At 41.1% G+C, this 144,179-nt stretch overlaps 1 protein-coding gene across 1 annotated transcript; it reads left to right on the top strand.

Moving 5' to 3' along the window:
* Positions 1-55,611: 55,611 nt before the first annotated feature.
* LOC124545855 lies at positions 55,612-133,568 on the top strand. The gene is made up of 11 exons (XM_047124813.1): positions 55,612-55,768; positions 56,073-56,889; positions 56,974-57,117; positions 74,969-75,100; positions 76,842-77,006; positions 92,371-92,454; positions 104,250-104,373; positions 104,405-104,604; positions 107,256-107,282; positions 114,587-114,711; positions 133,412-133,568. The coding sequence occupies exons 1-11, from the start codon at positions 55,719-55,721 to the stop codon at positions 133,566-133,568; spliced, it is 2,025 nt and encodes a 674-aa protein (XP_046980769.1). The 5' UTR covers positions 55,612-55,718.
* The last annotated feature ends 10,611 nt before the right edge of the window (positions 133,569-144,179 follow it).

The raw sequence follows: 144,179 nt of genomic DNA, 5'->3' as shown, positions 1-144,179 counted from the left end.
AATATAAATATAAAGATACATCATTAAGACACACACACACACAAAATAATTTGTCTCAGGAAACTGAACTATTATTAGCTGCAATAGGCAACCTACTTAGTTAGGCAATTATTCTTGTGTATAAAAGCCACGCAGTTGACATTAAAAATAAGTAGCTTTATTACAATTAAAATGCATTGTCAGTTACTAAAAAATGTTGACAGTTCTGGGTGTGCAATACTTGTAATAACGCACTTTAGCGCACTTGAGACAGATATGAGCATCGCTTCCAACGTTTTGATGGGCCAGGTTCATTAGTGTCACCAGAAATACCTTGAGTTACGGATTCAGGGTCTGTACATAGAGTTGATCCCAGATTGACCTCTAAACAGCGAGTCAGCCTCAGCAAGTTCGTTGATTTCGTCAGCAGTTTCCTCAACATCCTCCATAACATCTTCTTCACTGTCTTCATATAAAAATTTTGGCACGTTTTCACAGTTGACGCCAATACATTTCTTACAAATTGAAGAACGTTTCAAACCCGCTTTTCTGCAGGAGCACGCTCCGCCACAGTTCAGCTTGCATGAGCATGAAACAATGTGAAGAATGCTTCAGGTGCTGGATCTTGGCTCATTATAACGGGTATTGGACCGTGGTCACTGTGAGTCCAGCCCCATTTCTCAGGAGGTTTCCAGTTTCCCATCCAACTTTAGACTTGTTGGTAAGTCCGCAACGAATGATGTTGTGCAGCATCTTGTGTAGGTGGCAACCGTGCAAGATTCAGTTTGCTTTTTGTGGCAGACTTGGCGAATAGCTGGTACCGCAAATGGTCTAGTGTGTGGGAACTGCTGACACCTCCACTATACAATGCGATAGTAACCTGTTCTGCTGTTATTATTTCTACACGGGTAGCATGTGGTTTATTGAACGTGCAAAGGGCTGAGGTTAGGTGTTCATTTTTCGCAACAATATTGCAGCACTTAATTTTCCCTTGACCAAAAAAAGCGGATGTTGTATCACATCCGCTAAAGGCGTAAGTGAACAGAATATATTCACTGTCATACTTGTAAGCTGCAGTGGAAAACTACTTGTCTTCTGCATTTCTTCTTCCTGGCTTTAAGAAAAATAAGTTTTCAGTGCCTTGCCCCAAACCGATCATGAGCACAAGCAGGTCAACATCTTCTCCTACAATGACAACACTTCTAAAATCTTTGGTTCTTGAAATGGCAGATGTTAGAATCATAACTTCAGCATCTTCTTGTGCCTGGAGCAATTCAATGCTACACTCCAGAAATTCCTTTTTAAGAAGTGTGATCAAACGCATCTTTTTTCGTTCGTTGTACAAGAACTTGTCCTGAGGGACTTGGTTCACCATCTCTGATTCAACCACAACGTCAACCGAAGAATGTTTTTTGGACCTACGAATCCTCTCAGCACTCTTTGTGCTATATTTGTCTCCCTCACATGGATACCCATCAAATACAATAGCAAATTGAGATCCAAAATGACGTTGCAGGTAAGCAACATAGCTTTGGGCTATTGACTTGAAGCAAGCATTTCGAGTCCAAGTCACTTTGTGGATAAGGTACCCTCCATCAATGACAAAAAATTTACTCGGTCCACCTGATTTCACATCTTCCACTGGAACGAAGGCCAAAGAATAAATACGCTTTTGTCCGCTAAAGAACAATTCCTACATACCTTTTCTTATAACTGATCATTAACGGCAATCAACTGTAGAAAATGTACGGCACCTGCATGCAATCGTATTACATATTGTAACACAAATAAACTTCACGCAATCCGACGTGAATGTGTTCGGAGTTACTGAATATGATGCTGTTTGTCCTGGCCCTGCAGCAGAGTGAGCTGGTAAATTCCAATGAATAACGTGATGAGTAATATATTTATGCTACACAAATAGAAACTGAAATAGCTGTGTTCAAAAATTAGGTAATTTGCCACTTTGCTCGAAATTTGAAAAAAATGGTATTTTTTGACATGCTGTAGCGCCTTATATACTGGGAGTAGAAAAAAATAGTGAGAATCAAATTTGTAGAGAATTTTTTTGCTCTTTGAAAAAGAAAATAGACGTAAAAGTGATAGGAGCAAATGAAACTGAGATATTTTGAAAAAACTGAAAAAAGTCCGAAATTTTCGAAGTTTTTAGACTGCAGAAAGTTTTCCCAAGAGAAATTTGTTGGCAAAACTTCGTTTTCTAACCTTTCCAACAATATGAACGAGTTAAAAAATAAAATCTTCTACCCCACCTTTTGCAAGGTACAGGCTTTTTTTCTGACAGTTTCACTGGACTAATTGGCAAAAGGACGATATGAAAGTGCCAGTGTGTGCGTTCTTGCGGCAAACGAGTACCTACGAAGATAATTTCTTGCATTGTTTGTGAAACTTGAACAGATTGCCTGTTATTTGGCCTATATGCTTGTATCAGCCGTCTGAATCTTTGTATCTTTCCCACGTAACCATTGTCACATCTATGTAATATTTTGTCGAGAGCGTTGTAATGCTGTGTAGACAGCGTCTTCTGCCGAAACCCTACGTAAATAAATGTTCCTCTGTGTGATCGTGGTATCGGTAAACCTTTCTTCGCCATATACAACCGATGCAACAGCTAACGACTGATTTTTGTTGTAGTATTGTTTGTCTTTGATTGAAAACGTGTTCTTACAGACGTTTTGCAATAATATGCACTTATCTGCATTTACATCCATGCTCTGTAAACCACGGTGAAGTGAATAGCACATATTACGGTTTCTTCCTATTACATCAGGGAGCGCAGGAAGAATGATTGCTTCAGTACCTCTGTACACACTGTATTGGGATAACTTGTTATTGGCGATTTTTTTCAAACGGGATAAGCCATAGATCAGTCTGTTTTTTTAGTGTCACGTTCGTCGGCTTCGCCACTTCCAAATTACCCTATATCTCGGGCGTAGTGACAGATCAAATGTGTCACAATAACGAGATTTTTCATTTTTTCTTTTCTCTTAAAACTGTGGATATGTGCACCAACATGTGATATGACAGCAGTCATTAACCTCACTGGCCAGAGCCGACGACTCTTGTTAAACATACTCCTCATTGGTTCGTTCCCTCGCACACGGATTGCTGTACCGTTGTGTCCAAATTGGAGGAGAACTCTCAGGAATGTGGAGAAACAGGTCAAAAAATAAATGCCTACAACAATGCCCCTGTCGCTGTATTTGTTGAATCCCTATATTGATAAATAACTACCATTAACTGTTGGTGACATTAGTTATTTGGCAAATAAGCTATCCATACTCGCATTTTCTTCCACAAGCGGCTATATACCATATTTCAGTTTTATCATTTGCTGGTATCTTGGGAAGGTTAACGTGGCTTAAAGCAGAGAATAATTTATCACGCCCTAATGGCCTCGACTGGCAAATTCAGTTGTTCAGTTAAAAGTATGTACTGCTGAGGAAGAGGGTACTATATGCTGATGGCGGTAAGATACATCAAAAGACTTGTTGAGGAAGTCATCGACTTTATTTTGTTACGCACACGGTCATCTATACAAACTGGGCTTCCATATTTTTGTTTATATTCTTTCGTCCTAGAGTCAAGATATAAATATATCCAATATCTGGTTCTGGTCAATTTTTCTGGGAGGTTTCCCATGACTGTAAGGTAAATGCCAGAACTATTAATCCTCCGCCAAATATTCCCATTTGAGAACATTGGTGCCCCACCAACAGCTCGCTGTGACTTGACTGAAAAGAACTCAGTTTTACATGAGCTGGATGTCATACTGCACCCTCTTCCCTTCGGGATAAAGATCGAATGTTGACGAAAAGGAACCTTACATATTCAGTATATTTATTACAGACTTTACAAAGAAAGATCGATGGGTGTGACCACAGATGTTTGCTTGAGAGGAATACCCGTAAGCTACACTAAAACTTCAAAACATAGAATGATGAACGAAATTCGTACTTACGTTGTCTATTTAGTTTTTAGGTTTTCTGTCTGTATAACTTGTAGTACTTGAAATTCGTTCTGTTTGGTAAAGCAAAGATGTTCTGGATTGCCTGTATCTATAGGCAGAATAAGCAGCAACTGTTACTCATCACAGAATATGGAAACAACGTTCTTCCCTCTCGTTCTACTAGCTCTACTTTCGGCCAACCAGATTTAGGTCTTCATTAGTGTCCAAAATCACTTTACGTTAATGTCGGCATGGTTCCATTTAAAACGCTACGGACGGCATCCCGTCTCATTCTTGTCAATTAGATCGTGTTCTCCGTCTCTAAAAGCACGTAAATCATCAATTTCGCTAGCCTGATGAGTATAATTGTACATGTTTAGTGTGTTTACTCTAAATTGTCCAATCCTATTCCTAGAGCTGAATTGGTAGAAGTTAGGCTTCGGCTACCAATCATTTGTTTTTGGTTGCAGCCAACGTTAACTGGCTTACTGTACCATGTGAGGTAGCCATAGTTGTCTTCAGCGTTGTTATTGTTGTTGTTGTTGTTGTTGTTATGGTCTTCAATCCGAAGACAGGTTTGATGCAGATCTCCATAGTACTCTATTATGTGCGAGCATCTTCCTCTCCGAATAACTTCTGCAATCTACATCATTCTTACTGTATTCATCTCCTGGTCTACCTCTACGGTTTTTACCCCCCGTTCTCACACACACTTCCCACCAGTATCCCTTGACGTCTCAGAATGTGTCTTTCAACTGAGCCGTTCCTTTTGGTCAAGTTGTGGCACAAATGTCGTGTCTCTCCGCATCCATACAGTAGGCCTACCTAGTCATTATATAAGTGATCTGCCCATCTACTCTTCAACATTCTTCCGTAGCACCATATTACGAAAGCTCTTATTCGCTTTTTGTCTGAACTGTTTATCGTCCGCCGGCCGCTGTGGCCAAGCGGTTCTAGGCGCTTCAGTCCGGAACCGCGCGACTGCTACGGTCGCAGGTTCGAATCCTGCCTCGGGCATGGATGTGTGTGATGTCCTTAGGTTAGTTAGGTTTCAGTAGTTCTAAGTTCTAGGGGACTGATGACCTCAGATGTTAAGTCCCATAGTGCTCAGAGCCATTTGAACCATTTGTTTATCGTCCATGTTTTACTTCCATACCTGGTTACACTCCGTACAAATACTTCCAGAGAAGACGTCCTAACCCTCACATCTACATTCGAAGTTAAATTTCTCTTCTTCAGAAATGCTTTTCTTGCCATTGCCAGTCTACGTTTTATATCCTCTCCACTTGGCCATCATCAGTTATTTTGCTGCCCAGATAGGAAAACCTCATTTATTACTTTAAGTATCTCGTTTCCTAATCTAATTCCCCTGGCGTCACCTGATTTAATTCTACTGCATTCCATTACCCTTGTCGCTTTTATTGATGTTAATGTTATAGCTTCCTTTCAAGACAATGTCCATTCCGTTCAACTGCTCTTCCATGTCCTTTGCTGTCTCTGACAGAATTATAATGCCACCGGGAAACATCGTAGGTTTTATTTCGTTGCCCTGAACTTTAATACCTCCTCCAAATTTTTCTTTGGTTTCCTTTACTGTTTGCTCAGTGTACAGATTGAATAACATAGCGACACGCTACAACTCTGTATCATTTCCTTCTCAACCCCTGTTTCCCTTTCATACACCTCGACTCTTGTAACTGCCATGTGTTTTGTGTACGAATTGTAAATAGCCCTTCACTCCCTGTATTTTACCCCTGCTACCTTCAGAATTTCAAAGAAAGTACTCCAGTCAAAACCTTTCTCTATAGGCGACTTCTGCTTTCGTGTAAGCACGAAGCATAAGTTGCGGTGCACCCAAATCGCTCGGCTTCGTACACCGCTGCTGTTCATGTGCTCGCTTCTGCTCTCCGCAGTCTCCTTCGCCCCCTCTGACTTGCTATCGCTCAGCTTACAGCTAACACACTGTGAAGTCTTTTTTTAGGGATGGATCGAATATGGTACTATCTCGTTCCATCTAAGTACGTGATTTAATTTATTACATTAAAAGCTATGCAATTTATAGTACAAAAAATATGCATGCATGTGTATATAAAATTTGCGTCGAGCCCTGTGGGATCACGCAAAGCATACTGCCTCATTTGAGCATTGTTTCTGATCTGACACGATTCTCTCTTTTTTTTATGCATGGAGTCTTTTTGTATCCTGAGCCCACTTTTTCACTTGTTTCTTTGAGACTTAATTCTCTGACCCAACTTTCCACTTGTATAGCTTCTTTCTTTCTATGTTTCTCTCTTGAAATTCTATTGGATTGATTTGTGAATTTTGTAGATCATATTTGGCTTTTGTGATCAGTGGTATTGTTGACTTGGCCCATTTTATGTATGTCGGAATTCTGTTGGTGACCCTTGTTGGTGATAGCCTGCTGATGTGCCCATGGTACTTTAAACATCTTTTCCTGATATCTCCTGCTAAGTTTGATGCCTTCTTTTGAGTCTGCTAGAATGTAATCTACATCACTTCAAAAATGGTTCAAATGGCTCTGAACACTGTGGGACTTAACTTCTAGGGTTATCAGTCCCCTAGAACTTAGAAAAACTTAAACCTCAGTCCCCTAGAACTTAGAAAAACTTAAACCTAACTAACCTAAGGACATCACACACATCCATTCCCGAGGCAGGATTCGAACCTGTGACCGTAGCGGTCGCGCGGTTCCAGACTGTAGCGTCCGGCCGGCCAATCTACATCCCTCTTCTGTCTGCTTTGGTCCAAGAATTTTCCCACGCTTTTGCGTTCTTCTTTCAGAATGCTTTCCATGTCACTTTTCGTAAGGAGTGTGAGTGTCTCACTTGCATACAGTATTTCAGGGTTGGTTACTGTGTTGTAGTGTCTAATCTTTCTTTGAATGGACATGCATTTCTCATTATGTATGTCTCGTGTTCAGCCGTAAGCTCGCTTCATTTTTTTTAATAGTGTTTTCTGTGAGATCTTTTCTCCTACTGTAGGTTCGAGGATTTCACCTAGATATTGAAATGTGTGACTGTTTATCTTGCCGTATTTTGTGTATAATTTTTATATGCCTCATTTTGAGCAAAGAATTCAGACTTTTGGAAAGAGATTTGCAGACCAACTTTTTCTGCACATTTTTTTAGTATTTCTATTTGTTTGGTTGCTGTTGCTTCGTTACCCGAGAATATGGCCAGGCGTCTGCCAAATGTAGGTTTGATATTTCTATCTTCTCCAGGAATCGTCCCAGTCGTATTGGCGTCCATTGTCCTTGGAATTTCAGTTCTTTTCCGAGTCCCTCATTACTTTGTCTGGAAACAGTTTGAACAATTGTGGGGATAATCCCTCGCCTTGGCGTACTCCAGTTTTGATCATGAAGGGGTCAGAGATTTCACCCATGAATTTAACTTTCGATGTTGTGCCAGCCAATTTCTGTTTGATTAAGTCGTAGTGCCTTGGGGTCGAGTCCCTGTTCTTCTAAGACGTTGAATATCTGTGTGTGTGTGTGTGTGTGTGTGTGTGTGCGGGCTCGCGTATGTAACAGAAATATAGTGAAAACGTCAAGGGGTTGTAGAGGGTATGGCATTTGGTGGTGAGCTAAATCGCACGATCCTTAAATACAAAAAATAGTTCTGGAGCGCACGTATATTAAATAATAGTCTCCAACTACTTAACTACTATTTTTTTGAGGTAACAGTATCCAGAAATTGAATGTAACTATGTCAACTATAATATTGTAGTTTTAATAGTCTGTTACAGTATTACTGAACTACCCATCAATAATCAGTAATTGTAACCAAATTATCAAATGGAATCAAAGTATTATCAAAAAATATCATGTTAACAGAATCTTCCGTCGGTTCTTCGTAGAACAACATTATAATAAATGAAAAGCACCAGTTTGCTTTTGTTCAACAATATTACTTTTTTTGTTAACCGGGTTTCGGTTTACAAGGCCATCATCAGACATTTACTGATGATGGCCTCGTAAGCCGAAAACCGGTTAACAATAAAAGAAATATTGTAGAACAAAAGCAAACTGGTGCTTTTCATTTATCAAAAAATATTACAAGCTAAATACATATTGAAACAGAAGATACTGGATACCAATCCAGATTCCCGTTTTCTAGGCACAGAAAATCGTTAAGATATTAATGAAATTCTGTTGATTTGCAAATATCATATGTTCCATAGTAGAACTTCCGTTTCAAAGTACAAGATGGTGCACGATCGGCGAGATACGGCTTAAACATCTACATGTTACGTAACTAGTTTTAATAATATATAGAATTTTACTTGCCATAACATTTAACAATAACTTCCAAGCCCTTGAATTAAACAACACTTTAAGTATACAACACCTGAAATGCTGCACAAAACACATCAAGTCTTACAACAAGGTTTGCCGGATTACATTGACAGAATTACCGAACATTGTTTGGCGAAGTATGTGCTGAGCTGATGGCTGAGGATGAACACAATTAAGCATAAAAATTATATTTATCATTGCTAGTTTCAGCTATTAACAAGTTTTTGTTGCCTTCAATTTTTTGTAAACGTCGTGCTTGTTCAAATTTTAATTTACAGTGAACGTTGCTTTTAACCTACATCGACACTCAGTTTGTTTCCAGCGTCAGACCATAAATGACCCATGTGACTGAATTTCTGATATGAATGGAATTCGAAAAATACCGAACGAGTCATACTTGTGTATCGAACAAGGGACTGAAACGCCTAACAGTTCGGTAGAACACCGAACACCCAGCTCACAACAACAAAAACAGTACTAAATGTCGGGAACCGCTTATGGCACCCTCTAGTGCACAGTCCTTCATGTCACTCCCAAATTGGTTACTATATTTTCTTCATCGTGAGAATAAACCTGATGTAAACAAATACAAACGTGATGATTGGTAAACAGCCGTAGCACACGTGTTTTGCGCTCTTCGAAGGATGTCGTATAAGTATTAGATGTCATATTGGTTATTTACAGTAAACGAAATTTAAAGATATTCTAATGTTTCAAAAATCGTATACAGTCCCAGTGGTTGTGCTCTGATTGTCGCGCCATTAATACGCAGTGTAAAAATGGCTGACGCTGTTTCCTGCTCCGCAGGGAAACAAGCGCTTAAAACACCGTTAAAAAGTGGCGAGAAAAACAGGTTGTTCCTAGTATTTTTCACACGTTTGCAGAAAAATAATCGGTCCTGAAGTTTTCCAGGGAAGTGAGAATGTTTACCATTAAGGGAGGCTTAGATGAATCGATACTTCAACAGAACGCTACTTACGTGTAGTCAATAGTTCCACGGTTCACATCATGCTTTCGTCTTTCTTTTTTTCGTTCAGTTTGGATTATCTACATTTTTGACAGTTAATACATATCTAATGATTATGTTTTTATGAAAAAATCACATCTTCTTGTTTCTAAATACTTCTTGCACGCAAAATCCCAGTTTTCATTGCAAATATAAATTCTTCATTATCGATATTTTATGAAAGATTGTTAATAAAAGTTGTTTAAATTAAGAAATCATAACAAATTAAAATTTTGGGACAAAAATGAAAAATCTTATATCCTTTTTGGCACTATATTCACTGTTATATACCACAGATGTGGTCTGTCACGAGCCATAGTGATACGTATGATAGAAACATGAAAACCAATAATTTTCACAACATCGAGCACACCGTACAGATGCGGCATTTTTATAGTTGCAACCATGCTATTATAATATGAGCCCAACAGAACCGATCTAGAGCCAAGTTAAGGGATTTCTCGCGAAAAATAACAAGACATTTAAGCTGCCAGACGTACTGGAACTAATGCGCGAACCTTTTTTACACGTCACTCCCGAACGGCACGTTGAAAGGAGAAGCGAAAATGTGGCTTTACATTGCTTTGTGGATCTGTTGTCGATCGACTCGTTATCGACGTAACAGATGACAGTTCCAATACTAAAATGTATTTCTCGGGTTCGGAAATGCAAGGCGTTCACAGATAAGCAAATGAGTGAATGTAAGTAAACCGGCCGCTGTGCCCGAGCGGTTATAGGCGCTTCAGTTTGGAACCGCGCAACCTCTACGGTTGCAGGTTCGAATCGTGCCTCGGGCATGGATGTGTGTGATGTCCTTAGGTTACATGGGTTTAAGTAGTTCTAAGTTCTAGGGGACTGATGACCTCAGATGTTAAGTCCCATAGTGCTCAGAGCCATTTAAACCATTTGAACTCCAAGTGATACTCTCAGTGCCTTCAATGTTTAACTATACGATAAAATCTCTGGAACACGCTTTTGCGTCACACACAGCTCGCTCAGAAAAATTACATCTTGTTTAAGTTGTGAATTTTCATCTCTCTTGTTTTTGATTACAATACCTTGAACGAGAGCATATTATGCATTCCGTGTGGTCCCTGAGAAGCGTGCGGTATTGCTGAAGTTTTATTATCACCCAGTCTATGCGCTCTAACGCGCAGCATAAAACGTTTCCTTATTATCGTACTTTGCTGTACTCTAGACAGCCTGGCTTCCATTCCACTTGAAATAATATCCTTTGCGAGTCCAGCAAACGCGGAAGAATACATGATGTATTTGTATGGTAAACGCAGTTATAGACAGAAAAACCTCGGCCGCACAAAATACCACGGCAGGTAGATGTGCAGTTGGCAGAGCACGCGTGGGTATAGCGGTAGTGGTGGGGGTTATGGGCAGGCCTTTAAAAGAAATGCCAAGCGCTGAAGCTTACTTCTTTTGTAAATATTAAGTGGTGGCCTTCCACACTCACACTTGCATGGTGACCATTCAAAAAATCTGTCACATCTGCTTTTATTAATATCTAAAAAGAATTCTGCTGAAAACTCAGCGATTTGTTTTCAATTAGCTTGTTCACCATTGTAGCTCTCAGAGAAGCGTCATGACTGGCGAATTTTGTGTAAAACCTACACATTTCTCGTGCTTCCATGTTAGAAGAAAGATTAAGGAAAGGCAAACCTACGTTTCTAGCATTTGTAGACGTAGAGAAAGCTTTTGACAATGTTGATTGGAATACTCTCTGTCAAATTCTGAAGGTGGCAGGAGTAAAATACAGGGAGCGAAAGGCTATTTACAATTTGTACAGAAAGCAGATGGCATTTATAAGAGTCGAGGGGTGTGAAAGGGAAGCAGTGGTTGGGAAGGGACTGAGACAGGGTGGTACCCTATCCCCGATGTTATTCAATATGTATATTGAGCAAGCAATAAAGGAAACAAAAGAAAAGTTCGGAGTAGGTATTAAAATCCATGGAGACGAAATAAAAACTTTGAGGTTCGCCGATGACATTATAATTCTGTCAGAGACAGCAAAGGACGTGGAAGAGCAGTTGAATGGAATGGACAGTGTCTTGAAAGGAGGATATAAGATGGACATCAACAAAAGCAAAACGAGGATAATGGAATGTAGTCGAATTAAGTCGGGTGATGCTGAGGGAATTAGATTAGGAAATGAGACACTTAAAGTAGTAAGGGAGTTTTGCTATTTGGGGAGCAAAATAACTGATGATGGTCGAAGTAGAGAGGATATAAAATGTAGACTGGCAATTGCAAGGAAAGCGTTTCTGAAGAAGAGAAATTTGTTAACATCGATTTTAGATTTAAATGTCAGGAAGTCGTTTCTGAAAGTATTTGTATGGAGTGTAGCCATGTATGGAAGTGAAACGTGGACGATAAGTAGTTTAGACAAGAAGAGAATAGAAGCTTTCAAAATGTGGTGCTACAGAAGAATGCTGAAGATTAGATGCGTAGATCACATAACTAATGAGGAGGTATTGAATATAATTGGAGAGAAGAGAAATTTGTGGCACAACTTGACTAGAAGAAGGGATCGGTTGGTAGGGCATACTCTGAGGCATCAAGGGATCACCAATTTAGTATTGGAGGGCAACGTGGAGGGTAAAAATCGTAGTGGGAGACCAAGGGATGAGTACACTAAACAGATTCAGAAGGATGTAGGTTGCAGTAGGTACTGTGAGATGAAGAAGCTTGCACAGGATAGAGTAGCATGGAGAGCTGCATCAAACCAGTCTCTGGACTGAAGACCACAACAACAGCAACACTTAATTAATGAAACAGTTGTTATATTTTTGCGTTCCACGCATTCATAAATCATCAAGTTGCGTGAAACGTCGTGAAATGAGTAAATAATCAGCCGAATTTCACTGATTCATTGACATAAGGTACAAATTATTCATCAAGAAATTCTTTCGAATTTGTGTATGATTGGAGTTCATTCTGATACAAAGCAAAGAATTTAAACACGTATTTCACGCGTGAGAAGCATATACTTCTGTTGTTGTCTGTTCTTATTATGATAGACACTTTCCTTGACAACTAAAAAAAAAAAAAAAAGAATGATATGGAGTGTACTGATTCTTATGTTCTTGGACTTCACTCGACTTTTTAATGCACCAATATTTTTGTAAATTTATTTACTTTTGCTTCAAAAGCGAATGTCTTGAAGATTATTGCCTTTGTGGTTCTGATGTAGCAATAATATTTTTAATTGATTTCTATAGCGTTGGGAAACAGTTTTGTTGCTTTTGACGTTTTATGATCACGTCTGTGTGGTCCTCCCATCAGCTACGTTTGTGGCTCCTTACTTGGTACGTTAACTACTGCAAGTAGTGCGTTCCATATAAGTTTCCTAAGTACCAAATTCACTGATTTCAGTGGAAGTCTCGTGAATAAAACTTCACATTGTTGAGTAAATATGCAGAATGCCAAGTTTTCTGCTGTTTGCAATCCATTTGCCGGCCGTGGTGGCCGTGCGGTTCTAGGCACTTCAGTCCGGAACCGTGTGACTGCTACGGTCGCAGGTTCGAATCCTGCCTCGGGCATGGATGTGTGTGATGTCCTTAGGTTAGTTAGGTTTAAGTAGTTCTGAGTTCTGAGTTCTAGGGGACTGATGACCTCAGATGTTGAGTCCCATAGTGCTCGGAGCCATTTGAACCAATCTATTTATTTGTTGTTAAAAGAAAACGACATTCTTCAGTAAATATCTGCAGGTTACAAGAAGATCGTAAATAAACTGGCCTGTAATGTACCGTTTCATAACTAATTCTTCAGTAAATATGTTTAGGTTACAAGATGATCGTAAATAAACTGCGCTGTAACATACATTTTCAGACCTCCCATGGTCCTTAGGATACTAAAGAAAGACAGTGGTGTCATTTTTAGCTTATCGCTGATTTTTGTAGCAAAACGTGCCCCCTACATTGTAAAAGCTATATCACAAATCAATGTAGACGACCGCATTCGCTCTCATCCGATATCGTAATCAGAAATGTAGCTGGCTGTCCGCTTGGAGAGTTGCCGTCAGAATGTGTAACAAAAATGAACAGGAGTGTCGTGACTGACATAAGCACTGATAATGCAATTGTTTGTACAGGGACGCGGACATAAAAAATCTGTCTTTGCTAACAGCAAGATATAATCGTGTTGCGAATCTGATTCCCGTGTCAACGCGTTGCATACGAAGCAGTAAAAACAACTGTGAACGTTGGTTAAAGACAGAGGTTTCCAAACTACGGCCCACGGGCCAAACACCGGCCAGCAAACACCATCAATCCGGCCCGTGGTTAACGGGTCAAATATCCGTGATGTCCGCCCGCCGTAATTTTTTTTTTATTGCAGTCGAACGTTGTTTGGTTGGTTGGTTGTTTTGGGGAAGACCAGACAGCGAGGTCATCGGTCTCATCGGATTGGGGAAGGACAGGGAAGGAAGTCGGCCGTGCCCTTTGAAAGGAACCATCCCGGCATTTACCTGGAGCGATTTAGGGAAATCACGGAAAACCTAAATCAGGTGGCCGGACGCGGGATTGAACCGTCGTCCTCCCGAATGCGAGTCCAGTGTCGAACCACTGCGCCACCTCGCTCGGTGAACGTTGTTTATCGAGTATCTTCCATAACGAGTGATTCGCACAGCGAGTGGAAGAAACTGTAAGAAATTAACTCACCCAGCGAACGATGATTCACGTAAAAAGTCTGTGGATAGTGTTTGTTTATTTTGAGTCTTTAATAACCATTTCAAAAACCACCTCCTGGCCTGGATCGCTCTCTTTGGCCACTGTAAATGAACGTTAAGTTAACGTGTTCTCCTATAAGTCACCGCTCTGTAGAGTAGGAGCTCAGACAATGTTGTATTCAGTCGGCTGTACTGATGGAAATGCGTCTCACGCCGCAATATGTGTCGCCCGTACTACTGCTTGGGTTTCCGCGACGATGTTGCAATTCTGTGCAACGATTTTGCAAGAACTTTTCTTCGCCGGTGCGTAGTAACCCTTTCCCTTGCAATATCTGTTTATGAATTCCAGTTCAGATTTGTCATCGTTAACGAACACCAGTTCATTAAAGATGCCCATAAGGCAGTAGCTGTACACTTTTCGAATATGCTGCCTGTTTATTGACAAATTTTGAAGCACAGGCACAAACAAATGCCCTTAGATATCTTTCTTCTAAAACAGGATGTACTGTACTATAAATTACTCATTGCAGTACTGTATTATAAATCTATTTCAGTACTTTTTTTCGGAGTGGAACTCACTGACGTGTTCTACATGGATTTCTACGGAAAAAAAGTGTTTCACGTACCGATTGTTAATTACGAGTAAGATGCAGGTACGAATCATGCTTATTAAGCGAAGTAACAGTGTAAAATCATTTGTTTTTATGACCAGTTAAGATACACGTTAACGGACAGGTATAATGTTATTCTAATTAATTATATGAGATTTCCCGACAGTGACTAAGCGACATAATTCAATTCATGTAATGAAACTAAGCATAGTAATTATGATAAAAGAGGTTAACGGAACTATTAATTTCCCACTTAAAATTGTTTGTGGTACAGGATCAAATTTATTAGTGGATCAGCAGCGACTTCAAATGCCCATCAGTTTGCTTAATCTGTAAATATTTTTTGTATTTCATTTTGGAGAATATTTTCTCACGGGTAACTAGTGCGAAAGCGGAACAAAACAAACGAGCAAGCTTATACAACTGGTCAAACTGTGTGAGTGAACGTCTTACAAAGTTACAGCAATAATGACTTTAAATATTTATCTTTATAAAAATCGCTACATTACAAATCAACACTTTTCCAAAACTCTGTAAAGAATTGGGTCCTGAGTAAAGAATTACAGGGGATTTATCTTTCAGGTAATTTTAATTAAATACTCCCTTTAAATACATTGTATCTTCACTAAGAAACTGTAGTCACAAACCACACTACTCCCATTATACACTACTGGCCATTAAAATTGCTAAACCAAGAAGAAATGCAGATGATAAACGGCTATTCATTGGACAAATATATTATACTAGAACTGAGATGTGATTACATTTTCACGCAATTTGGGTGCATAGATCCTGAGAAATCTGTACCCAGAACAACCACCTCTGGCCGTAATAAAGGCCTTGATACGCCTGGGCATTAAGTCAGACAGAGCTCGGATGGCGTGTACAGGTACAGCTGTCCATGCAGCTTCAACACGATACCACAGTTCATCAAGAGTAGTGACTGGCGTATTGTGACGAGACATTTGCTCGGCCACCATTGACCAGAGATTTTCAATTGGTGAGAGATCTGGAGAATGTGCTGGCCAGGGCAACAGTCGAACATTTTCTGAATCCAGAAAGGCCCGTACAGGACCTGCAACATGCGGTCGTGCATTCGTGCATTATCCTGGTGAAAGGTAGGGTTTCGCAAGGATCGAATGAAGGCTAGATCCACGGGTCGTAACACATCTGAAATGTAACGTCCACTGTTCAGAGTGCCTTCAATGCAAACAAGAGGTGACCGAGACGTGTAACCAGTGGCACCCCATACCATCACGCCGGGTGATACGCCAGTATGGCGATGAAGAATACACGCTTCCAATATGCGTTCACCGCTATGTCGCCAAACGCTGATGCGACCATCATGATGCTGTAAACAGAACCTGGATTCATCCGAAAAAATGACGTTTTGCCATTCGTGCACCCAGGTTCGTCGTTGAGTACACCATCGCAGGCGCTCCTGTCTGTGATGCAGCGTCAAGGGTAACCGCAGCCATGGTCTCCGAGCTGATAGTCCATGCTGCTGCAAACGTCGTCGAACTGTTCGTGCAGATGGTTGTTGTCTTGCAAACGTCCCCATCTGTTAACTCAGGGATCGAGACGTGGCTGCACGATCCGTTACAGCCGTGCGGATAAGATGCCTATCATCCTGACTGCTAGTGATACAAGGCCGTTGGGATCCAGCACGGCGTTCCGTATTACCCTCCTGAACCCACCGATTCCATATTCTGCTAACAGTCATTGGATCTCGACCAAGCGAGTAGCAATGTTGCGATACGATAAACCACAATCGCGATAGGCTACAATCCGACCTTTATGAAAGTCGGAAACGTGATGGTACGCACTTCCCCTCCTTACACGAGGTATCACAACAACGTTTCACCAGTTAACGCCGGTCAACTGGTGTTTGTGTATGAGAAATCGGTTGTAAACTTTCCTCATATCAGCACGTTGTAGGTGTCGCCACCGGCGACAGCCTTGTGTTTATGCTCTGAAAAGCTAATCATTTGCACATCACAGCATGTTGTTCCTGTCGGTTAAATTTCTCGTCTGTAGCACGTCATGTTCGTGGTGTAGCAAGTTAAAGGCCAGTAGTGTAGTTTTGCCTTTCAGAGATCGCACATGTTGCGCACAAGATGATGCTGTACTACTGCACTCAGTGTTTCTACTGTTCGGAAAACTTCACTACTATATATTTACCATTGTCGGAAGTAGTCGTAACAATACGTAAAGCGCAGCACGCACATCGTCTATCTCCGACCAATGAAGTAAAAAAAATGGTTCAAATGGCTCTGCGCGCTATGGGACTTAACATCTAAGCGCGGTTCCAGGCAGTAGCGCCTAGAACCGCTCGGCCACCCCGGCCGGCTGCAATGAAGTAACATGGACGCTTGCCCGTAAGGGCCAACTGAAATTGCGGAGTGAAGTCCATCCCCGCTCCCTGTGCCATTGATACCTCAACCACCGTCTAGTCCTGAAACGAAAATCTGCGCGTAATTCAACACTTCAGTATGTTGATATGATTAGCTATAATCTGTCCAACTTTTCTTGAACCACGCCAGCAGTGGCCGCAGTGAATGAAGAAGTAACTAACCACTATTGTCGCCACTTGACCAAGAATTTTACGGTCAGAAGATACATTTTATACCATATGCAGCTTACGCCGCAATCTGACCACCTGTGTGGAGTCAATGACACACGGAAGTAAGAAGGTTCCGTGAAAGCGCGTTACAACGACCTTTATGCGTGGTATTTATTTGTAGCAATGTATATAAAATTAAATTCAGGCCACAGCTCAAGGTGAAACAGTAAGCTGTTCACTTCGAAATAACTACTGCAGTGTCACTGAGTGTCAGCTCGTAAAGATTTTCAGCAATGGCAAGTGTCACGAAAATTTCTGAAATGTACAGATGGTTCAGATGGCTCTGAGCACTATGGGACTTAACTTCTAAGGTCATCAGTCCCCTAGAACTTAGAACTATTTAAACCTAACTAAACTAAGGACATCACACACATCCATGCCCGAGGCAGGATTCGAACCTGCGACCGTAGCGGTGGCGTGGTTCCAGACTGTAGCGCCTGGAACCGCTCGGCCACCTCGGCCGGCCTGAAATGTACAGAGGAGTCCGGAGCAGTGCTAAGGTATCAGGCCTCAAGACAGTTTAGACAGTCTATACTGCTTCCTGGCCCCTCCTCCAAGCTCTACAAATTTGTATACCGACAAGAGAACGGTCTGACTTGTCATGCCGAAATTTGTTTAGAATTTTTTCATTGCTAACCAACTTAGCAAAAATGCCGTACGAAAAATTTCAGCTGCCGACATGAACCGAAAGTTAGTCAAAATTAGTTATAAAGTATGACTTTTTTCGCTTGGTTCCCATGCTTGAAACTTCCTCGTGCACAGCTCTGAATTCTCGCGCTACGTGGCACGGCATTGTCTTGTCTCTGCTTCCATTGTTTCTGCGAAGCCAGCGCTGAATCGCGGATTGAAAGAGATTGAAACATAACTTAATATTCATAGAAGAATACGACTTATTTCCTACATAAGTGGGAAGTATACGGAAAAAAATACAAGATTACCAGAATGTCATCATTAAATTTATTTGTTATAAATATTGCAAAAGCATGAACTATTGATAAAATGTTGGTGCAACAAGAAACTAATTAAGGACGACGTTTCACAGTCATGAGACTCGCATACAGACTTTGATGCTTTTACGCAAAACTGACAAGAGCTAGAAAAGAGTCGGGCCTGTTACCGGTATATTTCGAAATGCACCATGCGCTGCTGATTAGAAGCTTGGAGAGACAGGAGGTAATGTGTATTAGTAATTACAATTGAAGAATATTATCACTGTGCTGGTCTGCAAAATGCACTGGTCTGTCGATGGTATTTCTTTGTCTTGATGATCTATCAAATGACTTCCACTGATGGAATAATTCTCATTCTAATGGTTGAAATAGATTCGTCGTACCACGTGGAATCCGACATAGCTGTATTTCTTTCCCTCGTTGGTAGACATGAAATTCCAACAGGGTGTTACAAAAAGGTACGGCCAAACTTTCAGGAAACATTCCTCAAATAAAGAAAAGATGTTATGTGGACATGCGTCCGGAAACGCTTAATTTCCATGTTAGAGCTCATTTTAGTTTTGTCAGTATGTACTGTACTTCCTCGATTCACCGCCATGATTTCATACGGGATACTCTACCTGTGCTGCTAGAACATGCGCCTTTACAAGTACGACACAACATGTGGTTCATGAACGATGGAGCTCCTGCACATTTCAGTCGAAGTGTTCGTACGCTGCTCAACAACAAATTCGTTGACCGATGGATTGGTAGAGGCGGACCAATTCCATGTCCTCCACACTCTCCTGACCTCAACCCTCTTGACTTTCATTTATGGGGCCATTTGAAAGCTCTTGTCTACGCAACCCCGGTACCAAATGTAGAGACTCTTCGTGCTCGTATTGTGGACGGCTGTGATACAATACGCCATTCTCCAGGGCTGCATCAGCGCATCAGGGATTCCATGCGACGGAGGGTGGATGCATGTATCCTCGCTAACGGAGGACATTTTGAACATTTCCTGTAACAAAGTGTTTGAAGTCATGCTGGTACGTTCTGTTGCTGTGTGTTTCCATTCCATGATTAATGTGATTTGAAGAGAAGTAATAAAATGAGCTCTGACATGGAAAGTAAGCGTTTCCGGACACATGTCCACATAACATATTTTCTTTCTTTGTGTGTGAGGAATGTTTGCTGAAAGTTTGGCCGTACCTTTTTGTAACACCCTGTATATCTCTTCATAAAAATTTTCTCTCTTAATGATCGATAAAATGCGTGCCAGTGATGGAAAAGTCTCAGTCAAACGACCGAAGTACATTCATCATGCCAGCTGAACTCAGACTCTGTATTTCTTTGTCAACGTGATTTCGAAAATCGGCAGATAATGATTGAGGAATCTTATAACCTGAATAAGAATCTAGAAGGAGGAAGACCAAAAACAGCGACGTTCCACGAAGCAATTATCCAAATGGAATGGAAATTGGTAGATATGATTTAAATGTGCAGACAATCAAATAATACGATTTCACAAAAATTGGATAATTTGTTCGGGAGAAGGAACTTAGATACCCTCCTGATGGTCACTGTGCCAGATTCTGTTCAATTGAGGCGTTACAGCGTCAAAATCACGAGATGGGTGGGGGGGGGGGGGCTGCCCGTAATGGTCTAAACGTGGTCAATTGGGAAGAGATCGACAATCTTGCTAGCGAAGGTAAGGTTTGGCAGGCACAAGGAGGAACAGTAGAAGCTCTTGCCGTGTACGGGACGGCATTATCTTGCTGAAATGTAAGCTCAGGATGGTTTGCCATGAAGGGCAACAGAATGGGAGGTAGAATGTCGTCGACGTAACGCAGTGCTACAAGGGTGTCGCACATGACAACCAAAGTGGCCCTGCTATAAGAATAATAATGAGCGTATGGCATTGGCGGCCGGGAGACCCCTCAAGGGGCGGTTCGGCCGCCGCTCCACAAGTTCTTTAACGCCACTACGGCGACTTGCGCGTGAATGAGGATGAAATGATGATGAAAGAGACTCAACCCCCAGTCATCTCGAGGGAGAGAAAATCCTCAACCCCACCGGGAATCGAACCCGGGAAGCCGTGCGCGGGAAGCGAGAACTCTACCGCAAGACCACGAGCCGCGGACGGCCCTGCTATGAAAAGAAATGACACGCCAGACCATCACTCCTTGTTTACGGGCCGTATGGTGGGCGACAGTCAGGTTGGTACCCCACAGTTGCCTGGGCTTTCTCCAGGCACGTCTTCGTTGGTCATCGGGGCACATTTCGAAGCGGGACTCATCACTGAAGGATATTTTGCTCCAGTGAAGGAGGTTCCAGGTCCCATACGGGCTGACAAACAGGAGTGCTGGGTGGCATTTCTTTTCAAAGAGCAGAACCTCTTTGGTTATCATCATCGGCCCTCTTACAGCATGGCGGTATGTCGACGATATCTAGGCCCCGTTTTGGTGTCCTTCACGGCAAGCCATCCCGGGCTCGCATTTCAGAACAGGGCGAGAGTTTCTAATGTTTATCTTCGTGCTTGCCAAATCCTACCTTGGCCAGCAAGGTCGCCAAGTTCAAAATGGTTCAAATGGCTCTGAGTAGTGTGGGACTTAACATCTGAGGTCATCAGCCCCCTAGAACTTAGAGCTGTTTAAACCTAACTAACCCAAGGACACCACACACATCCATGCCCCAGGCAGGATTCGAACCTGCGACCGTAGCGGTCGCGCAGTTCCAGACTGAAACGCCTAGAACCGCTCGGCCACAACGGCCGGCAAGGTCGCCAAGTCTCTCGACAATTATGGGGTAGGCTCTCCAACCCTCTCAAGATTTTAACGGTCTAAAGCACCAATTGGACAGAATTTGGTACGATATACCGCAAAAGGACATACAACAACTCTGTCAATCAGTGCCAAGCCGAATAACTGCTTGCATATGGGCCAGAGGTGAATCAACATGTTATTGACTTGCTCAGTTTGTGAAGCTCTTTCTCTTGAATAAATCATCCAGTTTTTCTGAACCACCTGGATAATTCCTTCGTGGTGTGCCTTATTTATGTGTTTTCACGAAACAGGGGAAAAGTGTGACACATGTAACGTTCTCCTTTCTCACTGTTCCAGATGTCAGTGAGGCTACCACAAGTTTCTCTGTGTATAATGTTATGGTCCGAAGTGTCGGTTCCATTCAAACAGATAACAATCATCCAGGTTAATAACAGGCTTCTTTATGTATAAATATGTAAGTGCAGAAATCGTATGTTCTTTCCCCCTTGAACGAAAGCTTCCTTTTAGTGTGCATTGCTTTTTCGAAATTAGACTAATTTGCATTGAACACAAAATGTTCACGCAAGCGGTTCTAGGCGCTTCAGTCCGGAACCGCGCTGCTGCTACAGTCGCAGGTTCGAATCCTGCCTCGGGTGTGGATGTGTGTGATGTCCTTAGGTTAATTTGGTTTAAGTGGTTCTAAGTCTAGGGGACTGATGACCTCAAATGTTAATTCCCATAGTGCTTAGAGCCATTTGAATTTGATTCACTAAAACTAGCGACGTTATCCCCTGAATTTGAGACAAATCATAATGAATCATATTTATATTCTCGAAGTTCCTAAATAAAATTTTGCTATCTTTCTATCTGCAGTTTTGTACTCTTTTTTAAGAGAGTGATCCAATTTGGCTAAGCTGTAAATTCGTTATAAACACGTAAAATTAAGATCTAAGATGGTACGTATCGAAAATAATTAAAAAAGAATCTTATTTAAATAAAATCGCCGTAATTTCCAATCGACTCTTATTTTCTACTGCAACTTCTTTTTCCCTCCTATATACGATGACTCTGCCACATGTTTCTATTTGCATAACATAAACACTCAGAACGGGAAAAAAGAAATTTCTTTTCAGTACTACTGCTTTTTCCACGTACGACAAAAACATTTTAGTCCTTGACTATCATTTAGAAACACTAATTAATCAATTGTGGTATTATTACTCGCAGATTCTTCTTGAGAATAACTATCTTCAGTTTCTTATCGTCATTGGATCCGCTGTATTTAATATCGAGTGTTTTCAATCGTTACGAACTATATGTTTGCACTGTTTAAATATTCTTCTAGAAACTTGACCATCACTGCCTGCATCATAAGATCTTCACGCCTGTTTCCTGTTTATAGAGTCACTCAAATGGTTCAAATGGCTCTGAGCACTATGGGACTTAACATCTTAGGTCATCAGTCCCCTAGAACTTAGAACTACTTAAACCTAACTAACCTAAGGACATCACACACATCCACGCCCGAGGCAGGATTCGAACCTGCGACCGTAGCAGTCCTGCGGTTCCGGACTGCAGCGCCTAGAACCGCACGGCCACCGCGGCCGGCTAGAGTCAGTCGGCGACTGTTGTAGGGCTATATCTCCATAGCGTACAAAGTATTCCATATGACCAAAAAATAATTTCTGGAGTGCTAATTACGGACAGAACCATTTTTATCCAGCCGTTTACTAGAAATTAAAAGAAACAGCAGCAAAAACGGTATATAATTCCAGAGCTACACTTACGTGATAAGTAACAAGAACCCAAGAGATAGTAAGTAGAACCAAACAGTAATTTGATCACACGAAACTTGCGCTTCAAAATAGTTGTTTCTTACTTAAAAATGAGGGAATAACGAAAAAACTCTAACGAAAATGAAAACTGCTCCCAACATAGCACAAAAAGGCGAAGATATTCTGGGCAGAGTTATGAATCTAAAAGAAAAGAACCAGTGTTTCGACTTACCTGTCAGCTTCAGAGACATTTAAATCAAAACATCTACACATATTCGCGCTTTCTCACTTGTTTGTATTAGTACCCATGTAATATAATGCACCATATCAAGTAAAGTAAAGCCGGCCGGAGTGGCCGAGCGGTTCCAGGCGCTACAGTCTGGAACCGCGCGACTGCTACGGTCGCAGGTTCGAATCCTGCCTCGGGCATGGATGTGTGTGATGTCCTTAGGTTAGTTAGGTTTAAGTAGTTCTAAGTTCTAGGGGACTGATGACCTCACAAGCTAGGTCCCATAGTGTTCAGAGCCAAGTAAAGTAACATGATGCGCCCCCCAGGTTCAAATTCACACCCAGAAATTTTATCCGCCCCCCCTTTCCCCAGAAAAACTTTTTGTAGCTATTGCATGTATATCCTTCAACCATATGACATTATTACATTGTTTGATGTGGCTGGCGAATTTTTGGCACAGAACCAATTATTTTAGCTTACAAATTGCAAGCTGCGGGTGTGCCAACAACTTGCACGGAATAGAGCTCACTGCGCTGGATAAGTTGGATAACCCGCAAAAACGCACGAATACGTCAAGATGTTTCGATTTTGTGGAGCTGCCAGGTAATTTGGAAAAGCTAGTTCCCTTCTTTTAAATCCCTAACTCTGCCCAGGACATATTCCCATTTTTTGTACTCTGATAGCATTTTTAATTCCGATTCCTACCATAATTTTGACATGAGAGCGCCATAGCTTGGCGACCGATGTAGATTTTTCTTGACTTGGCCGACAACTGATCCGGTAAAGCTTTTTATTGTCTTTCGAACCAAGTTGCCTATATCGTAGCAGCGGATAAGCTTTCGCAAAACAACAGAGCGCCAGTTAATTACACTGTATGTGTTTGTCTACCTTCATACAAATTTTGAACCGATTCACACAACTTTGAATCATATAATTTCATACATAAAAAACTCACAAAAGCGTGTTTTTTGCACGTACGAGGCGTGTTTTTTAAGTAAGTACCGTTTTGAAATTCAAAAAAGACGTGGTAAGATATCTCAATAATTTTATTTTTACGTGAAAGCATGTACCTTAATCTACGCACTGACGCCATTACAGTAAGATTCTTCCTTGTTTACGTTGTGTACTGAGTGTTTAAAATGCCTCCGATAATCGTGAGTCCCGCCGACTGTGAAGCACGGGCTGTTATAAGATTTCTTAGTGCTAAAGGCCTAAAAGCGATCGATATTCATCGTGAGATCTGTGCAGTTTACGGTGAAAACATGAGTGATGGAATGGTAAGAAAGTGGGTGAAAGCATTTAAAGATGGCCGCACAAATGTGCATGATGAACAACGGAGTGAGCGTCCTTCGGTCGTTAATGAAAGTTTGGTGCAGGAAGTGGACAATAAGGTGAGAGAAAACAGACGCTTTACGATTTCCTCCTTGCGGGATGACTTTCCTATTGTTTCTCGTAGTGTTTTGTTTGGCATTGTGACCGAATACTTGAATTACCGAAAACTGAGCGCACGTTGTGTACCGAAAATGTTGACGGATGTGCACAAAACCAAACGTTTAGACAGCGTATTGACTTTCCTTGAGAGGTACCACAACGGTGGTGATGATTTCTTAAGCCAAATTGTTACGGGCGATGAAACATGGGTGGCCTACGTCACACCATAATCAAAGCAACAGTCTATGGTAGTTGAGCAAGGGCATCGTTTTGCTGCAAGACAATGCCCGTTTGCATGTGGCGAATCAGACCAAAGATCTCATCTTTTCGATGGGAAACTCTAGATCATCTTCCGTACAGCCTCTATCTTGAGCCCAGTGTCTACCATCTGTTCCTGCACTTGAAGAAACACCTGGGCGGTCAGCATCTTCAAGACGCTGACGAAGTAAAAACAGTGGTGATGCAGTGGTTAACAAGTCAGGCGGCAGGCTTCTATGAAGAGGGTATACAAAAACTGGTACAACGTTATGACAAGTGCCTCAATATTGACGGAAATTATGAAGAAAAGTAGATTAAGGTACAGATTTTCATGTAAAAATAAAATTATTGAGATATCTCAGCACGTCTTTTTTAAATTTCAAAACGGACTTACTTAAAAAACACACCTCGTAAAATCCGAATGAAGGTGGATTTTTGAAAACAAATTTTCAATTTCTCTTTACTTGAATCACTTTAACCCGTTTCCGCGCTTTCAATTCGCGTAAGAATGATTTTTACGTGCAACATTTACGTCGACTTTAAACCATCGTATCTCGACAACGGATAAAAATTACTCGATAAAAAATTTCTTTTTCCTTTATCCATTTAACTACCTTTGTGCAAACCTGTTCGCATAAGTTTAAAGTGGAGAAGTGGTGCGCTTCAAAAACCACCCAGCTTCTGCGCTATAACGAAAATGTACGTGTAATTTATACAATACACTTGTTATAAGCAAACTCCAGAGTGTATTCTATGCCACTGATCATGCTTCGTAAATAAAAGGAAGCACAAAAATAAATAGTTCTTTATTTATTTGCAAAGACGGATCACAACTCCAAAAATATAATATTAACAATAACAATGATAATAATGTAAAAGCAACGAGGGAACGACAGAAAACACAAAAATAATGAAAAAAGAATATTAGCTTCCATTTTTACAAAGCTTCGAACCAAGATTCGTCTTCAATGAGGGGTGCGCCCTTTATCAGACAGCTTCACTTCCCTGATCATGCGCAGTACTTTCCCGAATCCAGTGATCTCTTAACAATTATCTGCAACCTCCAATCCTAGAAATACCTTTTTCTTTAATTTCCATTGCATATCGACAGATTAACGATGAGTGGTTAAAACATCACAGCAGTTTTCGACATGTCAAATGTGACAACTCCATTGTAAATTTCGAAGCTTTTATGAATCAGAATTGTGAGCATATTACGCTTATTTCCGTGAAGCATGTCTGGCCCAAGTAATTTTACTTTTGGTTTATATAGTCACTGTTATTTCACATTTCTTATGTGAAACTACAATTGTTGATTGGAGCATGTCACATGGTACTATTACGCCTCTTTTTATTTTGTATTTGTTTATTTATTTTTTGTGACTTAGCCTGAAGACCATACAGTCATCTTTCAGAGTTTTGGAGTTTTACAGGGTAAAAGAAATTCATAATTAGTTTTAAAGGTAAGATATTATTTTCATCAAGGAGAATTGCTACATAGTAGTTGGTAATGGTTGCTGACATCTGATTAGCTGTATGAAGTCCATTTGCTGGTTTGCAGACAGTTTGCATTAAAAAATGTGATTAATATTTCCTATTTTTATTCCATCACATTCACAGTAAAGATTATCTCGAAAGTGTATTCGGTGAAGATGGTAGGGAATGATCCATGATTAGTTCTCTTTGCTGATGATACAAGTATAGTAATCACACCTGACAAACAAGAATTAACTGATGAAATTGTCAATACTGTCTTTCAGAAAATTACTAAGTGGTTCCTTGTAAACGGACTCTCGCTGAATTTTGATAAGACACAGTACATACAGTTCCGTACAGGGAATGGTATGACGCCATTAATAAATATAGACCTTAATCAGAAGCATATAGCTAAGGTAGAATATTCCAAATTTTTAGGTGTGTCCATTGATGAGAGATTAAATTGGAAGAAACACATGGATGATCTGCTGAAACGTTTGAGTTCAGCTACTTATGCAATAAGGGTCATTGCAAATTTTGGTGATAAACATCTTAGTAAATTAGCTTACTACGCCTATTTTCACTCATTGCTTTCATATGGCATCATATTTTGGGGGAATTCATCACTGAGGAATAAAGTATTTATTGCACAAAAGCGTGTAATCAGAATAATAGCTGGAGTCCACCCAAGATCATCCTGCAGACATTTATTTAAGGATCTAGGGATATTCACAGTAGCTTCTCAGTATATATACTCTCTTATGAAATTTGTTATTAACAACCTAACCCAATTCAAAAGTAATAGCAGTGTGCATAACTACAATACTAGGAGAAAGGATGATCTTCATTATTTAAGATTAAATCTAACTTTGGCACAGAAAGGGGTGAATTATACTGGCACTAAAGTCTTTGGTCACTTACCAAATAGTATCAAAAGTCTGACAGATAACCAACAAGTATTTAAGAAGAAATTAAAAGAATTTCTGAATGACAACTCCTTCTACTCCATAGAGGAATTTTTAGATATAAATTAAGAAAAAAAAAATTTAAAAAAAAAATTAAAAAATAAAAATAAAAAATAAAGAAAAACAAAAAACACAAAAAATAAAGTTGTTATATTAACTTAAGTATGTTGTTAAATTAACCTAATTATGTCATGTATTGGAAAATTCGACTCGTTCCACATCATTACGAAATATCGTATTCATGATCCATGGAACTAGTATTAATCTAATCTAATCTAATCTAAATCTCAAGTGAGTTATGAAACTAACCCGCCTTAATTGTGTGGAACCTGGAGTTCGAGGGAATCTTTGGTTGAATTTCATCATAATATTTCCCGTTAGTGGGTAATTGATATTATTCTTTCCACTGGCGTCTTATTCTTCTGTGTGGCGTAGTCTTCAGGTCTGATGATCGTAATATGATTATTTTCAAATTGCCGTTTTGAGCGGCGGTTTTCGCTAAGTCATCGATCATTTCATTACATTTAATGTTAACATGCCCTTTGATCTGTTTACATCACTGCTGACGTCGACAGAACAGGAATAAATTTTTGTTCAGTCGTTCAGCGTTTCTTGTAGTTTCTTTGGCTGTGTTATTAACATTCCAGAGATTGTTAATTCGTGAGACAAACTTATCATGTTTTCGTGACACTCCGTAAATATGGGTGGTAAGCTAAATTGTGAGTGGATTGTTACTACATAAATAATGAAGACGACGATGATGCGAGTTTTATCATTTCGTATCTGTGAAAGAAGCTTCGAAACTGGCTAAGTGAGTGACGAGAATGACTTATGGTAAGATCGTATAAGAAACAGCTAACGAATGACTAAACCGCAGTCGAACTACTATGAAAATGTGTTTAGTGCTGTAGCTGTAAATAAAAAAATGTCTGAGCGTATAGTTTTGAGCAACAATATACCGTTAATATATTGTTATTATAACAGACAGAAGTCAAACCGCGGCCGTATTTTATGCCGTGTAGTTAAATTGCTAGAGTGTACCTGAACCCAAGAAAAATAGTGTTCCCGCATTGTGGCAGCTGACGAAACTTCGTATGTACATGTAGAAATTGCACGGTACTCCCGTCGTTCTGTTAACCAGTTACCTTTCGCATTTCCCAAAATGTTGGCTGCACTTCTCAGCGTCATGGCATCTCGACTTCACGCAGTACAGATAGGAACTTTGTTTTGGTGAAGCATCACAGACACAACACAGTGCATTTACGACTTTCCTTAGTTGATAGTTTGAAAAGACGATTCACATTTATAGTCACTGTAGATTTAGAAAAAAGTTTTTGATAATGTTGACTGAAGTAAACTCAGGAATACCGCAGTTGCGTTTCCAAGGACATGAAAGGGTGCCAGTGATAAAAGAGAGAGTGAGACAGTTTTGTAGCTGTAAATTTAGAAAGAAATTTAAAGTTCGCGAAGAGGAAGAAAAATCTTTAACTTTGCCGATGGCAAAAGACTTGGGTAGTTTCCAAAAATAATTGCCTTTCGAAGTTGCTGGGTCCAAACGATATATATCGAACGTGCGATCGTAAATCGATCATACGACTCCGGTGGCAGGCGTTGTGTTAAGTAATTTGTGATCGTCATTTTTATCTGTTTTCCAGACGATTTATGTCGTTAGTGAGTGGGATGTCTGGTGTTCTTGATGTTTCTTCGGCGGATTCTCTCACACGGAAAAATCTAATTCCGTTTTTATCCAGCGTAGAAATTTGTTTGACTTTTTGTCGCAAATATGGAGTACTACCAGACGAGGGAAGAAGAGACTGTGTAGAATGTGGTGGTGCGAAGTGTGTAAAACTTCGTAAGAACATTCGATGCTGAAGTATCATTACAACTTCATTGCGGGCAGTGCGGAAAAAGAACGAGTATCAGGAAGAATACATGGTTCGACTCTTCCAAATTATCCATCCAGACCACAGTAAGGGACCTTAACATGACGACAACACCGACTACGAGTAAGGTATGTTGGCTCCTTTGCAATTGCAAGTATTTTTGTAACGCTCTTCTTTTGTCATTCCTGTAGTGACCACTGTAAACATACTCATAACGCCCGCCATCAGTGTTGCATATTCGATTTACGTTCACATGTTCGATATGTATCGTTTGGACCCCGCGACTTCGATAGGCAATCATTCTTGGTAATTACCCGGACTGCAAAAGACTTAGAAGAGAATTTGAACAGAATAGATAGTATCGTGAAAAATTAGGAATATTTCTGCTAGTAATACTCTGCATTCAATCATAATGTTTTATGTTCCAATGCGTTTTGCAGCTCCAACTTAATTTTCAGGGACTTCATTGACTTTTTTGGCGTTACGTAGATCTGCCTCAGTTTGTGGCCTTTATTTGGCGGCTTCTGCTTTGGTGAAAATGCGCAGGTAAAAATTTGAGTCATATTTCCATTAAAATTCTTAAGATAATACTTTGACTGTTGTGGCCATGCATCGTAAAACAGAAAACAGTTTACAATATTTTCACTATGTGATTAAAAATATCTGGACACCTGTTAGTGGTCATTAATATGGGGCGTGTCCAACCTTCCCTTTTGTGACGGCTAGAACTCTACTGGGTACACTTACAGCGAGGTGTTTGAAACCTGTGGAGGAATGGCAGAACATTCTCCGTCGAGAGGCGAAACCAGAGGCGGACGCTGGGGTCTGGAGCGAAGTCGACCTTCTGACTCAACCCCAAAGGTCTTGTGTTGGGTTCGGGTGGGAACTCCGAGCAGGCCAGTCCATTGTTAGAATGTTATCGTCCGCAAATCGTTGCCTCACACAGATGCTGCTTTACGACAAGGTGCGTTATCATACTGATAGAAACGGTCATTTTATCGGAACTGTTCCTTATGGTGTGCAGTACACAATGCCATAAAACGTTTGCATGTATTTTCGCATTTAGGGTTTTGTTAAGCCTGGTAAGGGGACTACACCCTACCACTTCGTGCCTGGTGGTCTAGCAGTAAAGCGCCACCTGGAAACCCAGAGGTCGCGTAGATCGAGGCTCCTCAGGCCGCGCACTTTTTCTTTTTAATCTAGCCTCCACCTCTCAACGATGTGAGGAGTCGCCAGAAACGACATATGGTTACGATTCGCGTTAAACTGTAGGTCCAATTTCCCCAGTTGGATAATTGGGGTAGGCTAGGGAGACGCAAGTCAGCGAAGTGGCGTCCAATGGAAGGAGTTGTACCAGGCTCCTGAGCCGCACGGAATTATTATCGTTGGCCCAACTACGAAAAATTACCCCCTGCCGTCAACACGGTCTTCTCCAGACAACACTGTTGGCACTACACCTGATGGCAGGTCACCCAGGCAGGCGCCAAACCCAGACCTTCCATCAACTGTCACACCGTATAGCGTGATTAACGACTCCAAATCGCTCGTTTCCAGTCATCCACAGCCCATTAATATCGCTTTTACACCACCTAAAGCATCCCTTACGATTCACTGCAGAAATGTGTGGCTTATGAGAAACTGCTCGACCAAAGAACCCCATTCTTTTTTAATTGCCTCTGAGCTGTCATTATGCTTGCTAGACTACTGGAAGCACTTTCGAACTCACAGGTGGTTCCTTCCGCTGATTTCATGAGGTCATTTACAGCCATCACGCGCAATGCTGAATGGTCCCTGTCCGTCAGTGTACAGGGAGAGTCACTAACTATTGCCACGTAGAATAACTCCAAAAATATGATAGTAGCTGAAAAGTTTTTGGGACAAATATTGTGTGGGACAACGGGGGCCGTAATATGACGTTGGTTTTTTTGTTGCTTGGTGGGGTCGCGTCAGATATACGAAGATCAACTTTGTTTTTTTTTTTTTTAAAAAAAATAGGATGCTATAGTTTGGTACTTATTTTCTGATAGCGGCTATCGAGACGAATCCGATGATGTGTAATAGTGATATCTTTGAACCAACGAAGATCAAAAAGGTGGTATGAACGTCCATTCACAGAAGGTGTTCGAAGTGGTGACCATTGGTATCAATGCAGTGCTGCAATCTTCTTATCATGGATTAAGTGGTATTCCTTATCACATAGGCACTTATCGAAGCACATGCTCTGACAATTCTCTCCCGCATATCTTCAGGTGTAGACGGAACGTCTTTATAAACAATGTCTTTTACGAATCCCCACAAGAAAAAAATCCAGAGGTGTCAAGTCTGGCGAACGTTTTTGGAAAACGAAAAGCTTCTCGATAAAAATCAGGATGAATTCCATAAGCAGAGATCTTTTGAAACACAACTCGCTTTCTTCTTCCATGAAATCAGAGCGCCATAGGAGAAAGAAGCCCTAGCTGTGTTGCTTGACTTCCAGAAGGCTTTCCATGCAGTGAACAAAATACGAGCTCTCCAGCTGTGAAGAGATTTATTATTAGATTCAAGAGCTCCTAGCATATAAAACTCTATGGGACCAAATTGTCAGATATACGAGGGTTGCTCAAAAAGTAGTAAACCCATTTCTTTCTTCAGCAATTCTTTATTGAACATAATGTGAATTACAACACGAAAGAATGGTGTTTTATCTGCACACCCTATTTTTCCATGTAATCTCATCCTGTCTTTGGCCTTTCTCCAGCGTGAAACAAGGGCATGTATGCTGCGTCAGTACCAGTCCTTGTCCTGGTGGCGGAGCCAGTGCTTCACTGTGTGAACCACCTCCTCATTGCCCTCGAAATGTCTTCCACGAATACGTCTGTCCTTGCAAATGACAACATTTGCTCGCTGCAACCTGTCAGGTGTGACAGTCGTGGATGGTCTTCCGACCGCTGCAAATCGTGGAGCTCCGCCGAACCTCCTTCTGATGACCTCACCCTCCGTGCTCAGTGATTAACTGTGCTGCTGTCGACAGCAGAAGCTCCATAGACTTTGCACAAGCGTTTATGGATATTCTCCACAGTTTCTTTCTTTGCAGTGAGAAATTCAATGACAGCACGCTGCTTGTAACGTACCTCACCTACAGACGCCATTTTGAAACTGTCCTGCAGCTACGCTATCTGTCGGAAGTGGCGTAAACTTGACGCGCTCACTCAGGAGACTTCAAATAATACATACGTAACGTTTCGCGTTCGTAGCATTGTTTTCGGCTGAGAAAAAAGATGCAGTGCATTACTTTCTGGGCAACCCTCTGTAAACCACTGTGAAGTGCATGACAGAGAGTACTTCTCATAGTGCTAAATATTACGGCTTCAGTTTGTTCCATTCACACTGAGCGAGATAGTGCAGTGGTTAGCACACCTGACTCGCATTCGGGAGGACGACGGTTCAAGACCTCGTCTGGCCATCCAGGTATGGGTTTTCCATGGTTTTCCTGTAGCGCTCCAGGCAAATGCCAAGATGGTTCATTTGAAAGGGGTGGCCGATTGGTCTTCACGATCCCATTTGGGATTAGTACATACAGGAATTTACACTGTCGTGTCACATTAATGTGACATTTGCCAAAAGCCTAAATAACTACCTTTTGCAGTACAGATCAGTGCAAGATCTACAGGACGAGAATAAATGAGGTTCTTGAACGATATGAAGCCATGCCGATTCTAGTGCTATGGCCAGATGTGCTAGGCTTTCTTGGTTGAGGATCCATTGCACTTACAGCTCAATCAAGGTGGTCCCACAGATTCTTGACTGGGTTTGAATCCAGGGAGTTTGACGCTCTTCGGAACACATATGTTCACTCCAGTCTGTGTGGCACATTGCATTGTCCTGCTGGTAGATGCCATTGTGCCACAGAAAAACAAACTATGTGCAAGGGGTGGACATGGTTCCTCAGGATAGATGCATACTTGTGTTGATCCATTGTACCTTCCAGAATGACATCACCCAGGGAATGCCTCGAAAACATTCTCCAGAACTTAACGATCCTTGCTCTGTCCTGGACCCCTTCACCAATTATTGCAGTGTGCTTGCTTTGAGACATTTCGAGTCTTACACGCCAACGACCATCCGATGGAGCATAAAACGTGATTAATTTGAAAAGGCCACCTGTCACCACTCAGCAGATATCCAGTTGCAGTATTGGCGTGCAAACTCCAGCCGCCAGCACCAATGAACAGCAGTCAGAGTGGATGCCTGAAACAGACGCCTTCTGCAGAGGCCTTATGCTGCTACATTAGCTGAACGGTCGTTGAGGAGACACTGTTGATAGCTCCTTGGTTCATTTGGGCGTTCAGTTGCTCAACAGATGCACGTCTACTCACCTGTACATGTCTTCGCTGCCATCGTTTACCCCTGTCGTCCACGGTTCATGATGCACCACAGTTGCCTCGCTGCCGATTTTGGATAGCGCCATTTTGCAATGCACGATATACTTTAACCACGGTGGCACGCAGTTTACAAACTTAGCCGTTTCGGAAATGCTTCCACCCTTGGCCCGAAACCCAGTGATTGTGCCCTTTTGCACGTCGGTTTCGGTATTACGACAACGGCTGCACTGTTTTGCGCATCCCCCGCGACACGCTTTATGTACCTTCTGCAGCTAATGCTGGCTCCAGCCGTCTGTGGGTGGTTATTGCACGTTGATGTCGAACATGGGCCATTGTCACATTAATGTGACTGGACTGTGTATTATATTCCTACGTGCCTCTGTGATGCTGGTTCTTGAAACTTTGTGAGTAGGCTCTCATGGGATATGCATCTTTATAGTTAATCCTATCTTCAAGCTTTATGCCAATAGAGATTTTTCAGCATCTCTGCGATGCTCTCCCAAGGGTCCAACAAGCCTGTGACCATTTCTGCTGCCATTCTTTGCGTACATTCAATTTCCTAAGTTAATTCTATTTTGCATGGATCCTACACAGTCGAGCAGTATTTTAGGCTGCGTGATGTAAAGTTAATTTTGGGTGTGCTCTAAGGGAGCTGTTGCTTTTTACAACAAGGTTTAACAACTCGCTGATTCTGAGCGTAAGCACTTTCGCTTGCTCAGGCTCTTGCGAGCAGAGCAGAGCAATTGTGGCTTATTGGGGAGTGGGATAAATGCACGTACATCATGTGGTTGTCACAGTACATGAGAATCGCCAACTGTGAAGTAGGAGAGGAGCGGTTTTGACAGCAGCGTCATCTAATAGCAGCAGTGACGAGTCAGGATTGTGTAACAAAGACATTGAATACTTTCAGAAAGTTGAATTTATAAAGGCACTGAACATCTTACCACGTCAGACAATACGGAAACGGAAAATGTGAATGACCTGAAAGTGTACAGGAGGTTTTAAAATTTTAAAGGAATCCCTCTGAAGTGGAGGAGGAACAGCAACAAAAATCAGGTGAGTATGCCTTGCAGATGAGCTACAAAATTGCAATACTGTTGGTGAAGTTTTTGCACCCTTTCACAGATAGTGAAAGTACAGGGTCTGTCATTACTCGTCCGCCTCACTGCAAGTGGCGTGTCAGTGGTAGGTCCAGGCGTCCTGTACAGGGTGGACAGGGGTCCGGGAGGACTCAGAGTGTTGGACCAATCCCCCTAACCGACAAGTCTGAGATGCTGTCTTTCACTGAAACTGAAACTGGCGCAGTGGGACTCACTTCACCTGCTTTGGGGAAACGTGTTTTGCCAGGTGTCAAGAGGCTGCAAATGCAAAATGGTGCGGGTCTATTAATCTACATCTACATCTACATTTATACTCCGCGAGCCACCCAACGGTGTGTGGCTGAGGTCACTTTACGTGTCACTGCATTACCTCCCATTCCTGTTCCAGTCGCATATGGTTCGCGGGAAGAACGACTGCCGGAAAGCCTCCGTGCGCGCTCGAATCTCTCTAATTTTACATTCGTGATCTCCTCGGGAGGTATAAGTACGGGGAAGCAATATATTCGATACCTCATCCAGAAACGCAACCTCTCGAAACCTGGACTTCCAAGCTACAGTGCGATGCAGAGCGCCTCTCTTGCAGAGTCTGCCACTTGAGTTTGCTAAACATCTCTGTAACGCTATCACGCTTACCAAATAACCCTGTGACGAAACGCGCCGCTCTTCTTTGGATCTTCTCTATCTCCTCTGTCAACCCGACCTGGTACGGATCCCACATTGATGAGCAATACTCAAGTATAGGTCGAACGAGTGTTTTGTAAGCCACCTCCTTTGTTGATGGACTACATTTTCTAAGGACTCTCCCAATGAATCTCAACCTGGCACCCGCCTTACCAACAATTAATTTTATATGATCATTCCACTTTAAATCGTTCCGCACACATACTCCCAGATATTTTACAGAACTAACTGCTACCAGTGTTTGTTCCGCTATCATATAATCATACAATAAAGGATCCTTCTTTCTATGTATTCGCAATACGTTACATTTGTCTGTGTTAAGGGTCAGTTGCCACTCCCTGCACCAAGTGCCTATCCGCTGAGAATCTTCCTGCATTTCGCTGCAATTTTCTAATGCTGCGACTTCTCTGTATACTACAGCATCATCCGCGAAAAGCCGCATGGAACTTCCGTCACTATCTACTAGGTCATTTAGATATATTGTGAAAAGCAATGGTCCCATAACACTCCCCTGTGGCACACCACAGGTTACTTTAACGTCTGTAGACGTCTCTCCATTGAGAACAACATGCTGTGTTCTGTTTGCTAAAAACTCTTCAATCCAGCCACACAGTTGGTCTGATATTCCGTATGCTCTTACTTTGTTTATCAGGCGACAGTGCGGAACTGTATCTAACGCCTTCTGGAAGTCAAGGAAAATGGCATCTACCTGGGAGCCTGTATCTAATATTTTCTGGGTCGGCAGTTCAAACATACAGCGAATTATGGCACCTTTCAGGGAAATGGTAGCAAGGGACAAGAAATTACACCAGGTGTACTCAGTGTATATGCACGGGGGCCTCATTCAGCATGTTGAAGAGGCTATTGGGCAGCCATTGAGGGAACACGATGCAACCGACTGCAGAATGTGGCAATGTTGGAACAAATGATGCCTGTCGTCTAGGCTCCGAGGTCACTCTTCGGTCATTCCAGCGACTGACAGGAAGATTGAGAAGACCAGCATTGCGCATAGAGCTACAACAAAACTCACAATTTGCAACTTTGTGCCCAGAACTGATCGTGGGCCTTTGATCCTGAGATCGAGTGGAAGGACTAAACCAGAGGCTTCGAAAGTTCTGTGACAATCTAGGTTGCAACGTCCAGGACTTGCACCATAGGGTTGAGAACTGTAGGGTCCACCTAAATGGGGCAAATGTGCACCTCACATCAGGTAGTTGACTGTGTGTGGGGTGCACACAAGGGTTTTTTAGGTTAGGCAGCTCTCCATCCAATCCAGATAACGATAGCTGTAGGAAACCTAGAATTATCAGCGTAAAATCAAAAGAAATGCCTCCCACAGGTGAGAGTATGAAAATCCTAATGGTGAACTACTGAAGCACTCGCAACAAAGTGCCAAAGTTTGAGGCGCTCATGAAAAGCAGTGAAGCTCACATAATACTAGGGACAGAAAGCTGGTTGAAACCTGATATTGAATGCATTGAGATTTTTGGCGGAAATTTAAGTGAATATCGAAAGGACAGACAAATGGCAAATGGTGGTGGTGTATTTGTTGCAGTAGACCAGAAGCTCAGATCCACGGAGGTAGAAACTGAAGCTGCATGTGAGATTGTTTGGGGAAGGCCCAGTATCAAGGGTTACCATAAAATAATTGGATCCTTCTATCGCCCGCCGGACTCATCTCCCGATGTAACCGAAAACTTTAGAGAAAACCTCAATTCACTTGTACGTAAGTTCCTCAGTCTTACTGTAATCATTGGTGGATACTTAAATCATCCAACAATTAATTGGGAAAATTTTGTTAGGGGTGGGTATGATAAGACATCCTGTGAAACTTTACTCTCTGAAAACTATGTAGAGAGATAGTTAGGAACCCCACTCATGATGGAAATATACTGGATTTAATGGCAACAAATAGACATACATGGCCTCTTTGAGGACGCCCACATCGAAACTGGTATCAGTGACCATGATGCGGTTGTGGTAACAACCTAAGTACGAAGGACAACTAAAAGAAGCAGCAAGAGTATATTAGATTAAAAAATCAGTAAGGTCATATGCGAGTGAGGAACTCGAAACTTTCACCACAGAGCAGGGGCATGTAGAGGAACTCCAGCTCAAGTTTAAAAGAATAGTTGACCATGGAGTGGATAGATACGTACCCAGTGGAACAGTTCATAATGGGAGACCTCCATGGTAAACAGTCACTGTAAAGAAACTTCTAAACAGAGATTACTGCATAATAGGTATAAAATAAAACATTGGGCTGCACATAGAGAGATGCCGAATGATATGCACTTGGCTGTCAAAGGAGCAATGTGTGACGCCTTCAATGACAACCGTTGGTAGAATATTGTCAAGTGATCTTTCAGAGCACCCAAAGAAAGTCTGGTCGTATGTAAAGGCCGCAGTTAGTGTCCAGTTTCTAACGAATGAGACGGGAACTGAAATTGAGGGTAGAAAAGCAGAAGCTGAAATGCTTAATTCCGTTTCCAAATGTATCTTTGCAAAAGAAAACCCAGGGAAATTGCCCCAATTTAACCCTCTTGCCACCGAAAATATGAATGAAATAAGTAGTAGTGTTAGTGGTGTTCAGAAACAGCTGAAATCGTTAAAATTGAACAAAGCTCCAGGCCCCGATGGAATCCCTGTCACATTGTATATTGAATTTGTGACTGAGCCCCTCTTTTAACTATAATCTATGGTAGATCCCACTAACAAAATACTGTGCCCATTTCTTGGAAAAAGGCACAGGTCACAACCGTCTTTAAGAAGGGTCATAAATGTGATCCACAAAACTACCTTTCAGTCCTTGATATCGATTTGTTGTAGCATCTTAGAACATATTCTAAGCTCAAGTGTAATGAGGTATTTTGAACAGAATGACCTCCTCAATGGAAACCGACATAGATTTAGAAAACATCGATCATGTGAAACCCAACTCGCACTTTTCTCTCATGATATACTGAAAGCTTTGGATCAAGGCAGTCAGGTAGATGCTGTATTTCTTGTCTTCCAAAAAGCATTTGACTTAGTACCCCACCTACACTTATATCAAAAGTAGGATCACATGGAGTATCAAGTGAAATTTGTGATGGGATTGAGGACTTTTTGGTAGAGAGGACAGAATCTTTTATCTTGGATGGAGAGTCATCGTCAGATGTAGAAGTAACTTTGGGTGTGGCCCAGGGAAGTGCGTTGGGACCCTTGCTGTTCATGTTGTATATCAATGACCTTGCAGAAAATATTAACAGTAAAATCTGGGTTTTTGCAGATTATGCAGATATCTATAATGAGGTAATATCAGAAAGAAGCTGCATAAATATTCAGTCAGATCTTGATAAGATTTCACGGTGGCACAGAGCTTGGATACTTGCTGTAAACGTTCAGAAATGCAATCACCAAACGAAAAAACGTAGCACCTTGTCCAGAGTTTATACCAATTAGGTTCCTTTCAGATTATGGAAACCAACTTAACAAGCATATACAACCGTTCGCTTGACGAAAGGTCCGTATCCAAAGATTGGAAATGCACAGGTCACACCAATATTCAAGAAAGGTAGTAGGAGTAATCCACTAAATTAGAGGCTCATATCGTTAACGTCGATATGCAGCAGGATTTTGAAACATATATTGTGTTCAAACATTACGACTTACCTCGAAGAAAACTGTCTACTGACACACAGTCAACATGGGTTTAGAAAACATCGTTCCTGTGAAACACAACTAGCTTTTTATTCACATGAAGTGTTGAGTGCTATTGACAAGGGATTTCAGAGCGAGTCCGATTTCTGGATTTCCAGAATGCTTTTGACACTGTACCACACAAGCGGCTTGCAGTGAAATTGCTTGCTTATAGAATATCGTCTCAGTTATGTAACTGGATTCGTGATTCCCTGTCAGAGAGGTCTCAGTTCGTAGTAAATAACAGGAAGTCATTGAGTAAAACAGAAGTGAGCCAGCCAGAGTGACCGTGCGGTTCTAGACGCTACACTCTGGAGCCGAGCGACCGCTCCGGTCGCAGGTTCGAATCCTGCCTCGGGCATGGATGTAGGTGATGTCCTTAGGTTAGTTAGGTTTAATTAGTTCTAAGTTCAAGGCGACTCATGACCTCAGAAGTTAAGTCGCACAGTGCTCAGAGCCAAAACAGAAGTGATTTATGGTGTTCCCCAAGGTAGTGTTATAGGCCCTTTGCTGTTCGTTATCTATGTAAACGATTTGGGAGACAATCTGAGCAGCCGTCTTAGGTTGTTTGCAGATGACGCTGTCGTTTGTCGACTAATAGTCTTCAGAAGGTCAAAACAAATTGCAAAACGATTTATAAAAGATATCTGAATGATGCGAATATTGGCAGTAGACCCTAAATAACGAAAAGTGTGAGGTCATCCACATGAGTGCTAAAAGGAATTCCTTAAACTTCGGTTACACGATAAATCAGACTAATCTAAAAGACGTAAATTCAACTACATACCTAGGTATTACAATTACGAACAACTTAAATTAGAAGGAACACTTAGAAAATGTTGTGGGGAAGGGTAACCAAAGACTGCCATTTATTGGCAGAACACTTAGAAAATGTAACAGATCCACTAAGGAGACTGCCTGCACTACACTTGTCTGTTCTCTTTTAGAATACTGCTGCGCAGTGTGGGATACTTACCAGATAGGACTGACGGAGTACATCGAAAAAGTTCAAAGAAGGGTAGCACGTTTTGTACTATCGCGAAATATGGGAGAGAGTGTCACAGAAATGATAGAGGATTTGGGCTGGACATCATTAAAAGAAAGGCGCTTTTCGTTGCCACGGGATCTTCTCACGAAGTTCCAATCACCAACTTTCTCCTCAGAATGCGAAAATATTTTGCTGACGCCGACCTACATAGGGAGAAACGATCACCACGGTAAAATAAGGGAAATCAGAGCTCTTACGGAAAGGTATAGGTGTTCGTTCTCTCTGCGCGCTATACGAGATTGGAATAATAAAAGACTTGTAAAGGTGGTTCGATGAACCCTCTCCCAAGCACTTAAATGTGATTTGCAGAGTATCCATGTAGATGTAGATGTAGATTATGACTATAATATCAACGAATATCCGTTGGACTCGGTCAATTCATACACATGCCTGAGTGTAACACTTCATTCTGATATTAAATGTAATGATCACATACGTTCAGATTTGAGCAAAGCAGGTGATAGACTTCTGTTATTGGCAGAATACTGGTGAAGTCCAATCAATCTACAAAGGAGATTGCTTACAAATCACTCATGTGACCCATTCTAGAATACTGCTCAAGTATGTGGGACCTGTATCAGGTGGGGGATATTGAACGTTTACAGAGAAGGGCAGCATGAATGGTCACAGGTTTATTTAACCCATGGGAGGGTGCCACAGAGCTAATGAAGGAACTGAACTGGCAGACTCTTAAAGATAGACGTGAATTATCCCGAGAAAGCCCGTTAATAAAGTTTCAAGAACTGGCTTTAAATGATGACTCTAGTAGTATAGTACAACCCACATTGTATCGCTCACACAGGGATCGTCAGGATAAGATTAGAATAATTACTGCATGCACAGAGGCATTCAAACAATAATTCTTCCTGCGCTCCATACATGAATGGAACAGGAAGAAACCCTAATAACTGGCACAATGGGATGTACTCTCTGCTAAGCATCTCACGTTGGTTTGCGGAACATAGATGTAGATGGTAATTTAATAAAAGAATGCGTGGTAGTTGTAGCAACCACTCGAGGTTGACAGTTCATGTGGTGCTGTTATCAAATATGACAATCACACGTCATGCACAGGTAATGACAGATGAAGTTCATAGCCAGTTTGCAAAATCTTTGTAAAGATATTGTAGCATATTAGTTAGCGCTCTGTGAATGTGTATATATCATGGACACATACCTGAATGTGACATTCTTACCGGCGATGAAGAAAGTGTAGAAAATGTAAAAAAGTCAAGGAATTATTAGTTTATGTATCTACAGACGGAGCACCAATCATGTTGGAAAACAAATCAGGATTCGTAGCGCACCTGAATGTAAACTGAAGGATGTTCTAATATCCAATTCGCGCTGATAGAGTACTTATTCAGTACATCGACAGTACAATAAACTCCCACCACCGCTTCTAAAAAACGAAGTTGAGGCACCCTCTAGCTACAGTAGGGCTTCCAGAAAGTCAGACCAGACGAGAAAAGTAGTAAAATTATGATCACAGAGACGAGCGAGCATGGTAACTTGTTTTCGTTTTTGGTTGGAAGTGCTAGATAGAGGCGAACGCTAGCTGGACTGGTTCTCATAAATAGTACTTGAATCAGACCCTCTCTCTAAGTGTGCTCAGATGTTTTAAGACAGTATTCAGGTATTCACATAACGTCAAGCTATGCCACCAGCAGCAGCTTCCAACTTTGGGGCGAAGACTGTCCGCAGTATACTAGCATTCAGCTTGTCACATGCTCTGGGCTTAAGCTCCAGCAACTGCAAGCATTTGCCTGAGCGGAAGATTGTTTGTGGACTACATGGCAGCATCTTTAGACCAGCAAGTCACCTTCTGGCTGACTACCTCCTGAGTGTGTCCACCTCCTTGATGGGATATGTGTGTGAGTTAGGAGTGGTAGCCGTTGGCTGCTCTGTCACTGCATTCCCGTACTTTTGGGGCACCATGTTGCTGCCCACTACCCAGGGTGAGCACACACCTTTGAAGTAGCTCATCCCGGGGGCGATAGTTTGAGTACTTTCCTTCCCTGTGCTGTATTCTATGGCATGAGCCAGGCAACCAGCAAGTTTGTAGTTGTCACTCATCAGCCACAGTGCACGATCCCTGTCAGCTACTGTTGTCTTGCTGACATCAATGGGTGATGTTGCCTATGCACGCCACTGCCATGGCAGTCTTGAACACAGCGGCTTGCTGAGCTTCTGTTGCTCACAACATCACCCCAGGGCTAACGACTTACATCAGCGGCTACCAGACTCTATACCTAACATTAATAAAAGCCTAATTTGTCCAGGGATGTCTTACTAGCGGTCTGTCACTCGCTTACAGTCACCACAACCACTCCCAACACATGTCCAGACGAAGAAAGCATTGCTCCACCCTGACCTTCATGCAGCTGTTTTCTCAGTCACCTCTCAGCCCCAACCTCTTAACGGTACTGAGGAAACAGCTCAGTGTAGTGTATCTGTATTGCCCTTCTGTTGCGTTCACTGGCCCAGACACAAGATGCATACTGACCAACTAGTCATCCATCGATAAACCTATCTGAAGTGTTGTGTATCACTATTAATGTACAACTAACACTGCATCTACCTCTACATACTCCGCAAGCCACCACACTGGGTGGCGGAGTGTACCTTGTGCCACTACTGGTCATTCTCGTTCCTGTCCCACTTGGAGATGGAGCTAAGGAAAAACGACTGTCTGTATACTTCCGTTCGAGCCCTGATTTCTCTATCTTGTCATCGTGATCTTTATGTCAAAAATACATTGGAGGCAGTAGACTCTTTCCGCACAATGCCCTTTCTCTAAATTTTCTCAGTAGTATTTTGCGAAAAGAACATTATCTTCCCTCCAGGGATTCCCATTTGAATTCACAGAGTACTACCATAGTACTCACGGATTTATCAGACCGGCCAGTAACAAATATACCAACACACATCTGAATTGCTTCGCTGCCTCCCTTTGGTCCGACCTGATGTGGATCCCAAACACTCGGGTAGTACTCAAGAATGGGTTTCACTAGTGTTCCACAGTCGATATTCTTCATAGGTGGGCTACAGTTCCCTAGAATTCTCTCAACAAACCGATGTCGACCATTCACCTTTCCTCCTAACGACCTTACTTGCTCATTCCATTGCATATTGCTTTTTAATGTTGTGTCTAGATATTTAATCCACATGACTGTGTCAAGCAGCACACCACTATACTGTATTCGAACATTAGAGAATTTTTTTCCTTCTCATCTGCATTAACTTACATATTTCTGCATTTAGACAAAGCTACCATACGTCACACCAAAAACAAATTCTGTCTCATTCATCCTGCCAATACAGTCACTGACCGACGACACGTTCCAATACACCACAGCATCATCAGCAAACAGCCGCAAATTGCTAATGCTTCGACTGTTGACAGTTAAAATTTTTTTGTTCGAAGTATTTTCACTTTTTATCCGATCTGATTTCTTTACCCTGTTATCTGATTAGCTACTCCCGCTGAGTGGTGAACACCTGACCTATCGAGAGATCTCCAACAATTCCGCACATCGTAACGCAGGTTTAGAAATCTGCAGCCAAGACCGTCACAAAGACGATGGATCCTCTGGTTGAGACTTTCCATCTCTAAGGTCCCCGACTAGTTCTTGGTACAATACTGAAAATACGAGGGCAGTTCAATAAGTAATGCAACACATTTTTTTTCTCGGCCAATTTTGATTGAAAAAACCGGAAATTTCTTGTGGAATATTTTCAAACATTCCCGCTTCGTCTCGTATAGTTTCATTGACTTCCGACAGGTGGCAGCGCTGTACAGAGCTGTTAAAATGGCGTCTGTAACGGATGTGCGTTGCAAACAACGGGCAGTGATCGAGTATCTTTTGACGGAAAACCAGGGCATCTCAGATATTCATAGGCGCTTGCAGAATGTCTACGGTGATCTTGCAGCGGACAAAGGCACGGTGAGTCGTTGGGCAAAGCGTGCGTCATCATCGCCGCAAGGTCAAGCAAGACTGTCTGATCTCCCGCGTGCGGGCCGGCCGTGCACAGCTGTGACTCCTGCAATGGCGGAGCGTGCAAACACACTCGTTCGAGATGATCGACGGATCGCCATCACACAACTCAGTGCTCAACTTGACATCTCTGTTGGTAGTGCTGTCACAATTGTTCACCAGTTGGGATATTCAAAGGTTTGTTCCCGCTGGGTCCCTCGTTGTCTAACCGAACACCATAAAGAGCAAAGGAGAACCATCTGTGCGGAATTGCTTGCTCGTCATGTGGCTGAGGGTGACAATTTCTTGTCAAAGATTGTTACAGGCGATGAAACATGGGTTCATCACTTCGAACCTGAAACAAAACGGCAATCAATGGAGTGGCGCCACGCCCACTCCCCTACCAAGAAAAAGTTTAAAGCCATACCCTCAGCCGGTAAAGTCATGGTTACAGTCTTCTGGGATGCTGAAGGGGTTATTCTGTTCGATGTCCTTCCCCATGGTCAAACGATCAACTCTGAAGTGTATTGTGCTACTCTTCAGAAATTGAAGAAACGACTTCAGCGTGTTCGTAGGCACAAAAATCTGAACGAACTTCTCCTTCTTCATGACAACGCAAGACCTCACACAAGTCTTCGCACCCGAGAGGAGCTCACAAAACTTCAGTGGACTGTTCTTCCTCATGCACCCTACAGCCCTGATCTCGCACCGTCGGATTTCCATATGTTTGGCCCAATGAAGGACACAATCCGTGGGAGGCACTACGCGGATGATGAAGAAGTTATTGATGCAGTACGACGTTGGCTCCGACATCGACCAGTGGAATGGTACCGTGCAGGCATACAGGCCCTCATTTCAAGGTGGCGTAAGGCCGTAGCATTGAATGGAGATTACGTTGAAAAATAGTGTTGTGTAGCTAAAAGATTGAGGAATAACCTGGTGTATTTCAATGCTGAATAAAACAACCCCTGTTTCAGAAAAAAAATGTGTTGCATTACTTATTGAACTGCCCTCGTAGTAAACCCACACCGAAAGCGAGCCTTAATCTCATCCACCAGCCGCCTGTACAAACTGAGGATGGCCTCAGAGCCCAAGAAAAAGGCGCTCTGGTGCCGACATGAGACACACGTACTATTTGCAACAGTAGCTCTAATGCCTTAATGGCGACGTGAAGCTATACAAAAAAGTCAGCTCACACAAAAGCTAATGCGCGAAACAGCAACACAGGAATATAGAAAATGTAATCAAACACTAATCACGACAGACAAAAACACAAATATTATTCACTTTTGAGAATCTCGTGAGAAAACACTAAACACTCTGTACAAACAGAAACAACTACTGCTGCTAATTCCCCCTCCTGGGCAGCTGGGGCACTACTGATTACAAGCTTGAGAACGAAGTCATGAAGTGGGTGTTGTTGTCAGTAGCAGATACCCTAATTGAGTGGAACAAGTTTGCTTCCAAACAACACACACGGCGCTGACCGTCGACGTTCGCATTGTTGTATATATATTTTCATTACAATTCAGATAAATGGGGTCAAGAAATCATATTAAATGCTGTTAACTCTGTAACAAGCTACTGCAGACCACGGGTCCCTGTACCAAAATACTCAGAAAATATTCGGGAAATACTCAGCTTCACCCTGTCTATAGGAATGTCACGACATTAATAAAACCTGAAAATTCATTTGCAGACAAATGATTGGTATTTGAAGTGTACACATTTTGTATTTATTTATTTATTGTTAAAGACATTAGTTTTTGTCATGATTCAGTTCAATAACATTTTTGGTTTTATTGAGGAAAAATATTTAATATCAAAAGTAGCCACATATACAGAACAGGACACGACAGATGGCGTTAACGATTTTTCAGTGTTTCTGAAGTCGAGTACAAGATATCAGAATCATTGATTTCAGGCACCACTCTTGAACTTTCCTTCAATCGTTGACTGATCAAAATCCAAGTATGTACTTCAATAATAATGATCTTCAAAGCATTAGCATACACCGTGCTCTCCAGTTCCTCCAACGCTCTTCCAGCATAATTTTGGAGTTCCTAACTTTGGCATACAGTTTCATAGCTCCTATGGCAGAATGTCTAGTTTTTCCCACAAATCATGTCTTTCCACACAGCTTGTGTGGCACTTTGATACACAGACAATTTACACATATGCAAAATGTAACCATTTATTTTACCCACGGCAGTTTACTTCCAGTTATTCCTTGCAAGTAATAACCAAGTATGTTATCTCCTTTAATGGAAAATACTGTATGTCCTACGGTTGCTACCTTCCCTTAAAAATTAAAAGCCTTTAAGGGTGGTCCAGATTGAGTTGTAAAAAGGAACAGCATGGCTTGTTTTACATTTTTGCTACCTATCTTGGGGTCACCCGGACAATGTGATCTGCGAAAAAAGAAATTATTTAGCTAGCGAAAATAAAGTAAACAGTCGTCCTGAATTAGATAATGAACGAATTTATCATGCAGAAGCAGCATTTTGCAAAGCTTGTAGTTTTATTTCTTCCATGATTTTTCCGATTTTGTAGGCCAAGAGGGCTCCTCATCCTGTTGTCCCACGGACCCCAAATTTCACACAGCTCATTTTTACATGGAATGAAATCAATCAGGGTGGTAGCCCCAGAAAATTTAACAAAAATTTTGGAAGAGCCACCCAAATATTCATGTATTCAATACATCCTCAGTGGCACCTGTTAGTTTTTCTTGAGACTGGATGAATCCTCGCTGTTTGTGCAAGTGTGCAGTCCATTTTCGTTCCCCTGATATTTTTGGTGTGGTGGTGATTTCACTGGCGATACATAAAAACCTGGTTGCTGCCTTCATGGTTGTTTCCTGTTGGCTTGATCACACTAATGTTTTAGTCCCAACTATTTAAATTTGTTGTAATATTGTCCAGACAGGAATAATCACTTTTGCCACAAATAGTCCAAAAGCTTTTCATTAGGGTCATGAAGGGTCTCTCTTTACGACTGTTCTCAGTAATGTGTGTTTTGAAATTATCTCCAGTCCCATGGTAATTAAGTCAATACTGAAACCACTTAGAAATTTTAAACATTTGATTGGCTGTGAACCATCAGTTGTACACTATTTAATTTCAGGACGTATATCCAGCCACTTTGGTTGCACAAAATTTTGTCAATTGACCGCAATTTCGATTGCACTAGAGCAATCTTCATCAGAATAAAAAGTTACATGGAATATGTGTAATCACACCATGGTTTAAAACGTCTGAGCAAAGGTGCTCACATCAAACAGAAATATCATAGAAATAAAAGCTAAAATATGAAAGTATAACATGGAGTATTTCTTCTGGTTTACAATCATACTATACTTCTACATTTTAGCTTTTATTCTTATGACATTTCTGTTTGACAAGAGCACTTTTGCTCAGAAGTTTTAAACAATGGTGTGATTACATGTATTCCATGTAACTTTTTATTCTGATGGAGATTGCCCTAGTGCAATCGAAACTGTGGTCAATTGACAAAATTTTGTGGAGCCAAAGTGGCTCTATATATATATATATATATATATATATATATATATATATATATATATATATATATATATATATATATATATGTCCTGCAATTGAAATCATTTATTTTTATTATATTTGTAAATGACATTGTACAACATTCTCATTCCTGTGTAATTACTTATGCTGACAACGCTTCTCTGCCTTTTTATTGTGGAAATGAGAAGGAGAGAACACGTTTTTCAATCATCAGAAATTATTAGATATTGTAGTAACCGGGACCTGAAACTCGGCGTCGTAAAATCACAGTTATTGGATTTCAAAGCAGGCTACACATACAACAAATGTATAGGAAATTTTGTGGAATTTCGTGTACAGACAATGAACACTGTAAATTTCTTGGCCTGCACATGAATGACAAGCTTCTGTAGGAAAACTATGGAAATTTGTTGTACAGAAAAATAAGCAGTGCTTTATACTTGCTTAATCAGCTGCACAAAGTGTATGTAAAAAAATGCCAAAAATATTGTCCTATGGGACAATTTTGTTACTTATAAGTTGTGTGATAGACATGCAAGTTGTTTCATTTTATTTTATTACTGTTTCCATTGGTCCCAACAGTATTAGAGTTGCTAGGATATAAAAGTATTTACAAGTTGAATCAAGATCATTTTATAAAATTTTCAGTAATCTATAGTAGAGTCTAATGTGGTAGATTCGTGAAATTACGTATTCCTTTAATGTAACTACACAATAGGGTGAAAATAAATAAGGAAAATAACATAACAAGATATCAGATTTGCAAATACACTATGGGATTTTCTTATGAGTCATATCTTAATACTTCAAAATCAATATGATATATTTTACTGAAAAAAAAATTATCAGAAGCAGGCATTGGTTTCATGGAGAATGGCTGTTAAAACTTAAGTTTTTGAAAATACCAGGAAACAAAAAAATACAAAGTGCAAATTGTGGCTCTTTTCAAAAACTTACTTAAAATAATTTACATTTGCACTTGCTCTAAAGGGGCATCCCATTTATACAACGAAACCACACTCGTGCAACTCATTTATGCAAAAATACTAATTAATTGAGTGGAATGACTTTTGTGCCAGGTATTCTTTCAGTTTGCTCTAATTCTGGTATTTCAAGAAAAAGATTTTTGATGACAGTAGGTAAGCATTCAAAACCTTCGTTGCCTGAATAATTTACACCTTTCTCCACAAGGGCGAAACATGTCCCGTTATTCTGTAAGTCCAGTTTTCACCTCATATTCTGACCATGATAGACGCTACTGCTTTTGAAAAAAAGAGCAATTCTTTTTAATGAAATATACTAGGTGGAAATACTAAGATGTAAGTGTTAGAATCTATAGTTTCTGCAGTAGGTTCCTGCAAGTGTGTGTGTGTGTGGTGAGCACCACTAATACGGCATAACTCACTTTGAGAACTCATACTTCTTTTTGTAATATAATAGAGCATGTAAATACCCTAAGTAAGCAGCTCTGGTGGCATCCTTATGCGCAGATAATGCAGTTATGCAAAAAATAAGAATTTCAGAATGAAGTCTTTTTTGTCAGATCTAGGATATGATGGGACCAGTTTGAAATCTTTTTGTCAGATATAGGATATGGCAGGACCAGTTTAATCTCTATGTATAAAAGGAAAAAGTCCTGACTGACTGACAAACTATTAACCAGTCAAAACTGTGAAGATAGAAACTTGAAATTTGGAGAGGGTGTTGATCTAATATGTAAGCACTGTTTAAGAAGGGATTTGTCGAAATTACATCACTAAGAGGGCGAAATAGGCTATGCAGAATTTTCTGAAAATATGATGCTATTAAGGCAACTTTGAAGCTATAACTCCGAAACTTTTATTTGGTTTCTCAATCAGAAATTTTTAAAAAATCATGTTTTTGCATTTTTGGAAATTTGATTCCTAAGTGAGTGAAATAGTGGGTGAAACGTTTTTGAAAATAATCCATTATTAAAGAACTACTATAACACTTTCAAACCTACATCTATAAAAATCTGTATCTGACATCTCAGTTGGAAATAAAAAAGAGCATGTTTCAGTGTTCTTTGAAATACAACCCCAAAGGAGGTGAAATAGGGGATGACAAGTTTCATTATGAAACCATTTTTAAAGCTAAGTCTAAGAAAACTTGTTTTGGCTTCGCAGTATTAAAAAAAAAAAAAAAAAAACACAGGTTTCACTGTTTTGTAAATTCAACCACTAAGGGAGGTGAAATAGGGGATGAAAGTTTTTATGTAAATAGTTCATTATGAAAGCATTTTTGAAGCTAAAATTATAAACATTTATATTTTTCTCAGTTACAAATAGAAGAAGATGTGTTTCAATGTTTTTGGAACTTCGACCCCTGTGGCTGATTTCAGGGATAAAATTTTTTATGAAAATATAATGATGAAGGTAGAACTATGAATATAGATATTTGGTTTCCCCTAAGGGAATGAAATATTGAATGAAAGATTTTTCAGAAAATAAATTATTAAAGAACTGGTATAGCATTTTTAAAATTACATCAATGAAAACAGGAATTTGACTTCTCCATTAGAACTTTAAAAAAAAATGTTTGTGTTTTAGAAAATTCAATAAAAAATATTTTTTCAGTGGTTTTGGAAATTGAATCCCTAAGGGGGTGAAAGAGGGGATGAGGAGTGTTATTGAAAATAGATCATTATGAAAGCAGAATCACTTTTTGGTCAGAAGTACATTCAGAAAAGACAATGCTTCAATGGTATTAATTAACATGAAAAGGGTAAAAGGTCTTACAAAAGAGAATTAAGTCAAATAAAGCTACTTAACAGTCACCAGGAGAAATCAGATGCCACAACTGCATAAAAAAGAAACGGATTTTTAATATTTTAATTTTTTCAGTAGGGCTGCTATAAGTTTACAAAGTTCGTTTTGCTGTAATTATTACTCAACGTAATCATTCCTGTGACAAATCAGCCACAATTTTAAATGCAATTCTATGTACAGGAATATCCATTTTAGATGAGAGAATTCAGAGTCACATTAGTTTTAGTAATAATAGAACCATTTATCCAACTTGTCTCTCTTTTTTTTAACTTGCCGTATGAAATTAAATTGGACCTCTTGGAAGACTTTAATTATACAAAGACCGACAGCCATGCTAAGACTAACTAATTCTTTGTATAGTGTGTAGATTTACACATGAGCAGTGACATAAAAGTTATACTAAAGAAATACAGAACAAAAAAATATGTGCAGATCATATAGTCTATACAAGCGAAGCTGCAGGTGCTAAACTAGCTTACTATAGATATACATTCCCAATAACTTAGCAGAGTCCACCTGCTGTATTTATTGTCCATTACATTTTATATATACTGAAGCGCCAAAGAAACTGATATAGGCTTGTGTATTCAAATACAGAAACATGTAAACAGGCAAAATACAGCGCTGCAGTTGGCAACGTCTATATAAAACAAGTGTCTGTCAGAGTTTGTAGATCAGCTACTTCTGCTACAATGGCAGGTTATCAAGATTTAAGTGAGTTTGAATATGGTGTTACATTCAGCCATGAGCGATGGGACACATCTTCCCCGAGGTAGCGATGAAGTGGGGGTTTTCCCTCATGAACATTTCACGAGTGTACTGTGAATATCAGGAGTCCGGTAAAACATCAAATCTTCAACATCACTGAGGCCGGAAAAAGATCCTGCAAGAACGGGACCAACGATGACTGATGAGAATCATTCAGCATGACAGAAGTGCAACCCTTCCGAAAATTGCTGCATATTTCAATGCTGAGCCGTCAACAAGTGTCAGCATGCGAACCATTCAACAGAAAATCATCGATATGAGCTTTCAGAGCCGAAGACCCACTTGTGTACCCTTGATGACTGCACAACAGAAAGCTTTCGCCTCTCCTGGGCCTGTCAACACCGACATTGGACTGTTGCTGACTGGAAATATGTTGCCTGGTTATACGAGTCTCGTTTCAAATTGTATCTAATGGATGGACGTGTATGGGTATGGAGACAGCATCATGAGTCCATGGACCTGCATGTCAGTGGGTGACTTTCCAAGCTGGTGGAGGCTGTGTAATGGCGTGGTGCGTGTGCGGTTGGAGTGATATGGGATCCTTGATACTGTTCAGGCTGGTAGAGGCTCCATAATGGTGCGGGGTGTGTGCAGGAGGAGTGTTATGGGACCACTGATACGTCTAGAGACGACTCTGACAGGCGATATGTAAGCAAGAATCCTGTCTGATCACCTACATCCATTTATGTTCATTGTGCATTCCGACTCACTTAGGCAATTCCAGTAGGACAGTGCGACACCCCACACGTCCCGAACTGTTACAGAGTGGCTCCAGGAACACTCTTCTGAACTAAAACACTTCCGCTGTCCACCAAACTCCCCAGACATGAACATTATTGAGCATATCTGGGATGCCTTGCAACGTGCTGTTCAGAAGAGATCTCCACGCCCTTGTATACTTGCGGATTTATGGACAGCCTTGCAGGATTCATGGTGTCAGTTCCCTCCAGCACTACATCAGACCTTAGCTGAGTCCATGTCATGTCGTGTTGCGGCACTTCTGCATGCTCGCGGGCCCCTACACGATATTAGGCAGGTGTACCAGTTTCTTTGGCTCTTCAGTGTATATGTGTTGTTGTTCTTTCTGTCTATATAATGACTTTTTTTTAATTCAGAGACAGTCCGTTACAGCTAAACCAGTTGAGAGTACCATCAAATACATTATCAGCAAAGGGTTTCAGGTTTTTCCCTGTAGTGGTATCCAGTATAAGAAAGGTATCATCTGCAGAAAGAATTAACTTGCTCAGTGTAGTAGAAGAGAGTGGGAGGTCATTTGTAGATGTAAGAAATTGTAACAGCCCCGTCATCTAGCCTTGTGGTACTCAAGTGCTTACTGTGCCCCACCTAGATGAAGCTAGCATTCCATTACTATCAGCAATTGTTCCCCTCTGCTTCCTATCTGTTAGATAAAATTTAATCTATGTCACCAATATTCTGCTTAATCCATAGAATTCCGCATTATTTATCAAATATGACGGTACACAGTCGATAGGAACATTGGATTCCAGCTGGTGCGTACTGAGAGACCTTGTCAGAAATCAAACTGACAAGAATTAACTTGCTCAGTGTAGTAGAACAGAGTGGGAGGTCATTTGTAGTTATAAGAAATTGTCACAGCCCTGTCATCAAGCCTTGAGGTATTCAAGTGCTTACTGTACCCCACTTAGATGAAGCTAGCATTCCATTACTATCAGTAAATGTTCCTCTGTTAGACTGACTGTTGTGGATTTCAGGAGATTAACAGTTCTTCTGAACACCTGTTTCTCTATGGCCTTGGAAGAAATTTGTTGACAGGTAGGCTGGACAATAGTTAGAGACATCAGTTTTCACTCTTCTTGAAAAGAGGTTTCACAATGTATATTTTAATCACAGTGGGGTAATACCTTGATGCAAGGATTCATTACATATATGACACAGAACTGCTTGTGTAATCATGACAGTGCCAAAGCATCCTTGTGGTAGTAGTATCCACCACAGAAGAACTTTTTATTTTCTTCTCTTTGATTCTCTTCTTGATTTTACTAAGTGTGCTGCTGATGTCTACTTGAACGGAATACTGGTGGCACAAAAGAGAACTGTTCGCTGATACCTAGTCTGATATAGGTGGTGGTCAGGTGTCATGCTCTTATCGCAAATGAATGTGTCACTGTATAATCCTTGGATTTATAGAAACTTAATCATATTTTTGTATACAGTCACGACAATATGACCAAAATATTAAGAAAAACGTAAGTAGAGCGCGAAAAATAAGCACAGTTATTTGAGTTAAAAGTAAAAAACCTAATCCACATACGAGCAGCTCAATGTGGTATAACAGATTGCCAGAATTCATAAGAGCTCATACAAGAGGCTATTAATAACAAACTTAAAGTACTTTTTTAGTATGTAAAAGTTTGTTTTCAGTGAAATATTTCTAAGCTCCTTAAAATACTGTCATCAGCCCCAGGTTATGAAACCAAAATTTGCTAGACAGTAGAAACTGCAGGTTAGTACAGGATGTCGATTTGTACAAGCAATGAAGAGAGATATAAAGGTATCTGCAGTATCTATTCCTTTTCAACTAAAATGTTCTTGATCTCCAAAAAGCCTGTCGCACTGAAGCTGGGTCTTCAGTCTCAGGAATAAAAAACCTGGTATCACGACATTCTTGGGTCATGTATTGAAGTCTGTGTTTTTTTTAGTTCAAACGTTTTTGTTTTCTTCCGTCGGTTTTTTAATATAGGATCATCGTTATTTTCCATAGGAAGGGAACTCTACGTTGACGGGAGAACGTGCCTACTTTGTGCCTGATTAAATATTTTGAAGCTTTACACTTATAATAATGCGTGTTTTTACTTTCACTATTTGCGATAATTTCGGTTTTCGATTCTGGATTTAAGCTTGCTTGTTTGATGTAATAGGTTTTAATAGATAGCACATTGCGTTCAGTCACAACAGATTTCCCAAATACTGATGCATTGAAACACACCCTACTGCGCACGTGTACCTTTGAGCGTTTGAAGGTTGTCATCGATAAAATTTTTGGACTTTAGAGATTCGTATGAGCAGTTGCCAGCGGGCTCGTGCGCATGCGCAGAGCTGAATTCACGTATGAGCAGTGCCTTCCTCCCGTTTCTGGCTACTTGGAGCGTGGCTGTTTGGTGTATGAGCAGTAGTAGCAAGTAGCTACCCGGAAAAATTTTCCTGGCCGCCCAAGCTGCCAGATTCGCGCATGCGCAGAGCAAGCTGAGTTATAGTGGGGGGGGGGTCCTTCCCCACGTGACCCGTGACCGTGTATATGTTTCGTGTCTTCTTTTACAGCTCCCACGTCAAATGACAACAAAACAGATTTCTGTGGCCAGGAGCCATCAAGTGAATTAATATACATTCTCATAACCATGAAAGACCTAAATAAGTTAGTACTTTCAATTTTCTGATTTTATATTATTTCCACTTTATTAGCAATCAACCATTAATGTCTTAATGAAGCTATTTCTGTCCGTTTTATAGAGAAATAGGCTTCAGTTTTTTTTTTCGCTGAGGCAGTTAGTTTATTTGAAACGAAGTGTTTCATTCCGCGCAATTGGCTACTTTCAACCTCGTTCAATTTAAAGTGCAAATTTTCATTTTCTGGGACGAATGACGTTATACCACAATAAAGAACCAAGCATGAGAATAGAGTACTGGACCTCCAAGAAAATTGGTATCACGAGAACCACATGAAAAGCTGAATATCGGGTACTTCAGAGTCCATCTGGACCTATAAATGTGCAATTAGAGCGGAATGAAACATTTTAGTATGGTTTATGAAATTCCGATGCTGGCTGGAGTAGTCTCTCATGGCCTGTTCCATTTATGACAATGTAAGATCTCTTAATGCTATATACGTATGAACATAAGTAAACATTGACTTGAAGCTAAGTAGGCAAATTTGGTCAGTAGTTTTGAAGTAAATATTTTGTTTCAAATATAATGACAGCTGTAGCAGAATTTTATAGATCTGCCTTCTGTGAAAGTGTTCTTCGATCACAAGGCACTTGTCTAGTACTTCCTCTGGGCTTGAAGTTATTTCTTAATTTGAGTTTACGTCTTAAATTTATAGAATGCCATTCTATGCTAAATTTTAGACTGGCAGCATGCAATGTTTTATCGTTTTAACTCCCCACATGGCGTCATATTTATTCCTAGAGTAGAATATAAACCGTCAGTTGTACAGTTTCTTTGCCTCACAGACAACCATGTTAATTTTTTCACATTTTCAAATAGTCATGAAATTTATTGTTCATTATTCCGGTGTAAGCTACACAAGAAACTGTCTCTTTTTTTGTTGCAAGTAATTTGTATTCCATCCTAGTAGCATTTTGCAGTGCTGTGTAGATGTAAACCTGTTGGAAATGCTACATAACAATATTGCAGAGTACGAATTAAAAAAAAAATCTGTCAAAGTCACCCCTTATGGTACTTAGAGCTGTGTAGTCTAATTTTGAAATGATATTTTGCCAAGAACTGCTGCCTTATTCGCATCCTTTATCTGTGTGGGATATGATAAAACAATTGCTCTAACAACTCAGTAGTATGTCCTCTCAACAACATGCCGCACGGGCGGCACGGCTACACATGGTCACGTGATGCCCCACCAGAAATACAACGAAAAGCGTATGAGCAGAGCAAGCACCAAGCACGGGCTGCCTACGTCATCTTAGCTGCGCATGCGCAGTACAGCCTGTTTGGCGCTTTCTGGTAACTGCTCAAACGAACCTTAGAGATGATAGCCTGTGTGCAAAATCTGTGACTCAGCATCTGTAATTCTCTTCTTTTCTATTGGTGCGTTCGTAGCCACTACATACACACTAGTTTTGGAGTTGTTTTAAATGCAAGATATGTGTATAATATTGCTTTCCTTGCATGTGCACGAATTCAAGTCTCTGTGGTATGAATACTTGCAGTTTAGACAGGTACCGGTTTTAGCATTGTATCACAACAGGCCTGCTCCCGCAGAAAAGTTTGAATTTCTATTTTTAAAGATGACATGTGCGCGTATCGCCGGAATGACGTGATTCACTGGGAGCGGGAGCCGGTGTATTTGAACCACTTGTTGTGCAGTACTAGTGGAACCAGTGCTGTGCAAACTCGTGTGCATTAGGAGGTGTACGGTTATTGTCTGCATAAGTGCGAGCTGATTGTGTCGCAAAACTTTTTCTGCACATATGCTGTGTTTATATACACGTAGATTTCATCTATAATCTTTCTTTTGTTCAGATACGGCATGGGCGGCGGAAGGAGAAGGCGGGCATATAATAAGAAGCAAGCCAAAAGAAAACGCATGCAAAATTTGTTAAAGCGCGTGAATGAGGAGAAGGAAAATTTAGTGGAGACTGATTTATCAGCATTTTCTGAAGACTGCAGTGTAGACAACGTATTTGATGCAGGGACTCCTGAACGCCGCAAAAGTGTGAGTGAAGCAGCTGAATCTTCTTGTTTGTCAGAAAAAAGGAAATTAGATTTCTCCCCTGCAAGAAAGATTTTCAAGAGAACTCGGACTTCGGCAACGCCAAGAAGTGAACTGAAATGGCCCAGCAGTGGTTCTCGCACACCGAATCTATCTTCGTGGTTATTGGAGGCTGAACAGATATTTCGACCGTCGGCTGATCAAAGTGATGATTTGAAGAATATTAGCAGCTGTAGCACTATCAAGAAAAAAGGCACTAGGAAAGATGATAGTCATTTTAGAGACGAGGGTAAAATTTTTATTCATTCTACTCCAAATATAAGGCAAAGAACGCCATCGCTTTCAAAGTTAGACCGAGTTGGAGCCAGTTGTGCAGACTGTTCAAAAGGGTTCTACAAAAAACGAACAAAAAGTTTGAGTTATGGCTCAGTAAGTGAAAATAAGATATCGTCTTCAAAGTCTTTGACCCAATTATGTTTAGACTACTCTACAACGCCAACAGCTAAACCAAAACAAAGCATCAAAACACAGCTGAAGCTTGTTCATCTGATACATCAAGGAGATGTCAAAACATATGATGCAGAAAACATCCAAGTTATGCAGGCTTCAAGTGCTGATGCTGGACAGGTATGTATAACAGGTGTAATCTGTGCAAACACCATTGCTTTGTTTTTCCACTTTTAATGCCAACTTTAATTTATAATTCCACAGAGTGAATCAAAGAATGGGTTAAGCTTAATGCAGTCAGCAAGTGGAGATGAAGCTCAGAAGACAATTTGTTCCTATGACCACACGGAACAAATGAGTACGGTGCACAGTTCAGGCTCCATTGAGGATAGTGTGTGTTTGTCTCAGGTACATATGCTTAGTGTTAACAGCTATTCATTTAATTAGTTATCTCGTTTTCTATATTGGAAGAGTATTATGGAAAGCATAAGATAACCAGAAACCTGTGTGTTCTGTTCTGTATAACCTGGAGACGCCTGTGTGAATATTAGATTACAGATAATGTCTCTCTCTTTCTCCCCCCCCCCCCCCCCCCCACCCCACACACCACTCTCCCCCTCTCTCATGTGGTCCAGACTTTGTTAATATCTCCATCCCTTCACTAGTTATACTTTTACCCCTTCTTGCGTGTATTCATTTTGCTCATTACACAAGAAATTTAAATGCTGAAGATTTCAAAGTGTTTAAATTCGCTTGTCTCTCATATTTTTATTGATGTAGACTCTGCATGTTGTTATGTGCCTTCTTTGCCATTTCAATTTTCGCTTCATATTCTGGAAACACTTAAGTGCATGGTAGAGAGTATTTCCCATTGTCGCAATGTTGAATGTGTCTGTGCATGTTGTAATCAGTCTAATTTTCTGAGAGTGATTACATACTTGGGGGAGGGGAGGGGGGTATATTCCTCACTTAATATTTGTCATTGAAACTTTTTAAGGTAGGATTTTGCAGTATAATTGACATCTTTATTTTCAAGTATCTGCCAATTCAGATTTATTGGCATTTTCGTGACACTGTCCTGTAAATCAAGCACGCTCGATAGGCTGAGTTGTGCCAGTGCGTTGTGAGAAATCTCCTTGGTAGGCTGACTGCCTTTGTGCAATAATCGAACAGTGAATTGAAGTATGCCGTCTGCTTTACTTCTGTTCAAGCCTAATTGATGATCCTATTCCATATTGTCATAGAGTTCTACACCGAGATAGTAGTGTGAGTTAAGATTCCAGTTTGGGCTTACAAGTCATGAACAGCACAGGTCCAAATGCACTTACCTTGGTATGTCTGAAATTGTCGTCTACTGATGACTCTTGGAATGTGTTGTGTACTCCCTCAAAGGAAATCCTTGTGACGGTCGCAGATTTATTTTGACAGGCACTAACTCGTATGATCTGAAACAGTGATAGTGAAAAACAGCTTTGCGGCTCACTTTTGTTTTGTCTGTTACCCTTCTTGTAGATGGGTGTGATACGGGTTTTCTTCCAACGAGATTTTGTCTGAGATGTGTATTATGGATAAGAGAGTTACTAATGCAGCTGCATATTCTGTGTATAATCTGATAGCTCCTTGGGGCCCTGGATCTTTGTTCAGTTTAAGTGGTTTCAGCTGTTACTCAATGCCACTGTGCTAACATCTGTATCGCTCATCTTTGCAGTGGTCCAGGAATTAAACTGAGTAGCATTCCTGGAATTTCCATTGTAAAGAAACATTGAAAAATGAGTTAAGCATTCCTGATTTAGGTCAATGGAAGTGTCAGATTCCACCTGTCTGCTTTGACCTGTGATGTAAGGGTGTTGTGGTGTGTGACGTCATTACAGGGTGGAGTTTGAGTTTGATGTGTTTGTGGATGTCATCTTGTTTTGTTTGATGTTGCCCTATGGTGATTTTTCTTGAGTTGTGATGTTTTGCGTATTGATAGTGTATTGGATGTGTTATGATTTATGTATGGACGTTTGATTTTTGAGGGGTGTGTTGTTTTTTTTTTTTTTTTTTTTTTTTTTTTTGTTGACCGAGGCCTGTATAGGTCAAGGGAAGTGACAGATTCCAATTTTCGTAGTTTCAGTTGTAGCTATTGGTGTTTTGGTATCGTCAGCTGTAGTTGACCTGATTTTTCAATGTTGTTGTTGTTGTTGTTGTTGTGGTCTTCAGTCCTGAGACTGGTTTGATGCAGCTCTCCATGTTACTCTATCCTGTGCAAGCTTCTTCATCTCCCAGTACCTACTGCAACCTACATCCTTCTGAATCTGCTTAGTCTATTCATCTCTTGGTCTCCCTCTACGATTTTTACCCTCCACACTGCCCTCCAATGCTAAATTTGTGATCCCTTGATGCCTCAAAACATGTCCTACCAACCGATCCCTTCTTCTAGTCAAGTTGTGCCACAAACTTCTCTTCTCCCCAATCCTATTCAATACCTCCTCATTAGTTACGTGATCTACCCACCTTGTCTTCAGCATTCTTCTGTAGCACCACATTTAGAAAGCTTCTATTCTCTTCTTGTCCAAACTGGTTATCGTCCACGTTTCACTTCCTTACATGGCTACACTCCATACAAATACTTTCAGAAACGACTTCCTGACATTTAAACCTATACTCAATGTTAACAAATTTCTCTTCTTCAGAAACGATTTCCTTGCCATTGCCAGTCTACATTTAATATCCTCTCTACTTCGACCATCATCAGTTATTTTACTCCCTAAATAGCAAAACTCCTTTACTACTTTAAGTGTCTCATTTCCTAATCTAATCCCCTCAGCATCACCCGATTTAATTTGACTACATTCCATTATCCTCATTTTGCTTTTGTTGATGTTCATCTTATATCCTCCTTTCAAGACACTGTCCATTCCATTCAACTGCTCTTCCAAGTCCTTTGCTGTCTCTGACAGAATTACAATGTCATCGGCGAACCTCAAAGTTTTTGTTTCTTCTCCACGGATTTTAATACCTACTCCAAATTTTTCTTTTGTTTCCTTTACTGCTTGCTCAATATACAGATTGAATAACATCGGGGAGAGGCTACAACCCTGTCTCACTCCTTTCATGCCCCTCGACTCTTATAACTGCCATCTGGTTTCTGTACAAATTGTAAATAGCCTTTCGCTCCCTGTATTTTACCCCTGCCACCTTCAGAATTTGAAAGAGAGTATTCCAGTCAACGTTTTCAATAAGACTGCTAAAATGTACAGTGAAGGCTCCGTGCATTTCCCTTTTGATAGCCAAAAGTGTTTCATTCAGCATCTGTCTGTCTACAGTCATGTACTTAATTTTTCACTTACTATGTTATAGTCTGTTCAATTAGAAGTTTCTTTGTGGGAACTGTATACCATGCCCCCACGGGGTTCTGCCTATTGTGAAATGTTTTTTTATACTGTGAGTAAAACTTTGTATAATTTTACGTTTGATTTGCTGTGAAATCAGTTGCCTTGGTTAGGACTCAGGCAATAGGGAGTGGTCTATGACATGGGAAGAACGCATATTTGTCTGCTTTGACTGGGCTGCTGGCAATGCCTGATGACAAATGTGTGTACAGCACACAATTCCATAACTCCAACTTGAATGCTACTTTGTTGTATGCCATTGGCAACACTGGGCAGTTCACAAGTAACATTAGGAGCTCTGGTTGGAGGAACTAAGTTCCATGATGTGAAGTGTCAGTCAACACGTTATCCTTATCATACTATACATACATACCTGTGCAATCCTAGGTCAACCATTTTTCTACACTTGATACATATGTATGGATGTTCCTGCAAGGGGGTAAATTTTTGAATTGTGGTGCTACTGTCTATTTGGTTTACTGAATGTGAAAATCTTTCTACTTGTTTTAGTTGTCTTTTTTACTTTGGTAGCCATTAATGTTATAAAAATCTCATCCCCATTGGTAAGTTTCAGTGTGGGCATCTTCAACCGCAGATCTATATTGTGTGTTATTTTCAGAGAGAGCGTTTACTATTTATTTTATATTTAAGATACTCCATTACACTGCGGTATTATATGTTCGTGTATTTAGTATTGTTTCGTAGGGTGTCTTGTCATGCTTGCTATTGGGCTCAGGTTCTTTCTAAAGCTTCTGGTTTTATCGCAGGTGAAGTGGTGGCTGATAGAAGCATCCAAATAAACATTTATGTCTACCCTTGAGAATGAGCCTTGCTGACACTCTCTCACATTGAGCAACAGTTGCGATTTCAGTAGATTTGAGTTCCATGTCTTCTGTTATGTATTAGTTTTTAACCAGATTTCTGTACTTCGTATTATGTAGGCTTCATTGTTTTGTGCTTCAAACTCTGGTACTTTGTTGTTAATGCTGAGGTAACAAGGGTCTATCCCACGTCAGTCTTACAGTATAAGGGGCAGTCCATTGAAAATGAGACAGATGAGGAAAATTGAGTAAATGGTTTATTATTTCAAAATTAATCACCATATCTGCTAAGTTATCCCACTGAAAAACAGTACAGTCAGTGCCTGCATGGAAAAATGTTCGAGGTTTCCTACAGAACCATGATTGTATCCAGATGTGCATCTTTTCATCCAAAGCAAATTGATGGCCATGAATGTCTTTCTTAAAGACTCCAAAAAATATGGAAATCATAAGGAGAGAGATCGGGATTGTGCGGAGGATGTGATAGGACTTCACAGAGAATCTTCTGCAGCATATTTAAAACAACCTCGGCATTGTATGGGCCTGCCCATGTTGTGGTTACAGGCAGGCTGCTGTATGAGAGCTAGCGTTTGGTTGCTTGAATCCCTTGTCTGTTATCTACTAATTTGACCTTGCAAAATAATGGCAGTTTCAATGATCTACTTAACCACTTGGGGCTTGGCATATCACTCTTGTGCAGTATAAGATACCTACTTGTGTCTTTCATTTAGGCCTATACCAAAAGCTTTTGACAATGTTGGCTGGAATACTCTCTTTCAAATTCTGAAGGTGGCAGGGGTAAAATACAGAGAGCGAAAGGCTATTTACAATTTGCACAGAAACCAGATGGCAGTTATAAGAGTCGAGGGACAGGAAAGAGAAGCAGTGGTTGGGAAGGGAGTGAGACAGGGTTGCAGCCTCTCCCCGATGCTATTCAATCTGTATATTGAGCAAGCAGTAAAGGAAACAAAAGAAAAGTTCAGAGTAGGTATTAAAATCTATGGAGAAGAGAGAAAAAACTTCGAGGTTTGCCGATGACATTGTAATTCTGTCAGAGACAGCAAAGGACTTGGAAGAGCAGTTGAATGGAATGGACAGTGTCTTGAAAGGAGGGTATAAGATGAACATCAACAAAAGCAAAACGAGGATAATGGAATGTAGTCGAATTAAATCGGGTGATGCTGCAGAAATTAGATTAGCAAATGAGACACTTAAAGTAGTAAATGAGTTTTGCTATTTGGGGAGCAAAAGAACTGGTGATGTTCGGAGTAGAGGATATAAAATGTAGACTGGCAATGGCAAGGAAAGCGTTTCTGAAGAAGAGAAATTTGTTAACATAGAGTGTAGATTTAAGTGTCAGGAAGTCGTTCGTGAAAGTATTTGTATGGAGTGTAGCCATGTATGGAAGTGTAACATGGATGATAAATAGTTTAGACAAGAAGAGAATAGAAGCTTTCTAAATGTGGTGCTACAGAAGAATGCTGAAGATTAGATGGGTAGATCACATAACTAATGAGGAGGTATTGAACAGAATTGGGGAGAAGAGGAGTTTGTGGCACAACTTGACTAGGAGAAGGGATTGGTTGGTAGGACATGTTCTGAGACATCAAGGGATCACCAATTTGGTACTGGAGGGCAGCGTGGAGGGTAAAAATTGTAGAGGGAGACCAAGAGATGAATACACTAAGCAAATTCAGAAGGATGTAGGCTGCAGTAGGTACTGGGAGATGAAGAAGGTTGCACAGGATGGAGTAGCGTGGAGAGCTGCATCAAACCAGTCTCAGGACTGAAGACAACAACCACCACCAAAAATTGGCACAATGGTATGTGTGCACAGACCTTGGCCACAGACTGCCCTTTGAGTTTAACACCCTCTGTTGTATAAAGGCAATCACAGCACTGGTGAAAGAGATGATTTGCTTTATTTGCTGCGATCTGGATGCAGTTGTGAAACTACTGTTTTCTCAGTACACAGATATTGTATCTCTCCTGTAAATGGTTCAATGATGTAACATGGGTAAGTCAGACTGGGCCCATAAGGAGACTTCTTAAAGGCAATCATCAAAGTTCATCCACCTGTCACAGATGTCATTCAAAATAAGTATTACACAGATAAGATGTTGCAGAATGCAACACTGTCGGTTGTGCCTTAAAAAAGAAATTGACACTGAATTTAGTAATGCTATTGAATATGCTGCTAGACCTCTCTCTAGTGATGCAGCAGAAGAAATAAAGAGGGAAACACACATAAATGCCTCCTCAGAAATGTAATATTTTCTCCATGGAAAGGGCATCTATATAAGCGACAAGAAGATCCTCACATGACAGTTCTTTTAATGAATGAGTGCAATGGTACCTTATTTTACCTACAACAAGAAAATCGCCTCCTGTTTAGTGAATCATAATATTGATATATTGGTTACCCCTGCCTCTCTCTGCATTTATGATGTGCATTTTATCAATGTTTTTTTGCTGGGCACTGACTACTTCTGTTCAAACAAAGTGCATTTTATGTAATTGTACCAATGTGTTTTCCCCCTTCCTGGTCCTGGGGTAAGAATAGGGCCAAGGTATTCTTGCCTGTCGTAAGAGGCGACTAAAGGGAGTATCACATGTTTCAGCCTTTGTGATGGACCCCTGTAGGGTTTGACCTCCATTTTTCAAAATTTTCCCGAAGAGCTAGCCAATTGGGGAAAGGCACCTTATATGGTGCATTATGTCTATGGTGCATTTTCCACTATGCAGTGTCACTTTCTGTGCCGACAATGACCATGGACTTCTTTGTACCTGATATCCAGCATGGTAGCCAGTCTGTTGTGGTGGGGCCATCATGTACCCTGTTGGTTGTAGCCCCCTGACAACACAGGGATTGCTCTGCTGATGCCTGCACTGTTAACTCCGCACATATGCCAAGGAGTAGGTGCCCGTCATCCTGGGGCATCGGGACTCCCAGCAATGGCCATCCTGCCAGGTGGCCTTTGCTGCGGCTGGGTGGCGCCCGTGGAGAGGGCTCCTGGTCGGGAGTGGGTGGCATCAGGGCGAATGACATGCCATGAAGCAAAGTACATCATCTCTTGCTGGTGGTGCACCGCCAGCAGTCTCTAAGCGGGCAAAGTCTAACTTTAATGCTAAGGAAACCTGGTTCCCGACAATGCGGACCCCTGCCCTCCGTAGCTATAAGGGATATTACAGGAACCGTAGAGACTATAATTGAGTGTCAGGTGGAGTTTGTGTTTATGTCCTAAACTCAGTCTTTAGTGAAACTGTGTCCCTTCAAACCCCTCTTGAAGCCGTGTCTGTCAGAATACGGACGACACAGGAAATAACTGTCTGCATTGTATATCTTCCTCCAGATGGTGCAGTACCCCTGAATGTATTAGCTGCACTGATTGATCAACTCCCTAAACCTTTCGTAGTTTTGGGAGATTTTACTGCCCATAACCCCTTGTGGGGTGACACCGTGCTTACTGGCAGAGGCAAAGATGTCGAAACTTTACTGTCTCAATTTGACCTGTGCCTGTTAAATACTGGGGCTGCCACACATTTCAGTGTGGCTTAAGGTTGTTACTCGGCCATCGATTATCAATTTGCAGCCCTGGACGTCTCCCATCTATCCACTGGAGAGCACATGACGACCTGTGTGGTAGTGACCACTTTTCCATCTTCCTGTCACTGCCCTGGCGTCAGGCCCATGAATGCCTGCCCAGGTGAGCTTTAAACAAGGTGGACTGGGAAAATTTCACCTCTGATGTCACTGTTAACTCTGCATCACATGGTAACATTGATGTGATGGTTGAGCAGGTGACACAATCCCTCGCTCTGTAGCGTGCCCTCCCCGGTGAAAGACAATCCCTTGGTGGATGCCGGAAGTTGCTGAGGCAATTACAGAGTATTGGCGAGCTCTACAGCGATATAAGCGACACCCTTCCCTAGACATCTGATAACCTTTAAGTGGCTCCATCCCCGTGTACGCCAGCTTATAAAACAAAGGAAACAGGGGTGCTGAGAGAGGTATGAGTCAACTATTGGGTGCCACATGTCACCTTCCCATGTCTGGACAAAGATCAGATGTTTTTTGGGTACCAGACCCCAACAGGTGACCCTGGCGTTATAATCATTGGCGTGTTATGTACCAATGCAAACACAATTGCCGAGCACTTTGCTGAGCACCATGCTCGAGCCTATGCGTCGGGGAACTCCCCCACCCCACCCGGCCCAGCCTTCTGGACCCACAAACGGCGGATGGAAAGGAAAGTCCTATCTTTCACTACACGCCACAGTGAACCCTATAACACCAAATTTACGGAGTGGAAGCTCCTCAGTGCTCTTGCATATGGCCCCGACATAGCTCTTGGGCCGGATCAGATCCACAGTGAGATGTTTAAACATCTCTCGTCTGATTACAAGTGCCATCTCATCATCATCTACAACTGGATCTGGTGTGATGGTGTCTTTCCATCCCAATGGCGGGAGAGCACCATTGTTCCAGTGCTCAAACCCGGCAAAAACCCACTTGATGTCGGTATCTATGGTCCCATCAGCCTCACCAACATTGTTTGTAAGCTGCTGGAACATATGGTGGCGGTGCTGGTCGGGTTGGGTCCTGGAGTCGCGTGGCCTACTGGCTCAATATCAGGGTGGATTCCGCCAGGGACGCTCTACCACTGATAATCTTGTGTCCCTCAAGTCTGCCATCTGAACAGCCTTTTCCAGACGCCAACACCTTGTTGCCGTCTTTTTTGAACTACGCAAAGTGTATGACACCACCTGGTGACGACATATCCTTGCCTCATTATACAGGTGGGGTCTCAGAGGCCCACTCCAGATTTTTATCGAGAATTTCCTGTTGCTCCGTACTTTCCGTGTCCTTGTTGGTGCCTCTCGTAGTCCACCCACCCATATCCAGGAGAATGGGGTCCCACAGGTCTCTGTATTGAGTGTATCACTATTTTTAGTGGCCATTAATGGTCTAGCAGCAGCTGTAGGACCGTACGTCTCACCCTCTCTGTATGCAGACGACTTCTGCATTTCGTACTGCTCCACCAGTACCAGTGTTGCTGAGCAGCACCTACAGGGAGCCATCCACAAGGCGCAGTCATCGGCTCTTGCCCATGGCTTCCAGTTTTCGGCCGCTAAGTTGTGTGTCATGCACTTCTGTCGGCGTCGTACCGTTCATCTGGAACCAGAACTTTACCTTCATGACTAGTTTCTGACGCCCGATTGACATGGCTACCTCACCTTCGTCAGCTTAAGTGGAAGTGCTGGCAGCACCTCAATGCCCTCCACTGCCTGAGCAACACCAACTGGGGTTCAGATCGCTCTACTCTATTGCAGCTCTACAAAGCCCTTGTTCAAGCCCGCCTTGACTATGGGAGTGTGGTTTATGGTTTGGCGGCAAGCTCAGTGTTGCGTGTACTCCACCCAGTGCACCACTGTGGCATTCGCCTAGTGACGGGAGCTTTTAGAACGGGTCCGGTGACCAGTGTCCTGGTGGAGGCTGGAGTCCCTCCCTTGCAGATCCGACATGCACAACTGCTTGCCAGTTACGTTGCACACATTCATAGTTCTTCTGAACATCTGAATTACCGTCTCCTTTTCCACCCGCAGCAGTTTATCTCCCGCATCGGCGGGCCAGGTCAGGGCTAACTATTACAGTTCACATGCGATCCGTTCTGTCTGAAGTGGAGTCCTTCCCTTTCCCACCTCCCATCCAGGTCTGTCCGCATACACCTCTATGGTGTACACCTAGGCCGCAGATTCATCTGGACGTTTTGTGTGACCCGAAGGACTCAGTTACTCCTACCGCTGTCATTTACTCTCGATTCTTGACGTATTCCGGGGCTCTGAAGTGGTTTAAACAGACTGCTTGATGGCTTGATGGTCATGTTGATTTTGCCTATGTCCACAGAGGCCATTTTGAACAGCATTCCTTGCCCGCTGGCTGCAGTGTATTCACTGCAGAGCTGGTTGCCACCTCTCGTGCACTTCAGTATATCCGTTCATGCCCCAGGAAATCATTTCTTCTATGTACTGACTCCTTGAGCAGCCTACAAGCTATCGACCAGTGCTACCCTTGCCATCCTTTGGTAGCATCCATCCAGGAGTCCATCTATGCTCTGGACCGGTCCCATCATTCAGTGGTGTTTGTGTGGACTCCAGGACACGTCGGCATCCCAGGCAACGAACTTGCCAACAGGCTGGCCAAACCGACTACGTGGAAACTGCTTCTGCAGATGGGCATCTCTGATCCTGACTTACGCCGTAGGATTTTTCGGCTTTGGGAGATGGAACGGCATAACAGTACACACAACAAACTGCGTGTGATTAAGGAGACTACGAAGGTGTGGAAGTCTTCCATGGGGGCCTCTCACAGGGAATCAGTTGTCCTCTGCTGGCTCTGCATTGGCCATGCTTCTGCGACCCACGGTTACCTCCTGCGCCGTGAAGACCCTCCTGAGTGTCAGTGCGGTGCCTGGTTGACAGTGACCCATATTCTGGTGCACTGTCCCACTTTGACCGCCCAGCAATGAAATCTGGCTTACCGGACTCGTTTCTGCTAATTTGACGACGCCTCATCGGCTGATTCAGTTTTACGTTTTATTCATGAGGGTGGGTTTTATCATTTGATATAAGTTTTAGCGCATGTCCTTTGTCCCTCTGTGTCCTCCACCCTAGTGTTTCTAGGGTGAGGTTTTAAGTGTTCCAGAGTGGCTGGCTTCTCCTTTTTTTTATTCTCATGGTCAGCCAGCCATGGTAATTTGCTTTGTTGTTTTAATCTCTTCATCCATTTCTGTGGTTCTCTCGTCCTCCTTTGTCCATTTACATGTATGTTGCCCTTCATCGTTCTTGTGATTTTTCCTTTCATTCCGTTTAGAGTTGTCAGTCTCATTTGTTTTATTCTCACACTTGTGGCTTTGTTTATTCAGAACAAGGGACTGATGACCTCGTAGTTTGGTCCCTTTCCCCCTCTTTTAATCCAACCATCCAATGTATTTTCACTGATAATCTTTCATGTATTTCTCTTGTAGAGCCTTGGAGAATAGCATAAAGCCAAAATGCGTAAGCCAGTACAAAATTAATAAATACAGTGGTCAAGACCAGTATCAGATTTTGAGTGCATTAAAAGTGACTGCAACATCTCTCGAAGCAATATGCATTTTACTGTTGAATAAAGTAATTGTGATTGACACCTTGCAATGTTGGAAGGCAGTGTTGCCTGTATGCAGCCAGCCACATTGACGAGGCTCTGTGTATACCAACGGAACAGGCAGCACAGTGAGCATGTGGTACATGAGGAAGAACAGCAGTTGGCCGACAGCTGTCCTACCACGCAACTTGCTGAAATGTTACTTTAAATGAAGTATGTGTGGTATTCCTGAAGTCCACAAGGAAGGCCTACCATTATAACCTGGTAAATTATCCAGTAAAGGTGAAGTGATATCTGCATTCCACAAGGAACTGTTATAGGGCCTCTACTTCTCCTAACCCATATAAACTATTTAAGAGAAAGTCTGAGCAGCCCTCTTGGATTGCTTCCAAATGATGCTGTCATTTACTGTCTAGTAAGTCACCAAAATGTCAAAACCAGTTGCAAAATGACTTACACACAGCATCTATGGTGCAAAAAGTGACAATTGACTATAAATAACAAAATGTGTGAGGTCATCCACATGAGTACTAAAGAAATCCATTGTATTTCGGTTGCACGATAAATCGCACAAATTCAAAAGCTGAAAATTCAACTAAATACCTAGGAGTTATAGTTATGAACAACTTAAAGTTGAAATGATCACATAGATAATGTTATGGGGAAGGCAAACCAAAGAGTGCATTGTATTGATGGAACACTTCAAAGGTGCAACAGGTCTACTAAAGACTGCCTACACTATGCTTGTTTGTCCTCTGGTAGAATATTGCTTTGTGTTGTGTGTCCTTCTCAGATATTATTGACAGAGGACATCAAAAAAGTTCTCAGAAGGGCAGCTCATTTTGTCTTATTAAAAAATAGGGAAGAGTGTCATGATATGAGAAGCAAGATGTGGCGGCAATAATTAAAACAAAGGTGTTTCTCTTTGGTGCAGGATTTTGTCACGAAATTTCAGTCACCAATTTTCTCCTCTGAATGTGAAAATATTTTTCTCAGCAACCTACATAGGTAGAAACGATCATCATAGAAAATAAGAGAAATCCTAGTTCGCACAGAAAGATTTAAATCTTCATTTTTCCTACACATTGTTAGAGAATGTGATTCGAAGAATGCTCTGCCAGGCACTTACGTGTGAACTACAGAGTAGTGAAGTAGATGTGTGAGCAACATCAGGACATTGACAGAATTAAACCTAAAGTCTTCTGACAATATGTAGACTGTACTTTTTTAGTGTTTTCTCCATGTTGAGAAAGAGCTGCCAAGATGGAAACATCTCAATTAAATGCAGAGCATATGAAAGGTGCACGATCCTTATTGTCGCGTGTCTTTTGCGACCAAGTAAGTCAGCCATAGTAGAGAATATCATCTCCGCGTGACATTTAATTGATTTTTCTACTACGAAAATCTTGTCCACAACGAAACCCTTCTGGGACTCAGATATTAAGGAATCTGTGTAAACGTGTTTCTCAGGTCTTATTAATTATGATGGCAGTCTTCAATTGGTCTAGTTAAGGCTTCAGGCCAGGGGTGATTTTAAAATTTTATTAGCCACAGATAGGAGGTGTTGCGTCCCTACACACACACACACACACACACACACACACACACACACACACACACACCACAGAGAGTGATTGGGGGGGGGGGCAAGGGAGTTAGTGTTGTCATTGTGACCCAGAGGTGAGGTGGCGCAGGTGCCAATTATAGCTCTACAGCTACATTCACAGTAGGCCAACGAATGACAGCCAGTTATGTTGTTGACAGAGATTTGCTTAGTGTGTACAGGTGGCAAATCAGAACCAATAAAGTGGTTGGCCTTGGTTGTGGTTTGGTTTGCTGGCTGTAAAATCAAAGCATTGGCAGTTGGTTGGCATTGGGATCCCTCTCATAGTGTTGATGCCAGATCAAATATTTGTTGACTCAATAGCGATTTTGTGTCTCTCTGGAATGGGTGTGTACGTGTTTCCATACATCAACAAGACATACTGAGTATGTTTTGTTCATCTGTTTTGCTCTTTGATTTAATAAGAGCATCATCAGAAACTCTGGAACTTACTGTATAAAATACAGTAATTTGCTGTTAAAGAGCAAAACCATTCGGTAAAACATACTGAGTGCTGCTCATGGCTGTCCTGAAAAACTTAGTTGCTGCTTCCCCTGCAGGCAATGACTGCTCTTGCTAAGGGTAGGTATTCATTGTATTTAAAAATACTGGAGTATAGAGTGGAATATGGAGAAAGCATTAAAGCTTATAGTTGTAACACGAATGGAAATGTTTATGGGCCCTTACGAACAAACTGAAAACACTAGGCACGTGGAGGGAAATAACTCAGCTATTAGAAAAGGGAAATAACTCAGCATATTAGAAAGTGATATGCACTATATAAAAAAGAAAATGGTGTTCTTTATTGGCATGTTTTTGCTGTGAATGACAAAGAGATACAAACAAAAGTGGGAGTATCTATGAACTTTCTGCTGCAGATACAGCTCTCCTAAAAGAGGTGGTATCTTTGGGAATTTTAAGGCTTACACAGTTCAGTAACAGATATTATGACATTGCCTATATTCTAATTCAAATTTGAGATAGACAATAAATTTGGCCTACCTTTTCTGAACATCAGCTTCTTGTGGTAAAATAAATATTGCGAATGCTGTGACTGCTAAATCCTCTTCTTTCCTCATTAGTCAGTGAAATTGTAATTAAAACTCTACTCTACAACAATAACAAAATGGGACCATCAGCAAGCTATCAAAGCCAACTGTGATTGCACATGACCAAATCCCTTGGTTCAGGCTCTTTGTATGGTGTGAAGGAGAAGCCCAACACCAGTGCCCTGGTGACCAGTGTTTGGCTGAATGCAGTCTGTCATTCACTGGCCTAGTGTGTACGTGTCACACAATTAACCATGCTCTCCTTCTTATGGTACGGGGATTATTTTAAAGTTCTGAATTGATTAGAATCATATGACTTTTGTAATGAAAGTGTTGCTGATCAAATGCCTGTCACTTTGTATTCCACTATTTCTTATCAAGGCTCCTTCCATGTTCTACTCTCCTAGTGCTTACTAGCATAAAGAGACTTACTGCATTTGACTATAACATGATTTTATTAAGTTATTAATTTATAAATGGATGTATAAGCAGTTAATTTTACCATTCAGTAGGCCTGAAATGGTCATCTAAGATGTTTCCTTTGTTGTGCATGTGTACAGTATAGTTCGATTTGTGAATACTCTGTATTCTGTCCAGTATTTTGTTGCATAGTTTTTAATACTTTAATTTGTGATTGCTTTTGTCGAGGCATGTAATAAGTGGAGGTAGTTGCCTTTTTGAAATCTTGGGAACCGATTTCACAACGGGCTGCACTGCTATCAGATTTCTGTAATTATTCATGTTTATGGCATGTGAACTTCAGAACTCAAATATCAGTGTCTGAAAGCAGTTAGATGAAACAGTCGGAAATTCTCGAGAAAATGAGAAAATTGACTTTGAAGTTCTCAGAGTGACCTTAATTTATTAAAGGTAGGAGAGATTTTGGAGTGTTGCATGGCTCTGTCAGTAGCACTTGAGGGTGGTAGCCAGTGGACTGCTGGTTTGAGATCATCTTTGCTCATTATTTTTTTCTGGTTCAGTTCAAACACTTGCATTATTTAAATATAAAGTTCATTAAGTATATGGCAACTCACACCCCTAATTATCATTTTTTATGGAAAATGTGTGTTTTCTTACTTCTGATTATTGTAATACCATGGAAAAATTCCTTCTTTCTGTTCATTGATCATAATTACCTCGTCACATGTTACATACTGTTTTCGTGTAAGGTTTGTAACGTATAATGGAATCAGTCTTCTGGTAGTAACATTGCTTCTTCAGAAATTACCACTGTTTGTGTTGGTTTGATGATGCTATTTTCTTTGATGATTTGCTTGTAGTATACATAGATATATTTCATGTGTAATCTTGAAACATCACTGCTTAAGTACCCTTCAGCAACATCATCTTGTGCGGGATCAGGCAAATTGCCATTGCCCTGCCTCCCCTCCCTCCGTCCGTCCGTCACTCCGTCACTCACTCACAACACAACTTGACCTTTGCCTCTTGCTTACTGATAACCCCACACACTTCAGGGTGAACACAGTACTTTCTTGGCCATTGACCTTTCCATTTGCAGCCATTGTCTTCTGCCATCCATCCACTAGAGTGTGTTGCAGTGAGCAGTTTACAGTCTTCTCATCCTTCCCTCAGCATCACTCCCCTGAATGCCTGCTCAGATGGGCTCTCAATGGTGCTGCCTGGAGTGCTTTCACCTCTGCTGTCACCCTTGGCTGGCTGCCAATGGCTATCGGTTTTCAGCGGTTAAGACTCACTTCGTGCTCTTTTGTCAATGTTGTACTGTTCATCCACAACCAGAACTTTACTTCGACAACCAACTTCTCAATGTGGTGGCAACTTATCACATTTAGGACTGGTCTTTGATTCTCGGTTGATGTGGATTTCCCGTCTTTGCCAGCTTAAGCTGGCTGCATATTAATACACTTCGCTGCCTGATAAACACCAGCTAGGATGCAGCTCGCACAACCCTTCTGCAGCTCTACAGAGCCCTGATACAATCCCGTCTCTACTATTGGAGTCTGGCATACGGTTCAACATTGCGCATACTGGATCTGATACACCATTGTAGGGTTCAACTTGCAACAGGAGCCTTTCGAACTAGTCTTGTGACCAGTTGACTCATGAAGGATGGGATCCCTCCATTGTGGATCAGGCACAAACAGCAACTTATCAGGTATGTAACCCATGTTCGCAGCTTTCCTGAGCACTTAAACTATGATCTTCTCTTTCCAAACACAGAAATCCATCTTCCACAATAGTGGCCTAGATCAGGGATTATGATCAGTCCACGTTTGGTCCGTCCTCTCTGAACTCCAGTAGTTTAATCTTCCACCTCTCCTCTGGGCCCACTCACATACACCTCCATGGTGTATCCCTTGGCCACAGCTTCATCTCGACCTATCACAAGGTCTGAAAGACTCGATCCCTCTCAAGGCCCTCTGTCTCAAATTTTTCTCTGTCCTTGGCGAATCCTGGGGTTCAAATGTAGTCTACATTGATGGCTTGATGGTTGCTGGTCAAGTGGACTTTGCTTATACTCACACAAAACATACTGAACCGCATTCCTTTCTGGATGGCTGTAGTGTTTTCACTGCGGAGTTGATAGCCATCTCTCGTGCTTACTGCATCGGTCGGTCCTTTCTCATCTGCAGCGACTCCTTGAGTAGTTTGCAAGCTGTTGACCAGTGTTAACCCCATTCCTTGGTCATTGCTGTCCAGGATTCTCTGTATGCCCTCGAACAATGTGGATGCCCAGTCACTTTCGTCTGGACCCCAGGTCATGTCGGGATTCTGGAGAATGAACTCACTGATAGCCTGGTTAAACTGGCTACCAGTAAACCGACTCTTGGTATCAGTATTCCGGAAACAGACCTCCAATCAGTATTGTGCAGTCAAGTGTTAGGAGTCTAGAATACTCACACAGGCTTACCAAACAAAGCATGGGTGATAAAGGAGACTACAAATCTGTGGAGGCCCTCCATGTAGGCCTCTCACAAGGACTCTGCTGTCCTTTGTCGGGTGTGCATCACCCATACGTGGCTGAGGCCTGGTCGTGTCCTCCATCATGAGGACCCACCCCATGGTCGTTGTGGTTACCATTTGATAGTAGTTCACATTTTGCTGGACAGTCCCCAAACTACCCACCCTGTGGCAGGCTCTCAATCTCCCTGACTCGCTACCACTTTTGTGAGGAGGTGATGCCCCAGCTACTGATTTAATTTTACATTTTATACATGAAGGGGCTTTCGCCTTTCTCGTTAAGGGAGGGCCACGTAGCCTTATTGAGGGGTTGGGAGAAAACTCTGTTGCCTCCTCTGCCCACACCAGGATGTGGTTGTCCAGGCTTGGTGGTCCAGCTGGGTCCTCACCTACCTGCTCTTTTACTCTTCTTCTCCCTTCTCCTGTTGTCTGTTAGACTTGTTCATCTTTTGTCTTTCTATGCTTTTCTTGCCCTGTCCATGTTGTTAGTCTTTCATAGACAGTTTGAGTGGAGTTAACTGTGGTAAGTGGCGGGCACTGGGTGATGTATGTTACTTCATTGCTGCTCTCCAGATGAGGCACCTTGCATGCCCATCATCCTCCCTTTTGTCCCTTATCTTGCCTTCATTGACATTTCGTACACCCCCCCCCCCCCTCCCCTCTGGTGCTAGAGTTTAGCATGGTAGGCTATCTCTCATGTACAGTCATGTAGACCTGTCTGTCTGAGGAAAAAGGGACTGATGACCCTATAGTTTGATCCCTTTACTCATCCAACAACCCAGCCAACGAACAATGGCATGAGCTCTCAGTTTTGGCAACTGATGTCAATGTTAACCAATAGTAACGGGCATACTGCAGAGGTTGTAAAAATGCACATATGAGAGTCTCTCTGTGAAGATACACACTCAGATATTGCATTTCTAGTAAACTCACATGCACTTCTCATAAAAATGATAGATGTGTGTTAATTATCATATATTTGATGAATTTTATATTTAAATGATGTAGGTATTAGAATTCAACTAGATAAAAAAAATACTGAAGCAAGACTTCAACCAGCACTCCAGCAATTACAGCTCAAGTGCCCCTGACAGAGCTACATGTCTTGTTATAAACTGATCTATATTTAGTAAATTAAGGCATGTTGGAGAACTTCAGGATCAATTTTCTTGAATTTTGAGAGCTGCGTTGAACTGCTTTGGCCAATTCATATTTGAATTCTGAACTTCGCGTACCATAGATGTGAAAAATTACAAAAATACGATTACTGTACCCCTTATCAGTAGGCTGTTGAATGTAATCGTGTATAAGTATTTGTATTCCAGGAGACAACAGGAAGCCCAAAAGACACCAGCATAAAAAGTATAAGAGAGCATGGGAAACCAGTTAAGACATTAGAATGTGTAGAAGAAGTGGACACACCATCAGATAGTGGAAACTGTGATATGACATATCAGGTAAATAGGTTGTAGAATTTTGTAGTACTTAAGGTTTTTTAGATTTCTTAAGGATTTAAATTTTCTTAAGTCTGACATTTTAACAGTTGAAGTACAAAGTGGTGAAGAAAAGTTTAAATGGCAATTGAAGCCTTTTGATTGTTCACTGTTTCCTGCAATACATCTTCCGTGCAGTAGCTAAACTGTAGTTCATAGCCATCCAGATGGTTAATAAACTGAGATGGTACTAGCACATAAGTAAGTTAACCAAAAGGTCCAGTTTTGCTTGCTTCAGACATAGAAGTATCTCTCATTATGTTAACTAGAAATATCTCATTATGTTAACCTGCAGACAGAATTGCTGAATTACAACAATGCATTTTGACATTTGAAACTTCCTGGCAGATTAAAACTGTGTGCCCAACTGAGACTCGAACTCGGGACCTTTGCCTTTCGCAGGCAAGTGCTCTACCATCTGAGCTACATAAGCACGACTCACGCCCGGTACTCACAGCTCGCAGGAGAGCTTCTGTAAAGTTTGGAAGGTAGAAGACGAGATACTGGCAGAAGTAAAGCTGTGAGTACCGGGCGTGAGTCGTGCTTCGGTAGCTCAGATGGTAGAGCACTTGGCCGCGAAAGGCAAAGGTCCCGAGTTCGAGTCTCGGTCGGGCACACAGTTTTAATCTGCCAGGAAGTTTCATATCAGCGCACACTCCGCTGCAGAGTGAAAATCTCATTCTGGATTTTGACATTTGCTTTGCAATTCTTCCTAGTTCGTAAATCTTGAGGCTAACAAATTTTTAAGTGGTAAAATACACTGGTGGCTTGATGCCCTCTTTTTTGGTGCTACTGCCAGAAGAGTTGTCTGTGTCAGCATTGGCATTTGCCTTCTTTCTTGTTTCTCATTGGTTATAATTATACAACACCACTACCACATGTAGAACTCTTAATTCACCCACATTCTGTAGTTATCAGTTCTAAACAAATATACTTCAGACAACTTATGGGCAATCCAATGATGTTCAGTTATTGTAGAATAATTCACTGAATTCAGACCAACTTTTGCTGTTTTGAATGTGAGACATTGTCAATGTTGTGTGTTCCCCACCTTGATGTGCTAAAAATTTATTTAATTTTTGTGAGGTAACTCCTGACATCTTTCGGAACTGAATTATTCACATTTTTTGTTGTCATAGTTGTTCATTGTGTTTGTTTGATTATGCAAGTGGATGATAAAGAAGACATATTTATATCTTAAGCAATGTTTTCTCCCCATGTTCAACATTGCTAGCATCATTATCAGTGGCAATTTTTTTGTTGAATCCTGCACTTCAGTTTTTGTCAGATTGTATGCCGTGCTTTCATAAACATGCTGCCCATATTCTAGCAGACAGGGACAGTATTATGTCCATGCGAATGCAATTTTATACTGTTAAATGAGTGTTTGGAAAGAATGTCATTTTAGTGAAAATTTGGGCATGTGTGAAAAAAAAGTTGCCACTGACGACATCTTTGGAAATAAGAATGCAAAATGTGCATAGTCTAAGTAACTGTCACAAATTTCAGCTGCATAGAAGATTAATACACAAACTGAATGAATTATTATAGCTCAGGTAACTATGCAATTCATACACATGGAAAAATGCTACTAAGTTTAATGAATGGTAGTAGGTGAATAACTGTCAATTTGTTGTGTTTGTTAGACTCTTCTGACTTGTTTTAATTTTTGTGCTAGTCGTGTGTAAAGTATTATTGTTTTTAGCAGGCCTTGCAGAGCATACCACCTCATGTGCAATGTCAGCCATTAGACTTGTGTGAGCCATTGAATATTGGTGAAGCCATCAGGAGGTACAGAACGTCGTTTACGTTGAATTGGTCCTCATCTTTAGCAAAGCTCATTGAACTATTTTCGTGGCTAGCAAAGAAAGTGAGAACCTCTGCTTTACTGTTAATATCTATGATACGTAGTTCAAATTCTGTAACAAAGTGGTTGAGTAGTAAAATAAGTGCGTAATTAGTGTAAATTATTAGTTATATTCAGTGTCTGTAGATATGCAGTTTCACGCCAGTTGGATAAATTTTTCAATTCTGTACTGTATTTCTTTGGTTCTATTTATTAGCTTGTTTTTAAATAACTTCCGTTCTTAAGCATGCTTTTAATTTCTGTCATGAAGCTGCTGACGCAATAGTAAGAAAATTTATGATAATACATGTTAGCTGTACTGAGGACTGGATTTCCGTAAGATAACATCCTCAGAGATGAAAATCGTACTTCTTTGATGAATGATAAGAAATAAGAATAAAATATAAACATGGTATTTTCAGTTATAAATGTTAAATCTTGTTCCTTCTGCTGCTGCCCTCTCCTCTGCTCGATAACTGTGTGTCTATTTTTGATTTCATGCAATGAACTGAAGATACTTGGACTGTGGAGCTGCACCACATTTATTTAAGAAATTGGAGGCCAAAAATATTAGAAATCAGTTGTGAACTATAAATTCAACCACCACCATTAGCACCCCCACCCCCCCCAAAAAAAAAAAAAAAAAAAAAAGGGGGTCGTCATCACATAATTTCCAAACCACTTATTGTCAATGGCATATGAAATAGTGTCTTCCGCGTTTGTTGATAATTAACCCTTTCGCTGCTACAGGCGTCCTCTCTGCATTCGGCGTAAGGATGGCTTTGTTATGCTCGCCAAATGTTAGTGCCTGTGTTGAGAGATGCTGTTGTAGATGGCAGGAAATACATATGATTTTTTGAAAGCTATTCAGCGAAAAAAAATGATTTTTGCTCATATTATACTCTGATATCTTCGCTTGATGACTGATTGAATTTCATTTCCTTATATGCCATAATTACTGTGCTGCATTAAATTACTTAAGACTGTGTGCGAAATTTTAAAAGTTTTGCAGAGATAAAAATGCATTGCATAAACTTCGCATGTGGTTGATTTTAGGCCATACATTACAGCAAATGAAATGTAGAGATGATCTCTAAATTTTATTTGAAATTGAAAGCAGAACAATGCTTCACTTTATTCTAGAGTTAAAGGGTTTTATATCCAATGGCTGGTCCAACGCGACACGCTCATTCACGTTCTTACTCATTGCGAATTGTGGGCATAACAACTGTCATATCTAATAAATGATTAAAGGTATCAAAAGGAGGTTTTCTGTAAATGATAGCACGTAATGAGGCACATATGTTGTGTGATAAATACTCAAAAATTTTTTGTTCACAGAAAAATGGAAGTAACTCCATCGACGGCAGTGAGAGATCAGTGGCTCAGGATGCTTTTATAGACATCCATAGCAGTGAAGGAAAACCCAGGTGTCCTGCATATACACGTCCAACAGCACCTGGGGAGCAGTGGGGAAAATATGTGTATACATGTCCACAGCAGTGCAAAGTTAATTAGTTTAGGAATTATCCGTACTCACTACAGTGGAAGTTATGTAGGAATTTGCTTTGCTGGTGAGAACGGTGTCCTCCTTAATTATTAAAATAAGAACAAGAAGAGTGCTTCTGACACAAGCAAACAGTGTTGAATCTGAGGCTATAAGAGTTTCAGAGCTTATGCTCATAAGGAGAAGGGACAAGTAGAAAAGGGGAAAATGTAGAAAATGACAACTGTATAGGAGAAGTAACTTGAGGTAAAGTCACTCCAAATTCTGAACCAAAACAGACAAATGCAGAAAGTTAGAAAGAAGGAACAATGCACTGGAAAAGAAGTCAAAATCCTATAATACATTCTTACTTTCTGTAATTTTTCTACAGCTTCTCTCTCACCAGAGTTAGTTTGCTTTCTCACATTTCCTAACTGTCTATATTGTATCTCCTATACAATTGCTTATAATGAAAAATATTTTTTTATAAACTTTTAGCAGTTAGTAAAAAAGCTTAAATTAGCTTTCCAAGAAAAGAAACTGACTTATAACGTTGTTGTGGTCTTTTCTGCATCCCTCAGGATACGAACATAATCCACTACATCCATGCAACAAATGTCCCACAAAGCAGGGTTACACTCTACAATCAGTAAATGCTGGTGGAGTAGCAGGAGAACACAAAGGTTACATTCAAAGTCGGAAAGCAGCAGGACCAGAGGAGACACATTCTGAATTCCATAAATTGTTTGATGAAGAACAAATAGATTGGATGATAAAACCATTCAATAAAATTACGTGTAATTCAGGTACCATTCCTTAGTGCCCTCAGTCAAGAGTTTGTAATCTTGCAAAAAAAAAAAAAACCAAAATTTACTGATTTCACAACAAATGTGATAAGTCATGTCATGAAAATATTTCTAAAAATTATTCACAAAAGAATCTACAAAGTCTCTCCATTAAAACTATATCGGAAGTGAAGACATGAACTGTGGTGTCTGTGCTTGTTCTACTGATTATCAAACAGCTTTTTAGTGAGTACAACATTGCAAGACAGTCAAGGTGCTGAAAAACAGTGGGGTATATGACAACGACCTGGATCATAATTAATTTGTATTGAAACCAATATTCCACTACAAGAATAGAAAATGATAAAATGACACATTAAAGATATGCTAAGGAGTGAGACGGGGCTGTATTTTGTTGCCACCAATATTTTAGCTCATATTCCCTTCAAAGAAGCCAATGAAAATGTTGAAGAAAGAATTGCCTTGAAGCTGAACAGTATCCACTACACTAACTGTAATATTTGCTGACAGCTTAAATAGCCTTAGACATCTTGTATCCTGCATCACCAAAATATGAGTGTTGTGGGCTAGAAATAAACATAGGTGAAACAAAATTCATTGTCATCAGCAAGAAATATATACCATACTGTCACTTAAACCATAAATATGCCATGTTAATTATTAATTATTTGACGTAAGCAGCTTCTTGGTGGTAGTTTATTTTGGGTGTTGCCTTTCATCAGCAGTATGTGTACTACAAAAGAGCTTTCTTCTAATACATTACTTCTAGTATATGTAGTAGTGTTTTATGTGTGTGTGATTTTTCTTGTCTTTATAATGCAACTTGCCATATGCATAATGGTTTTTAGCATGTGCCAGTGATATTATTTCATAATAATCTTGTAGTAATAAGATAATATGCTTTATACATACTTAAATGCAATAAGCATAAGTGTTTTTATAAAAATATATGCAATTGTCATTGACAATTACTGTACATAAGATTATTTTTTGTTATATATCATAGAATATATATAATGCTACTTCTAATTTTTGTTATATCTGCTTGCAGAACAAAGAAACGTGTTGCCATTCAAGAACACTATGAAATCTTTGATTCTGTGTGTGTGTGTGTGTGTGTGTGTGTCCCAGAACAAAACCACACAGTCAGTGACAAAACATAGTGCCTGTCAGTTCTATATATTGCTGAAAAGGGCAGCTTACTAAATACATAGGAAGAAATATGCAACTTCCCCATATAACAATACATCCTGTCCGCCCCGATAGCTGAGTGGTCAGCTTGACAGATTGCCTTTCTATGGGCCCGGGTTCGATTCCCAACTGGGTCGGAGATTTTCTCCGCTCTGGGACTGGATATTGTGCTGTCTTCATCATCGTTTCATTCCCATCTGGCACGCAGGTCGCCCAATATGGCGTCGAATGTAATAAGACCTGCACCAAAGCGGCTGGACCTGCCCCGCAAGGGGCCTCCCGGCCGGTGACACCAAACACTCATTTCCAATAGATCCTGACATTCTAAATTAATAGATTGATCTACAAAACCAAAAAATGTTGAAAATTTCATTAGTATTCTTTAATGGAAATAATTTTCTTTGTTACGCTAACAGAGGTAATACAAATTAGAAAAAATAATCTTTGCATGCACAGCAATTGCCAATGACAACTGCGTATATTTTCATTAAAAAAATACCTTACTTTTTGCATATAAAGCTTATTGTTAAGAAATGTTGTCACTGGCATATGCTAAAAAGCGTTGCATAGAAGGCATGTGAAATTGTAATGATATGAAAAATCACATACACAAAAAATACTACCACATATACTAGAAGTAACATAAAAGAAGGTCTTTTGTAACCCAGATATGCCCAAACCTGTGCAGTAAAATAAAATACTACAAACAAGCAGGTCACATCAAACAGTAAATCATTAATGACATATTTACAATTTATACAAAGCTGCAAAGCACCAAATGTAACAGACATTTCGTATTGCCTAAACATTAATGGTGAATTTATTGAGCAAGAAAACAAATTATACATACCTATAAACTAACATTAACAACAAATGGGAAAACTTGAAAGAAATTAAAGTTCCTGTTGAGAAAGCAGGAGCTGCAGTTCGTAAAATGACAGAGCCATCACCTCTTAATCAAAACAAAATTAAGATTTCTACATTGCTACATGTTTTCCATTCTTTTCTGTGGATGTGGGACCTGAACTTTGACTGAGATGACAAGCAAATGACTTGAGGCATTTGAGAGGTGGCTGTCCTGGAGAAAATCTAAGAGTACCATAGACAAAATTACTGACAATGGAATTTTCTGTGAAATAAAGAAAAACAGGTTCCAAAGCTAGTAAAATGTGGAAAACTACTGTTACAACCCCCTGAACTGGGATTGTAATACGTCAGAATGACAGAGGGTTATGTTTTGGGAAAGAACGGTGATTCATGCTGAAGCATGAAGGGAAACACTGTCAAGAATGTCATTGATTTTATTGCATCGAAGGTACACAGTGAGCCTTCTGCTGATCCCAATGATTGTGCCTCGCAGAGTCCATGCATGGGTCAATGCCAATGCCAGAATCTGCTGCATCGGTGTCCGGCTGCCCCGCCTTGCAGATGTAGCCCTCCTACTGACATCATAGATCAGTGGGCACCGCATGTGTCAGTTTTGCCGGTAGCCTGGGACACGACTGGCTGCTCCCTCAAGCACAACTCGTGGACCTCATGTAGTTTGCCAGACAGAAACTGCTGACCACCATCCATGTAATGAGCCTAAGTAGCTCTGGCCATCCACCCAACTCAATAAGGGACTGCAGACAGCTCTGCATCGAGGAGGCCATGAGTTACAATGCCCCTGCTCCGCCTCTACGGACAGAGCTTGCAGTCTGCTGGACAGTGTCACCCAGAGCAGCGGAGGCTAGCAGAACTCTCACTCCTTGTGCTAGTGCAGCTCCCAGATACGGCTTGCCCCACCACAGCTTTGGCGTCTCTCTGCAGTGAAGGTTGATGGTAGTTTTAAGTGGGCCGGTAGGGTGCTGATATCCATCACTAGAAGGTTGTTGTGATTGACCTGCAACTTTCATTCTGTCCAGTTTTAGATGTGAACAGAATGATAACATGACTGCCCCCTTTGAACTTCCAGGCTCGCTTATTTATATGTCTTTTCTCTATGACTGAATAAGTTCCTCTAAAGGGAACAAGTGGAGTGCTCTTTAATAATACCATGTCAGTTTTCCTTAGCCCACTTCGGCCCCTACACATAGGTCACTAGGTGCTGTTGCAACTGCAATCTATGGGTTCTTCACAGCATGTCAGTGCCCTCTGCTGCCCTTAGTACTTCACACTTGTATACAGTGCCCGTCAGGCTGTACCTTCTTGCCTGCACACTGTGTCGTAGACCTGCCTCGCAGCTGTTGTTTGCTAAATATCAACATTGCCTGCACCTGCCGTCTGACGTGATAAGTCTCTCAGCTACTACCTTACAGCCATAGATGAAAGAAATTTACAAGAATTCCCCAAATCCATGCCTGCACTTACTTGTGGCGCAGCACTACAGTATCTCACCCATGTTATGAGGCCTGGAAACTGGTATAAACTTCTGCATAACATTTTTTTTTTAAGGAAAGATATCTGGTATAATGAGGCTGAGGGAGGAAACAGCATCTTGACTCAGAAACTTAATGACATGGACTTCACACAGGAGAGAGAAACTCTCTTGAACAAACAAAAAATAATAAAGTTGTGATGGTCACCACCATATTGAATGGATAAGCACTAGGAGGAGGATTGTAATTTTTCCAGATTTCTGGTAGTAGGCAGAGTATCTATGGCTCCACTTGTTAGACAGTTGGTTTTACCCCAACGATAACTTTCTTCTTCTTCTTCTTCTTCTTTTCATGTATTAGGGATATTGCCTGTTATGGTTAGGTTAAATGTAATTTTATATGCAGATGATCTAACTTTGATAAGAGAGAATGATTACATTGAGATAAGAGTCTGTAAGCTGCAGCAGATAGCCTAAGATTGCAACCTAACATTGTCTGTAGATAAAAACAAAAGTGATAGTATTTCAGTGGAGTCAATCGGTAACATCTAAAATAGGCTTGAATAAATATTTTAACTACCTAGGATGCCACATCACTTACCATAGGCTATAAATCCTTGACACTAGGTTGGTAAAACATTTATCCAGGTGACAGCATAACTCATTTGAATTGGGTCCATCAAATTGCACTTGTAGATTCTGAAAGTGTAGCTATCTTGTGGCTACAGTGACAGTGTCATACAGATAATTTATGCATTGAGGGATCGTGTATGAGAGTTGCTCCAAGTATCTTTGAAAAGTGGCTAGTGCACTTGATATGCCAAAATGTAATCTGGTCTACCTATACAGTCCCTGTAGTGTATTTATCACTGAGATTTTCCAGGCTTCTACATCCAGTTTTAACTAGGTGTGCATCTGCTAAATCTATTTTGGGGACTAGCTTTTCCCATAGCTCCTCTGGCATTGGAATAGAGTAGATATCAGAATTACTCTGGACATTGTTGGGAGCCCTAATATTGACATGACTATATTAGATCCTGTAGGTTTCTTAACAACTAGCATAGACTGTGCTTACTATCAAGATGTAATGGATGCAATAAACACAGTTCCTTGTAACCTGGCCAGTTCTGCATTTACCAGATTTACCAGTTCACACATGGCAAATAGAAATGTTTGAGCTCTGCTAAACTGAGGCTAAGCTGAGTATTTTGGTTATGTGAGCTGTAAAATGTTTTGTACGACCCAGTTAAGGTTTAAACAATTGTGTATATTGCTGGTAGTGGTCTTCAGTCTGAAGACTGGTTATAATGCAGCTCCCCTTTCCATGCTACTATATCCTATGCAAGACTCTTCATCTCCGAATAACTATTGCAACCTATATACATTAGAACCTGCGTACTGCATTCATATCTTAGTCTCTGTTTGCAATTCCCCTGGCCCCTCCTATCAACACATCCCTTCTTTTGGTCAAATTGTGCCACAAATTTCTTGTTCCCTCAATTATATTTCAGTACCTCCTCATTAGTTAAGTGATCTACTCCTATAATCTTCAGCATTTTTTCTTTTTTTTTTTGTAGCACCACATATTCTCTTCTTGTCTGAACTGCTTTTCCTCTAAACTTAATTTTCATACAAGGCTATACTCCAGACAAATACTTTCAGAAAAGACTTCCTAACACTCGAATCTATATTCGATGTTCATATTTCTCTTCTTGCTGTTGCAAGTCTACATTTTATATCCTCTCTTCTTCGACCATCATCAGTTATTTTGCTGCCCAAATAGCAAAACTGTTCTACTACTTTAAGTGTCTCATTTCCTAATCTAATTCGCTCAGCATCACTTGATTTAAACTCCACTACATTCCATCACACTTGCTTTGCTTTTGTTGATGTTCATCTTGTATCATACTTTCAAGACACTGGTCATTCTGTTCAACTGCTCTTCCATGTCCTTTGATGTCTGTGACAGAATTACAATGTCATCAGCAAACCACAAAAGTTTTTGTTTTTTCTCTCAGAACTTTAATTTCTTATCCAAATTTTTCTTTGGTTTCCTTTATTGCTTGCTCAAAGTACAGACTGAACATCATCAGGGATGGTCTAAAAGTATGTCTAACTCCCTTTTCAACCACTTCTTTCCTTTTATACCTTTAGACTCTTAACTGCTGTATGGTTGCTGTAAAAGTTGTAAATAAGCTGTATTTTACCCCTGCATTTTCAAAAGCTTTCTGTATGTCTACAAATACCTGGTACATCGGGTTGCCTTTCCTCAACCTATCTCCTAAGTCATAGTGACTGTATTGTCTCAAGTGTTCCGGTATTTCTCCAGAACTCAAACTGATAATTGGTGTCAAGGTCATTACATGTCAAGTGGCCTAGAGGTCCTTGCATGATCATCATGGATTTTGATGAAATTTTGTGTTCACTTTCACATGTTCCCACTGAACGTTGGTGAAGTTTTACTTTTGTCATTATAATATCTGTAGAGATATAGTCGTTTGTTTGATCTCGCAGCACAGCTTTCAACATTGCACCCAAGTTTTCGGCATCTTTTGAGACATTTTATCTCTGGCAAAATGTTCTTGAAAGAAACAAAACTTAGCCATTATGTACAACTTTTCGCACTCTGTTAAGTGAAATAATTAAAAAGGAACTTAGGGAACTTTTGTATGGTTAATTCGAAGTAGAGAGCTCAAAAAATGGTTGCTCGAAAAAGAAAAGATAAGTTGTTTAGCCTTTTTATATCTCCGGAAGTAATTGAATAAATAAACCTGAAACTTTGCATGTGATATCTTACCAAACCAATACAAAGTCTTAGAATACAAAATTATTCCTCTGCTGCTTTTCAGTACTTCACAAACTGAAGTTCTACAGTTGTTTAGTACTGTCTGGAGAAGGTAATACTGAAACTTCTGATTACTAGGAAGTGAGGTGGAAGAACTCGAAAAACTTCAAAGAAGGGGTGTCTCGTCGTGACGCATGATATATTTCAGCCTGTTTTTCTGCTATAAAAGCTACAGCATCAGATGGGATACAAACTTCAAAATTTGACTGTACATTGCCAGGGCACTAGAGATCTAAATTGTTACTGTATTAATTATATTTAAGTGCCTCACAAATGGTTCATCGAACCACCTTCAGGTTACTTCTCTACCACCCTCGGACAGCGCATGGGAAAACTGAACACTTAAATCTTTCGATGTCAGCTGTGAGTGCTCTTATTCTATTATGATTATCATTTCACCTGATGTAGGTGAGTGCCAACAAAATATTTTTCTATGCTAGTAAAATTATCACACAACAGCTGTAACATACATCTTATGAACTGAACTGCCTTCGAATTTTATGCTACTGTCACATTGTGTAAATTTTGGAGAAGTTCATAGCAGTCTGCCCGATGTATTTTGGAAAGGATTCCATGTTATAAAGAATTTTGAGTATGTCTTTATTCTGCAATGCAATTGTTGTGCTAGTTTGATTCCTGTTAAAAGTACAGCATATATTGTGTTTGCATAGTTGTGATTTATGTGGAAATTTCAGGTAGGAATGTCAACAATGTAGGAAAAGAGATTGCTGCTTACCAGAAAGGAGACATGTCAAGTTGCAGACATGCACAATTAAGACACTCACATAAAGCTTTTGGCAGCAGAATTCGTCACTAAGATATATGATATATATGCCATTCTCTCTCTCTCTCTCTCTCTCTCTCTCTCTCTCTCTCTCTCTCTCCACACACACACACACACACACACACACACACACACACAAGCAAGCAAGCAGGAAGAGATGAACGCTGTCTGGTGAAGTGTGCAGGGACAAGACTGTCAACAGGCACAGTGCAGGAGGTTGTGGGGCAGGGAGATGGGGTCAAAAAGAAGAGAAAAAGTAGTGGGGAAAGACAGTTAGATTCCTTGGCAGAGGGCTGCAAATAAACATGGTGGGAGATGAAATGGGGAGGAGATGATAGGACAGAGGGGTTGGAAACTGTTGGGTGGAGGGTGTGGGGACAACCATAGGTTGAGGCTGGGGTAATTACGGGAGTGGAGAATGTGTTGTAAGGATAACTCCCATCTGCGCAGTTCAGAAAAGCTGGTGGTGGAGGGAAGGATCCTGATGGGTCAGGTAGAAAAACAGGCATTGAAGTCAAGTACGTTATTTTAAGCTACGTGTTGTGCCACAGGTTTGTTTGCTTTGTTCTTGACCACAGTTTGGCAGTGGCCATTCATCCTGGCGGTCAGCTGGTTGGTTTCATACCAATATAGAAAGCAGTGCAGTGATTGTAATGGAGTTGATAAATGATACGGCTGCTTTCACAGATGGCCAGGCCCCTGATGGGGCAGGATGAACCTGTGACAGGACTGGAATAGGAAGTGCTGGGTGGGTGGATTGGGCAGGTTTTGCACCTGGTTCTTCCACAGGCATATGATCGTTGTGCCAAGGGGTTGAGACTGGGAGTGGCATAGGGATGGACTAAGATGTTGCGGAGTTTGTGTGGGCAATGGAACATCACTGTAGGAGGGGTGGGAAGTATCTCGGGTAGGATGTCCCTCATTTAAGGGTATCATGATAGGTAACCCCACGTGATAGTGGCATTCTGGCCTGAGATGTTGGAGTTGGCAGTCATGGGTGCATCAGGTGTGTGTGTGTGTGTGTGTGTGTGTGTGTGTGTGTGTGTGTGTGTGTGTGTGTTTCTGATGAATGCTATGGCCAAAAGCTTTATGTGAATGTCTTTTTAACTCTGCCTGTCTGCAGCTTGACAAGTTTTCTTTATTGTGATTTATGTGGAACAATAGTGCACTAGTGAAAAATTGTACAGGTGTATTACTGTTATCCATGGTAGCTTAACTACTGCTGGTTTCTTTGAGAGACAGAGAGAGAAACAGCATCCCCATCATCATATAGGGACCATGTCTGATAGCTGTACAACAGCAGCCAAGATTAGGTTTAGTGTTAGAGGCCAAAGTTAGAAGAAGTCTCTTCTAGGACCCTAAGCTCATGCTTGCTTCTAGCTGCTTGAATTTTTTACTGATTTCAGTACATTGCTGTTCGAGGAAATCTGTACTACTGGCCATGTGGTGCCACTGATGGTGCTGAAGTAACTGCAATAATGTGCTGGTCTAGAACCCAACACTTGTCACTCCTTGATAGCCAATAATATTAATTTGCTGGGCCATGTGCATGCATAAAGTTTATTAAAGCATTCTTCTGCTCAGCAGCGGCCTCTCAGATATTTCCAATCCACGACTATTGCTCGTAAATGCATGCAACATATTGTCCTGACTGGAGGTCCAACATTAATATGAGAGGATGGATCAAATATAAACCATGATTGTTCTTTTACAAACCTTTTTGTAAATGGACAGCTGTGCGATATGTGCTGATTGTTGCTTTCATTTCCAGCTATGGTTCTCCACACCTAGAATGTTGTTGTACAATTTCTTCCGTCAGAATGGCAATGTTAGAGGTATTTTGAAAATACTTGTGGCACAGTTTGGGAACAACACTTTGTGAGAAAGACTCAAGTGTAAACATGGCACAAACAGTTTTCACAAGGATGAGAAACAGCTGAGAATGCATCTCACAGGCGTCTCCAGGGATTAACAAGGCAGAATATCCACATTGTTTGCCAGCTTATTGGAGACGATCACCAATTACAGGTGAAATTACCACTGAGGAGGCTGACATAAGCTGTGGTAGTGCTCAGGTGATCATTACTGACAGCTTTGGTTTACAGAAAGTGTCCACTGTGTTGATGCCCCATCTTCTCACTGCAGAGCACAAACTGCCTTGTCTCAGTGTGCAGATGGCTAGTGACAGGCTACGAAACTAAAGTGGGACATTTTTTGCACTGGATTGTGACCTGCAATGAAATGTGGTTTCACCCTCACACCCCTGAATCAAGGAGAAGGTGGAGGAGGGAGGCGGCAGACGAGTGTGGAATGGTGCAAAAAGGACAAATCTACACCCACCAGAGAGAGAAACTCTCTCTCTCTCCATGGGGAAAAATCCTGCAGAAGTCTTTTTTGATTTTAAATAAGTTCTCTTAATCAGTTTTCTCCACAAATTTTGTACTGTGAATGTTGCAAACTATTACCAACTTTAAGACCAAAAATACCTGCATATCCGAGAAGGTGCATTTGCCATCCAGGATGTGATCGTGCTTCATGACAGCGCTCGAACCCCCGAAGCTGCCCAAACTAAACAAAAAATTCAGAAATTGTTCTGGACCACACTAGATCATCATCCCTACAGTCAGGACTTAACCACCCAGCAATTTTCATTTGTTTGGACCTCTAAAGGAAGTAGCTGGAGGGCTCAGATTTGACATTGATGGCACTGTCAGAGTGTTTGTGCATAACTGGCTGCTTCCAGAGCCACATTCGTTTTACAAAAATGGGATCAAGAAAATGCTTATCTGCTGGTAAGACTTTTTTTCCCATTAAAGTTTGTGTGCATGAATTTTTCTGGAACTTAAGTAAACTTACAAAGAAAATTTGATTTATATTTCATTCTCTCTCGTATGCCCTTTGCTACTGTCACTAATTTTGGCCAGAAAAGATGATGCATCATTTGAAACTCTGTTGACCTGTATTATTTTTTCATCAAAAGGCAGAAAGTGAGGATTCTCTGTAGTTCCTGCTGGAGTATGCCCATATTTAAATCTCCCTTCTTGTAACACTGTGCAAGGTGGTGCAGTGGTGAGCACACTGGACTTGCATTTGGGAGGGCGATGGTTCAAATATGCGTCCGGGCATCCTGATTTAGGTTTTCCTCGATGTCCCAAAATCGCTTCAGGCAAATGCCGGGATGGTTCCTTTGAAAGGGTATGGCCGACTTCCTTCCCTAATCCAATGGGACGGAAAACCTCGCCATTTGGTCCCCTCCTCCAAATTAACCATCCTAATCCCTTCTTTTAATGCTTTATTTCATTCAATTTATTCTTTCCTGATGAAAGCAAATTTAATACCGTTTTGTCAAATGACGAAACAGCAAATCTGGTCAGCTTAGGGTTTCAAATGATGCAACATCTCTGCTGAACAAACTTAATGATAGTAATGAAGGAGGTCTGTTAACATTGGATCTCAAGACAGGATAATATGCTGCATGTGTTTACAAAAAACATTGACATTGATGGGTTGGAAATATCTTAGAGATCTGTGCTGACAGAATGATTAAATAAACTTTATGCACCCACATGGCCCTGCAATTTCATTTTATTGGCCATCAAGGAATGACAAATGTTGAGTTACGGAACAGCACGTTATTGCAGTTATTCCAACATCATCAGTGATATTGTCTGACTGGCAGTATGGTTTCCCTGATGACATCAAATAGAAAATTATTGAGACCTACAAAAAACTCAAGTAGTGTGAAGGGAGCATGAGCTTAGGATCCTGAATGAGACCTCTTGAAACTCTGGACTCACACTTAAATCTGTCTTAAGATTTGGGAACCTGCGGTAAAGAAAAGCACCCATAGGTGCTGTTGCACAGCATCAGCCACAGCTCCAGTGGCAGTGGGATGCTGGTTTTCTCATTTTAAAAGAAACCATCAGTGGTTAAGCCATCAAGGACCACAACATATTTGTAAAATTTTTATCAGTACACTAATGTGCCATATAAACCGCTATTTTGTGAACACAAAATATGCTATGCTTTAAACCAGAATTAAACCGCCACATAAGTAGCATTGCACAGTAAAATAATACTCTAAATTCTCTATAACATGAATCCTTCCCACCCCACCCCCACCCCAAAAAAAAAAAAGAAAGAGAACTGCTGTGAACTTTACCAAAATTTTCACCATGTGACAATGCTGTAAAACTTGAAGGCAGTTTACATGATTTTATCATGTGGCTGAAACAGATCATGATGAATCATGACAAGCTACACTGTTAAAAAAAAAAAAAGTTCTTGTGAGTTGAACTCAATTCCTAGTCAGCAGTACTTCCAATACTAACCTCTTCAGTGAGTAGTAAACAATTGTAGAACTTAATAAAAGATGCCAGGTTTGAGTACCAGTGGACTATGGGCGCATTTTCAATGCACGTCCCCATTGTCGTTTTTATATGCCTGTATTGCAAAACCTAATGTAGGTTGTTAGGTAGTTTAGAACATAGTCTTCCTAATGAAAATGTTTTAAGAGAGGTTACAGAAGTTTGCTAAAAATACCCAGTTCTGGCATTGTTACAGAAATCAACTCTGCCCTCAATTTGTAAACTACTGGAAAGTGGTAGAAGAATGAAATTTTATATTGTAGTACTATATATATTAGTAAGTTATTATGTGTAAGTTTTATGAAAAGCTAAACTTCACATTTTTTCATCCAACTTATCCATACTAAAATTGAGCAAGAAATCTTTATTATTGTTTTACTCAAGAGGATGCAAGAAGTTGTAAAATATGGCTAAGTTTTGTTTGTTCGAATGTCTCGAAGTTACCGTAAACTCAGGGTGCCCTGTTGAAAGCTGCATTATGGGTTGAAGCAAATGACTATATCTCCGAAAGTATTGTAATGGTAAAAGTAAAACTTTACCTATGTTCGTTGGGGACATGTACACATGTTCATGCAAACTTTTAGCAAAATCCGTGATGGTTTTGTGGGAACTTTTTCCAAAAATAGACCACTTGGTATGGAGTGGTCCATCAGTATTTTTGCAGCTGTGACATATTTAACAGATAAGGTTGTAATAATCACACCTGTCAGTATGCGCTTTCTTGGAAGTTGAAATTATTACATTCTTCTTGAAATCTTGGAGTATTTCACCTGTCTTGTACATCATGTACACTAGACAGAATAGTTTTGTTGTAACTGGCTCTCCCAAGAATATAAATACCTGTGAGGAAATGTTATCTACTCAACATACCTTGTTTCCACTTAGGTCTTTCTGTGCTCTGTCAAATTGACATAGATGTGTTTTAGCATAGTAAAAGCAGTTGCTGCTGTTAAAATAACATACAGCCTAATGCCCTGTTGATATCCTTTGAAATTCTGTTCTGGAGGTTAAGTAGAACTGCCAGTTTATCATAGTAACAGATTTAGTGTTTTCGTGCTATTATTTTCTTTACAAAGAGTCTCTTAGTTTATTCCAAACATTTTTTGTTGATATCATTCCAGTATATTAAAGGAATGTTTCATCCCACTGATGCAGTAAGTGATGGACATCTGTTCGTGGAATTCCATGTTTTTTGACTAGCTATGTAGTATTCTTTGCATAATTGTGTGTTGGTGTGTACTGAACCTTGTTTTGTACTCTTAGGCATACTTGCTGCGTTTAACATCTGACATTTCTTGCACTGTTGATTTTTTTATTGTGTCTTCCGCAAAAACATTTTCTTCCTACTTGTATTTTTTACACTTTGAAGGAGGCTGTTCATATTAGTGTGATAATATTGTATGCTGCACAGGCTACATTCCCTGTAAAATTTTATGACTGAAATAATCTCTGTACAGTACTGTTTTTCACTTTTGATCACTTGCTTGCGCTCCATATTTTTGTATATTTGTTGCTTAACTGTTTGTTGTAAGTCCATCATTAATTTTCTGCAGGTGTACAGTGTTTTGAAAAGGCTTGCGAGTAGATCGTCCACATCAGAAAGCTACTGCTGCAGTTGCTCTAAGCATGTTTCACAGGTAATTTCTCATACATACTAAACATGTATCAGTTAAAAAATGCTAGAAAGGTGAACATTTGCAGAACAAAGATGATGTAAAAGTAGATACTTGTACATTTACTTTGTTTGCATGGTACTGTAATATATTTTAGAGATAGCAATCATTGCTGGACATGTTCAGCTTTGGCCGGCCGAAGTGGCCGTGCGGTTAAAGGCGCTGCAGTCTGGAACCGCAAGGCCGCTACGGTCGCAGGTTCGAATCCTGCCTCGGGCATGGATGTTTGTGATGTCCTTAGGTTCGTTAGGTTTAACTAGTTCTAAGTTCTAGGGGACTAATGACCTCAGCAGTTGAGTCCCATAGTGCTCAGAGCCATTTGAACCATGTTCAGCTTTTCTTGTTCGATCAGTCTCTGGAGCCTGCAAAAAATAACATTCAGTGTTTTTTTATCTACGATTACATCAAAATTTTAAGAATTGCTTCAAAAATTTGGGGGGGCTGTCTTTAATGAACCAACACAATTTCCTTGCCATGAACTTTGTGTCTTTAGTATCTTTCCTCCTCCGTTTACAGTTGAATGATAAATTATAATATAGAATTAAATTGATGTTAACAGATGGAAGGCACCTTCACCCAGCTCTTAAATGCCCTAATGACAAAATAATCATAATCTTAAGCAGTATATGTTTTTATAAAATCGGAGATAAGCAAACCACAGCTAATTACAGAACTACAATACCCTGTTTTTACACTTTTCAAAGGACTTGGAAAAAATGGTGTAAACTGTGGGAAAATGTAAAATGTAGGAAATGACTTAAGTTTTACTGGTTGTGTGTGGGGGCACCCTTTCATTTTCATAGTTTTCTATGATATATGTAGACAATAGGCAACAAAATACTCAGCAGGTAATGTTTATTAATTAATAAAGGTTATCTGAATTTTGTGCAATGTTTAGCAGGTGACATGTCATTCACAGGAACTATAGCACAACAAATTGCATTATAAACAACTTAAACCAAGCAGTCACCATGATGATTTATATGTTTGCAAAGATAAAGTGATGCAATTGGTGGTTTTAGTATTTACACTTGATACCTATGAAAAGTGCAGGCCAAGATTATACTGCATTAAAGATCTCTCTAAACTACATCATTTTTAGTGTAACTTTCCTGCGAAAGTGATGTCAGCAGATGTATACAGTACCGGCCACTTATCTAGCCGTTTTTGATTTTGTAAATAGAGGTGCATGAAATATTGTGAAGTGCATTAAATATGGCACTGCATTACAGATCAATCTGCCACTGTTGCCTTTATTTCAGTGTCACTGTCTTAGTTGCAGTTTGCAGCCAAATTGTCTTTTTCAAATCAACATAGACATTGGGATTGCGATAGAGATTGGTCTGTACCACAGTAAAGATTACAGGGAAAGGTACCATATTACACTTAACCATTTTAAGCACACATTTACAAAACACTAATAAGCCGTTCTTATTTATTATACAGTCCTTTAATTTGGGTGGTCTCTAAATGTGTCATGAACAAATGGGTATGGTAGTTACTGGTTTTTAGCCAAAGAATCCAAAATTGTGGGTTGTTTTAATTTTTTCAGTGTGGTTATCAAGTTCGTAAACACATTGGAAAACTTCTGCAGCTGAAATATATTTTTAAATTGTTCTCACTGCTGCATTAACAACTGCAATTGAGGGAACCTCATTGTCCTTATCACTATTACTGTCACTTTCTGCACTTTGTGTTTTTATGTGAAAGTCTATCACGTCATCAACAGAAACTCTTTTTTACAGTGACAACATGATTTTCAGTGTGTACGAAATTATGAACCTGAAGTTGCAGCTGCAGCCTTTCCCCATGATGAAGCGAGCAGTTTTTCACTGTTGTCACTAGCACTCAGGTCTGGTGCATCAGATCCATTTCCTTTGTCGGCTTCAATGAATCCTGCTTTTCGGAAGCAATTGGAGGTGGTGGCCACCATAACTTCTGTCCATGCCTTCACAGTATAATGCAAATCATCTAAAACTGACACTTTAAAGGAGGCATCCAAAGGATGTAATTTGCTTGTGCAGTTCGGTGGCAGAAACTCTAGTTGCACATTACGTAGACTTGTATTTCTGGGATGTGCGGGGTAACAATCCACAATAAGAGAAAGTTTCTGCTGTGCATCAAGGCAATGTGATTGTTCTCATATAATTCTGACATCATCCATGCTTTTTTGTTGGTAGTGTTTTTATATTTTTAAAACACCCTGGTTTTTTAGATTTGCCAATCACGAACGGTTTAATTTTTTCGGAACCATCTGAAAGTTCATGCCTAACATTGTCAGGCAAACTTTACTGTGTTTACCTACATGGCAGTCTTCGCCTTTGAAGACAAGTGGTTTATTTGGCAATATGCTGGAAAAAAAGACGTGTTTCATCAATGTTGAAGATACCCTTCAGTTTATATTGTTACAAAAGTTCCTGTAACCTGCCGCTCTGCCATTCAGTAACAGATTTTATGTCCACACTGTTTCCTTTGCCAAATACAGTTTTATTCACTACATTGTACTACTTCTTAAATCTGTCTATCCACCCATTAGATGCTGTTAAGTCCTCAATCCCAAGTGCATTGTCAACTTTAGTGCCTTTTCGTGCAATGTCACACTGTTTATTGGAATTTTGACACATGTGCTGCCTGAAACCAGGTTTCATAATTTCTTCCAGCTCTGCATATTTCGAGTAGTTAACACATTTTTGTAATATGGCCCATTATTGCTTGCACTTTCCAAAATAGTCTGTTTTTCACAATACTGTTCCATGTAGATACGGGTATTCCTATACTCTGTGTTAATGCAACATGTGTTGCACGGTAAGCTTAGTCTTTCCAGAATTTTTACCTTTTCTTCCATAGACAGAGTTTTCCTGCCTGTTTTGGTGATACTGGCTTTTTCCATCTTAAAACTGCAACATGAAAGGAGCAACTAATGACACACTTCGATCTCATAACACAAGGCTACTATCACTCTGCATAGTACACACAAACTCTTTGCACAACAGTTGTCAAGATTAGCTGTGTCAACAGAAATCGACTCACTTTGGTTGTAGGAACAGGCTTGTCAATGTTGTCGACATTTGCTAGCAAACGACACTATGTACGGTTCATATACAAACCATAAAAGAAACTACTGTATATTATTAAGTAACAGATAGTGGAAAATGGATGTCCTCTGCAAATGATCATTATCACACGACGAAGTTGACACAGAAACCATGTGACTACAATAAAGTAAGGATGCTACTTATTGTAGCACACACTACTGAAAGATAAAGTTGGTATCAACTCAAAACAAATGAATGTTCCTCAAGTCGCATTTTCTTCCAACTTCTGTCAAAATGTTACTCCCGTCAGCCACCATGCCAAGTAGTTGTTGGCAGCGGCAGGATACAAATCACGATTTGTTCTGACTTGTACCAGTTCATGCTGAGTAGAGCACCTTGGTGTCAAGAAAGTCAACTGTGTAACATATGTAAACACTACTTGAAGGCCAGTGCAATGTCTGCATCATTTTATGTCAATCACGCATTTTTGCCTCTACGAACACTGTTTCGTAAATCGTGGGAAAATTATTGATATGTTAACGTAAAAATGGATGCGAATTAACATTGTGAACATAGGAAATATGATGAGAATGATAAAAAATGTCAAGAATGGCAGCAAAACATTAATTCTGGGAACATAAAAGAAGTTTTGTACTGTAATTAACTCATTCTTGCCTTTTTTAAAAAGGCTTTCCAGAAAGTGGTGTACAGTAGGTTACCAACTCGTGTTTTCTGAGGAAAACTCAACTGCACTCGTGACTTTTGTAAATGGTAATTCATGGAGACAGTCACATAGATCATCAAGAATGAATTTCTGGCAGCTAAACAAAAGAAAAATTATCTTGTCATTGTCTGGACTGCAAAATTTTACTTGCCGAGCTGAAATGTTATGGTATTAATGGTTCCTTTCTTCCTTAATTTTGATCTTATTTTTGTAATAGAAAGAAGTCACCACATTTACAGACTGACACAAGAACAAAATTGAACTCAGAATTGGGAAATGTAATTTGAGGTCTTCCAAAAGCGAATCATTAAATGCTTGATTAAGTGAACAAAAATCATTTTCTTACAGTCAAATCTGTCACTGAATTGTGCTCTCATCCTAAGTGTTTCATTTTGATTCTTCGAATTTGAATGTACTATAGTTACATCTCTTGTTGATACACGAACCTGCACGCATAGATTGCATAGGACTGTTCTCATCCTCACTGCAGATTTTCATATCACAACCTCTTTCTCAGTGGAATAGTTGATTTATAAAAACATTGCAATGCCAATCCTCATGAAAAGTAAGGCATAAAGCAAAGTCAGATGTAGTGAAACGAGGTTACAACAGGCAGAATACCTGAACACAACATAACAGCCAGAAACGTGAAAAGCTAATGGGATTTTAGGGGGAGGGGGGGGGGGGGGGTGGAAAATCCACTGCACACTTAAATTCGTCAGCAACATGCAGGTACTTGAACAATGGCATTAATTATATTTGACATTAGTACTTAGCACTCAGGGGACAGCAGGAAGGCCAGACTGAATTTGTCAGTAACACTCGAGAACAACACAGAGCTCTGCTTGAACTCGATATCACCTTGGGAGCTACAGACCATCAGTCAAGTGTTAATTGAGGGTCCAAACTTGACACAACTAAGCTGATAAATGTAGAGCCATGTAGCAGGTTAACTGCAAACAGTTTAATTTTTATTCCCAAAAAGATTCACATAATACTCTGAACACTCAAAAATAACTTACCAGCACTAGAAGTAGTCATAAATGACCATACACTATTGAAACACGCTGTGTAAAATTACTTGTGGACCAACTGGTTAACAAATTAAAGTCAATACATAGATAAACTGATAACAAGCAGCTCAGCATGCAATGTTTTGCATTTAAAACTGTATTTAATAGTATTGGCTTATTTAGCATATTTTCGCTCCAATATCTTATGGAATTATCTTAAAGGGCAGAAGTAAATTATCTATTCAACAGGAGCAAGCAGTACGTTGTGTGGAACTGATAATTTCACATTTTGCAGAAACATATTCAATGGTCTCTTAAATCTTACACCCAATTTGTAATACTGGGTGTTTCAAAAAGGACTTTACAACATTGAAAGTTCATATAAATTAATTCATAGTACCTACAAAGGTGATCGTAGTGTCACATTGTAGGGAAGTACCTCAAGTTTTGTCTAGCATAGTTCGCTAGTGCCGAATCGCACTATAAGGAGCACTAGCAGCAGTTGCATTAAAGATGGCTGCCTTCACTGGACTCAAGCCTGGTAGCTGTGTGGTTTGGTTTGAAGAATCTAAGTCAGCGACAATACTTCAACATAATTTCCGTACCAAGTACACTAAAGTCCTCGTAGTAAGCCTACAATTTGAGTGGCATAAATGTTTTCTAGAAACAGGGTGCTTAGTAAGACATGGAAAATAATCAGGTCCTCCAAGCCGATCTGACCACGTTGTTGAGTGAGTGAGGCAACATTTTGTCAACAGCCTACTTATGACTGTTTGGTGTGTGTTGAGAAACCATTTGCATTTGAAACCATACAGATCAACGATCGTACAAGCAATAAGAGACACTGATAAAATTGCTCACAAGAACTTCTGTGCAGATATGTTAAATAGATTACACGAGGATGAACATTTCTTGGACAAAATCATCTTTTCTGATGAGTCAACTTTTCATTTAAGTGGCATGGTTAACACACACAACTAGGATTTGGGGCAGTGAAAATCTACATCAAAACATTGCAAAAAAGTTCATGATAGCCCTAAACTGAATGTTTTTTTGTGCGTTGAGCAAGAACAAAGTGTAGGCCCCTTTTTTTTTCTGCAGAGAACCATCAACGGGATAATGTATCTAGATATGTTACAACAATTTTTGATACCACAATACGATGAGGATGACCAAGAAAGAAATGTTTACTTTATGCCGGATGGTGCACCACCCCACTACCTGGCTGATGTACGGGATTTTCTCAGTGACTGCTTTCCAGGTCAATGGATTGCCTGTGATGTGCCAATTGCATGGCCCCCACATTCCCCAGACCTGACACCACTTGATAATTTTGTTTATTTATTTTTTTAATGGGGATTCATCAAGAATATTGTGTGTATGTCCTGCACTGGTTTCTCTACCTGAACTTAAAAACAAGAATTTATGCCCCTACTGAGCAAGGACCTGCAATGCTACAGTGACTTCTGATGGTATGTGTGCAGGATAACCAACAGAAGCCACATACAGCATTTTTACTTTAAGGTAAAAAAGTTTGATGTATTTCCCTACAGAACAACACTAAACCCATCTCTACATCTTCTTTCACTAAATTTATTTGAATTTTTGAAGGACCTGCAATGCTACAGTGACTTCTGATGGTATGTGTGCAGGATAACCAACAGAAGCCACATACAGCATTTTTACTTTAAGGTAAAAAAGTTTGATGTATTTCCCTACAGAACAACACTAAACCCATCTCTACATCTTCTTTCACTAAATTTATTTGAATTTTTGAAGGACCTGCAATGCTACAGTGACTTCTGATGGTATGTGTGCAGGATAACCAACAGAAGCCACATACAGCATTTTTACTTTAAGGTAAAAAAGTTTGATGTATTTCCCTACAGAACAACACTAAACCCATCTCTACATCTTCTTTCACTAAATTTATTTGAATTTTTGAAGTTGTAAAATCCTTTTTGAAACACCCTATTCATTTTTCGTCATCTATATTTTAGACCGATGTGCCTCCCATCAGAGATTCAAGTAACAGTGTACTAACTAAAAAGAATAGATAATAGTAATTTCAAAAAATATTTAGTTATTTGTTTATAAGAGAAGCTGGAAGGGAAGTGGTAGTCAACTTTAGAGACAGTGTTGCCACTTCACAAGCAATTCGACTAGAGATGATTAAGCAGTACATGAGATGTATCAGTTTCATGTGGGACACCCTATAAAGTCTGGTGCAGAAGTATTCAGCAAGGTCCAAACTAACTTAAAGCAGGACATTGGGAATCCTTACCAAGAAAACTGCTTTTAGATGTGGATTGTCTGCTTTTCTGCCATACCCCATTTTCTGCTTTAGAGTAGTTGAGTAGTGTGTGCGCTTTAATGCCTTGACTACACTGGAACAGGGGACAGGGCTTTGGGTGAAACTCACATTGTACACAAGCCCTCGGCAAGCCCACCTGTTGCTTTGCCTATTTCTCTCCTCTTATTGATCGTCCAACTGATGCTCATTACTATTTTGCCTTCTTCCTTTTACTGTGCTGAATCTGTCAGTAGAAGACATTCTTTGCTCTATAATGGTGTTTACCCTTCATTGGGCTTGCAGGATTTGGACACAGAGTGGGGCTTTCTTCACCAGTGGATATGCCGTGGGAGACCCCTCGCCTGCTCTGACCTCCATACTAGCCTGATCTATACACTTCTCTGCAAATTTTTTCTTGGCTCTAGCATCAGTATTGTCATCAGTGCCTCAGTCTCACTGTTCGTAAGTACATTTGTTGTCAGAACGTGTACTTCGCTGGTGTCACTAATTCCTGGTGAATTACCCCTGTATCGAGGGCCTGATGACCTTGCTATTTAGTCCCTTAACCCCCAGTTAACCAACATGCCTTATCAAGAAAAATAACAACATACCTAATTAAGCACTCCTGTGAATTATCTGATTATCTAAATTCAACTATTGGAAACCCATATAAAAGACATAAGGACATGTAGATTCCATGCCTACATATTGCAGACCATCTGGCAATTCTAGCAGAGAGGCTGACAACAATGGAACAGATAGAAACTCTCAAGGTATTTATTGAAAGAGATGGCCTCCATTTATTTTTCAAAATACAAAGTCCATTTGCTCGAAACAACCTACTGAAAAACTGATTACAAAATGTGGACGAATACAGTTCCATGCTTAAAGTATTTCGGTGAAATCCTTGCATTATAAGGAGAGAGATATTGGCACAGAAAATTTGCATACAAAAGCTGAGAAGAGCTCATGGTACATCATGTACAACAGTATGCCCTTAACACAAAAATCAGGCAGTATAACACTGTTACCAAGCCTGAAGCCTCATACGCTTGAAAAATGCTTACATTCCACAGACAAATTATCCTGAAGATAACATAAGTGGATATAGGTTATAATGCCGCCCGCCCGCCCCCCCCCCCCCCCTTCCCCACCCTCCACCCCCCCACCTCATGGCAGACATCGGAAGAAGAGGCCTGAAACTTTGTGGCAAAGACTCACCAAAACACACACACTCAGAAAATTATATGTACATAGAACTACACAAAACCATACTTAGGAACCAGCAGATCAAAAAGGATTTCAGATAAGCTCATACAGGTCGAGACATTTTCAACAATAACTCAGTCAATCAAAAACATCAAATGGGAAGTACTGCCAGAAAATGAAGTCACCACCACACCAGGGACACAAATGACTGAAGGAAGAAAATTAAACTGTTGGAGAGAATCTGAGAACTTCTTGGAAACCCTGAAGATTGAAATGTAACAATGTTGCATGATCAGATGAGGTCAAGTTGCACTTAATAATAATAAATTTCAGATCTGAAAAGTAGCAACTTTCAGTCTAAAATGCGTGACAAGTAGTAATGTATAATAAATGAACATCTGTATTTACAGATTGTAAATGTGCTACCAGCATTTACTGTTATAGTTCATCAAAATTTAGGCATAAGAGTAATCAGTTAGTGAGTGTGTGTGTGTGTGTGGGGGGGGGGGGGGGGGGGGGGTTTAAAGCAGTGTTCTAAATCTTATTCATGTAGCCTCAGCTGCATGGTGACGTAGTTAACCCCTATTCCTTCCATTATTTGTGTGGTTCTTCCACTTCAAATTGTGACAGACAGGTACCCCTAGAGACTTGAAGAATATGGCTGATTTCAAAGACTTATTGCGAGATGTGTAATTGACCAGTAATAGGTCCCTCTGCATATGTGTGTGTAATAAATTATGTATGTTCAGTCAACTTACCAATCATTTCCACAAGGTGCTGAACACTCGCAACCTCCTTCGCATCTTTTAACAGTTTAATGACCACCTTCCTGTATACATCTGAGTTATCTGCAGACAGACTTGGAGAGCTCCAGACATTACCTGCTAAATCATTTGTGTGTTATGGGCTGTAGCAGCCCTATTAAAATTCCTCCCCAACAAGAAAGATGTATAAAGTTTGTTTGTTGGGAAGTTTTCAGTCCAGACACACACACACACACACACACACACACACACACACACACACACATATCACACATTTTGTTTACCATGCAGTACTGCAGAACTGAGCAAAGGCAGTTTCGAATTTCATAAACGTGCCATTAGTTTGTGCTCTACTAGGTATTGCCTTCTGGATGTTGTGCATAAACAGAATAAATTGTGATCAGTGTTTTAGGAAACCATGTTGACCCCTACAGTGGAGGTATTTTGTCTCCAGAAAAGTTACCAGTATCCAAGCACATGATTTGTTACATAATTAGTGTTTTCTGCAACTCATCTTGTGTCGTCTCTTCTCTTTACCTCTTTCTTGGGAGACAACAGTGCATCTATTTTGGCAGTGAAGGAATATGTTTTAAAGAAAAGCTATTTTTCTCTGTAAAGCTATTTTTCTCTGTTTCTGTACCTGCACACTGCTGTTTGGCAAGTACTGCTTTATCATCATTTATTTGTATACATAAATATTCCACCCTGAATGTTCCAGTATTGTGAACGTCCTGGTCTTTAAGATTTAATCGAATGAATGAATGAATAAATAAATAAATATTTTTGAGAGGTTTACTGACATACAGTAGTTTAATCTGAGTTTGGGGGAAGAACAATTGAGTGGTTTATGGAGTATAGATTGTAGAAAAGTTCAAATTTCTTATTAAATGTAATAGAATAATTTGAATCAAAATTTGTCTTAAGTCAGGCTGTCACAGTGCTGACCCATAGGGTGCGGGCACTGCTCAGCTCACCTTCGGGCAGGCACAACTCGTATATGCTACCTGCAAAGCAGTCATATGCATGCTTTTTTGCTTATGTGCCATGTACTTCGCCACCCCTGTCTGCGTGGACTCAGTCAATGCTGTGGGATCTTGTCAGTTGTGGTCCGGCTGCCTGGGCAGCAGGCTTTTGCTCCTGCTCACCTATTCTCATGGGCACAAGACTGTCCACCGGTGGGCACATGATCTGGAACAATGTGTCTTAACACATGGTGGGGTAAATCTGAACAGAAAAGAGGAGAAAGATACATGTGTGGTGAAAAAATTTTTCGGCTAAAAGCTAGGTCTCTTTCTTGATTCAGCAGTCTCGAGGTAATAATGATAACTAATTACACCGCAAGTACTAACTTAAATGTGTAAACACTTAAAAACAGCCTGTGTTTGGAAAGAAAGTTGAGAATAAATAAGTACTGTTGGAGTAGCATTAATCAAAAGATAGAAAATGGGACAAATTTGATTAATTCCATTTTTGGCAAGTGACTAGCCATCACGAATAAATGGCTGCCATCTTGAATGAAGGCTTGCTGGTGGAACCAGATTGCATAACTGCTACATAATAAAACAATGGAAAATCCAGGGTGGAATGTAACAATACGAGAGAAGAAAGTTGCTACTCACTATATATCGGAGATGCTGAGCAGCGATAGGCACAATAAAAAGAATCGCACAATCATAGCTTTCGACCATTAAGGCCTTTGTGTCTGCAGTAGGCGCGCGCGCACACACACACACACACACACACACACACACACACACACACACACCACTTGCGCGCGCAAGTGGTGTGTGGGTGTGGGGGGGGGGGGGGGGGCGCGCGCCTACTGCTGACAAAAGCCTTAATGGCCGAAAGCTATGATTGTGCGATTCTTTTTATTGTGCCTATCGTGGCTCAGCATCTCCACTATATGGTGAGTAGCAACTTCCCTTCTCTCGTATTGTTACAACTACATAATAAAGTAAAGGTACCGGAGATTTGCTCTGGTGCTTACTAATTTAGTTGATAACTGACATCAGTTCAACACTACGTCTCTTGAGGGTATGACAAAAATTACTAGATCACTAAAAAGTAAAGCTGTCGGTAGACAGAAGCACAGATGTGTTGGTGGAGATGTCAGGCAATAGGCCCAGAAGCTGAGAGAAATTTCACAGTGTGCCATGTGTGATGAATCAATGAAATTAAGTCATTGGGCATTGTAACTTGCATGATCTGTTGTGCTTCTTTTGTTGTGGTGCACAGGCTAAGAGAAATTGATAGAGTGCATATGTTTAGAAATGTTTAATGGTTACAGCACGAGTCGAGTTAATTCAGTATTTCCATGTGAAATAGCACTTTCTGTGGGTACAATGAGGCATATGTATCGGGCTGAAAGAAGTGAGTTTTGAATGCTGTAATACAGAGATAAAATTGTGGCATCAGAATGTACAGAGTGCCAGTTAATCCCGTGGAGGCTGAATTTTTGTTGTGGGATTTGACTTAGAATGAGTATCAGATTATTTTTTCCATTTAAAATGTTAGACTTTACTCGATGTAGTTGCTCACTTAAGTTGATCTATATGAAGGTGTGGCTTGAGAAACACAAGCAAATGTATAATAATCACAGTTATAAAGCTTTCAACTAACATGCTGCTTCACTTTTTGATGATGCTTATTAGTTGTAAACTTCCTTGTCAGCGTGTGCCCATTGGTCAATTGGCACATTGAATGGAATGTGTGTTGCAGGTCGCCTTAGAAGAAAGACTCATTCAGGTGGAGCGAGAACTGGCGACACTGCGACAGCAGTTGGCGTCGTGCCTGACTGCCATTAGTACAGCTCCACCGCCACCTGCACCTTCACTGCCATGTTCAACTGGTGCTCCTCCTCCCCCTCCACCACCGCCACCCCCCTCCCCCTCCTCCACCACCACCACCACCACCACCACCACCACCAGGATTACTGGCTCCCCCTGCAAATAAACTGGGCATTGTGAGCAAGAAGAAAGATCACCAGCAGCAAAAGGCAGACACCCGCATGACAATAACTGTGGACGATCTTCGTAAAGTGCAGCTGCGTAAGACACCGTCCGTGCTCCCAAAGGTGAGAAAATGGGTATTATTGCTGTTAAGCATTGATGCAGTAACAAAGGCTGTTGCTGAATCCTCCACTTTCAGCCCCTAAACTGTAATGTGAAAAACATTTTAACTGAGAATTTTGTTAAGTATCTAATTGTTCCTGATGACGCTACTCCCAGATGTAGTAAGATTCAATTACAATGATTGTTTTAATGTGAAACAAATTTATCTACAGTGTGCATAAAATGTCAAACGTGATGTAGATGTGTATGAAGGAGCAGTTGCACATAAAACTTAGAGGATCGTTGAAATATAAACCATAATATCATTAAGTAGCTTTGTTGGTGATACATACGAGTACAAATAGTGTATTTTCGTATATAGGTTCTGGTGAAAGAAATGCTAGTGTTGTTTTGTACATAGTTTCTGGGAAAAGAAATACTGTTTCTTCATTGGATAGATAGCTTTCTGATAGCTTTGTGAAAGAAAACAACTCACTGTCCCAGTAGCCAGTTTCACACTTACAGTGTGATTGGATTGCAGTGTTGTGTTGAAAGCATTACCTTTGTAATGTCTTCTTTAGTGGGCCAAACGTGACAGTTACAAGAGAGAAAATGTGGACTGGAACATGGATTTTCAAGAGGTTACCAATGTAGCTTTGTAAGTGTTGCAACCTCAATAACAGTAATGTGGCGATCATTTTCCACAAGCTCATACATGGCTTGAATATTGTCTTAATTGACGGTAGACATCAGATGCTTTTTATGGCTTTGATTATCTACTTTATCATCACTGAACTGTATTTGGAGTCCTTTCAGAATGTCATTTTTTGCCATACCTATGTTGGTGAGAAAGTTAATATGTTGCACAGCAGACACTTGTAATTCCTCTTTATTCGCAGTATTCCAAAATGACAGATCTGAGTGTCCATCAGGTGCTTGGCTAATCCTGCTCCATTCTCCTTCAAATGATCACCAGCTCACTGTGCTGCTCATATCACTATTAAAGTAAAAAAATGAATAATGTTGTGGTCTGTATTTCAGTGATCCTCTGTTTTCATGGTTCAGAAAGAAAAATAGGTAAGTACATTTGATTCATCGTACCGTTGTCCTCAAACACAACTTTACATACGGCGTCTTTGTTCTTAAAGTGTAACGTTTGATCATTACTTTTCAGTTAATATTTTCCACTGTCCTACAGAAAATACAGCTGTGCAACAATCTTTGTTAGAGAGAATCAAAAGTATTGCTTTTGAGTCACAAAATGCAGCAGACATGAAAAACCTGGAGGTAGTATTGTAACACAGCAGATTGTGTATGATCAGTAACAATTACAATAGGTTGGAGGCTAAGGAAAGGGTGCCCCATTGACATAAACGCAATTGGAAAGTGTTGTATGGATAATTTGAGACCTGTAAATGAGTTTGTTATAGAGTGAAATTATGTGTGAACTGAAGCTAAGGCTCTTAATTGTGTGCAGGATTTCTTACTAAAAAGCAACATTTTGTCTTGTGACAGTCTTATTTTGTATTTGTATCTAGAAATTGAGATATCATGACATGCTGGTTATCAAAATTGTTTGTCATGTTTTTATACCAGTGACCATTGATGCACGCCATCACTCACGACAGTCAGTTTGTATATGACAGATTTCACAATGACTGTCAAAAGCTTTGATTTTTTTAATTCACTAAAACCACATTATATCTGTATCTATCTTGACAAACGTGGAATGTTATCTAATGTTCCACATTTTTCAAGATTTTTAAGTGCAATCGTCAGTCTGAATGAATGGCTGCTGTGGGCAAGATAGTTATACTGGAGGACGCGTTGTAATGGATCTGGGAGATGTGTTATTTTCTACCGGATTTGTTGATACCAAATCTAATGAGGGAAGTTGTAAATGTTTTCTTATATTTTTGTCAGAATTTTTTTTTTTTAAAATTGTAATGTACCTTATTTTATGCTAATTTACTTATATTTTTGAGAGTGACAGCATATTGATTAATACTAGTAGATGTGACGAAGAATATCAAAGAGACTGTCTACAAGTGGAAGCTTGCGTGTTGTGTAAAATGTCTTTGACGCTGGAGTCGTCTTTGACCGTAGTCAATCGGTAGTGAACTCTCGGTGTGTGTTGATGTTGGAACAATGTGCAGGTTGCCGTCATAATAATTTGCTAGTGAACAGGAAAAATGAATTATGTTACTATTTTTTTTTAAATATAAACATAAAGAAAAAACCACAATCGAAGAAATGGTATTTGAAGCACCAAAAATGAGGCAAACGCATTGAACCAGGTCATTTCTGCAGCCGACGAAACAGCATTGTGGAATCATACTTTCACTAGACGACTGAAGCCAACACAAAAAGACAAATATCGTCTTGTAAGCATTTCACGGAAAAGGTACTGTCACGAAATATGCTAAATACAGTATATAAAAAGTAGTGAGCATATTTCAGCGTGCAACTGTGAAGGCTCATTAGCGTGTCTGCAGGCAGAGACAGCTGGGTAAGTTACCTACCACAAGTAAACCTTACAACAGTGCCTTCTGCACAGGCAGAAGCTATTCGCTCACCCTACCCATTGGCATTTGGCTGGGGCAGTACAGTTGCTTAGGCAGTGATCTGGCTACCTGGCTTCCTGCATATCAGCTTATTGCCCCTCAGTGCCCAGGAGGCCCAGCTACCCACAGTTGGACATTAAACTGGAACAGCTTGATCTAATAGTTTCATTCTTCAAGAAACCATTATTCATGATTCAGTGTATTAACAAGTGTTTTTGCCCCCCCCCCCCCCCTCACATACTATATTCCATGTTACTTTACTGTTTTATTGTGTGCATCGTATGTTTCTTATGTTACCATTACATTATTTCTTTAAAATACCATCCCACCCCCTTAACCATGACCTTTTCTCTCTCTCTCTCTCTCTCTCTCTCTCTCTCTCTCTCTCTCTCTCTCTCTCTCTCTCTCTCTCTCTAATTTAATTTGTTTTATCATTTGGAACATTGTGCCTCTGAATATTATTGTTTTTAGTGTTTCACCCAACTATGATAGGACATTTTCCCAAATTCGTCATTCGAAGAATACATGGTCATTTTAAATATGCTGATTAAACTTTGTTCATGAGGTCAGTGCTTTTACATTGTATAATAGCTTGGGACTTGAAAATGTAGGATCTATTTTCGGTGAAATTATCTATTTTTCTGTGGAAATTTGCATCAACTTTTTTGTTTGTAAATGATTAGACATATAATTTTGCCTGATGATGGAGTATGAGTGCTTTGAAATTGAGTGTTAAAAACAAAAGTTATGACTGGGGAGCTTTTTGACTGGATGTTTGTTTTCGCAAAAACTTCAACAGTTTTTTCTGGTAAGATCTTTGCGTGTTTTATTCTTTTTGGCATTATTTTCCCCCTACCGAATTTGATCATTACAAAATCTGCAGAGTACCGATTTCAACCCTTCATGGGATTTCATAGCTGTGCAACCTGTACTTAATGCTACAGATGGCACCAACAAGATACTTAGCGTACAACTAAAACTGAAAATACCTCTATTTGCACATTAGGGGAAAACATTGTGTGGTCAAAATATGTTAATGGGTTTTGTTTTTTCGTGAAGTGTGAACAACATAAACTGGCAATCAGCCGTCAACATAAAGAAACTAAAAACATGACCACTAGAGGCAAGAGTGTTAGAACGCAAGCCCCGACCCCATGTCTCACTGGCAGCTAGCCTACATCCGTGTTCTGGAAAAGCACAACCAACAACATAGGGATTGTCAACCTCTTCTGGCCTTGTTAGGGCTGTAATTGTAGTCTGTAATGGATTAGGATCACTCATTTCAAAATAAAAAATAACGAACAACCCACAACACAAAGCCTTATACCAAAATTTGAACCCCAGGTAGCAGAAAAATGTAAGTGTTCTAAGGTGTTACGTCCCATGGCGGAGTCTTATATTACATTACACAGTGTATCTTATACAGACCGTCCTACTGCCCACCATTGGCGCAGCACCAGAGTATTGAGCGCATTGATACACTGTTGCATTTGTATTTTTTATTTTGTTAACACCTTATGCGCATTTGGCTCATCATATGATTTGCAATGCCAGTAACTGAAAATTGGCCACATTTTCAGTATAAGCAGAAAATGAAGCTATTTGAAATTAGCTCTGATAAAATAACTCATCTGGATAAAATTGATTTTGAAATAGCACTTATTAGACAATTTTATTTATTTATTTATTATTTTAGGCAGAATTCACATCTATTTTCGCATTTACCACACCTGTGAATTTTTCAGGTCCATAGCAATAGTTTAATACACGGTTTTTCTTGTATCTACAGATCAAACTTCAGCAGTTTGAGGTAACACACAGGTTTAATTTGAAGAATTTGTAAGGTTCGGAGGGGAAACAGTGTCTCCGGCTCAGTCTAGCACTAAGGCAAATGTGAGGAGGGGTCTGGTGAGCACGTGACAAAGTTGGCCTTGCTGCCAAGCAAGGGAATGTGTACTACGTGCCTTGGCTACGTAAACTGCACTTTACCTGAATTCAATTGTAGCTGGATTGAATTGAGTTTAAAAGTGGACAAACACTCAACCATGGTACATATTTCTACAGGAGACAAATTAATGCTAATAAAAATATGTTCTCACAGAGCACTTGAAACATGGCACAATAAAATTGGAGCTTCAAAATGATGCAGTAGTTGCTACTGCTCTTTAGTACTGTTGATTTTTTAATGTTGGCAACAGCATCCACCCAAAGTGGTATGATTTCTGCCAATTTAGCTGTAAAAAAAGTCAGAGAGGACAATGAATTTTTGTCGTTCAGTTTGCGTATTTTCTCAACACTCTAGGAACTGTGAATTGTAGCAGTCGATAACGGATTCTAATCGCAGCTGTGACTGTTGAAAAATGGGAATCTAAGAGTTCTTGATTCACTACTGGTTCACTCGGACAATATGATGACAATTTTAGGTTAATGACAATTCATAAGGCAGAATTCTGGTTCTACAGCTCAAATTTTTGAGGACCAAGCCAGGGAAAGTCATGAATTGGAGGAGAAGGTTGCTCAGTATGTGTGACAGAAACACAGAACATTTCCCAGTTGCTCGAAAAATTATACTAGCGAATGTGCCAAGACTAAAGAATCAGCACAACAGTATTGGTGAATATGGTGTGTAGGAAAGAGGGAGGGGGGAGCATCAGGCAGAAGGTTCAGGTGTCCTTCAGATTACATTTAGCTTGTTGATGTGTTATGTACATTATAGGTGGAACATAAATGTATACAGCGACATGAAGGAAGACAGATGTAAAATTTTGTGTCATAATTGTGTATTGTGTTGATAAGTTCAAAAAGTGAGCTGGAGAGGAGAAGCATATTATCTAGGACTGGTGATATTTTTAAAAATGTCCAATATATCAATATTTAAATAAAAATATCATTATCTGTCCTCAATGTATTGAAAAAATGTATCAATATAACAACGGAAAAGATATCAATGTACAGGCCTATAAAAATATCTGCTGCACATTGTAAATATACTGATGGTTTTAGAGCTGTATATTTAAATATTGATTTAGTAGTGGATATTCTGTACATCAACAAGCTAGCAGTCTGCTTTTCCCCCGTAGAGCAAGGATTCAAAGGAAAATGATGCACGTTTACATTTGGTGATAACCACTTTGCTAAAAATGGTAATTGCATGTAAGTGGCTCAATAAAATGTGCCCGATGGGGACGTTGTTCAGTTTCATCACATATCGGATTTGTCTGGAACTCTTCATGTCGACTTCCTGTTTTTCCCATTTCTGCAAATGCCAGCGACATAGCAGCTGCAGTGTCAAAATTGCTTAGTGAAGTTCAACGTTGCAGTTTCTGTTAGTAATGCCGAGCGCATGAGCATTTCCCCTCAGACATCTCCGTCCACTGTAAAGACCAATCTCGTCGCTTAGATTTTTGTTCGCAATTTTAAGCAACTGTTTTTGAAGAATGCCAATGTGAAGAAATAGCATACCAGTTGCATTAAAAATTGTTTGTTAATGCAACTGATGTGCTATTTCTTCACATCGGAAATCTTGTTATTCCATTCACACTACCACCTCCCAGTGCAGTTGGACTACTTTGTGCCACCTGTACTTGCTTCACACAGTCAAAGAGAAAGACTGGATGTGATGAAAGCTTCAAAAGTAGTCAGTGTCCATCACACAGCAAAAGGAAAAATTATGTTTTTCTACAATTTCAAATATTTACCCAAAGTTGCCAAAAATTAAATTAAAAAATAAAAATATTGGCACTTGATATTGCAATTTCAATATTGATGTATTGGGGAAAAAAATAATGCCGATGTATATCAATTCTTGGAAAATATGTCAGTATTTAACCAACAACCCTAATATTATCTCTAAATCTTTCTATATGAAGCTATAGCCTTACTATGTATTGAACTGGTTGCATGAAATTTTATCTTCGGCAAAATAAATCTTAACACTTGCAGAGGTGAGTTATGGAAAATGTGTTAGTAATGATTATATATTAGAAAGAGATAGCATATTAAAATGACGTTCTTTCTTGTACTTTCCCCTCCCCACCCCACTCTCCACCCCAACCTGTAGCCATAGACCTCAATAAAAATGCTGCATTGTATCATAAATCTCCGTAAACTTTGTTCAGTCTCTGTACACAACATGTCAACTGCTGTTAGCACCCCCAAATGATCTTCTTTATTAAAATATTTCACCAGAGAATCTAAATCATATATTACATAACATAGGTGTGCACTAAGCTAAAAATATTAGTTATTTGTTGTTCACTACTGAGGCAGTTGACAACTGTTTTTGAGATATCCCCTACCCATAGTCCATTCTGGACTTTCCATTGTTTGGGTTTACGAATTGCTTCCTTTCCATCCCACAATCCTTGGTGCTGCTTCCCTTTGTTACTATTCTCTGTTGTATTACATTATTCAGTGTCTGTCCTCTTCTTTCTCTACTTTCATATGTTTTATTTTGCCTCTCGAACCGCACAAGCTGACTTGTAAGCCATCCTCTATCAACAGCCTCATCCTTGCACAACACACGGCTACGTGCCTGTGCAGATTGTACACATGTCCCACATTCTTTCTGTCAATATAATTCTTTTTGTGCCTTTGAGTTGATAACATTACCTCACTTTATCTTAGCATGCTTCCTGTACCACACATACTTCATTGCACCCCGTACCTAACAGAACTGCCCCACTTCCCTTGTTCAAGCACGCAACTTACCTCACCTAATCCAATTACTACTCCTCCCATCTCCCATTATACACATCTGTGCCACTTTCTTTGTGGACTTGTCGACTGACAATCTGTCTGTCCACGTGAATGACCACTGCCAAACTGTGGCCAAGGGGCAGCTGGTCGACATAGTTGCTGAACATGCCGCCCAACATGATTGTTTCACTTTTATGACTGCTTCATTGCCTGTGCCATCTGGATTCCCCTCCCCTACCCTCCTCTGCCAGCACTACCTCCTGTTGCTGCACCTAACCATATCTTGTCCCTGCATGTTCCCACAGGCGGCATTAGCATCTTCTCTCACCCCTTCCCTGTTATCCATCCCCACTCCCCCTCACCCCACACTTCTTCCTTACCCCCACAACCCATCCCAGCTAGATTGCTGCTCACATCAAATGCAGCTGCAGTCAAGCCTTAGCACTGGAAACAATGGCCATGTGTGTGTGTGTGTGTGTGTGTGTGTGTGTGTGTGTGTGTGTTTCCTACTTGTGTAGAAGCACTTTATCCAAAAGCCAAAATATTTCTTTCCAAGTGTGGTGGTACAGATGTTTAAAAATATATCCAGCAAGAGCAGGGTTAAATCACTGTCTGGCCAATCTAATACATTTCCTATTGTTTTTCTGAATTGAGCAAATCGCAGTGTGATGTTTTAAACAGTTTTCCTCCTTCCAATCACTGATAAACTGGAAGTCAGTCTTTAATACCTTTTAGACTCAGAATTACTCCCCACCACCTTCACCCTTAATTTTTTTTTAAATTTTATATATATATATATATATATATATATATATATATATATATAAAGATGTAGTGACTTAACAAATGAAAGTGCTGGCAGGTCGACAGACACACAAACATACACACAAAATTCAAGCTTTCGCAACAAACTGTTGCCTCATCAGGAAAGAGGGAAGGAGAGGGAAAGACGAAAGGATGTGGGTTTTAAGGGAGAGGGTAAGGAGTCATTCCAATCCCGGGAGCGGAAAGACTTACTTTAGGGGGGAAAAAAGGACGGGTATACACTCGCGCGCGCACACACACACACACGTATCCATCCACACATATACAGACACAAGCAGACATATTTAAATATGTCTGCTTGTGTCTGTATATGTGTGGATGGATGTGTGTGTGTGTGTGTGTGTGTGTGTACCCGTCCTTTTTTCCCCCTAAGGTAAGTCTTTCCGCTCCCGGGATTGGAATGACTCCTTACCCTCTCCCTTAAAACCCACATCCTTTCATACCTGTCCTTTTTTTCCCACTAAGGTAAGTCTTTCCGCTCCCGGGATTGGAATGACTCCTTACCCTCTCCCTTAAAACCCACATCCTTTCATCTTTCCCTCTCCTTCCCTCTTTCCTGATGAGGCAACCGTTGGTTGCGAAAGCTAGAATTTTGTGTGTATGTTTGTGTTTGCTTGTGTGTCTATCGACCTGCCAGCGCTTTTGTTCGGTAAGTCACCTCATCTTTATATATATATATATATATATATATATATATATATATATATGTGTGTGTGTGTTATCTTTGAATTATTCGCACACAGTCAGTAAAACAACAAGCTATCAAAATCTAAACTAAAGCTTGTAGAGAGTTATGCTACCTCATACAGACACCCCACCCCCTTTATGTCTGTCCAATCAAGCAGTATAGGCTACCCCCCCCCCCCCCCCCCCCCCACACACACACACACACACACACACACACACACACACACACACACACATATATGCTGCTGCAAAGCATAGTATGAGACATAACATTTAAAGTAGCTTGATGGCCAAAATAATTGAACATATAAAGTTCATTCAGTGAAAATAATGAAGCAAAATACATTCATGTGTAATCCCTTTACTGCTGTGGAAATAGAGGAACGATTAGTTTGTTTTTCGAAGACATTGGTAACAAATGCGAAGATAACTTTACATAATTAAATTGCAATGTTGGTGCAAAATTAGCAAGTTGTATTGCTGAATTATCTTCCTCTTATTGCAGGGCATATGTTGACATTGGACATGGCTGTATTGTGTGTTCTTAAAATTCATATTTCTCTAAACATGAGTGTCCTGAAACTTCTACAGTGACAAAAGTACTAACATTGAAGCTGACCCTAAATGCAAAAGCGTAAAAGCTTGTGGCACAGACGTACAGACCTGTGATATGGTGGCAGCTCACGAAATATAGCTTAGTGATGGTTTCAGCCTTGTTTATGTGCCTATTTGACCTCCCAACTCTATTGTATTCCAGCAATTTTTTGCTTTTTGCATAAGATGTTCCATATAGTATTTGTACTGTTTTTATGTGTTCCAATGTTGGGAAACAAGATTTGTTAAAACAAGAAATTGTTAAATGCCTAAAATGCTTGGAGTGTACTTTCAAACTTTCACTAACCCTAGGCACTATTTGAATGAAGCAGTTACTGTGATTGTCTTAATGAGCACGAATTTTTGTCCAGATTGAAGGAAGATATGTACGCAGAATTGGTTCCTTTTTGTTAATTTATTTTAGTCCATCTGTTCTTTTTTCTCATTGATTCAATCACACTAATTACTGCTGAGGATTTCAGAACTCTTGCTAATGAGTGATGAATCAGATTTTATTTTTGTGACTAATTCAGTTGTGTTGCAGGCCTTATGCTCATGTGAAGTCAGTGTGTTGTTCATTTTCAGTTTGATAGTTTCAAGTTATTGTGGTGTCTGATGTTTTCAGAATGAAACATTACGAGGCCCTGTTGTATCTGTGGAGATGTTGCGATCGGTAAAGCTGCGACCCAGCCACAGTCGGCGCAAGAGCACCTGTCGTAATTATTCACAGGCTGGTGTTGGTGTATCGCCTTCTTCGTCCAGGTACTTGGTAAAGCCAGCTCCTCCTCCTCCTCCTTCTCTTGTTCTTCCTCCTCCTTTACCTTCAGATTTTTGCCCTTTTTCTTCATTGTATTAATAAGTAAAGAAATATATTGTTGTTAGTATATATTTAAAAAAATCAAATTTAGTGTTTTCTGACCAGTCCACAAACCAGAGTTTCTGTGAAGCATGACATGTAGGAGATAAGGTACTGCTGGAAGTAAAGCTATGAGAACAGGTCATGAGTTGTGCTGGGGTAGCTCAGTCAGTAGAGCACTTCCTGTGAAAGGTGAAGGTTCAAAGTTTGAGTGTCGGTGCAACACACAGTTTTAATTTGTGTAAATACTGTTCACCTTCAAATTGCAGGCTACTCTCTAGTCTCAGTATCAAGTAAATTCCTTACAGTTGTTGAAAAATATCACATAGAAGAAAACCTCTTCTGGTACTCCATCTGACACAGAAGAAAACTTTGAAATAGATTGAAAAATCAGCCAATTAGTTCAAATAATTGTTTATTATCCCTTGACCATGGTTTCGATATTTGTAAAAATATCTTCTTCAGAAGTATTGGCTCTAAAAGATTTTGAAATATAACTTTGTTTCTAAAGATGTATTTTATAAACTGACAAGCTGTTTATGTTGATAGTGTTTACTGCTTTGTTGTAGTTGATAGATTGTCCTTTCTTGTTTGTCCCAACAAAACATTAGGTTATTTTACAGAACATAAAAATCATAAGTTCCCCCCCCCCCCACCACCACCACCACCACCACCACCACCACCACCACCACCACCACCACCAACCTTGTCAACTAAGGAAGGTCAGTCACACATTTTCCTGTCCTAAGACCATTGCGCAACAGTAGTGGTGCATTGTGAGAAGAGAATGCACCTTCTGGGTTTCCTGCAGAGATTTTGCTGCAATACGGATCATACATGCATCACAGTGTGAGTGAAGAGGTGTAGCAGTACTCCAAAGTTAAATTGTGCCAGATAGTAAAATTCGTTCCGTGCAATATGCAATATTGACATTGCTATGCTATGCCGTTGAGAAAAAGCAGGTACGGAAAATTAAGTGAAGGCACTGTTCTCTTGCACAACAACCCAACACCCTACACACCTCACTCAAAATTAGCTTTGCTTCAGGGTTTTCGATGAGAGGTTTAGAAGCTTCTACCATACAGTACAAATCTTGTACAATGAATTTTCTACTACCTTTTGGGAAACTGAGAGAACATCTGCGGATTTAGCAATTTTCCAATGATTACAATGTTCATACAGCAGTTCTCGAATGGCTCAGTGACCAAGGACCAGATTTTTTTATTGTCGAGGAATTGAATGATTGCTAGAATGTTCGCACTATTATTTATAGGGACTTAGTGCATATGTTGAAAAATAGTGTCTCTTATCAGTGTTGCTTTGAAGTTTGGTGCAGTATTCAGTAAGTCACTTGGTCTTCCATAATAATCCTGTAACCCACTTATTGAGGTCCCCTTGTATTACATTTATTCGCTAATGTGTATGATCAGTGGCCTAGATAATGACATATCCATTATCAATGAATACGTAATTGATACACAATAGTGAACTGTTGGATACAAATAATTGGGTTGGGCAACTAGAAAGAAGACTGGAAAAATATATTAAACTAACAACAATGAATGTGTGCACAATAGAAGAACCTTACCACAAACGATTCTTTGTGTGAAGTATAAGCCAAATGCAAATGGAAGCATATTAAGTCTTACTCCTGTTGTATTCAAAATTCAGTGTTTCAAATTATCAAATTAAATGAATAAATCGTAACTACTCACTGTGTGGTGGAGGTATTGAGTGGTAGTTAGGCAAGGAAAATGAACAGCTGACTGCAAAATGGTAAAAGACATGTCTCAAACAGTTACTTAGTGAGAGCAGGCATTGCCTACAGGGAAACAACTACCGCTGAAATTAATTTTTCAGAATAACCACAAGTCACACTCCACATGTTTCATTGACAGTTCACTCTTTAATTTAACAAGAGCATCATGAGAAACTCTGGCATTCATTATTTCACACTGTGAAGTATACGACAAAGTGTGACAATATGGAATCTTACATTGGCATTAAAGGACGTATTCCATTTACAATATGACTTATGTTTAAAGTGCAGTGGTTAGCTGATCAGATTGCCAGTGCCACAGATTAAGTTGGCTTACAAAAGTGGTTGCACCATCCATGGCCATGGCCAAAATCATCATCTTCACTTCAAGATTTAGCTCTTTTTTATTTTGACTGTTACGGTACCCATCAATGCAATTCAGTTATTACACTACCATAAAAAATGGTGAACTACTGCAGTTTGTTATGAAATTCATATTGCCACAGGAAATACAAATTTTCTTCTCAGTCGCAACTTTTATGGGCATGTATAGACATGTCATTTCTGCACCAGACAGAATTTCGTTGTACTGCAGTTTCTGGTGATGCTCTAGTTTAATTAAAGAATGAAACTAATCAATACAACATACTGAGTGTGACTATCCTGAAAAACCTAATTCACACTTATACAATTCAGAGAAAGTAATGTTGGAAGAGGGCTGGGGAGCGGCGAACCACAGAAACAGCCATTGAAGTATACCATGTTGTGCTCAGCAACACCCTTGGCTTTGGTTGCAGTTCAATGATGGCCTGGCCGTTCATCCAAGTGGTAAACTGCTCTGTCCTTATGCCAATCTCATTTACTGATGTTTGCCACAGGACCATACCCATCTGAAAGACGCAGGCATACAGTATGTCTGTGTCATCAATGCCGTGGTTGCACATCCTTAAGGTTGATCCACATGCAACAATCTGTCAGTGCAGAAAAAATTGTAGCAAATGGAATGGAAATTTGTGCAGATATGAGATACACACAGAACTGGCACTTCGGAGTTTATGAAAAATAGTTCAAATTTGTAGACTCAAGCTAGGGAGTTTATAAAAAAATAGCTCAAATTTGTAGTCTCAAGCTACAATTTGTCTGCACAGGTGTGATCTGTGGCTTGGAATCTGCTGCACTCTAGTGCAGGAAACATGTTTGAGTAAGCTGTATGTTCAATTTAGTGTTTCTAGTCTTTGCCTCCACATGAAGCTTGTCTATTCTAGACATTCATAACAGGTTGTGTATAAGCTTCAGACAGGTAATTGAAAATCCCCAGACACACTGAAACAAAGTAAAAGTTACCTCATTGACCCCTCCTGTAATTTATTAGAATATATGGAATTATAAACATGTAGAAAAGTGTAAAATGATGGTGATTATGAAATGAAATGATCGTATGCCATTATTGGCCGGGAGACATGTCTGGGTTCGCTGGGCCGCCTGATACATGTATTTCTATTTGACGCTGCTTCAGTGGCTTGTGCATTGATAAAGATAAGATGAAATAAATAGGAAAACATAAATACCTGGTAACGTAGCAAGTAAACTCCCTGACCCGACCAGGAATCAAACCAGAGATCCCATGGTCTAGTGGCAGCAATTGTCCTGACCAGTTTAATTGTTCATTCTACCTGACATGTACTTTACAAGTTTCAAACTTGGCTCACAGAAAAATTTTCTACACAGGGTAATGTCCTGAACTGAAATATCTTTTGCAAGTACATGATCAGTTGCTGCTGAAATTCCTTCCCTACACTGACCTATAGCAAGCCAGCAGTAGATTAAATCTGCCATGCGAATGCACAAGACTTGCGACAGTTTGTACAGACAGGCGTCCCCAGTGACAATGCTCAACCCTGTGGCAGTGTGTATTGCTGAGCACAATAATCTAAACTTCAATACAGCTGCTTCACAACCTGTACTGTGTGGTGTCGATCCTTTCCCAAACACAATTTCTACAGAACTGAGTATGGGGGTACTGTTACTCTCATACCCTGGTTACATGATTTGCTGTCATTGTCCTTCATCTACCTCATCACCACTTCATCCTGGCCTGCCATAAACATTTTACTTTATACTTCACTATGACAGGCCTTTCCCCTTCCCCACTCTGTAGTGTTATTCATAGTCCATACCTTTATGGTCCTAAATCCTCGTAGTTCCCTCTGCAGTCTTCCTCTCCTTCTGTTCTATCCTGTCACCACTGACTGTCTCTGATGCCCTTATCAACAGAATACGAGGTGCATTAAAGTTGTAAGGCCTCAGATTTTTTTTCTAATTAACTACTCACCCGAAATCGATGAAACTGGCGTTACTTCTTGACGTAATCGCCCTGCAGATGTACACATTTTTCACAAAGCTGACACCATGATTCCATGGCAGCTGCGAAGGCTTCTTTAGGAGTCTGTTTTGACCACTGGAAAATCGCTGAGGCAATAGCAGCATGGCTGGTGAATGTGCGGCCGCGGAGAGTGTCTTTCATTGTTGGAAAAAGCCAAAAGTCATTAGGAGCCAGGTCAGGTGAGTAGGGAGCATGAGGAATCACTTCAAAGTTGTTATCACGAAGAAACTGTTGCAGAACGTTAGCTCGATGTGCGGGTGCGCTGTCTTGGTGAAACAGCACACGCGCAGCCCTTCCCGGACATTTTTGTTGCAGTGCAGGAAGGAATTTGTTCTTCAAAACATTTTCGTAGGATGCACCTGTTACCGTAGTGCCCTTTGGAACGCAATGGGTAGGGTTACGCCCTCGCTGTCCCAGAACATGTACACCATCATTTTTTCAGCACTGGCGGTTACCCAAAAATTTTTTGGTGGCGGTGAATCTGTGTGCTTCCATTGAGCTGATTGGCACTTTGTTTCTGGATTGAAAAATGGCATCCACGTCTCATCCATTGTCACAACCGACGAAAAGAAAGTCCCATTCATGCTGTCGTTGCGCGTCAACATTGCTTGGCAACATGCCACACGGGCAGCCATGTGGTCGTCCGTCAGCATTTGTGGCACCCACCTGGATGACACTTTTCACGTTTTCAGGTCGTCATGCAGGATTGTGTGCACAGAACCCACAGAAATGCCAACTCTGGAGGCGATCTGTTCAACAGTCATTCGGCGATCCCCCAAAACAATTCTCTCCACTTTCTCGATCATGTCGTCAGACTGGCTTGTGCGAGCCCGAGGTTGTTTCGGTTTGTTGTCACACGATGTTCTGCCTTCATTAAACTGTCGCAGCCACGAACGCACTTTCGACACATCCATAACTCCATCACCACATGTCTCCTTCAACTGTCGATGAATTTCAATTGGTTTCACACCACGCAAATTCAGAAAACGAATGATTGCACGCTGTTCAAGTAAGGAAAACATCGCCATTTTAAGTATTTAAAACAGTTCTCATTCTCGCTGCTGGCGGTAAAATTCCATCTGCCGTACGGTGCTGCCATCTCTGGGACGTATTGACAATGAATGCGGCCTCATTTTAAAACAATGCGCATGTTTCTATCTCTTTCCAGTCCGGAGAAAAAAAATCGGAGGCCTTAGAACTTGAATGCACCTCATATTAAACCGTGTTCCTCCTTGCCTCAAGTCTCCACCCCAATCCTTAGCTACTACCTCTGTCTATATCAGTGTACACTCTCTGATGCTGTATTCGTTCCCATTCTACTCCTGTCCTGTGCCTCTAGACTTTAACCTGGCCCCACCTCACCCTTTGTTTCTCCCTCCCTTTTCCTAGTCAGCTTCATCTGTTACGTGAGTAACTTAGAAGTAGATACCTGTGGTGTAGCAAAGCAGTTTAGATCACTTAATAAAGGCAAAGCCTCTGGTTCACATTGTACAGGGTGTACATAAAGTCTAGGAACACTTTCAAATATTTATTGCACAAGAACCAAACATTGTACAGATATCGTACACATGTCATTTTGAAGAGTTTTTTCCCTCTCTTCATGTATACCACCAGAGTGTAGTTTGGTAATTTTCCGGTAGTCAGCGCTAGTCTCAAACGTGGCGAGTTCAGGTTTAGAGCGAGCTTTCTGTGTGTTGAGTTTGACAATAACAAGTGTGCTACAACTGTGCAACAGATATTTAGAACTAAGTACAGTAAGAAGCCACCAACAAGGAAGGCAATTTACCACTGGCATAACAAGTTCGTTAAGACATGTTGCTTGTGTCCAGCAAAGAAAAGCGAATGTTCCAGTGTGAGTGAAGGGAATGTGGAGCGCATAAGAGGGACATTCATAAGGAGTCTAAAGAAATCGGTTTGTCGTGCATCCCATGAACTCAAAATGGCTCCAATGACTGTGTATTGAAACCATTCAAATTGAAGCTAGTGCAGAAGCTCAATGATGACAGAGACAAGCGTTTAGAATTTAATTCGCAGTTGCCACAATTGAATGAGGATGGGGATGGCATTGTTGATCACTTACTTTTTAGCGACGAAGCCACTTTTCACACTAATGGGGAAAGTGAATAGACGTAATAGTTGAATATGGGGTGCAAAGCATCCACAGGAAATGCATTAAATTTGAGCATGATTCCCCAAAGGTAAATGGTTTTTGTGCCTTGTCATGTCAAAAACTGTACGGGCCATTCTTCTTCGCCAAGAGCACAGTCACTGGATATTCCTACTTGGACATGTTGCAGCAATTTACTGATGCCTCAAATGCAATCGGACTCTCCGTTCGTCTTTCAGTAGGATGGGGCTCAAACCCGTTTTCATTGTGAAGTTCATGGGTACCTGAACACAGAGCTGCTGCATTGATGGATCGGCCATGCTACAGAACTGTTTCATAAAATGGCTCTCCCCGATCACCAGATCTCACTCAGTGTCTTTTTTTCTGTGGGGACACATTAAAGATCTGGTGCATGTACCGCCTCTACCACGTGATGTAGCAGAGCTCCAGGAGAGAATATAGGAAACGACTGCCACAGTCGACGATGCGATGCTGGGATGGGTATGGCAAGAATTCGATTACCGTATTGATGCCTGGCAAGTCACTCGTGGTTCGTGTATTGAATGTTTGTAAAAAAGACTTCCAGAGTTTCTCTTCAAAATGCATCATGTATGACATCTGTGCAATATTTAGTTCCTGTGCAATATTTAGTTCCTGTGCAATATTTAGTTCCTGTGCAATATTTAGTTCCTGTGCAATATTTAGTTCCTGTGCAATATTTAGTTCCTGTGCAATATTTAGTTCCTGTGGAATACTTAGTTCCTGTGCAATAAATAATTGAAAGTGTTCCCAGGCTTTATGCACACCCTGTATGACCGACACGTTCCTTTCAGAGTATGCTGATACAATAACACCATACTTGGCAATCATATAAACCTCTCTCTCTCGTCGAAAGAGCCATACCTAAGCAAGTCAATCGAGTACACAAGAAATAGAAATGTGGATTCAGAAAATACCATTCTTATGAAACAAAAGTAGCTCTTTACACTCACGAAGTAACAAGTGTTATCAACAGGGGATGTTGAATTGATTCCATATTTTTAGGTTACCAGAAATCTTTTGAACACCATTCCTCACAAGCAATTTCTAATCAGACTGCGTGCCTTTGTAGTATCGTCTCGTATGTGTGACTGGATTCATCTGATTTCCTGTCAGAAAGGCCACAGCTCATCATAATTGATGGACAATCATTAATAAAACAGAAATAATATCTAGCATTCCCCAAGGAAGTGTTATAGACCCTCTGCTGTTTTTGATCTACATAATCGATTTAAGAGCCAGTGTGAACAGCCCTCTTAAATTGTTCGCAAATGATGCTTTAATTTGCTCTCTTATAAAGTCATCAAATGATGAAAACAAAGTGCAAAACTATTTAGACTCTGTAGCAATTGACTTTAAATAATGAAGTCATCCATATGAGTACTAAAAGGAATCCACTAAATTTCGGTTACACGACAAAGCATACAAACCTTAATGCTGTAAATTCAACAAAATATTTAGGGATTATGAGCAACGTAAATTGGAATGACCACATAGATTTAAGCCAAAGACTGATTTATTGGCAGATCTCTTAGCAAATGCAACAGATCAGCTAAAGAGGTGGCCCTCTTCTGGAGTATTGCTGTGCTGTGTGGAATCCACATCAGATAGAATTGACAGAGGACACCGAAAAAATTCAAAGAAGGGCAGCTCATTTTGTATGATTACGAATTGGGGTGGCAGTCATTAAAATAAAGTAGTTTTTTGTTGTGGCAGGATCTTCTTATGAAATTTCAATCACCGACTTTGTAAATATTTTGTTGGCACCACCTACATAGGTAGAAATGATCATCAAAATAAAAGAACAGAAATCAGAACTAGCACAGGAAGATTTAAGTGTTCGTTTTTCCTCGGCACTGTTCAAGAATGAAACAGTAGAAAAATAGCGTCAAGGTGGTTCGATAAACCATCTGCCAAGCACTTAATTGTGAATTGCAGAGTAATCGTGTAGATGTAGATCTTGACCTGGTTCACCCAGAGCACACACTTATTGTGGGCCATAGTAATGCATGCACACACATACATGTTTGTGAGAGCGTGCAGTGTTCCAGTTGTATAAGCCAGAACATATATCTTCAAAAAGATTGATGAAGTTGTAGAATTCAGAGTCATATACGAAGGGGTACCCTAAAGAAACTGAACTTACTGTTTTTTAAACTTATTTATCACATTTTCAGCACAAACCTTATATCCTCTTCAGAGTACTCTTCACTTGCACTAATAGACTTGTCTAATCTTTTATTCTATTTTTCAAAACTTTGTTCAAATTCATCATTTGTGATGCTTGTAGCACCTCCCCCCTTTTTTTTTTTTTTACCTTAGCAACATCACTAAAACTCTTTCCTTTTATACGATATTGCAGTGCCTGTGTCATACAGATGACTATGCACTGAGGTGATCACAGCCGTTATGAAACATACCAAATGAATTCGCTATTGCGAATAATGACTATCATCAGCTGTAGAATGGAATGACGACAATGAAAATTTGTGCCAGACCAGGACTCAAACTCGGATTTCCCGCTTATCATGAGCGGTCGCCTTACCATCTGGCTATCCGTGCACGACTCGTGGCCAGTCCCAAACTTCCATATGTCGTCAACCATGCAACTACAATATCGTATTTATCTGCTGATACCGGTGCATGCAACTTTCCAGTACACGTCTGATCTGTACGGGAATACACATAATGGATGTGCGAGTACAGATCGCAGGCACATGGTTGATGACATATGGAAGTTTGGGTCTGGCCGTGAGTCATGCACGGATAGCCACATGGTAAGTCAACCGCTCGCAATAAGCAGGAGATCCGTGTTTGTGTCCCAGTCCAGCACTAATTTCCATTTCCGTCATTCCATTCTATAGCTGATGGTATAATCCGTTCATCATAAGAATAAACCTGTTGTAAACATTGCACTATGTATTCTTCCGTATTTGCTGGAACCTCGTTGGATTTCAGTTTCACGTGGGACTGCAGCCAAAACCTCATGAGTACTGTCAAATACGATAATAAAGGTAAGTTTTGTGCTGTGCGTTACGCTCACATCGACTTAGCCATAATACGGGACAACAGCTTTACCAGCGCATTTAACTTGGATAGCACTGGCCGGTCGGCTGGTACAGCTAGCCTGCAGTGACATGGCCAGCTGCAGTTCACATGTAGAAAGAGACGAGCAGAGGAGCATTACAGCTTCGAAGGTCATTTAATTTTTACACAGAATGAAATAATACACTGTAAATATACTGCTATATGCTCCTTAGAAAACTAGGCGAAAGCCACAACACGTTATCATTTTTAGCTGACATACTATTCTAATTAGAAATTTTTCTGCATAAGCTGTGTGTAATGTAAGAGAGTATTGAAGGATTTCACTGTGTAGTTAAATATTGAAGCCATTGAAGGTATTACCTACATACAGTCTGGTAATCTCTTAGCACCTTCCTTACTCAAATCCGATAAATACATTTCAGTTCTGGAAATGTCACCTGCTACTTTGATAACGAGCCTATCAACAACAGAATCCATGAAGCCAACAAGGCGCAGCATTTTCTCATCTTCTTTTGTGACAAGCCATTGTATATTGCGCCAGCGTTTGGCAGTGACATGTGAAAAAGCTGCTTAATGTTAATTCCAGTACGTCTGGCAGCTTAACAGTCTCGTTACTTCTCGCGCCAAATCCCCCATCTTGGCTCCAGATCAGTTCTGTTGGGTTCATATTGTAATGGTACAGTACCAAATGTAAAAATGCAACATTTGTATGATGATGTGCTCGATGCTGTGAAAATAGTTGTTTTTCGTGTTTCTTAAGATACTTATCAACCTCTGTGGTATAAAATGATGGCCATAGTCCAAATAAAGAGGATTTGGTATTTCATTTTCACCTTAAAAATTGAATTGTTATGTTTTCTTAATTCAAAAAACTTGTATCAGCAGTCTTTTAAAAAACATCGATAATTAAGAATTTGTATCTGAAATGGAAACAGGAATTTCATGTCCAATATGTAATTAGAAATGAGAAGACATATATTATTCATAAAAAATGCATATGAGTTTTATAATTATGAGATGCAGGTATTTCAAATTGAACGAGGAAAGTCAAATGGATAGGGGAAGATATGAACCAGTGCACGGGTAATCGCATTTGGTTCTTACTTATTACGCTACTATCCGTGCTACACATTCTGTGCGCAAAGGTTAATCAACTGCATAGTATACAGCCAGGGGGAAGATTTCAAAGCCGATTATCTCCGTAAATTTACAAAAGACATTAAAAACAGCCTATTTCTCGGCACTTTTTAACCGTGTTCCACGCATATACTTCACTACAGAACAGAAAGCAGCCTCAGTCATTTTTATATTGCGCATTAACAGCGTGACAATTGGAGCACAACTCTGCAGCTAAAGCGTGATTAAGAAAAACGTTGATAGCTGTTAATACATTTGAATATCTTAAAGCTTAATTAATGTAACTTAATAATAATGATATGAATATAATAGAGGGAAACATTCCACGTGGGAAAAATATATCTAAAAACAAAGATGATGTAACTTACCAAATGAACAGGCGCGTGCACACACACACACACACACACACACACACACACACACACAATTCGAGCTTTCGCAACCTAAGGTTGCTTCATCAGGAAAGAGGGAGAGGGAGGGAGAGGGAAAGACGAAAGGATGTGGGTTTTAAGGGAGAGGAGTCATTCCAATCCCGGGAGCGGAAAGACTTACCTTAGGGGGAGAAAAGGACAGGTATACACTCACACACATGTCCATCCGCACATATACAGACACAAGCAGACCTATGTGAAGGCACAGAGTTTGGGCAGAGATGTCAGTCGAGGCGGAAGTACAGAGGCAAAAAGGTTGTTGAATGACAGGTGAGGTATGAGCGGCGGCAACTTGAAATTAGCGGAGGTTGAGGCCTGGTGGGTAACAGGAAGAGAGGATATATTGAAGGGCAAGTTCCCATCTCTGGAGTTCTGATATGTTGGTGTTAGTGGGAAGTATCCAGATAACCCGCACGGTGTAACACTGTGCCAAGATGTGCTGGCCGTGCACCAAGGCATGTTTACCCACAGGGTGATCCTCATTACCAACAATCACTGTCTGCCTGTGTCCATTCATGCAAATGGACAGTTAGTTGCTGGTCATTCCCACATAGAAAGCTTCACAGTGTAGGCAGGTCAGTTAGTAAATCACGTGGGTGCTTTCACACGTGGCTCTGCCTTTGATAGTGTACACCTTCCGGGTTACAGGACTGAAGTAGGTGGTGGTGGTGGGAGGGTGCATGGGACAGGTTTTACACCGGGGCGAGGGGGGGCGGGGTTACAAGGGTAGAAGGGTAGGAGCCAGAGGGTAGGGAAGGTGGTTTGGGGATTTCATGGGGATGAACCAAGAGGTTACGAAGGTTAGGTTGATGGCGGAAAGACACTCTTGGTGGAGTGGGGAGGATTTCATGAAGGCTGGATCTCATTTCAGGGCAGGATTTGAGGAAGTCGTATCCCTGCTGGAGAGCCACATTCAGAGTCTGATCCAGTCCCGGAAAGTATCCTGTCACAAGTGGGGCACTTTTGGGGTTCTTCTGTGGGAGGTTCTGGGTTTGAGGGGATGAGGAAATGGCTGTGGTTATTTGCTTCTGTACCAGGTCGGGAGAGTAGTTGCGGGATGCGAAAGCTGTTTTTAGATTGTTGGTGTAATGGTTCAGGGATTCTGGACTAGAGCAGATTAGTTTGCCACGAAGACCTAGGGTGTAGGGAAGGGACCTGATGTCCAGGCGGAGCTTCAAGGAATCCTCAAAACCTTAGGCCCCCTACAAAACCTTTCACCTGACTCCATCAACCTCCTGACCCCACCAACACCTCGCACCCCTACCTTCTACCTACTTCCTAAAATTCACAAACCCAATCATCCCGGCCGCCCTATTGTAGCTGGTTACCAAGCCCCCACAGAACGTATCACTGCCTACGTAGATCAACAACTTCAACCCATTACATGCAGTCTCCCATCCTTCATCAAAGACACCAACTACTTTCTCGAATGCCTGGAATCCTTACCCAATCTGTTACCCCTGGAAACCATCCTTGTAACCATTGATGCCACTTCCTTATACACAAATATTCCGCACGTCCAGGGCCTCGCTGCGATGGAGCACTTCCTTTCACGCCGATCACCTACCACCCTACCTGAAACCTCTTTCCTCATTACCTTAGCCAGCTTCATCCTGACTCACAACTTCTTCACTTTCGAAGGCCAGACACACCAACAATTAAAGGGAACAGCCATGGGTACCAGGATGGCCCTCGTACGTCAACCTATTTATGGGTGGCTTAGAGGAAGCCTTCTTGGTTGCCCAGGCCTGCCAACCCAAAGTTTGGTACAGATTTATTGATGACATCTTCATGATATGGAGTCACAGTGAAGAAGAACTCCAGAATTTCCTCTCCAATCTCAACTCCTTTGGTTCCATCAGATTCACCTGGTCCTACTCCAAATCCCACGCCACTTTCCTTGACGTTGACCTCCATCTGTCCAATGGCCAGCTTCACACATCCGTCCACATCAAACCCACCAACAAGCAACAGTACCTCCATTATGACAGCTGCCACCCATTCCACATCAAACGATCCCTTCCCTACAGCCTAGGTCTTCGTGGCAAACAAATCTGCTCCAGTCCGGAATCCCTGAACCATTACGCCAACAACCTGACAACAGCTTTCGCATCCCGTAACTACCCTCCCGACCTGGTACAGAAGCAAATAACCAGAGCCACTTCCTCATCCCCTCAAACCCAGAACCTCCCACAGAAGAACCCCAAAAGTGCCCCACTTGTGACAGGATACTTTCCAGGACTGGATCAGACTCTCTCCAGCAGAGATACGACTTCCTGAAATCCTGCCCTGAAATGAGATCCATCCTTCATGAAATCCTCTCCACTCCACCAAGAGTGTCTTTCCGCCGTCCACCTAACCTTCGTAACATCTTGGTTCATCCCTGTGAAATCCCCATACCATCTTACCTACCCTCTGGCTCCTACCCTCGTAACCGACCCCGGTGTAAAACCTGTCCCATGCACCCTCCCACCACCACCTACTCCAATCCTGTAACCCGGAAAGTGTACATGATCAAAGGCAGAGCCACGTGTGAAAGCACCCACGTGATTTATCAACTGACCTGCGTACACTGTGAAGCTTTCTATGTGGGAATGACCAGCAACTAACTATCCATTTGCATGAATGGACACAGGCAGACAGTGTTTGTTGGTAGTGAGGATCACCCTGTGGGTAAACATCCCTTGGTGCACAGCCAGCACATCTTGGCACAGTGTTACACCGTGCAGGTTATCTGGATACTTCCCACTAACACCAACATATCAGAACTCCAGAGATGGGAACTTGCCCTTCAACATATCCTCTCTTCCTGTTACCCACCAGGCCTCAACCTCCATTAATTTCAAGTTGCTGCAGCTCATACCTCACCTGTCATTCAACAACCTTTTTGCCTCTGTACTTCCGCCTCGACTGACATCTCTGCCCAAACTCTTTGCCTTCGCATAGGTCTGCTTGTGTCTGTATATGTGCGGATGGACATGTGTGTGAGTGTATACCTGTCCTTTTCTCCCCCTAAGGTAAGTCTTTCCGCTCCCAGGATTGGAATGCTCCTTACCCTCTCCCTTAAAACCCACATCCTTTCGTCTTTCCCTCTCCTTCCCTCTTTCCTGGTGAAGCAACCTTGGGTTGCGAAAGCTGTGTGTGTGTGTGTGTGTGTGTGTGTGTGTGTGTGTGTGTGTCAACATACCAATGCTTTCGTTTGGTAAGTTGCATCATCTTTGTTTTTAGATATAACTTAATAATAAGATATTTAATACATAAGTAGGACCTACTTCCAAGAGTGTAACGCCAGTGTACGCGTGCTACGACTTCTGACCAATCATCGCATTTGTTTGTTTACATGAGGTTTATTCTTATGATGAACAGATTGTAGTCACTATTCGCAGTTGTGAATTCATTTTATATTTTTCCTTTTATATCTTTTTTCATTCTAGGAAACTAAAAAGTCACATGGGGCAAGGTCAGGTGAGTATTGGTGGGGCGGGGGAGGGGGGGGGGGGGGGTGAGCAGCAGGGGTTGTACCATTTTTGGTCAAGAATTGTCATACAGATAGGGCTATGTGAGCAGGGGCATTGTCTGGATGGAAAAACCGGTCACCTGACTGCCACAAATCAGGATGCTTCTGCCACCCACTTTTGCGCAGTCTTTTCAAAACTTCCAAGCGGAAAGCCTGGTTACCTGGCTGACCTTGTGGAACAAACTCTGAGTGGATGACTCCTCTCACATTGAAAAAACAAATTTGCATGGTTTTAACATTTTATTTCATCTGACAAGCTTTCTTGGGGCAAAGCGAACATGAAGTCTTCCACTGCCTTTATTGGTACTTTGATTCAGGATCATAAGCATAGCACCAAGTTTTGTCACCTGTGGTAATTTTTGAAAAAAGGTTTGGATCATTTCGGGGCTCTTCTTTCAAAGCACAGCGTGCTTCCACCTGACTTTGTTTTTGTACAGTACTCAGCAGTTGTGGCATGAATTTGGCAGCCACCCATTTCACTCCCAAATCTGCTGCCACAATTCACTGCATTGAACTCCCGGCAGCTCCACAATTTCTTTAGTGTTCAGTTGTCGATCTACGTTGATGACTGCATGAATGTTTTAACTTTTTCATGAGTTTGGGCCATAAAATGACGACTAGAATGAGGTTTGTTATAAATTGACATTTCACCATTCTTGAAACTGGAAAACCAGTCAAGCACATGAGTCTTCTCCGTAGCTTCATACTTAGGTGCTGTTTTTAACATTTCAGGAGTTTTTCAGTTTTTCCAAGCAAAAAGTATAACTTCACCACCACATGCTGTTCATGAAAATCGGCCTTTGCAAAAAGAACAATCACACAAAACAGTTGTCACAATAAACTCTACCGAAACTAGGCCTGACCACCTTCAGTGATAGCACTCAGCTTACCGACTCTGAAATGTTCTTTCTATATGCTCCTAGTGGCAAAATGCATACAAAAGCTCGGCCCACCAAAAAAATTAGTTTGGTTTCTTTTGGGTACCCTCTGTAAACTGCATTTTTGGGGGAGGAAAAAAGAAAATAAACAACTTTACAAAACAGCAATATATATAATAGTACTTACAGTGGAAATGTCATGTTTTGCTTGGTTCATTTTACAGCAAAACTAATCAGTAAGTGACATTAGTTTTCCTTTATTTGGCTGTAACCATTATACAACAGTCTACATAAATATTCCTGGTAGTGTGCCGCTCCAGAACTCGAAGCTGTAACCTTTGAATTGAGTGGGCAAACACTTGACTGACTTAGCTATCTCAAGGTGGCTCACAACCCATTTGGCGCAGTTGTTAGCACACTGGACTCACATTTGAGAGGACGACAGCTCAATCCCGCGTCCGACCATCTTGATTTAGGTTTTCCGTGATTTCCTTAAATTGTTTCAAGCAAATCCCGGGATGGTTCCTTTGACAGGGCACGGCCGACTTCCTTCCCTAATTCGATGAGACCGATGACCTTGCTGTTTGGTCTCTTCCTCCAAACCAAGCCAACCCAACCATCACAACCCATTCTCTCTTTCCCACTTTCCGAACTTCACAGGAGCTCTCCTGCAGACTTTCTGGCACTAACACTTCTAGAAGAAAGGATTTTGTGAAGAAATGGCTTGGCCACAGCATAGTGAAGGCTGTTTCAACACTTCTCCGTAAGATAAGAAGTTTGCTCCTGGATAGGAATAAAGCATGTAGGTTACCCACCAGATGGCCATATTATGCACGCCCTATACATGCACAAGCTGTTTGGCCACTCTTGCCCGAAGTGTACAGCCAGTGGAGTAAGATTGCATATGCTACAGCTCAGCTGCAAGACTGTCCGCACATCAGCCATTTGCCCATCCGTGCCCCTGTCCCATGTCGACCCATCGTTCCACCAACAAGTATACAATCTGGCACAGCCTAGCCTAGGGGGATTGTTTCCAGAATGACTTTTCACTCTGGAATAGAACATGGGCCGATTTGAAACTTCAAGACAGTTTAAAACTATGGACCAGACAAGACTCAAACCTTTGCCTTTTGCCAACAAAAGGTCTAGAGACTGAGCTGTCCAGACATGACACGCGACCCACCCACACAGCTTAACTCCTGCATACCTTGCAGGACACTAACACTCCTGGATGAAAAGATGAAGGTTCTGTGTTTGAGTGCTGGTCTGACAGTTTTTGTCTGGCAGAAAGTTAAGATTGGCGTGCTCACACACTGGTGGTGAGTGAAAATTCATTCTGGAAAAGTCTCAACATCCCACAGTGCCTCATTGAGTTTCTTTAACCATTTTTAAGTAATCAAATCGGCTGTGTGGGTCAAATAGATTTTTGTCTAATAATTACATGCGAATAAAGGAAAATGTCAATAAATGGATTTGTGCATACTGTGTACTCCAATTGGAAGAAATTATTCGAAACAAACAATGATCTATAGCATTTCGGAAATTTTTCTTTCACTTTATTTCAGTCTTTTCTTTCACTTTATTTCAGTCTTTTCTTTCACTTTATTTCAGTCTTTTCTTTCACTTTATTTCAGTCTTTTCTTTCACTTTATTTCAGTCTTTTCTTTCACTTTATTTCAGTCTTTTCTTTCACTTTATTTCAGTCTTTTCTTTCACTTTATTTCAGTCTTTTCTTTCACTTTATTTCAGTCTTTTCTTTCACTTTATTTCAGTCTTTTCTTTCACTTTATTTCAGTCTTTTCTTTCACTTTATTTCAGTCTTTTCTTTCACTTTATTTCAGTCTTTTCTTTCACTTTATTTCAGTCTTTTCTTTCACTTTATTTCAGTCTTTTCTTTCACTTTATTTCAGTCTTTTCTTTCACTTTATTTCAGTCTTTTCTTTCACTTTATTTCAGTCTTTTCTTTCACTTTATTTCAGTCTTTTCTTTCACTTTATTTCAGTCTTTTCTTTCACTTTATTTCAGTCTTTTCTTTCACTTTATTTCAGTCTTTTCTTTCACTTTATTTCAGTCTTTTCTTTCACTTTATTTCAGTCTTTTCTTTCACTTTATTTCAGTCTTTTCTTTCACTTTATTTCAGTCTTTTCTTTCACTTTATTTCAGTCTTTTCTTTCACTTTATTTCAGTCTTTTCTTTCACTTTATTTCAGTCATTTGCATTTTGGCTTAGTGTCTTTGTTGAAATTAATAGTATTCAGCTTCGTTTATTTATATTGTTACTGTATATCACATTTTTATATACAAAAGTTAAAATAACTTAGCTGAAAAATAAACAGGGTTGCATTGTGTTCTGACATCACTTCCAGAAATTGGCTGTCAAGTGAAGTACTTCAAAACTTATATACAAACGAGTGCTCAAAAACAAGGAGAGTGATTTTTGTTATGTGCACTGAAAACAGTTAACTGAAAACATCTAAATCAATATCAGTTTTACAATAAAATGCAAAATTTTGTGTAATTTCTTTTAATGTGCTTAACTGCTGCTATTAGAAAAGACATTCTCGACTTTTGAAAAATTTATTAAGGCATACCATTAGACACAACCTGATAGACCACATAATAATTTTAGATGTTAGGACTCTGTTGCATTATTTTCAATATAAAATGGGGGAAGATGTGAAAACTGAAGGCACCTGGCCTTGCTTATTTTATCAAAAAAGTTTGCATGTTCTAGAGTTTTAAATTTGAAATTAGAGCTACTTGAACATTCCATGCCTTGTGTCCTTCCCCTCAACTTACAAATGAATGAACTAGGTCATCTGTGGAATACAGTAGTATAGTTGTGTGTCTATTAAAGTGTTATCTCTCTCTCTCTCTCTCTCTCTCTCTCTCTCTCTCTCTCTCTGTGTGTGTGTGTGTGTGTGTGTGTGTGTGTGTGTGTGTGTGTGTGTGTGTGTGTGTGTGTGTTTAGATAAGTCATAACATAGTAGATGTACTGGAAAGTGTATCTAGGAAGAGGTTCAAGATATAACTTATTAGTGAAGTATTTCACTTTCACTGAAAATTTTTCTATGGAAATCAGGATGTTTTGATTTTTTTATTATTATATTGATTTTTTGTTTATTTAATTATTTAATATGAACAATTTTGTTGTTTATTGTCTTAGTATATTTTATAGAATTGAATTTTTAAATCATAATATACTGGTAATGTAAGTGTTTTATGAAATATTATTTTAAATTTTTTAAAGTAGCCCTCCTACTTTACAATTGTGTGTCTTAACTGCAGTTTTCTTCTTATTGTAACAGGGAAGGATTTCCGTTCCAGAGGGTACTTCGGAATGTTGATACAAATATTAAGGTTGTGGACTCCTCTGGACATACAAGTGCAGAAGATTCTTTCAGGGAAGTGAAGAAAGCTATGCGGAGGCTGAGCACATCAACAAAAACTTCAGAGGAGCACTGAAATGCAGTTTGTTTTCATAAAGATGCGCAGTGGAATGAACATACCTTTTGAAACATCTGCTACAGTACAGGGCTAACAAGTTTTATATTTTTAAAGATTATCTGTGATACAGTATTTTATAGGCAGCATTTTTATCTTTTAACAATAATTCATAAAAATGTATTGTTGCATATGTGTACAATAAATTTTTTGATATCACATCATTTGCTTTTACTTAAAATACCGGATTAGACATGTCTGGTGTCAATCTATCTTTTCCAACATTGTTGATACTCCTACCTGGAGCTTGCATTTTTTATTGAAATTCTGAATATTCCTAAAGGAACGTTACATAATGGGAATAAATCCTCTTACTATTTCCAGACCCTCACTTTGTTCAAAGCTTCATTAACTCATTTCAAGGCTGTAGGTCATATATAATGTCTTAATATCACTTCAGGTAATTTCAAATCTGCCTCCTACTGATGCCTGCGCCGTTAACTCCCCACGTATGCCAAGGAGTAGATGCCCATCTCCTTGGGGCATCAGGACTCCCGGCAATGGCCGTCCTGCCAGGTGGCTATTGCTGCGGCTGGGCGGCGCCCGTGGGGAGGGCCCTTGGTCGGAGTAGGTGGCATCAGGGCGGATGACCCGCAATGAAGCGTGGTACATCATCTCTCGCTGGTGGCCAGCCGCCAGCAGTCTCTAAGCGTTCTCGGGCTCAATTTAATGCTGAAAAGTACAATCCGAAAACGTTCCCCTCTCTGGCCACGCCGTGGGAGGAACGTAAATCTCAGGATGGCAGTAGCAATTATTCGCCCCGATTCTTAGTTTGTACGAGAGCTGATGGGGAGTCTTTTCTCTCCACAAAGCCTCAGTTCTTCGTCGAGCATTTAGAGGACAAGTTTGGGGAGGTGGAGGGCTTGTCAAAAATGCGCTCTGGATCGGTCCTGATCCAAACGGCATCCTCTGCCCAGTCACGACGGTTACTTGCTTGTGACAAGTTGGGGGATGTTGCTGTTACGATCACACCGCATAAGAGTTTAAATATGGTCCAGGGTGTTATTTACCATAAGGACCTTCTTTTGCAGTCTGATGACGAGCTGCGCGCCAACTTAGGGCGCAGAGGTGTACATTTCGTCTGGCGCGTTCATCGGGGTCCGAAGGCAAATCAGATAGCTACCGGTGCCTTCATCTTGGCCTTCGAGGGTGATACGTTACCGGAAAAGGTCAAGGTGATGGTCTACCGATGTGACGTCAGGCCCTATATTCCTCCCCCGATGCGGTGCTTCAAGTGCTGGAAGTTTGGCCATATGTCTTCCCGCTGCACTTCCAGCCTCACATGTCGAGATTGCGGACGCCCGTCTCATCCCGATACTCCATGTGCCCCGCCTCCCATCTGTGTCAACTGCGGGGAGCACCATTCACCTTGCTCGCCAGACTGCAGAATCTTCCAGAAAGAACGCAAAATCATGGAATATAAGACCCTGGACCGACTGACTTATACTGAGGCCAAACGGAAATACGACCGATTACATCCCGTGAGAATGACGTCATCCTACGCCGCTGCTACAACACCTGTGCTCGCCCCATCAGTTTCGCGACTTCCGGCCGGATCCCTGAGTGGTAAAACTCCTCCTGCCCCCTTGCCAGTGGGGGGCTCTACCCACCGGGTTGCTCCTGCACCACCTACCTCAGGGGCAACACCATCCCCCCCATCAGGGACGTCCGTCCCTGCTTCTAAGCCAGAGAAGTGTCCAACTTCTTCGGCTTCTCACGCTCGCAAGGGGTCCCTCGGGTCCCTCCCTTCCCAGGTTTCCACCAGTGGGAAGGCTGACGACCGACAGTGGCGTAAGTGCCCGCAATCAGCTGGTCGACGGGCTTCACGGTCCTCCTCAGTCCCGGAGACTGAATCGGTGAAGCCCTCCCAGCCAGTTAAACCCAAGGAGCAGCGTGAGAAATCAAAGAAGAAGAGCTCTAAGCCCAAGGAACTCGCGGTGGCAGCCACCCCACCGCCACCTTCCAGCTCTGCGTCTGAGGACGAGGTGGAGATCCTGGCGTCCGCTGAGGACCTAGATCTCGCCGGTCCCTCAGACGCCATGGATAGCACTAGCACGGGTGCTCAATCGGAGGCAGCAGGTGACCCAGCGGCGTAATCTGCCTTCCCAGTCCCGTCACGCATTTCTCCGCCATGGTCAATACCATCCTCCAGTGGAACTGCAGCAGTTTCTTCCACCATCTAGCTGAGCTCCGCCAGCTTATCAGCCTTCATCCTTTCCTTTGCATTGCTCTGCAGGAAACTTGGTTTCCGGCAATGCGAACCCCCGCCCTCCGTGGCTATCGGGGTTATTATAAGAACCGAGCAGCTTATGAAAGGGTGTCTGGTGGCGTCTGCATATATGTCCTTCACACTCTGCACAGCGAGTCTGTCCCTCTCCAGACGCCTTTAGAGGCTGTTGCTGTACGCGTGTGGACGCCACAGGCTGTTACCGTCTGCAGTCTTTACATTCCACCGGATGGTGATGTCTCGCAGCATGTCCTGGCTGCGCTGGTCGCCCAATTGCCGCCACCTTTCTTGCTATTGGGCGACTTCAACGCCCATAACCCTCTGTGGGGTGGGTCAGTGGCCACAGGTCGAGGCGCCATCGTTGAGCATTTCTTGTCGCAGCTCGATCTCTTGCTGTTAAATGATGGTGCCTTCACACACTTCAGTGTGGCGCATGGCACCTACTCCGCCATTGACCTTTCCATCTGTAGCCATAGCCTCTTACCGTCTGTCCAATGGAGTGTGCATGACGACCTGTGTGGTAGTGACCACTTTCCGCTCTTTTTGTCACTACCACAGCGTCACTCTTCTGGGCGCCCTAGCAGATGGGCTACGAATAAGGCTGACTGGGATCTGTTCTCCTCCACTGCCGCTTTTGAGCCTCTCTCTACTGATGACATTGATGCGGTGGTTCAATCGGTCACCACCGGCATCGTTACTGCCGCCGAATCTGCCATTCCCCATTCTTCTGGGTCCCCTCGGCGGAAGGCTGTGCCTTGGTGGTCGCCTGAGATCGCTGAAGCGATTAAAGATCGCCGGCGGGCGCTCCAGCATCACAAGCGACATCCCTCCGTCGACCACCTTATCGCCTTCAAACGGCTGTGTGCGCGGGCCCGCCTCCTTATCCGCGAAGGCAAGGAGGAGTGCTGGGAGCGGTATGTGTCCAACATTGGCCTCCATGTCCCTCCATCGCAGGTCTGGGCCAAGATTCGATGCGTCTACGACTATCGGACCCCTGCCAGCGTCCCTGCGCTCTCACTGAATGGAGCAGTTTGTACTGACTCCGACGTCATTGCAAATCGCTTAGCAGTGCATTTTGCTATGAGTTCTGCTTCTGCGAATTACCCCCAGGCCTTCCGCTCCATTAAAGAGCGGGTGGAACGTCGGAGCCTTTCGTTTCGCACCAACCACCCGGAATCTTACAATGCTCCATTCAGTGAGTGGGAATTTCGCAGTGCCCTAGCTGCTTGCCCTGATACCGCTCCTGGGCCAGATGGCATCCACTGTCAGATGCTGAAACACCTTTCAGTGGACTGCCAGCGGCGCCTTCTCGATCTTTACAACCGTCTTTGGGTCGAGGGGGAGTTTCCGTCGCAATGGCGAGAAGGCATTGTCATTGAAACCTGGAAAGACCCCTCTGGAGGTGGACAGCTACCGTCCCATTAGCCTCACCAACGTTCTTTGCAAGCTTCTCGAACGGGTGGTGAGCCGGCGCTTGCATTGGGTACTGGAGTCTCGGGGCCTTCTGGCTCCGTGTCAGGGTGGGTTCCGTAAAGGCCGCTCCGCCACCGACAATCTGGTGAGCCTGGAGTCGGCCATCCGTACTGCCTTTGCCCGCCGTCAGCACCTGGTCGCTGTCTTTTTCGACATGCGGAAGGCGTATGATACGACATGGCGTCATCACATCCTTTCTACGCTTCATGGATGGGGTCTTCGGGGTCCTCTGCCGATTTTTATCCGCAATTTTCTGTCGTGTCGTACCTTTCGCGTGCAAGTCGCGGCCTCGTATAGTTCCTCCCACGTCCTTGAGAACGGTGTGCCACAGGGCTCTGTTTTAAGTGTCTGTCTGTTTTTAATAGCCATTAACGGGCTTGCTGCGGCCATGGGAAATTCTGTCTCCGCTTCCCTGTATGCTGACGACTTCTGCCTTTACTACAGCTCTACTGGCATTGCAGCTGTTGAACGTCAGCTACAGGGCGCTATCCGTAAGGCCCAGTCTTGGGCTGTAGCGCATGGGTTTCAGTTTTCGGCAGCCAAGACCCGCGTTATGCATTTCTGCCGGCGCCGAACAGTCCATCCTGAGCCGCGGCTTTATCTTGCCGACGAACTCCTTGCTGTGGTGGAGACCCACAGGTTTTTGGGGGTGGTTTTCGATGCCCGGTTGACTTGGCTGCCTCATATCCGGCAGCTTAAACAGACGTGTTGGCGGCATCTAAACGCTCTGAGATGCTTGAGCCACACCCGCTCTACCCTGTTGCGGCTCTACCAGGCGTTAATCCAGTCCCGTCTGGATTATGGGAGCCTGGCTTATGGCTCAGCATCCCCATCTGCGTTACGGGTGCTGGACCCAATTCTCCACAGCGGGATACGCCTTGCCACTGGTGCTTTCCGCACCAGCCCTGTGGACAGCGTACTAGTGGAGGCAGGTGTACCTCCACTGCGGTTCCGACGCCAACGTTTGCTGGCCGCTTATGCTGCCCATGTTCTAAGCTCGCCCGGGCATCCAAACTATCGTCTCCTGTTCCCGCGATCGGTCGTCCGTCTGCCAGAACGTCGGCCCCGGTCTGATTGTACAATAGCGGTCCGCGTCAAAGAGCTTCTCTCTGGGCTTCAGGTTTTCACTGTTCCACCTCCTTTCCGGGCTACTTTGCATACACCCCCATGGTGTGTTCGTCGCCCTTGCCTTCGGCTCGACTTGGCACAGGGCCCGAAGGACGCAGTCCCTCCAGAGGCCTTCTGCCGCCGCTTTTGTTCTATCCTGGCCACGTATCAGGGCTCTGGTATTGTTTACACTGACGGTTCGATGGTTGCTGGTCGTGTTGGGTATGCGCTCACTCTAGGGGACCGTTCCGAACAACGTTCCTTGCAGGATGGCTGCAGCGTTTACACTGCTGAACTGGTCGCCATCTTTCGTGCCCTAGAGTATATCCGCTCCTGCTCAGGTGAGTCCTTCATTATCTGTAGCGATTCCCTGAGCGGTTTACGAGCTCTCGACCAGTGTTTCCCTCGTTCTCGTCTGGTGATGGCTATCCACGAGTATCTGCATACTCTTGCCTGTTGCGGCCGCTCTGTGGTCTTTGTGTGGACCCCCAGTCATGTCGGTATCCCGGGTAACGAACATGTTGACCGCCTGGCGAAAGAGGCCATCAGTAAGCCTTCTCTGGACGTTGGCCTCCCAGAGACTGATTTGCGGGCAGTCTTCCGCCGCAAAATCTTGGCACTATGGGACGATGAATGGCGCGCACTGACAATGCGCAATGAACTCCGTGCTGTCAAGGAGACGACGGCTGTGTGGCGGTCATCCCTGCGAGCCACTCGCAGGGACTCAGTAGTTCTTTGCCGGCTCCGCATTGGCCACTCCCGGCTGACACACAGTTATTTACTGCGCAGGGAGGACCCTCCTCTGTCGCTGTGGGGCAGCTTTGACAGTGGCCCACATTTTGATGGCCTGCCCCCTTTTAGCTGTGGTCAGGCAGACATTTGCGCTGCCTGCTACGCTCCCTGCCCTTTTAACAGACGACTCCACTATGGCTGACTTAGTTTTACGTTTTATTCGGGCAGGGGGATTTTATCATTTACTCTGAGTGTTTCTGTTTTATTTTATTGTTTTGTGTTGATTCTGGCCTTTGGCCTATGATTTTACACTGATTTTTTAATGTGTTTCTAAGTGGTTGGCTTTTCCTTTTTTATTTCTATGGTCGGCCAACCACCGTCGCACTCTGTGTGGTTTTAGTTCGTTTTGTCTTCTCTTTGTCTCAGTTTCTCTTGTTCTGTATCGTCTGTGATCTCTTCTGTTCCTCGTTTTTATTCTCTGTGGGTGTTCTTTGTGTTTGGAACAAGGGACCGATGACCGTAGCAGTCTGGTCCCTTTAATCCCCCAAACCAACCAACCAACCCTCTCACACCTTCCCCCTCTTTTTACGGTATTTAAAGAAACTGTGGCCGTGCAAAATTTTCTCACATTTTGTGAACTTGTGAAATCAATTGAGACATGTCACTTAATATAAACAGGGTTGCCACGGGTTCTGGAAAGTAGGGACTTTCGAACACATCAGGAAAAATTGAAAACTCGAAAAATCTCATTTTTGTCTCAGTAGATGAAATGGTTTGTTTACTAAGATGTCGTACATCATCACTGGCTGGGTGCAGCTGAGTACATTCACTGCTTCCGTACTCTTTCGTTACTACTGCTTCTCCCCTTCCTATCACTCCCCTCACCTTGCAGTTAGTGGTGCCACTAACGTAGCAGCTTTATTGATTGTCAGAGTATTTGAACAAGTTATCTGTTGCACGGATTGATCATCATGATCTCATTTCATCAATATGTTGTCTGTTGCTCAGTGAACAGCTGGTCACACGAGTGGATTTCCATGACAGGCTAAAACCACAGGCCATTTATGCAGTATCTGTAACGGATCAGGCCTGCTGATACGAAGCCATTTGATTCCCACTAACATACAGGCCCTGCCCATCGAGTCTAGTCTGCCTGCAGCCCAGATCTGTTTTGTGTGGTGTAATGCAGCAGACTTTCATGGTTTGTACATGGGCCGAAGACTGCAGTGCTCTTCAGCAGGCCAGAGGTCATGGGCAATGGATTTCAGGAATTGAGAATGTCTCACCAAAAGTAAGGCGTACAGTGTAGCATTTTATTTGTTCTAGTACATTTTGGCACTTCAAGAGTAACTTACAGATTAGAAAGTATGGATGATAAAAAGAAGAAAATTGTGTCAGTTGATGCTGGTTTGTATGCTGAGTACTTGTATATTTCTCAAAAGAAAAACCTCGCAATACCTTTAAAATAATAGATATAACACAATGAGTAATAACCAACAACAACAAACGTAGTAGAATCAACATTTTATTGATTAGTTAGGTTACGCAAGTTTTACCACTAGATGGCGATCTAAATGTCTTAACGTTAATTGGGTCGGCTACAAATGACACATGAAAAAACAATATGACGACGACTCATTTTAGTTGCACATTACAGCAGATAAGCCCATTCACTGTGACAAAGTTGTATCACATCAGATGGAAAAATCTGTTTTTAATTGCCCTCAGGCCAAAAACCAGATAGAGTAAAATGAAATCAGTTTCTAATTGCCATGAGACTGGTGCAAGACCTCTTCAATATGCTGTCCAGTTTTCTGCCACAAGTTGAAATTGGAAAACGGCATGTTCCACAGTAGACTGAAGTGTCTCTTGGATGACATTCAAACTGGGGTGTGCAATGTATCTTCAATTCAGCTACATTCGTACAAGGTTTATTACAAAATTAAGGTCAGGTGACTGATATTTAACTAAAGATAGGCCTGAATGATGTGTGCGGTGCCGTATACAGACTTTAGGAAACTACTACGGTGTTAGTTTGATTCAGAAGTCATTTGCCAGTCAGTGAGTGCAGATCACAATGGCCGATACAATCATTGATCCCACCAGTTGTTAAGTGCATGGTGTTATTAGATTTTTGCTGGCAAAAGGATTTCACATCTAATGTATGCACCTGAAATAATGAGTGACAAACAAGTTTGAAAATGGCATCGAGAATTTCAAAATGGCCATACAAATGTTCATGATGAACAGTGTGGTTGTGGGCCCAGTATTCAGACTGATAACATCGTTGATTGAGTGAACCACCAACTTAAAAAAGTGATCTCTGTGGTTCATGTTTTAGTGGTCTCGCTAATGAATTCCACAATTTTGCTCGATCCTCAATTTACAAGATTGTCATTGAACAGCTTCAATATCACAAACTGTGTGTGATACGGGTTCAAAAAATGCTCACAGGTCAGCACAAAGAATGCATAGTGTGCTGCAGTCTTTGGAAAGTTAATAGACAAGATAGAGATGATTTGTTTTCCCACATCATTATGGGTGACGAGGAGTGGAAATTGTACAAGAGTGCAGAATCAAAATAATAGTCAATGCAGTGGTGCTATTAAAGTTCACCCAAACCAAAAAAGTTTAAGAAACCCGTGTTCTGGAATCGAAAAGTGATGGCTACCGTTATTTAGAATGAAAAGGGCATTCTTTTGATTGATTTCATGGACCGTGGGTAAACAGTTACAGCTGACGTATACTGTGAAATGCTAACTAAAGTGAAACATCCTATCCAAAATAGACACTGTAGGAAACTGTCTTCTGGCACACTCTTCCTCTGTGACATTGCACATTCTCACACTGCTGCCAAATCCAAGGAAATGGTTCAAGATTTTTGTTGGGAACTTTCCGATCACCCTCCGTACAGTCCTGACCTTGCACCAAGCGACTTATTTCCTCTGGCTGTATTTAGAAAAGTGCGTGGGTGGACAACGATTTCAAAACCATGATGAACTCAAGACTGGCATTACCAACTAGTTAAATTTCCAGGCAGCAGAATTCTATGTGGAGGGGTTAAAAAAGCTGCTGCAGCATTACAGAAAGTGTAAAGATGTGAAGAGCAATTACGTGGAAAAGTAAAGTAGGTTTGTAGTAAAATTTTACTGTCAATTAAAAACTCTTTCCGAGGAGCTCTTTTTTTTTTTTTTTTTTAAAAAAAAAATTACCAGATGGAGCTTCGTTTTCAAATATGCTTCATAATTGGAGCAACCAAGATGACATCTTTCAGATAATCCTACAGCCAGAAATTACACAGATAAGGTCAGCTGATATGGATGGCCAGCTGTAAGGAAATGACACCTGATAATTGTAGCATTTCAGAAATGCGTATGCAGAAGCCACTTGACTGGCTGTGTAACGTGTGGACGAGTGCCACTTGCATAAATATGATTGTGCCCCTAAATCTGTACTGTTGAAGGGTTGGAATCACGTTGGTGCTCAAGACACTTATAACACTTATCAGTTACAGTACAGTAACAGGACTCAGCTCTTCAAAAAAAAAAATATGGTCCTACTATAAGATGCTGTCATTCTGCACCACACTGTCACCTTTAAAGAATGAAGTGGAATGGGTTGATGAGCATGCGGATTTTCCATTGGTCATATTCTGCAGTTCTCCATATTGACATGTCCTTGGAAATGGAAGTGGGTTTTGTCTGTCCACAAAATGTTCCATGGCCATTCATTGTCCACTTCCATGCAAGCAAGAAATTTCAGAGTGTACATTTGTCTTGATGGCAGATCAGCACGAAGCAACTCCTGAACAAGGATGATTCTATATAGATAGCAACGCAGGATGTTTCGTAGGACTGTATGCACCAGGTACTGCATTTCTGCACACCACCGCTTGACCTGACCTGCAGTGCTGTGGCCACATCTTCGACAGATGTCAGGTCAACTGCGACATCAGATCAATTGCGTTCCTGTCTCTGCCACATTGCACTTCAAAAGAACACGTGTTTTTTTTTAATTTTGTAATCATTTTCTCCATACCCTTAGGAGACATCAGACAATGCCTTTCTCTTACCCTTGAGTGTCCCGCACTTGTACAGGACTACTGGCATAGTCACTTCTTGTAAAAGAACTTTACCAGCAGTGGATGATCCTTCATGGGGACAGTAATGTTGGGTGTCTCGGACAAAAACTGAAGAACAGTCATGTCCCACTCATCTGTTGGTGTGCTTATTCTGACACTTACAGATCATCTGTTGGTCAAATTTCATCAGTTTTTGTTCCTTGAAGTTTCCCCCTGTGTCAGTAATATGCTGTTCAAATTTTTCATCATTCTAAAGTGTTTCAAAAATGACCTAAAACAGTTTGGTTAACACACTTTCAGTATGATACAAAATGGACCCAGGAACATGAGATATATGAGGTTGTTAGATGGTGCTGCTGCACCATTAATAAGTATAGGCATGCATTTGGGGGATTCATAAAAATTTTGTGCAGCTGTGACCAGTAGTCAGGTGCAACTCAGGGCACTGACATACAATGGCAGTTACAACAGCACTTAGCAACCTGTATGTGGAGGCCAAAGCAGGCAAAATAAAAAAAAAAATAAAATAAAAAAAAGAGGAACTCTCCACTTGTCCTCTCCAGAGGGTCTTCAACAGAGATGTAGGTAAAGGAGCTGAAATAAGGGAGCCCAGATTTTCAAGGCAAGCAGCTATGCTGTCTGTGTCTGGAAATGGAAAGAATACCACTTGTTTAAGTTGCAAGCGAACAATGACAACCGTCTGATGATAAATTTCGGCAGCCAGCCAGCCCGCTGAATCATCCACCAAGCTCCGCTGTATGGACATGCCGCAGCCGTGGTGATGTGAGTACGAAACTTGGCGCTGCACAGACACAGAGAGCAGGGGATGACCAGCCACTGCTCTTTGGGTGCTGTCTGCAAAGGCGGAGCCGGGGCATGATCTCACAACCTCCTGGGTCCAACACTGTCCTCTGTCACCAACCGAGCAGCCCTGGGTGGGCGACTGAAGCTG

This window comes from Schistocerca americana, chromosome 8 (assembly GCF_021461395.2).
Source record: "Schistocerca americana isolate TAMUIC-IGC-003095 chromosome 8, iqSchAmer2.1, whole genome shotgun sequence".
Lineage (NCBI taxonomy): Eukaryota > Metazoa > Arthropoda > Insecta > Orthoptera > Acrididae > Schistocerca > Schistocerca americana.
The sequence above is the reverse complement of the archived record's forward strand: the minus strand, read 5'-3'. Positions and strand labels throughout refer to the sequence as shown.

Bases quoted from the DNA above. Each gene is read 5' to 3' on its own strand.
- LOC124545855 (XM_047124813.1), top strand. From the start codon at position 55,719: ATGTGCACGAATTCAAGTCTCTGTGGTATGAATACTTGCAGTTTAGAC. The intron at 77,007-92,370 runs GTGAGAACCTCT...AATTTTCTGCAG, and splicing joins TTTCGTGGCTAGCAAAGAAA to GTGTACAGTGTTTTGAAAAG. The intron at 107,283-114,586 runs TAAACTGGAACA...AATGAAACATTA, and splicing joins AGCTACCCACAGTTGGACAT to CGAGGCCCTGTTGTATCTGT.